Genomic DNA, 144,179 nt, shown 5'->3' with positions numbered 1-144,179 from the left:
CTATGAAGAGCATGCGAGCCCGCACCAGTCTTGGAGACTAGATGAAGAACTGTGAAAAATAAAAGATCGATGGGATTTTATTTACATATAAAAGAGATTTTGAAGAACACAAGAATACACCACACAACCCAAAATTTGGAGAGAAACGCAACAGTTTGAGGGGGAATGAAGATTCTCTCTGGCATCTTAATTAAAAAAGAAAGCAGATCAGTCGAGAAGAAGAAAGAAGATCACTACAAGAAAAACGCTAAAAGACAACAGATTTTATCCGTTGTCGTAGGGGGTCTAAAACCGTTGTAATTGATGGTGTTGTCAAAACTGTGCACCTATGACAACAGATAAAATCCGTTGTCGTATCCCTCAAAGACAACGGATTTGTGTCTACGACAACGGATAAAATCCGTTGTCGTTGCCCTCAAAGACAACGGATTTTATCCGTTGTCTTTGAGAAGAACGACAACGGATAAATCCGTTGTCGTAGGGGGACAGTTTTGACAACATCATCAGTTACAACGGTTTTAGACCCCCTACGACAACGGATTTTATCCGTTGTTGTTTTCTATATAAAAAACAAAAAAAATAAAATTTTTTATATAAATTCTAATATTATAAATAATCCAAAATTTAAAATTTCATAAATAAAATTTAATATACAATTTTTTTAGTATTACAAATCACTCAAAATTAAAATTCTAATTCAATACACACTGCAAATCGAAGTATCCGACGTCTTGCCTCATTACAGCCTTCAAACCTCTTGTTCTCAATCTCGAAGCTTTGTCTCTCCGCTGTTCTTGTCCAACAATATCCCTCTGCAAAAAAGAAAAAATAAAAAAGGGAATTAATTAACCATCTAAGTTGTTTGAATCACACACCAACTCACATGTCTCGAGTCATGAAATCCAAATCACACCTACCGAGAAAACAAGCAACCCATTGCGTGCAAGCCATGCAGCAAAGAGCCAATGAATTCTGAAACAACACAAATCCAAGAAAAAGACAAAAAAATTTGTCAGCTTAGCCACATATGTATTGAAAACCTAGAAACAATGAAACTAATTAACTTCACTGTAAAGAAGAATTTTTCCAAAGCCAAAAACTGCTGAGTTATCTTAATGTATTCAATATTCATGAATGTATCATGCACCTTTTACTTTGACATCTTTCAGAGCTTTTCTCCATAATGCATTGATTATATTTGCGAGTCTCAAATTTTCACTGATAACCTTCTAGCTATAGATCAATCCCTGTTTATATATATATATATATATATATATATATATATATATATAAAGCATCTTACGTTTTGAGTAAATGTTAACGACATGTAATAGTTCCAAGAATATTCCTCACGGGAACTATCCTTTCTCCTTTTGATTTCCATGTTCTCCTCCTAGCATTTTCATGAATATATATATATATATATATATATATATATATATATATATATATATATATCATCACAGATCAAGAAACAAGCCAAATCACATTAATTAATATAGTAAAATAATTTGTGGCTACGTCCAATTAACTACCTAGTTCTCTACTTACAATGCCATTTAATTTATCAAACAACGCTTTGACTGAAACATGTGGGCTACTCGCATTATTATCTACCACGTGAATCCAAGAATATGACATGAATTGAAGTTGACATTATTGGCCGGCCCTCTAAATATTTCACATCCATACAGTTAATTTACCTCCAAAGGACTCGTAAATCTCTCCAATTCTTGTCAATCTTTTCAAACAAATCAGAACTCTTATATCTTAAATAATAATCCAAAAAGTGACAACTACACTCCCGATTTAAATCAATGCAAGTAAGAATAACTATGGTAGCAGTAAAACCTTTGCAAAATTCGATGTCATGAAGAGGTAAATAAGTGTGTGTTCATACCACTAAGTGGGCTAAGGCAACAGGATTGTCAGTAAGGAATTTAACGGGTAGAGTCATGGCCGTGGGCACTGTCTCCTCTCCGGGAATCATCATCTCGATTATGTTCCCACCAATGAAGTCGAATGGTAGTCGATGCTGTTGTGTCTCTTCTGATTCTCCAAGCTCATGTATTAGAGCATCGATCACATCGACTGGAGGCTTCTCGTTTCCATCTGTTTTCTCCAGAGAAATTTTTCTCTTTTCTATAATTTTATTCACCATTTCTAGCAATCTCTTCTTGGCCTATTGCAAAAAGAAAGGATTTTTAACAACGCTGAAAAATATAGAGTTCTTTGATCATTAATTCCAGACCTAATCAAAGGATGGAGGCCGTTTTATGAAATTTTTTCCAACTTGTAGATGTATTCAAACCATAAATAGCCAACCTAAAAGTCAGATGATGTAAAAAATCAAATAACAATCAAGTGACAAATAAAGACAAAATAAAGAAAAAATCAATTGCTTACGATCAAGGCGGCTTTAACGATGAATGCTTTGATTGTGAATCTTCGTTTTCTCTCAGTCTCGTCCAATTTCTCCATCCAGTTTCAACCTGAAAGAGAGATAATTTGAAACTTAAAGGTCAAGAGAACAAAACTCAAGTAACTAATAATTATATATATACAAACTCGAAAATCGATGAAAAGGTGTGATAAGGGAAAAAGTAAAGTAAAAATATAAAAATTGATACACAATAGAAGATATAGAAGAAGTGCCGCAACCCCTATACGTTTGATAACTTCGATTTTCTAAAATTAACTTCCAACACCAGTCACATTCATGATTCCATTAATTACTTGCTACTCCGTATATCATATCCTTCTCCGTGGAAATTCGATTAAGATTACTGAAATAATGCGAAACTAGAAAAAGCATACCTCCTTTCTGATTTTGATGCGCAGAAGAGCAAAGAGACAGCGTAAAACCGAAACCCTTGCTGGGAGCAGAAGCGGAGCATGCGTCTCGAAGAATGAACCAAGCACAACTCTAACACCTCAAAATACAACCATCAAATACATTAACAACCAATATTACAAACCCAGACACCTCAAAATCAAGAATAACATTTAAGAAAGAAAGTTGACCAAAACATTGTTCTTCTACGCTCTGCTCTCTTCTTTCTTTTGCTTCTAGCTAGCTTCAAAGCACATAATTGAAACTCCATGAATTGCAAATTGAAGATAGATTCAGTTATTTTGTGTTCCTCGAGCTAGGAAAGAGATTAAATTCACCGTGTTAATTAAATATACATGATGATTTATTTGCAAAATTCAACGGATTAATATATTTAACAACGAGATCATGGTCAAATGATATATCAAGAAATAATTAAAACATTGAAACTAAATCTTTACCCTTTTCTATAAATAAACCCCCACCTCCCCAAAACTGAAAAAACACAACCAAATTAATTAATTAATTAAATTAAATATGGCACTACTACTTCATCAAAGGGTACTCTCGATAACCTTCACTATATTGATTCTTGTAGCCATGTTTTCCTCCGGCGATCTCACGGACTGTACAGACGTGACCAAGGATGCATATGACGTTTGTGATTTCTGCCTGGGTTCAATCGTAGCAGGAGAGTGTTGCATAGCGTTCAATGCAGCTTTTCAAGGCAAACCCTCCTAAAAAACAATTGAAGAAATAGCAAGGGACATGCAATAAAAATTGAAGCTAACCATTAAACAAAGTCGAACCGCTGAAAGGTTGAACCATGTTTTTCCGCTTAGCTCAGGTGACTGTAAAATGACAGCAAGAATTATCAAAGCTCCAACGGAGATCCAGGACATCAAGTAGGAATGTTATCTGCCTAGAACAGCTCTTGAATCTCCCAAGTTTGCCACATACAATTCACCACCTAAAATTGCACCAACAAGGCAACATGAACCCACCGAAGAAATCTGTGGATTCAGCGGCAATGATCGCTTAACTAATTTAGTAAAATCTTCTTTGGTCGCATTAAAATCCTTCTTTATTACCTCCGCTGATAATCCCCCTTGCTCTGCGGCAAATTCTACAGGACGGAGAGTAAAAATAAACAAACTTTGTTTCTAACTTATCATCTTGCACTGCAAAATTCTATCATAATAACTCGTTTTTTCGCACAACACGAACAAAAAAGAAGATAATTTCCCATAAAAACAATAAGAACCAAAAAATAATAATGAATAGAGACTCACAAAAAAGAACTCCAAAACCCAACTAACAAAATTAAATCATAGCCCCCAGAATCCCCTATTCAACAAAAACAAAATTGAGAGAAAAATAGTATACTGTGGAGATAAGGGAAGAGGTGGCGATTGACGAAGCGGGAAGCCTCAAGTCCACCGTGGCCGTCTTAAACTCCAACATAGGTGGCAGGCGGCGACGTAAAGACCTGGCTTTGATCCTCGAGGCTGGAATTGGCCTAAACCACAACTATGGAGAAGTCGCAGGAGGCGTAAGGCTTGAGGTCCATGTGCCACATCAAACTATCGGAGTTATAGGGGTTAATTTTCAAAATAATAATAATAATAATAATAATAATAATAATAATAATAATAATCAATTAAGAATGGGTGGCTCCGCTTTCTTTATTTGTTACCCAAAGCAGAGCTTGAATAGAATCTGCGAGCTTGTTAATGGCGTCCAACAAATTACTCATGCCTTGTCTTTTGATATCCACCTTCAATTCCTCGATTTGCAGTCTCCCAATGCGGCAGCGCCGGTGCTTCCTTCTCTGCCTCTCCCTCCTTCACATTTCTTCCTTCTTTTCGCCGCGGGCGAGTCTGTGTACTCACTCGTGTCCTCCGAATCTGGGTCATTTAATTATTATATATAAATGACAGAGGAGCCGCCGTCTGGAAATTTCTCGGGAGTGAGAGTGACCGAAAGCCCTGTATCAACCCCTAATCTGAAGTCGGACAGAGTGCTATGGAAGCTAGGGTTTGGTAATTAATGGTGAGAGTGATGAGGAAAGAAACGAGAGATCAAAAGCGAAGAAAGAAAGTGTGTTTCTCTTTAAGTTATAATACTTATTATAACATATTTTAAAAAAATTAAAAAAAAACGCTAATAGACAACGAATTTTAAAATCCGTTGTCGTAGGCCATAATCTGTTGTCGTATGACCATAAAAAAACGCTCATCGAAAACGAATTTTAAAATCTGTTGTCGTAGGCCATAAAAAAAAGCGCTAATAGACAACGCATTTTAAAATCCGTTGTCGTAGGTCATAATCTGTTGTCGTTCTTTAATAAAATAAGGCAAACGACAACGGATTTTAATAAATCCGTTGTGAAAGCTCATGAGACAACTATTTTTTCACAAAACTGTTGTCGTTTAGATGTTGTTGTACATCAAATTTGTTGTAGTGAGAACTGAAGAACTGAGCAAAGCAGATCAATAGACGCAAAAGGAGCCAGATCAACTTGAGGGTAACATATCAACTCAAAGATACAGAGCAAGAGATAAGAACCCAGATAAGTTGGAGCAGATCAGATCAGACGAAACATACCAGACCAGATCAAAGATCAACAAGACCAGATCAAAGTTCAATCAGATCAAACAAGATCAATCGAATCAGAAAAGATCAAAGTTCGAACCAGACCAGATCAAAGATCAACCAGACAAGATCAAAATTTGACCAAGAACAGATCAGTTGAGCTCCAGAAACAGTTAAAAAGGACCAGTTCAATATCACCAGAAAAGATCAGTCAACCAGATCAATCAATTCATCCAAGTGAACACTTCATTTGGAATCACCTTTTAAGGGGGAACAGATTCAAAGAAAGTGAGAGCAGATCAAAGAACGACTAAAAAGAACGACTAAAAAGGGAAAGATCATCAGTTGATGCGATTGTCAAAAAGAGGAAAAATGACAGATAAATTGCTTACTTTTATCAAACACCAAAAAAGGGGAAATTGTTAGGAATTCAAGATCTAAGTTTCGGTGTTTGAAAAATTACTTAAGTCATCAATTGAAGAAGCAGATCAATTGAAGAAGGAGATCAATTGAAGAAGCAGATCAATTGAAGAAGCAGAAGAAACAAAGAGCAGATCAATTGAAGATTAGCTCAACAACCAAGGAGCTTTTGTGCTAAAAGACAGGCATTAAATGAAGATTTGAACGTTACTAACAAAGAACCAGAAAGTCAAGATCTGAGAGCAAATTAAGGAGACATGTCAGACACCTTAACGGATACTTTCTGAAGGCTATAAATACAAGAGACAAGCAAGAAAAGAATGAGAGAGCTACAGAAAATGAAGAGAATACACGATTAGAAAGTTAAGAGCTTCAAAGAGCAATCAGATCAGACTAATCAAGCACACACTTAGCATCATATCAGATCAAGTGAGGATCATTTGTGCTGAGTTTATTCAGTTGTAAGATTGTATCAGATCAGTTGAGCATTCTGTAAAACACTATCTTTGTAACAAGAAACAGTCAAGGACTGTGTTCTTGAGTGAGCTAAGAGTTCTGAGATTAGGCAGCAGTGTAAGTCCAATCTTGGATCGAATCTGTGCAAATTGCTTGTATAAGATCAAAGTCTTTTAGAAGAGAGTGAATCCTTCCGAGGTGGAAGAAGGGGTGACGTAGGAGATTGAGCTCCGAACATCCAGAAACAAGTCATTGTGTTATTTCTCTTCTGCCCAACACGTTCACTCACTTCACAAATTCTACCAAGCCATTTGATTTGTGTTCAATCTGTTAATCAATCTCTTCCGCACTGATTTAAGTTGGTTGATTAACATAGACACACGAAAAAGACAAGAGTTCATTTACTAACCCATCTGAACTCCATATAACTAAGAAAGATATTTTCGATCCTAACATAATATTATGTTTATTTTGATGAATTAAATTAGATATAAAATTATAAATATCGATTTTATTTTTTTATTAATTTTAATTAATAACTATTATAAAGAAACTACAATATTTTAATAAAGCTATTATATGGATAAATAATAGTAAGTAAATATTTGATTGGATTTGATTAATGTTGGATTACTAAACGAATATGACTCAATCTCGTCAAGTAAACAAAGTTTAAAAAATATTTAAATTTTTTTGAGTTTACTAGCTATAATACTTTTATTATTCTATTACTAAAATTTATATTGGATTAAATAAATTTGTTAAAATTTATAACCTTTTAAAATTCTTTTCAGATAGTTCAAATGTGATTTACTTTAATTTTTTTATACTTGTATCTTTTTAAAGTGTCTTTTATGTTTTTCCTTCTACTTCTCCTCAATTGTGTACTATACTAACTTGAGTGTTATTTTTTTATTACGTAATTTTCTAAGGGTTAATATTTTCATTACTTTTCTAATAGTTAATCCTAATAGTAATTGAAAATTAATTTTACAGATAAAAAAACGTTCAATTGGACATCTAATCTTAAATTATATATAAGTTTTATTATTTATTATTTTGTCGTGAGTCGTGATTATTTTAAAAATTATTATTTTATTACAATAAAAAATTAAATTAAAAAACCAAAAATATCGTACATTAGTTATTTAATTTTCATAGTTATATTTGATATTTTTCAAAATCATTAAATTATTAAATTATGAAACCAAAGTTAAAAATGAAAATATTAGTTGAACTTATTGATTTGTTAACAAGTATTTCTCCAATAATATTATATTAATCTCAATAATTTTATCATATAATTAAATAACAAAATCATTATTGAAATAAGTTATGCAATAATTTATTCGTTCTATCAAAATTATTAAAAATTAAACATGAAATTTTGTATTCGTATATATTATTTACAATAATAAGAATATTTTGTCTTTGAACGGCTAAATAATATGCAAGATGATCGTTGTAAAAAATTGTAACACCACGTGGCTCTGATAGTTTCTTATAACAGTACATGCGGTGAGTGTTAGAGAATCTGACTAGGGATGACAATGGGGCGGGTTTGGTCGAACCTGAGACCCGCCCCGCAAAGGAAAATCCGGACCCGGACCCACCCCACCCCGCCCCGCATCAAAACCCGGCGGGTCCAACCTGGGTTGGACCCGTGGACCCGTTTTATATTTAATTAAACACTTTAATATATTATTAATAATATTTATAATTAAATAAACATGTATATATATTAGATGAAATATATATATATATATATATATATATATATATATATATATACATAATATATTGTGTGTGTGTGTATATATATACCATGCATATCTATTACTATATAATAAAGCAAGAGGATAGTATAATAACTACTTTTGGTATATTTATGTGAACTTCCATATTTACTCTTATTAACTATGTTGAATCCGATATTTTGGTGATAACAAACAACAACTCATTGTATAGGAATGTGCTGCCAACCATTGTATTTCAGGAACCTACTACAACTTCTACCGAAAGCTTGTCAACCGCCTTTGCTCTCGACCGGCTGAAGTCACAAGCCTATCAACTGGCTATCAAGACCAGCAGAGGATAAATCTATCTACCGGAAGCTTGTCAACCGCCTTTGCTCTCGACCGGCTGAAGTCACAAGCCTATCAACTGGCTATCAAGACCAGCAGAGGATAAATCTATCTACCGGAAGCTTGTCAACCGCCTTTGCTCTCGACCGGCTGAAGTCACAAGCCTATCAACTGGCTATCAAGACCAGCAGAGGATAAATCTATCTACCGGAAGCTTGTCAACCGCCTTTATCTCTCGACCGGTTGAAGTCACAAGCTTATCGACTGGTTATTCAAACCAGCAGAGGACAAATATCTCTACCGGTAGAATGCCAACTGCCTATCTAGATATCTCGAGACAAGTACCTATGACAAGATGTTCTTTGCAGGATCTTTTATTAAAAGCAGAACCGGCGTTTCAGAAGATTTGTTGACTCCTGCAAATCAAGACAACAGGTTGTACCAAAATGGCAAAAACACAGAATGACTGCAGATAAAGCATTCGACCGTTTATTCCAGTTTTGGACCCTGGAAGTTGTCTGCAGTGTACGATCCTCATGCAGAATCATCAATGCATTTATGAGCATTAAATGTGCATTCAATGCAGCATCAGAACGTTCAAAATAAAGACGTTGATGATTGACCTATATAAAGGGAAGATTGCTCAAACAACAACAAGTGATACGAGACAACGAAGAGAGACAAGCAACTCAGAAAAATTTCAATCACTTGACTAATATCAGAAGTCCTCATCTGATATACTTGAGCACACTTACAAGATCAATCATCTACTGCTCAAATAAACCCTCGCCTACAGTTCACATATCTGATCGTCAAGGATCATCCTAGGGTTTTCAAGCCTCTCGACCGCTCTGCAGTCTGAGAAGCTCAACTCAACTATACTCAGTGTTGAAGAGACTTGAAGCTGCTCTGAAAGCTTCCACCAGTCTGATAAGAACTGAGAATCTTATCTGTGTAAATCTAGGAGTTTCGGATTAGGCATTGGATAAGTCCTAAGTCTGAAGTGGGTGTATTACAAGACGTTGTAATAACCAAAGTCTTCTAGTGAATTCCTTCCTAAGTGGAAGAAGGGGAGACGTAGAAGGATTAAGCCTTCGAACTTCCATAAAATCGTGCTTTAGCATTTACTGCCACTTATCTCACATCCTGCTCATACATTGCATTATAAACTTTGCATCACTAAAACCTCTGAACTATTTCCGCACTATTTAAGTTGTTCAAAACGTTTTAGAAGTTGAGAAAACTGATTAAGTGAACTAAACTTCACTTGATCATTTTAAAGAAGTAGAAGAAAAGTTTCAGAGTGTATTCACCCCCCCCCCTCTACCCTCTGAACCGATCCCAACAAGTGGTATCAAAGCGGGTTCCTTTCTCAACTGCTGATCTGAAGTTTTCAAATCATGACTTCTTTCAACAGAATTCCTATGTTTTCTAAAGAAGAGTATGATGATTGGAAAATTCGCATGCAGGCACATCTTGCAGCACAGGATGATGACATGCTATATGTCATAACAGACGGTCCTATCAAAATTATGAAGGTCAACCCAGCTCTAGCCGATGGTGCAGGACAAATGATTGAGAAACCAAGAGCTGAGTGGACCACTGAGGACAAAAAGAAGGCCAATCTTGACAATGTGGCCCGGGACATCCTATACAAAACACTGGACAAGAATATGTTCAGCAAAATCAAGTCATGTTCCACAGCAAAGGAGATTTGGGAGAAGCTCACTCAGCTGTGTGAAGGGAATGACCAGACAAAGGAAAACAAGCTCACTCTGGCCATTCAAAAATATGACAACGCCAAAATGAAGCCAGGGGAAACCATGGCTGAATTTGATGAACGGTTCAGTAGTATCATCTGTGATCTTACTGCTTTAGGTAAAACTTATACTAACCGAGAAATTGCTGTGAAGGTTATGAGAGCTCTGCCCAAAGAATGGGAGATCAAGACAGTGGCCATGAGAGAGTCAAAAGACTTGAGCAAGGTTGAACTGCATAATCTCTTTGCTGATCTCAAAGCCTACGAGTTCGAGCTCAACATGAGAACAGAAGATGAACCATCCACATCTCAACCAACCAAGGCCTTAACCTCAACCGTGATACGTCCACCGGTCGAGGAACCTCCAAAGAGATCAGCTGAACAAATCAGCAATGAAGCCATGACACTCTTTGTCAAGAAATTTGGTAAATTTATGCGTAAAAACAATTCTAAATTTAAAAATTATCATAAATCGGACCATACAAACGATGGTCCTACTTGTTTTAACTGTGGAAAGCCAGGCCATTTCATTGCAGACTGCACCAAGCCTAAGAACAATGATCAGAAGCAATTCTCCGAAAGAAGAAGGGGTAAGGAGGATAAAAGGACGTTTAGAAAAGGAAAAGACCAAAGGGTTCTAGTAGCAGATGAAAGCAAAAGCAAGTGGGCTGAGTCTGACTCTGACAACTCCAATACCGGAAGCTCTTCAGATGACAGCGATGATGAAAAAGTGGAATGCCTTATGGCCGACATCGAAGAAGAAGCTGAGGAGGTATTTGACTTTGGCTCACCTGAATTTACTCACAGTGATTTAGTTACTGCTTTACACGAAATGGCTAATGAATACAAAGCATTATCCAAGGAGTTCGAGGAAGTAAAGGCAGAAAGAGCTAATCTAAAAGATAAGTCAAGCAAATCAAGCTGCATGCAGCAAAAAGAGCTTGATGGTCTTAAGGTCAAGCTAAGTCTGCTGGCTACTGAGAACGACACCTTGAAAAGAGTATTCCAAGCTACCTTGATTGAAAATAAAAAACTACTTGAAACCATTAAGGCTTGGAATAAATCTTCGGTAACCATTGACAAGATTCAAGAAATCCAAAGACCGGTACATGATAAAACCGGTCTAGGGTTTGGAACAAATGAACAGTCTATGGAATCCTGTATTCAGTCAAGCCTGGACAAAGGCAATCTTAACAAAATAAGATTTGTCAGGTCCAGCACGATATATGAACACGATGAGTGCAGCTTTGACAAAAATCAGAAAGTATCGAACGAACGAAGCTCTAAGCATAAAGGGCTGGGATATGTGGATCCCCAGACCTCTAATCAAAGAGGAACTTGGATCAAACCAAAACCTAATGAAAGAAGAAAGGAAAACCAATCTAATTTCAAAAGGCCATGGAATGAGTCTAACTACTCTAAGAAAATATGGTCAAAGGAGAAGCCTTACCAGTACTTTAATTGCAGGCCAGTTCAAAAGAGGTACATGCTAACTGATGAAAATAAAAAAGGCAAGCAGCACACAGCAATCTCACAAGCACACACATTTACTGCCTATCAACCGCACAGATTTCTGGACACACACACGGGCAAACCTGTAAGGGTGTTCCAGGTGTGGGTCCCGAAAGGGCTAATCCGACCTGGACCCTACTAGATATGGGTACCAAAAGTTCTTCACTCTTTGCAGGTACTAAAAGTCCAAACGGGCGAGAAAACCACTTCTATCAAGGACACTACCTGGTATTTAGATAGCGGTTGCTCACGACACATGACAGGGAATCTAGAACTTCTAACAGAAGTGGTGTTGTGCAAAGGACCAAAGATCAGCTTTGGAGACAACTCCAAAGGTAAAACCGTGGGTAAGGGTAAGATCATCCATGGTAACATCATTATTAAAGATGTGTTACTTGTTGACAAACTATGCTATAATTTGATAAGTATTAGTCAACTATGTGACAATGATCATTCGGTCGAGTTTCACAAACACACTTGCCTCATAAAAAATGACAAAGGTGAGACTCTTATGACCGGTGTACGAGACCTAAACACCTACAAGGTAAACTGGTCTTGCTCACATATTTCTTCACCCACTTGTCTTACTGCTCATCATGATAAACATTGGTTGTGGCATAAGCGGTTAAATCATCTAAATTTTAAGTCCATTTTTAACTTGAGGAAGCATGATTTGGTTTCTGGTCTGCCCGAAGGAGATTTTATAAAAGACAAAGTTTGTCCTGCTTGTCAACTAGGAAAGCAGGTGAGAGCAACTTTTAAAAATAAAGGGTGTATGTCTTCTTCCAAATGTTTAGACTTACTTCACATGGACCTATTTGGTCCTATACCAGTAAGAAGCATAGGGGGAATGAGATATGCTCTTGTTGTTATAGATGACTTTTCTCGATTTACTTGGGTCATCTTTCTCTCCTCAAAAGATCAAACCGCACCTCACCTGATTAAGCTTTTTAAACGCTTGCAAAATGAACAATCTACTGTGATAGATAGAATCAGGAGTGATAGAGGGACTGAATTTTTAAACACCACTCTTATGACTTATCTAGATGATCAGGGAATCAAGCATGAGTTGTCAGCTGCTAGATCCCCACAGCAAAATGGGGTGGCTGAAAGAAGGAACCGTACTTTAAAAGAAGCAGCCAGAACTATGATTGCTGATTCAAATGTTTCTCAAAGACTTTGGGCAGAAGCAGTTAACACAGCTTGCTATACTCAAAACAGATCTATGATTAATAAACGATTTAACAAAACTCCATATGAGATCTGGAATGGCACAAAACCTGACATTTCTTATTTCAAAATTTTTGGGTGCAAATGCTTTATCCACAACAATGGCAAAAACCATTTGACAGCCTTCGATGCCAAAGCAGACGAAGGAACTTTTATTGGTTACTCAGCCGTTAGCAGAGCTTATCGAGTGTTCAATCAAAGATCACTAACGGTCGAGGAAACCATTCATGTTGTTTTTGATGAATCTACTCTATGTACAGAACAAACTCAAGGGAGCATAAATGATCTGAGTCACAGACTGGAAAACACAAATCTACAGGAAGAGAATGACAGTGATCTATATCCTCCAAAGAAGGATGATCCAGTTCCCTCTACCGGGTGTGATCAAACAAGGCCAGAAGTGGATCCACCGGTTGATAACAATCCTCCAGCCAATGATGATCCAGTAAACGAGGACGTTCATCAACCAATTGATGACAACCCTTTAGGGAATTATTTTAGGTGGAACAAAGATCATCCACCTGGGTTGGTCATAGGTGACCCTTCTGCTCCTCGAAAAACACGTGGTCAAATGATTAATGAATTCTTGCATGCAGCTTTCATATCTCAGGTAGAGCCCAAGAAAATAGATGAAGCTCTATCAGATGCCAGCTGGATTGAAGCTATGCAAGAAGAGTTGAATCAATTCACCCGCAACAATGTTTGGCATCTAGTTCCTCGACCGAAAAATCAAAATGTGATTGGAACTAGATGGGTGTTTCGTAACAAGCTCGATGAACATGGCACTGTTGTGCGTAACAAAGCTCGACTTGTTGCTCAAGGATTCAGACAAGAAGAAGGCATAGACTTTGAGGAATCTTTCGCGCCAGTTGCAAGACTAGAAGCAATCCGCATCTTTCTTGCTTATGCAGCCTTCAAGAATTTTAAAGTTTATCAAATGGATGTGAAGTCTGCATTCCTCAATGGTCTACTTCAAGAAGAGGTGTACGTTGAACAACCACCAGGTTTTGTCAATCCTACTCATCCTCAATATATCTATAAACTTGACAAAGCTCTCTATGGATTAAAACAAGCACCGCGTGCTTGGTATGACACTTTGCTAAAATTTTTACTGGAACATGATTTCCAAATTGGAACGGTCGATAAGACCCTGTTTAAATTTGTAAAAGGTGATCATGTGTTACTAGTACAAATTTATGTTGATGACATTATATTTGGGTCAACTAACCCCAAGTTGTGCTCAAAGTTCTCTAAACTGATGAAGGAGAAGTTTGAAATGAGCATGATGGGCGAGCTAAACTTCTTTCTTGGACTTCAAGTAAAGCAACTTGAAACTGGAATATTCATCAATCAGTCCAAGTATGCCAAGGAATTGGTAAAGAAGTTTGGAATGGAACAATGCTCAACTGTATCTACCCCCATGAGTACATCAATTAAGCTTGATAAAGATGAAGGGGGAATTCCGGTTGAGGTAACCATGTATCGAGGCCTTATTGGTTCACTGCTCTATTTGACTGCCAATCGACCGGATATCATGTATTCAGTTTGTTTATGTGCTAGATTTCAAGCCGCACCTAAGCAATCTCATTTCATTGCTACCAAACGAATACTTAAATATATTAAAGGAACTACTAATGTGGGTCTTTGGTATCCCAAAGATTCAAATCTTAATCTTATTGGCTATTCAGATGCAGATTATGCAGGTTGTAGAATTGATCGCAAAAGTACAAGTGGCACATGTCAATTCCTTGGAGATAGACTAATCTCGTGGTCAAGTAAGAAGCAGACATCAATTGCTACCTCGACCGCCGAAGCAGAATACCTTGCTGCTGGCAGCTGTTGTGCTCAAATACTCTGGATTCAACAGCAGCTTAATGATTATGGGATTCGGTCGAGTGAAGCTCCAATCTACTGTGACAATACAAGTGCCATAGCCATCACTCACAATCCAGTGATGAACTCTCGGACAAAGCACATTGATGTCAGGCATCACTTTATCCGAGATCATGTCTTAAAGAAGGAAATTAGGCTGGAATACATCTCTACCGATCAGCAAGCAGCAGACATATTCACCAAGCCTCTACCGGACGCTAAGTTTTCATATTTTCGAAATATTCTTGGCTTAGTAGATTTAAGTTAGTATGCATGTGTTTAGGGGGAATGATTGTCAATATGACATTAATAGATTAGCTGTTACGTTGCCATTAATATTGGCATATCATCCGCCTTTAACTAGTCTATGACAGGCTTCGTACTAGCAGCTTGGTGCTTTGAACCAAATGACATTAATTGGGCGCCGTGATTATGCTCTTCAAAACTTTTTGAATTTCAAAAATACTTTTCATGACATCACCCTATGGCCCATAGGTTCCTATATATACTTCTTTACACTCGTATATCAATTTTTCACCTTTGCTAAAAACTTTCATATTGTATTAAACGCTCCATCGAATTACTCTCAAGCTTTTGCTTACTCTTTGCTCGAGTTCTTATCTATAGATATCATGTCGATCCAGAAGACTTGCCTCGCCATCAACTTTGATTCCGTTGTTAAGGCAAACAACGCAGGAATAACTGAGGTCTTCACCATGCTTGAAGCCTCTGGACTGAGGAAATTTCTGGAATGCAGCGCCATCTGCGATTTGCCTGTTTTGAAGGAGTTCTTCGCAACCGCTCAAATCGAGCATGGGACTATCAAATGCTTGATCAAGACAGAGGTCTACTCCTTCAATCAGAAGTTCTTCGCCAGCACATTTGATCTGCCCTCCAGGGGTTTGACAAAATGCACGGATCTTCCAGATGGTAACTGCTCTTATTGGTTGAAGGAGTTCTCAACTACTGATGCTCCGATCAAAATGCCGGCCCAGAAGACATCTCTCAAAGCTCCATTCAGGCTACTGACTAATATCGTGGCCAAGAATCTTCTGGCCAAGGCTGGATCTTACGACAAGGTGACGCTGGAGAAATTTCAATACATGGCTTGTATTGCCTCCAAGATCAACATAAACTGGTCAGACATTCTGTTCAATATTCTATGTGAAATGATCAGGGGCAAAGGGCAATCCGAGGGATTTGCTTTGCAAATCTGCCACATCTTGGGCGTCCTTGGAGTGGACTTTTCCAAGACTGAGCCTCTGCATCCCACCAAATGGCTCAACAAGTCTACGATTCTCAAATTCCTGAACAAGAAAGAGACTGCGGTCGACACCTTGCCCTCAACCGCAAAGGTTATTGCTATCCCTCAACCGCTTTCAACGGTTTCGGTCGTGGCCAAACCAGTCCATACCAAAAAGTCTGCCAAGCGTCAACTGATCATCGAATCTGACTCTGAGGATGAATCACGTGAGAATGTTCCACTGATTCAAGCTTTCAGCAGGTCATCCCCTTCGGTCTCCAAAGCAGCTGTGTCATCCACGCCTGCAGGCGAGAAGAAGAGGCAGCACAAGAAGCTAAAGTCTCTTTCTGGACTTGCTCCTACCCTGCCAACGGTCGAGACTACTACCGTTGTTGCTTCTACTGCTCCTCGTCCTACAAAAGGTGTGATAATCCGAGAAGGTGCCTCATCAGCTCCTGAGGTCACTCTAGCTGATCCCAAAGACAAAGGGAAAGGTGTGATGATCTACACACCCAAGGCTCAACCAGCAGCTACGGTAGAACTCAATTTGATCATCTCTCACGTGCTCCGTACTGTCAAGCGTCATCTACAACGTTTTGACAGATGGCATCACTCCCGCACTCACTTGACACTCGCTCAAATATTTCCTAAATGGAAATCTCTAAACGTCATTGAGCAGAAGATGCTTCTATTTGCTGATACTGAAGACATCGTGGAGGCTCTGGGAAGAAGACATCTCATAGACTTGAAGCTTCGAGGAAGCCTGCTATCACTGCTAATTAATGAGCGTGTCAAGAATTTCAAATCCAAGAGTCCTACCGCTGCCGATGACTTTGTGATTTTGACTGGACTACAGGATAGTCTACGTCAAATCACTCAACTACTTCAGCACTTCCAAGCTCTCAACAATGTCAAAACACCAGCTTCAGCAGCCTGTTTGCAAGCTTATGTGCTGGAAGCACAAGTGATGATGAAAACCTTTCTCACTCAAGATCAGGGTGAAGAAGACGTCTATGCTCTTCCTTCTTCAGATGGGATTCTGACCGATCTCATCACTGCTGACCTCTTTCAATCATATGCTCTAAGATCGAGTGTAGCAGCATCTTCATCGGTCGACCCCTCCTCAACCGCAGTCCAAGTAGTTACTCCACCGGAAGCAGTTGTGATTGCTCGCTCCTCTCCCGTGACGACCGCTCACACTTCTCCCGGTCATTCACAAGATGTTTTAGAAGTGGCTGCACAAGAGATACCTGTCACCTCTGTGACAGAGGCTCCTTGCAGTAGTGAAGCAACAGTGCCCCCAACGGAGATATCAAGCACTATTGTATCACCTGCATCTCCAGAACAGCAAGTGACTGATGCTGATCCAGCACTTCAACCGTCTCCATCTACTGAAAAGTTTATGGAAGATCTCATTATGGATGAACCAAGTGCTGATCCTGGTACTCCACCAACCATATTGGCTGCAGTCGAAACTATTACATCTCCAACTGTACCATTATTGGAAGGTCCATCGGGTAGCTCTCCAGCAAGTTCACCCGAACCACATCATCGTGAGTCTAGCCCTGTTTCACCAAGAAATGACTCAGAAGGGCAAATGATTCAGACTGATGATTCTTTAATTGAAGCCATGGCCGCAGCTCTAGATCATACCTTGATAAATCGGCTTCATGAGCTCATGCAAACGGTTAGGTCCTTCTCTCAAGACATAACAAACTCATCCTTATCGGTCGATAATTCACGCCAGACGATGATTCGGCATTTCGAGACCGTGTCTCGAGACCTCGCTCGTCTGTCCACAGAGATCACTAATCATCATCGCACTCAAATCAACACGCTCTCTACCGTCTCCGAACAAGTTATCCGATCCGAAAATCGCCTTCATAAGCAGTTGAATGATCGGATGGACACTATGCAAGCCACTCTACTTGCTCAAATCGATGCAAAAATAGACACTATGCAAGCCTGCCTTGGCACTCAACTCACTGAGGTCATCCTTCGGCTTAACCAAGGTGATGCCAAAAAGGGGGAAGAAGAGCAACGTAGAGCAGCAGAGGCAAGAAGACGTGAAGAAGAGTCCAGAAGAAAAGAAGAAGCCGACAGAAGAAGAAGAGAAGGCGATAGGTCAGGAGGAGCCAGTTGGTTCAAAAGATGAACAACTTATCTCTTCTTTACTTATCGCAGCCGCATCTTTTTTTCTGTAGGTGTAATAAAAATGCTTATTGTACTTAATGAAATTCATTCTCTCAATGAAGTTCATTTTAATGCTTTCATATTGTTCTTGGAGCACTTAAGTTTTGTCATCACCAAAAAGGGGGAAATTGTTGAATCCGATATTTTGGTGATAACAAACAACAACTCATTGTATAGGAATGTGCTGCCAACCATTGTATTTCAGGAACCTACTACAACTTCTACCGAAAGCTTGTCAACCGCCTTTGCTCTCGACCGGCTGAAGTCACAAGCCTATCAACTGGCTATCAAGACCAGCAGAGGATAAATCTATCTACCGGAAGCTTGTCAACCGCCTTTGCTCTCGACCGGCTGAAGTCACAAGCCTATCAACTGGCTATCAAGACCAGCAGAGGATAAATCTATCTACCGGAAGCTTGTCAACCGCCTTTGCTCTCGACCGGCTGAAGTCACAAGCCTATCAACTGGCTATCAAGACCAGCAGAGGATAAATCTATCTACCGGAAGCTTGTCAACCGCCTTTATCTCTCGACCGGTTGAAGTCACAAGCTTATCGACTGGTTATTCAAACCAGCAGAGGACAAATATCTCTACCGGTAGAATGCCAACTGCCTATCTAGATATCTCGAGACAAGTACCTATGACAAGATGTTCTTTGCAGGATCTTTTATTAAAAGCAGAACCGGCGTTTCAGAAGATTTGTTGACTCCTGCAAATCAAGACAACAGGTTGTACCAAAATGGCAAAAACACAGAATGACTGCAGATAAAGCATTCGACCGTTTATTCCAGTTTTGGACCCTGGAAGTTGTCTGCAGTGTACGATCCTCATGCAGAATCATCAATGCATTTATGAGCATTAAATGTGCATTCAATGCAGCATCAGAACGTTCAAAATAAAGACGTTGATGATTGACCTATATAAAGGGAAGATTGCTCAAACAACAACAAGTGATACGAGACAACGAAGAGAGACAAGCAACTCAGAAAAATTTCAATCACTTGACTAATATCAGAAGTCCTCATCTGATATACTTGAGCACACTTACAAGATCAATCATCTACTGCTCAAATAAACCCTCGCCTACAGTTCACATATCTGATCGTCAAGGATCATCCTAGGGTTTTCAAGCCTCTCGACCGCTCTGCAGTCTGAGAAGCTCAACTCAACTATACTCAGTGTTGAAGAGACTTGAAGCTGCTCTGAAAGCTTCCACCAGTCTGATAAGAACTGAGAATCTTATCTGTGTAAATCTAGGAGTTTCGGATTAGGCATTGGATAAGTCCTAAGTCTGAAGTGGGTGTATTACAAGACGTTGTAATAACCAAAGTCTTCTAGTGAATTCCTTCCTAAGTGGAAGAAGGGGAGACGTAGAAGGATTAAGCCTTCGAACTTCCATAAAATCGTGCTTTAGCATTTACTGCCACTTATCTCACATCCTGCTCATACATTGCATTATAAACTTTGCATCACTAAAACCTCTGAACTATTTCCGCACTATTTAAGTTGTTCAAAACGTTTTAGAAGTTGAGAAAACTGATTAAGTGAACTAAACTTCACTTGATCATTTTAAAGAAGTAGAAGAAAAGTTTCAGAGTGTATTCACCCCCCCCTCTACCCTCTGAACCGATCCCAACAAACTACCACTAATCCAAAAAAACTACACTTATAAAATAGCATTAATTTTATATATTATCAATTAATTTTCTCATAACTTGGTCAATTTATTTTATATTTTAAAATTATAATAAAAATCAAATTTTTTCTAATCAATTTTCATCTCACAAAATATAATATTTTAAAATACAAATAATATATGCACACGTATTACGTGTGCAAAGACGCTAGTATTTAATAATATACATGTACATATAATATTTTAAAATACTTACTGCAGTATATGTAGACACCTATTATTTATGTACATATAGTAGGTGTATCATATTATATTTATATATATAGTGCACATATAAATATATAATATGTACAATATATATTATATAAATTTATCATATAATAGGTGTATATATATTATATTTATATATATAGTCACATATAAATATATAATATGTACAATATATATTATATAAATTTATCATATATATATATATATTGTCCAGTGTACATATTGTGTATATATATATATATATATATATATATATATATATATATATATATATATATATATATATATATATATATATCAGTAATGATCACCTGCACCCCAGGGTGCAGAATTTTTTGTGTGCGACCACTAAAAAACCCGGCACAAAAAATCCTGCACTCTGGGTTGCAACTGATCAAAATTAATACATAGATATAGTATACATTTATAATATATTATATACATATATATGCGGGACAGGTCCATCCAAACTCGTGACCCGCACTGGACTCGTTGACTCGGACCCGTCCTGCCTTAAAATCCGTTTGACCGGGTGTGAACCTGCCTCGAGCGAGGCGGGTTTGATACAGGGCCGGACATTGCCATCCCTAAATATGACATGTAACATGTAATATTACATGTTCATTTGTTTAATTCTTAAAATATTATCTAATATCTTAAGTTTAGCTGGATGTAGATATGTGATTGTTAAAAAATAATAGAAAATTTAACTTTGAGTTTTCTTAACTTATGAATTCATTGAGACATTTTTTTAATTTATCATAACATTTTTTAGTCATTAGTATATTATAATAATTTTTAATATATGAAATTGAAAATTCATTATAATAATTTTTAATATATATAATTTATAATGGTAAATTATGAAATAATTGTGTTTTTTATTTTTAATATATAATCAATTGTTTATTACATTATTTATAATAAATTAATAAATAATATATTTGTTAGTTCTATAATTTGTGGGAATAAGCATGTATAAAAAAGAGTGAATAATAAATAATATATAAGAAAACAAAAAATAAGAAAGAAGAGAAAACAAGAAAACAAAATGAAATAAATAAATAAGAAGTAGAATAAGAGTTTTTTTCCTCTAAAAACCCGAAAATGATGGGTAAAAAAAATTTAAGTCCCAATGAATTGAAAAAAGAAAACAAGAACAATAAATAATAAAAATGACACATGTCATTTGATGGGAAAAGATTAAGCTCTCAATAAATAAGGTCTAATTAGTCATTTTCTACATATAAATATCATTAATTATCTTCAATTAATTTTTCTGGGTGGCCAGATTTTAGCCATCTAGATTTATCCTAAATAGATTTACCTAATAAAACTATGGAAAAAGCTATATATGCGATAAAAGTTACGAAGTGCATTTCATGAAATTACAAAACAAAAACAAAAAATCCTTGGGCTTTATTTGGAAAAAAAAAAAAATCTTTCAATTAAATGTGTATTTAACATAATTTTGTAATTTTAAATGCATTTTATAACCCAATGTATAATCCCTCATTAATTGTACATGTAACATAATCTTAAAAATATTGCATAACACTACCTCTTAAATTGGCGACGAATTGATAGGTTATAATTAGCAACTTCTTGATTATGATGATTTGTGTTGCAGTTAATTTTAGAACCCTCTTGTTATATCAGATAACCTCAGGAGTTCCCCCAAACACTTCAGTGGGCACAACCATTTTCAAGAAATGACACCCAATGAAGCGATAGAGGGAACTCTAGATGTAAGCTGATGACTCGTTTAAGTTCTTTGTATATGTGAGACACCATTCATTGTTTGCACCAGTATTTATAATATTGAGGTGTGTATATATGGGATATTCTTGAGGTTATAAGGTCATGCTCATTCCCGTCATTTTCCAAATTTTTACGTCTAATTTTCGGGCGAACATTGCGATTCTATGATCTAACGCAAGCAATTATAACGATCTTAACTTTCAGTGGCCAGATACTTTTGAGTATGTATCTAGTTTCCATGATGATAATCTTATGGATAGCAGCATATATAAAGATTAAAGAAAGCAAGATTGAAAAGGTGATGGAAACTTTTAATGTCACTTGTTGGCGGAAATATATTCCCTAGCTCATCGTCATTTAACCTGCATCCCAACCCGGTTCAATATCTCCATGTATCCAGACCAGTAGAGGTGTCAAAATGAGTTAGATCTATTGGATTGGCCCGCTCCGTTATATAAAATAGGTGGGTTGGGATGACAATTTTTAAAATCTCTCTTGAAACCATGGTTCACAATAAGGGATATTTTATATAATTTCTTAAAACAGCTTATTCGAAAATCATTATTATTACTTAAATACACCATTCTTGTGTTTTTTGAAACAAAATCGTCAATTATATAATTCTATGAGATCTAATTCAACATATCCTTTTCCTTATAAAGGATTGTCAACTCATTTAAATTGTTTTGACTCATTGTGTTTCACAAATAAAGATTTCAACATAATAATTTTTTAAAGCATGTAAATCAATTATCAATGTAGCAGTAAATGACAAAACTGATATGTTCTTGAATTCATTCACGAAATCTCTCTCCTTAAACAAAACCAGCCATAAATATAATTAATTTTATTCAAAACATTTAATTTTATTAACTAAAACCCTCCACCAAAAACAAATCTTCAATCATAAAAAAGTCAATTGAATTAAAATTGAAATAAATATCATAAGAATATAACTGATGTAGCAAAAAATTGATATTGCCCGATTGGAGAGAATCTGGGTAATTTGTGGGGATCTGGATAGTCGAATTAATACTCGAACTGTTCCAAAATCCAAACTTCGTGGGTTGTTAACTGCATCACAAATCAAAGTGAGTGGCGTCGGGGGTTGCCCGACGAAGACACTCCGACTCTCAAGTCAGTATTCTCCCAATAAAAGTTTTAGAGAACTAGAGCATGTGACTATAGAGTGCGTACCTTAAGAATGAGAGAACTTGAGCTATTTATAGATAGTCGGAGAATTTCATGGGCTTGAGCCTTTTATGGGCTTTTAGGAATTTATAGGTCTTGATAAAGTGTCCAAATAAATATATCGGAGTAATATAAGCCATTGTGTTCGGGTCCGGGAGAAAGTCAAATTGGGTAATAACCCATCATAAGCCCCCTATACTACCCTTATTTTGATATTTTGTATTAAAGTATCCCAAAGACTCACAAAATGATATCAGAGCCTAGGTAATTTTATTCAGACTTTATATTATTCATTAAATCATATTTTTTTTTGTTGAGGAAGAGATTTTCAACAAACAATGGATTCAAACGAGAGTTTGAACCAGAAGGGTTTCATTTATATGAAATCCCATAAACAAGTGAATCTATTTAAAATGGGAAAAGTACACTTTTGGTCCTGTAATTTGCACATTTTTCATTTTTGGTCCTGTTAAAAATAAATTTTCAACTTTAGTCCTGTAACTTGCATTATTTTTTCATTTTTGGTCCTATTAACATTGAATTCGTATTTTTAGTCCTCTAACTTTCATGATTTTTCCACTTTAAGTCCTGTTAACATTGAATTTACAATTTTAATCCGATAACTTGCATTCTTTTTCATTTTTAGTCTCTTTTACATTGAATTTTCATTTTTTTAATATTGTAACTTTCATATATTTTTATTTTTAGTTATATTATTGATAAATTTATATTTTTAATTCAATAAATTTCATACTTTTTTTATATTTTTAATCATAATATATTATTATTTGAATATTTTAAAACTTTTAAAATTTAAATGAATTAAATAAAAAATTCAACTAAAATTATTCAAAAAAACTTTACACTTATAAATATTATCTTATAAAATACATAATATAAATAAAACTATTAATCTAATGTTAATCATGTTTTTTTGGGTTTAGTTTTGATATATAATATGAAATCGAAAACTAAAGAAAAAATAATGATTCATTTAGATTAATATTTTTATTTATATTATGCATTTTATAAGATGATATTTAGTGTAAAAAATTTTCGAATAAGTTTTAGTTGAATTTTTTTGATTCATTTAAATTCTAAAAGTTTTAAAATATGTGAATAATAATATATTATGAATAAAAATATAAAAAAGTATAAAATTTTTTGGGTTTAGTTTTGATATATAATATGAAATCAAAAACTAAACCGAAAAAAATGATTCATTTAGATTAATAGTTTTATTTATATTATGTATTTTAAAAGATGATATTTAGTGTAAAAAAATTTCGAATAATTTTTAGTTAAATTTTTGTTGATTCATTTAAATTCTAAAAGTTTTAAAATATGTGAATAATAATATATTATGAATAAAAATATAAAAAAGTATGAAATTTATTAAATTAAAAATATAAATTCATTGATAATATGAATAAAAATAAAAATATAAGGAAGTTACAAGATTAAAAAAATGAAAATTCAATGTAAAAGGGACTAAAAATGAAAAGAAATGCAAGTTACCGGACTAAAATTGTAAATTCAATGTTAACAGGACTTAAAGTGAAAAAATCATGAAAGTTACAGGACTAAAAATGCGAATTCAATGTTAATAGGACCTAAAATGAAAAAAAGTGCAAGTTACAGGACTAAAATTGCAAATTTACTTTTAACAGGATCAAAAATGGAAAATGTGCAAATTATAGGATCAAAAGTGTACTTTTCCCATTTAAAATAGATTCTTTACAAAACTTAAAGAGACTTAGGTCTTTTATACTCTCTGAAAAGATTAAGAAATATGATTTCTAATTCTCAATTTCTAGAAATAACACCAGATTCCTCTAAACTCTCCGGAGATCTTAGAGAAATTCAAAAGACGGTACAATATTACAGTAATCAGCTGTATGAAATACCTCGACAAATTAGAAAAATCCTTAAGAAACAAGAAAAAATTCTTGTAACTCTAAAGGATCTTCAAACCAAAATCATAAATCTAGAACACACTTCTAGTTCTAGAAAAAGAAATACAGGAGGAAGGTTACCACTCTCGTTTGGAATCGAACCTCTGTTACATCAGAAAGGTAAAACCAAAATGGTTCAAAAACCTTTAACTGATGATGAAATGCTGATGAATCTTATAAAGGAAGTATCAGAGAAAAACACTATCTGATGACTACGATTAAATCTCGAGGATCTACAAGATCTTGCGAATTCTTTTGCAAATCTCAAAGTAGTAGATCTAAAAATGAATTCCCCTGAGGGTGAACAACCCATAGGGAATCCCCCTAGATATGTGGTTAAAACAGAAGAACCACATAGTGAGTTCCATGTTGGAGAAAATTCACATCCAGCAGGAACCAGATCAAGAAGGAGTAATATACCGATACATCAAACTCCTTATGAAAAAACTGTTTTAGATCCGATACATCCTTATGGGGTTATGTTAAACCTGGATGTTCCTGTAGTGACCCTGCATGGATCACCTACTAACTGGCAACTAATAGCATGCATTAAACTTAATACAACAAAATAACTTAACAGAGTAAAATATGCGGAATCAAAACCATAATTTACATATCAGTTTAGTAACATAATCCAGGCTTAAATCTGTAGTGATACAACCATATCGAAAACTTAAACAGTAAAAATTATACAGTTATAACGAATCCTGCTGTATAATAAAATCCTCAAGGCTTCTGCTCCCTAGTCCTGCCTTGAACTACCAGCTCCGTCCATCCTGCGACCTGCCCCATGGAATAGGGTGTCCAAGATAACAACTAGGACGTGAGCGCTAATGCCTAGTACATAGACATGAGTACACGTAAATATATGATGCATGCAACATGATGACTAGTAACGGGTCATCCGAAAATCATGCTCAGTACCGGTGCCACATGAGTGCTGCCACCGCACGGATCAACCTCTGGGTGCAACCACACTCGTCTAGTACACCAGAGTAGACAGACATAAATTCCCCCGCCGTCGCGGTACTCTCAGTGACAGACTATCGAGTATAGAGCTGAGCGGCTCTATAGTCAAGTATAACAAGGTATAGACTCAACGTGTATATGCACATGACATATGAATATAGAAAGCGATAAATCATATCTCATGTCATATAATAATGCCAAATAAATGCAACATATAAACATGTATACTCGCTAGCAATCTCAGTCAATGTGTACGTACCTCTAGGCTAGTTCAAGTATAGTAGGATCCTAGGTTCCAAGCCTATATTCAAAAGTTCACCGTATCACTACATAAATTCTATAAGCTTTAACTAAGCTAATAAGTACTCCCAAAACTTAAATAGATTCCCGGAACCTTCGTCCGTAGTTAGCCCTTTGGAGTCGCTAGTCCCAGATGACTATAACCACACCTTGGTTATTCCAGAATCTCTATTATAACCGATAGGGCCCTCAAGTGTATATCTCACACTATATAACTGAAGAAAGAAACTCGGGAATTCGTATTTAGAAATGAAATCGAACAAGCCCTATTTATAGGCAAAATTCCCGGCCAGGATCGGAACTTCCGATTTCGGGATCGGAGCTTCCGATCCAGTTCATTGCGTGCATGCAGGACACGCCAGGATCGGAACTTCCGATCGCCCGATCGGAGCTTCCGATCTGCTCTACGTCCAACACTTGTCAAAACGCGCGGCTGATTCATCGAGCATTGCTGGCAGCTGGAGATCGGAACTTCCGTTCCAGGATCGGAGCTTCCGATCTCGGTGCTTCCGCTGAGCTTCTGAAGTGGCTGGGATTGGAGCTTCCGATCTTGGTTCGGAGCTTCCGATCCGGCCCAAAGTAAAAAGCCCAAATTCTCTTCCGAAGTCCAATAACACTCCGAAATTATTAACCCTTAATCATGTTTAACATATTATTATCTTAAAATGAAACCTGGGTTACTACATTCTCCCCACCTTTAGATATTTCGTCCGCGAAATAACATCTAAAGACAAAATCAAGATAACAATATGAAACATCAGACCATGTTTTATTACAACAACTGTAATTACATCTTACATGGTAAATCAAAAGTACAAAGCAAACAACTCAGGATATTCCGCTTGCATACGACTCTCAGTTTCCCAAGTTGCTTCTTCAACGCCTCGGCGCTGCCACTGTATCATCACGAGTGGTATAGTCTTGTTCCGAAGAACTTTCTCCTTCCTGTCTAGGATACGGATTGGTCGTTCAACAAAAAACAGATCTGGCTCTAGCTGAATATCAGTAGACTGAATCACATGAAATTCATCAGCTATGTACTGTCGAAGCAACAACACATGAAAAACATTATGTATACTGGAAAGATTTGGAGGTAAAGCCAAACGATAAGCAACATCTCCAATCTTTTCCAATATCTGAAAAGGTCCAATGAAACGAGGTGACAACTTGCCTTTCATGCCGAATCTTATCACCTTTCTGAAAGGTGATACTCGAAGGAACACATATTCATCAGGCTCAAACTGAAGTGGCCTGCGGCGAATATTAGCATAACTGGCTTATCTATCTTGAGCAACTTTGATCCTATGCTTGATCAAATCTACCTTGTCTACAATCTGCTGCACCAATTCAGGACCCTCGACTTGCCGTTCCCCGACTTCATCCCAGAATAACGAAGTACGACACCGTCGACCGTACAATGTCTCGAAAGGTGCCATATCGATACTACGATGATAACTGTTATTGTAGGCAAATTCGATCAAAGGTAACTGATCTTGCCAATATAAGCCAAAATCCATGACAGAAGAACGTAGCATATCCTCCAGCGTACGAATAGTGCGCTCTGACTGCCCATCAGTCTCCGGATGATATGCAGTGCTCAAACTCAGAGTGGTACCCAACGCCTCATGAAAACTACCCCAAAAACGTGAGGTAAATCGCGGGTCTCTATCACTGACTATGCTCACTGGAATCCCATGTAATCGCACTATCTCCTGGATATATAAGCGTGCCATGCGATCATACGAATACTCCCGGTTATAAGGAATAAAGTGTGCTGATTTCGTCAAACGGTCAATAACGACCCAGATAGCATCATACTGACGTGACGTCATAGGTAAGTGGGTGACAAAATCCATAGTTACGTGCTCCCACTTCCATTCGGGAATCTCAAGATTCTGCAGTAATCCACCTGGTCGTCGATGTTCATCCTTGACCTGTTGACAAACCAAACATCTTGAAACAAATTGATACACACTTCGCTTCATTCCTTTCCACCAGAATCTAATTCGCAAGTCCTTATACATTTTCATGCTACCAGGATGAACAGATAATCGACTCCTGTGAGCTTGAGAAAGAATATCATTCTTGAGCTCCGCAACATTAGGTACAACCACTCGATTAGATAAGCACAATAAACCATCTTCCTGAAAATGAAATCCAGATGTATTAACTCCATTGGCCAGACGTGCCAAACGCTGAGTCTTAACATCAGATATCTGAGCATCTCTGATCCGAGAATACAATGCTGGCTCAGATAGAATAGTATACAAACAAATTCCATTTCTCCCTTTCTTGTGCTTGAGCGTAAAACTCAATGAACAGCACTCTTGAATCATATGAGATATTTCATTAGTCTGAAGTGCAGAAAGTCTCACCTGCCGACTCAAGGCATCAGCAGTAAGATTAACAGAACCTGGATGATATTTGATTTTACAATCATAATCCTTCAGAAGATCCATCCAGCGTCTCTGTCGCATATTCAACTCCGCCTGAGTGAATAAATACTTCAAACTCTTGTGATTCGTGAATATCTCAAATTTCTCGCCATAAAGATAATGCCTCCAAATCTTGAGTGCAAATACAATGGCGGCTAATTCGAGATCATGTACTGGATAATTACTCTCATGCGTCTTCAACTGTCGAGAAGCATAGGCAATAACATGTCCATGCTGTGTCAGAACACATCCTAACCCCTGACCAGAGACATCAGTATAGACAACATAACCTTCTGATCCAGAAGGTAGAGCTAGCACAGGTGCAGTAGTAAGACGTCCACGCAGCTCGTGAAATGACTCCTCACAATCCGAGGACCATATGAAGGCAAAATCTTTCCGCGTAAGCTGAGTCAAAGGCCTTGCCTGTAAAAAATTCTCGATGAACCGACGGTAATATCCAGCTAGACCCAAGAAACTACGAATCTCAGCAACCGTCGTCGGACGAGACCAGTTCAGCACTGCCTCTATCTTACTAGGATCAACAGATATCCCTTCATTAGAAATCACATGACCAAGAAACACTACCCGATCAAGCCAAAATTCACACTTGCTCAATTTCGCATACAGCTGCTTATCTCGTAACGTCTGTAAAACAATCCTTAGATGCTGTGCATGCTCATCCTTGTCATGAGAATAGACAAGAATATCATCAATGAAGACGATGACAAATCTATCCAGATATTTTCGAAATATCTGATTCATCATATTCATAAAGACTGCCGGTGCATTCGTCAAACCGAATGGCATCACCAGAAATTCATAATGCCCGTATCTGGTCCTGAAAGCAGTCGTAGATATATCTGAGTCTCGTACCCACATCTGATGGTATCCAGATCTCAGATCTATCTTGGAGTAAACAGAAGTACCCTGTAATTGATCGAATAGATCATCAATTCGCGGCAAAGGATACTTATTCTTGATGGTGACACGATTCAACTGCCTGTAATCAATACACAATCGCATCGATCCATCCTTCTTCTTGACAAACAAAACAGGTGCTCCCCACGGAGAAACACTCGGACGAATATATCCCTTATCAAGCAGATCCTGTAACTGCTGTTTCAATTCCCTCATCTCTGACGGTGCCAGACGATAAGGTGCTCGGGATATAGGCGTAGTTCCTGGTACTAAATCAATACCAAATTCAACCTCTCGCACCGGAGGAAAACCAGGAATCTCATCAGGGAATACATCAGGAAACTCGCTGACAACCGGTAACTGATCAATACCCGTACTACTCGTGGACATATCAACTGCATAGATGAGGTAGCCCTCCCCACCTGACTCCAAGACATGACATGCCTTCAGAGCCGAAACAAGTGGCATCGGAGGTCGCGCACCCTCACCATAAAAATACCAGCTATCACCCTCAACCGGATGAAACTGTACCAGACGCTGATAACAATCCACAGTAGCGCGATACAAAGTCAGCATATCTATTCCCAAGATACAGTCAAAATCTGTCATCGCTAATATCATCAAATTAGCTGCTAACACATTACCCTCAAACTCGAGAAGGCAACCCATCACTAGACGCTTAGTTACTATCTCTTGTTCCAATGGAGTAAATACAACTAAATCCATATCTAATGATACATAAGGTAATCTATGTCTCTTAACAAAGCGACTAGAAATAAAGGAATGCGATGCTCCAGTATCAATTAATACAAGTGCAGGAATACCACATAACAGAAAGGTATCTGCCAACATGCGATCGCTGCCCTCCGTAGCCTGCTCCTGAGACAGAGCAAACACCTGCCCTTGAGTCTGGGGACGATAACCAGAAGAACTCTGTGGTGCTGGCTGCTGACGTGGAACATTAGAAGCCTAAGATCCAACCTGTGATCCCAATCCACTAACAGAACCCATGCGCTAAAGACAATCTCTCCGCAGATGTCCCTGCTGACCGAAAATATAACAAGCACCAGTAGCTCTCCGACATGAAGCTGCAGGATGCTTCCCTCCACAATGACTACAAAATTTCTCCTTCTTCTTCTTCTTCCCAAAACGGAACATACCTCGTGAACCACGAGATCCAGATGAAGTAGTAGGAGTAGAAGAAGACATAGGTCCAGATTGCACAACAGATTGAGCTCGAGGCTCAAAAGATCCACTAGGCTGTGCTGGCATCATCAGCTGTGCCCGCCTGTTGCTAGTCTCCACAAGACGGCAACGGTTCACCAAAGTCTCAAAAGATACCGGGTCATCATAGACAACAACCTGTGAGTAGATATCTTGGTTCAAACCTTGTAGAAAGATATCATATTTCGACGCATCACTCTCATTGATATGAGGACTGAAAGGTAGCAGATCAAGAAATCGTTGCTGATATTGATCAATAGTCATTGATCCTTGCCTCAGAGTAAGCAACTCCATAGATCGTGCTTGGCGAACAGCCGGAGGAAAATACAATTTTTGGAACTCCCGACAGAAATCCCCCCAAGTCACATGTCCTCTCTCAGTACGTGCCTGAGCAGCTTTGGAATCCCACCAAAAACGTGCTCGATCCTCTAGAACGAATTCTAGAACTTCCAATTTCTGATCCTCAGTACAATCGAAAGCACGAAAAGTACTCTCGAGTTTAGACATCCAACTCCTCGCCTGTTCAGGATTTTCACCTCCCACCAAAGGTTTCGGTCCTACTTGCATGAACTTATTGATAGAGTAGCGACGTATACCCTCATGATGACGATGTTGATCATCATGATGATGATGGTGACGATGATGATGACCACCTCCCTGGCCAACACTACCGTGACTCTCTTCAGCCATATCCTGAAAAGAATTGCACATTAAAATCCCAAAAGCGCAAGAATTACTCAAAACTAATTCTAAATCCCAAGTACTAATCCCAAAATCTAAGCATGCTCTGATACCAAAAATTTAGTGACCCTGCATGGAATCACCTACTAACTGGCAACTAATAGCATGCATTAAACTTAATACAGCAAAATAACTTAACAGAGTAAAATATGCGGAATCAAAACCATAATTTACATATCAGCTTAGTAACATAATCCAGGCTTAAATCTATAGTGATACAACCATATCGAAAACTTAAACAGTAAACATTATACAGTTATAACAAATCCTGCTGTATAATAAAATCCTCAAGGCTTCTGCTCCCTAGTCCTGCCTTGAACTACCAGCTCCGTCCATCCTGCGACCTGCCCCATGAAATAGGGTGTCCAAGATAACAATTAGGACATGAGCGCTAATGCCCAGTACATAGACATGAGTACACGTAAATATATGATGCATGCAACACGATGACTAGTAAAGGGTCATCCGAAAATCATGCTCAGTACCGACGCCACATGAGTGCTGCCACCGCACGGATCAACCTCTGGGTGCAACCACACTCGTCTAGTACACCAGAGTAGACAGACATAAATACCCCCGCCGTCGTGGTACTCTCAGTGACAGACTATCGAGTATAGAGCTGAGCAGCTCTATAGTCAGGTATAACAAGGTATAGGCTCAACGTGTATATGCACATGACATATGAATATAGAAAGCGGTAAATCATATCTCATGCCATATAATAATGCCAAATAAATGCAACATATAAACATGTATACTCGCTAGCAATCTCAGTCAATGTGTGCGTACCTCTAGGCTAGTTCAAGTATAGTAGGATCCTAGGTTCCAAGCCTATATTCAAAAGTTCATCGTATCACTACATAAATTCTATAAGCCTTAACTAAGCTAATAAGTACTCCCAAAACTTAAATAGATTCCCGGACCATATCTTCGTCCGTAGTTAGCCCTTTGGAGTCGCTAGTCCCAGATGACTATAACCATACCTTGGTTATTCCAGAACCTCTATTATAACCGATAGGGCCCTCAAGTGTATATCTCACACTATATAACTGAAGAAAGAAACTCGGAAATTCGTATTTAGAAATGAAATCGAACAAGCCCTATTTATAGGCAAAATTCCCGGCCAGGATCAAAACTTCCGATTTCGGGATCGGAGCTTCCGATCCAGCTCATTGCGTGCATGCAGGACACGCCAGGATCGGAACTTCCGATCGCCCGATCGGAGCTTTCGATCTGCTCTACGTACAACACTTGTCAAAACGCGCGGCTGAGTCGTCGAGCATTGCTGGAAGCTGGAGATCGGAACTTCCGTTCCAGGATAGGAGCTTCCGATCTCGGTGCTTTCGCTGAGTTTCCGAAGTGGCTGGGATCGGAGCTTCCGATCTTGGTTCGGAACTTCCGATCCGGCCCAAAGTCAAAAGCCCAAATTCTCTTCCGAAGTCCAATAACACTCCGAAATTATTAACCTTTAATCATGTTTAACATATTATTATCTTAAAATGGAACCTGGGTTACTACAGTTCCGGACTTCAAAAACAGAGAAGATCTCATAGATGATTGGACATCAGCTATGAGAATAGCAGATGGAACCTTAGATCTCAATAAATAAGGATTTATCAAACTTCTGGAAATGAGTCTAATGGGATCTGTCAAGATAGGTTGAGAAATGACTATGCCAGAAACTAAGGAATCAATCTTAGCAGGAGAATCACTTAGCGATATTGGAGGAAGAATGACCACCTTTTTTAAAGCACAATTCATAGGGGTAGACTATTTCAATAATCAAGATACAGAGAAAAAAAGAAGATATACTCAAGCTCTGTATAGCCTCGAGTTACATGATATCTGTTTAGTTGATGAATATATTATATTATTCACCAAATACAGATGGAATTCGGGAGTTGAAGAAAATGTAGCCATTCAGCTATTTTTCGCAAAAATGCCAAGCCCCTGGAGAGAAATGCTGATAAAAGAATACGTTTCAGGTAATCTTGATACATTGGCAAGACGCGCCTCCTTTTTGAAAGGTAAATTGGCGGAATGGTGCCATATGGCAGCATTACAAATGAACTACAAGAAAATAAGGGGTATCAATAAGCATACTCCTCTATGTTGTAGAGAAAATGATCTCCCTACGGTTATAGGGAATAGATCATAGAGATTTAAGAGGAAGAAATTCAGAAATAATCCCAACAATAAAAGAATGAAAAGTTCTTGGAAACCAAGAACATTTTGGTCCAAACAAAAGGCCAGATCATATAGATCAGACAGAAGAAGTGGACCTACAAAAGCATCCCCAGCAACAAAGTCATCACAAAGCAGGGGAAGAACACCATCTAGAAGAACTTTCAGAAGAACGCATACGAGAGCAAGTGAAAGTTTCAAGGATTGCAATTGCTGGACATGTGGAGCTAAAGGCCATATATCTACAAACTGTCCAGAGAATGAGAAAAAAAGAGTTAAGATCTTTGAAGCAACACCGGATATGAATGATGTGGTTTTCTTTCAAGATCTAGTCCAAGTATATCAATTTGAGGATATCCCCTCAGATGAAAGTATATACGAAGAAGAGATATTGTTTAGCCAAGAAGGATCTGAGGATGAATCAGAATCAGAATCAGAATAAAGAAGAAGTGTTTCGACACGAAAAACATGAAAGTTTGGCTGGATTTTTTAGTCAAACCACGATATCTCATAATATGGTCCAAAGGATTATGAGAGAAAATCCAACATTACAGAAATACCAAGGATTTTTGGCAGGACAAGTAGAAAGAGTCCTAGGCAACCTAGGGCTTAGACAAAGAAGACATCATTTGATTTACAAAGTATCCAGAAGGGAAACGGCAATCCCTATGGAGTTAACAAGTAATCAAATAGAGATGCAGTTAATTCCTTTTAAAGAAGTAAGAGAGGAATTACAAAAGCTGAAAAATGAAGTAGCAAGAACGATGTCTTGGATCCATATTTGAGCGATCCAAATAATGATCAAGACAACTTTTAAAGAAGGAATAGATTCACCCATAGATATCATAGTATGTGATAAAAGAATGAGGAATATCCAAGATGCTGTTCTGGGTACGATCTCAGGAAATCTATGTGCAGGAAAAATTGTAGGAGTTATTTATCCAAGAATATCCTACAATTTAGCTGACAGAGACTTTAGTCGAGCCTTGATGTTACATCAAAACTTCAAGAAAAAAATATTAATGAAGGAAGGTAATAGAACATATTCTATTACTTATCAAATTTCATATGCTCTTTCTAATACTCACCATTCTGAATTATTTATTAGAAATGAGTTTATTGAAATTCCAAAAATCTTTGGGAAAGTTGCTAAAGCAATATACCCGGAAAGAATCGAGTTTCCTTTAATTCAGGAAACAGACATTCAAATACAAGATAAACCAGTTCTATACAGAGATCTTAAAATAGAACCACGAAGGTTATCTTTCCAAGGCAACCGAATGACAAGTCGAAGATGGGAAAAATCTCCTATTTAGGAAATTCCACCAGAAGAAAAGGAGTTTTCAATAATAGGAAAACTTAGATCTCCAGAAGGATGGAAAGAAGTCAAAATAGTATTCAAAATTACAAGTCACAGGAATCAATTTCCTTGTAACTCGATTTACTATTTAGAGCAGCAGGAAAAAGGAACTTACCAAGGATTAATAAATATTGGTGAATTGGAAGTTCAAGTTTCGGGGATCCCGGGAAAAGAAATAGATCAACTAATTCTTGGCTTAGAATTCCTGGAAGATCATAAACCATGGAAACGTCTTGAAAAAGGAATAGAGTTCATGGCAAAAGAAAAGACTTGGAGGATTCAATAAGAATTCTTTTCGAGATGAAAAAACAAGAGAATTGGATAAGGGACAATCCCTTAAACAGATTCGAAAACTCCGTTCACAAACAGAGGAAGAAGCAATTCTTGAAATTAGTAAATCATGAGCATGATTTACTAGAACGCATTGAAGAAGTAGAAAGGAGTAACCATACTCTACCTTCTGAGGCCTTAGGAAAGCTAAGGGTGAATAGTCTTAATCGGATTACTGAATTACAACACAGTCTGTTAAAAATGGCGGGGCCATTTAGTAATCCCTTTAAAAAATGACAACAAGTCCTTTCTCCATATACATTCCCATAGGAATTTTGTATGAACAATATAAGGCTGAATACTTTGCAGCCTATATTGATTCAGGAGCAGGAATTTGTACAGCAAAAAGAGGAGTCTTCCCTGAAGAATGTGAAGAAGAATTGCCAAAAATTGTTGGACGAGATTTCTCTCGAAAAATTTTAATTCTTTGCAAAGGAATCAAACAAGCAGAAATCCTTGTGGGGGTAGCAGGTCAAACACCTTGGTACAAGGTAAAGACACCACCAATCTATTTCCATTATACAGGAGCTGATATCCTGTTAGGAAAAAAATTCTTACAAATGTTTAAGAAGTAGACACAAGACAATGAGTCAAGACGACTTATGTTCACTACAATTTGTGATCATAAAATTATCATTCAAAGACTCAAGGTTGCTTTTTATCGACAATTGCCGATAATATTTCGTAGCCAGCGTGGTGATAAATGACAACTCTTTCACCCAAAAATGAAAGATCCAAGAAGGTTTGGAGAAACCATGTTGAAAATAACAACAGAACAAGAACTCCAAACAGAGGATATAGAGCTTCTCAAAGTAACTTCTAAATCACAGAGATATAGAGTTAGAAAATAAGGTATCCTTTGAAGATGTCAAAAAGAGGCTCAAAGAAATTTACAACGAGCATCCTTCGGCATGGTGGGATAAAAATCAACTCAAAGCCACTCTTACTCTAAAGGAAGGCAAAGAGTATGAATTCGTCAGATTTAAGCCTATCCCAATGAACATAACAAATCAAAGGGATATGAGAATGATTATCAAGGAACATTTGGACCTTGGTCTAATCAAACAAGGAGTTTCACCATATAGCAGCCCATGTTTTTTGGTCAGAAATCATGGTGAAATAAAAAGAGAAAAACCCATGTTAGTTATTAACTATCAAGGTATTAATAAAATCCTGGAGTTTGATGGGTACTTCATACCCAGTAGAGAACATATAATTATCTGTGTACGAAATGCTAGAGTGTTCTCAAAATTTGATTGTAAGTCTGGATTTTACCAGATTCGAATGGAAGAAGGTAGTAAGAAATTCACAGCCTTCTCTACACCACAAGGACATTATATCTGGGAAGTTATGCCTATGGGATTGGCTAATGCACCCCAAATATTTCAAAGAAAGATGGATAATCTTTTTAAAGATTATTTCAACTTCATGTTTGTTTATATTGATGATATTCTTATAGTATCAAAAAACATAGATGAACATGTTAAACATTTAGAGATTTTCTCTAAAATTTGTAAACAAGAAGGACTAGTTTTATCTGAAAAGAAAGCAGTCATAGCAACAAGAAAAATTGAATTCCTTGGGATTGAGATTGATGAAACTGAAATAATTCTACAACCAAATATTGTGAAAAAGGTAAAGAATTTTTCAGATAAACTCAAAGATGTAAAACAACTCCAAAGTTTTTTAGGAGTAGTTAATTTTGCAGGGATGTTCATAAACAATCTGGCAATGTACAGAAAGGTGTTTAGTCTTTTGTTAAAAAATGATGCAAGGTTTATATGGACCGATGAACATACTAAATGGGTAAACCAATTAAAGGAGATATGTAAGAATCTCCCAAAAATGGCTATACCCGTGGATGAATTTGATCTGGTGTTATTTACGGATGCCAGTGACGAATGGTGGGCAGCAGTTCTTACTAAGATCACTCCGGATGGAGAAATACCATGCAGATACTGTAGCGGTCTTTTTTCAGAATTTGAGGTTATCAGAAGGAATATCAACGAGAAGGAATTTTATGCAGTTAAAAGGGCTTTCGAAAAATGGCCATTATTTTTACTTGCTAAAAAATTCACTTTGAAGGTTGATAACACTCAGGTAAAAGCTTTCCTAAGGAATAAGATTGAATCTAAACCTGAGAAAGCTAGGTTATTAAGATGGCAAGCTTTATGTCAAAATTATATTTTTGATATTATTATTATTAAATCTCATGAAAACATTCTTGCAGATTTCTTAACAAGAGATGGAAAGCAGTGACGTAGATTCCATCATGAAAATGCAGAGGCATCTCAGGGAACACCTTGGGTTGCTTCAAACCGAGTTCAACCAGCTTGTCATAAGTGCCGATATGGCGGGCAGGTTACAACAAGCTGATCGGATCAAAGTATCCAATCGAATTACAGGATGTATGCAATCTCAAACTCAACTATGGGCTGCTATTTAAGGGACAATTATGCGTGCCATAGAAAAACCACTGGTTTCTCAAAAACAAAAAATGTCAAAACCATTGGTTTTATAAGAACAAGAAATACAACCACCGGTTGTAAAACAAATTATTGAGGATTCTAATATTCAAGAAACAAGCGCTAATCTATCATCAGCTTTTGATGATCTAGATAAAGCAACAATTGATGAGGATAACTCATCAAGTCAACCCTCCGCCTCTGGGGTAAAAGAGGAAGAAATCAATCTTAGGCCCCACACTGACAAGGGAAAATCTAAGATTGATACTAACCCAGCTGTCATTTCTCCATTTCAGGTTTATCAACAAAGATGGGAGAAATTAAGTACAAAAAGTAAAATTAACCCGATCACTTGCAGGGTTGATATTGCAGGAATATATCCAAGGGTTTGGCTAAAAAACAATGTCAATCCTAAGGATGTAAAGCTATGGTATGAATTTGGGGCTCTAGCCTCAGTTTATACAACTTCACCAGGCTTCCAAATATCACAACTACCAAAATGGATTCAGGAAGCAGTCCAAGAAACATGGGCAAATAATGATCATTTGTCCAGAGGAGATGTGCTCGAGTTATACTTCTTTAGTGCAGCTCCAGAACCAACAAGGAAAGGATCACACGAGCCCTTTCATTTCATCAAGCTAAGGAGACCTGACATGAATAATCAAAGATTTATCAAGGATCCTATATCTGAAGAAATACCATTGGTGTCCACTTTTGGAGAAAATGAAATTTCAGCCAGAAGGGCATGGGGTATTTGGGTTTGTCTCACCGAGATGGATAAGGTCAAGTTTCCGTTCAAATTTTATCAAAATTTTGTGAACGGATCATTCCTGTTAAACACAATGACAGGAAAAACTACGGCTTTTGCGGAAGAACTCTTCGAAAAGAAGAGGAACTTTTTGTGGAACAACAAGCTGTCAGAAAGTAAAGAAACTCGTCGAAAATTTTGTAACATGGCTCATATCGGAAGATGGTCAGAGAATATCTGCCCAGAATGTCCAAACCAGAAGGAGCCAGAATTCGAAAAAACCTTCAAACCCCGAACGGATCGAAAAGATTTTTCCGAGACAAGCAAAGGTGGACAGGGATCACCAAAACCGCGTTTTCCCAGGGGACCACTGCAAAAGCAAAAGATGTCCCGACAACAATAAAGAAGGCATGTGAGGAGAATAAATCCAAAAGAAAAAGTCAAGCATGTGACTCCTCCACTAGTAAAAGATGTCATCGGGCATGTGACTCTCCCACTAGCAAAAGATACCATCAATAATGACATAAAAAATTCAAGACAGCTGTAAGATTCCCTGAAGTTTCTCGGTGAAACAAGTGGAACTTCGGCTATAAATACAGGATTTTGAGGAAGCTGAAGACATCGATCATTCCCTTCAGTTTTCTTACAAATAAAATCATTGTAATATTTCTCTTTCTACGTTTGTATTAATTTTCTGTAATTTCATGTATTTCAAGAACAAGGCTACTATGAGTAGCTAAACTAGTTATCTCCTCCTCTTCAAAGGAGGTTGATTTATGTATTAATATGTTGTCTGAATAAATTTCCGAAGTTCTTCCCTATCATGTTATTTTCATTTAAAAATTAAGCTTTTACCATACGCCTTAAGGTAGGAAACAAAATAAGGCTGTGCTAGCTGCTGCTGAAGGAGTCTGTGTCAGGAACCATCGGTTGCGACGCGTGGTTCGGTTGTGAGGAACAACCTGTAAAACCCGGTGGACATAACCCGACAACAGTGTGGTCAAAGAGGTAATTTGCTTTAATTTACTTACGGAAGCATGATGGGCTAAAACTTATTATTTATAAATTTGGGAAATAAAGGGCATAATAGGTATTATTTAGTTTCAAGGACATGTTCGAGACACTTTTTAATTAATAAGGGATATTTTCAGGTTTTTTAAAACAAAAGGGATATAATTGGCTCGTTAACGAAACTATAGGGATATTTTTAGGAATTATCCCGACATATATGCATGTAATATAATATATAATATACAATATATATTAGAATATACAATTGCGGCACAACCTCTGTACATCTTTGCGTTCTCCTTGGCAACGTGATTGTCTTTTAATTTTCTTGTCCAATTTGATTTTTTTCGTTTTCTTCTTCCAACGTGAGTTTGGTGTTTATGTATCTATGTGTATATATGTGTTATCTTCCATCTCTCCACCATCACCAAGGATCATCGACGGACGGCTAAATCGGCGGCGGCGACGTTGACCGACGATTGCCGTGATAAGAGAAAGGAGATATGGCAGCTCTCGAAGATCTACATTCAGTCATGGAGCATCCATTGTCGGTGGATGCGTCCAGATTTGGCTCGATCGATGTTGCTTGAGGAGGGTGGTTGGCGGCGCGATGAAATGGTGGCGATGGGCTCCTGTCGATTTTCAGCCATGGAGTAGCTTTCAAGCTTTCTTGGTCTGGATCGACGAAGGCGGCATGGCGTTTTTATGCGAGGAGCATGGCCGCGCGAGGAGATGGAGAAAAAACAGTGTCCGAAGTCGACTTCCAGCATGGAACGTCCACCGTCGATGGATGCTCCATTTCTTGGCTCGATCTGGGTGCTATGGTTGCGGTGCGACGGTGGCCATGGTACGACAGCGGTGATAGTGCGACAGCAATGGCGCGGCGACGAAGCGGCGATAAATTTCTTGGGCCGTGAGAGGGATGGATAAATGCATGTATATACACGCATATGCATATACACATATGTTATTGCTTGTTGATAATAATTATTTTATTTGTGTTTACATGCATGGTCTTCTTCATCATAAAATCGTGAAAATTTTGTTTGTCTCACTTTTACAACTTTTGTCTAATATTTTAAAAATATTATGACTTGGTTATTTGCATTGAGTGGTAGTGGTAAGGATGTAGTAGATATATATTTTTTAAAATATATATTTGGTGGGGTGTCCGCTCCGGGATAAAGTATTATCTTTGTTGAGGGCGAACCAAAATACTAACTTTTTTTTTTTGTTGATCGAGCGGAACCTATCGATAATAGTGAATGAATTTTCATTATTTTCGAAAATTGTACCGTGGGGTATAACAGCAGTTATTGATTTTTCCCACATATGGGCATTGAACCGCAACTGCTATTCCGGTGGATGCGTTGGGACCGCCACTTATAATATTTTCAACGGAGAGTTTTCCGAATGCCTGGGATATTTTTGTCTTCTAAGCAATCTCTTGAGGGAATGTGTTTTCTGCAAACCCTTGTAGTAGTATTTTTGATGAAATCCCTTGAGTTAGTGTATTTCACGTTACCTCTTAGGTTGGTGCATTGGATATAACCCCTTGGGGCTATGATTTTGTATAGTCTTTAGGACTTGGTGAATTTTTTTATGGTTATCATGATGTGATGAATTTTTTGACAGTCATTATGACTTGATAAATTTTTTATATTCGATATGACTTCTTCTGAAAAAATTTTATAGTCGCTACGACTTCTTCTGAAAAATTATTTTTTTATAGTCGCTATGACTTCATGAATTTTTATAGTCATCATGACTTGATAAATTATTTATAGTCGCTATGACTTCTTCTGAAAAATTTTTATAGTCGATATGACTTCATGAATTATTTATAGTCGCTATGACTTTTAGGATTTTTATTTATAGTCGCTATACTTCTTCTGAAAAAATTTTATAGTCGCTATGACTTTTTGTTGCGCTCTAGAAGAAATAATGTAGTGCTTAACATGTAGTACTTAGGAGTGTGAAAGGATTTGACGTCTCAATTACAGAAATACCAGACATAAATTTCAGAGTAAGTGTTATTTGCAGTGTTGTCAACACTTCAAGAACACTTATGCAGCGGAATAATTAAACATTAAAATAAATAACACAAATATTTATGCACAAGTAATAAATACTTGTGCGGTGCCTCAGAGCAAAAAATATCACTAGTAAAATTAATCAGTTTACACAAAAACAACTAGTGATTGCATTAAAAAAATACTTTTCTCAACAAATTGAGAAAACAATAAAACATCCTAAACACTAGTCGAAACTAGAACAAAACCAATAGAATGTTTCCAAAAATCGGCCGAAGGCAAAGAAACCAAAACAACCACTTTCAGAATACCCTTCACTCGTGTGCTCTTCAGTGTCTTCAACACTCCTCGGCAACACTTGATCTCGACATAAAGAACTTCAGAATTTCTCTAATGGTCTGCCTTTATTCTCTGCACTTTTCGTTCTCAGTCTTCTTTTTCATTTATGTAGAATTGTTCTTTTAAATAGATCTTTTTAGAAATCCTACCAAAAAATTCAAACACAAAAGTTGTTAGGATAGAATATTTGATCAACAGACTTGATAAGATATAACTCATATCTTTAAACAAGAGATAAGTTATTCAACTAAAATATACATGATAAGATAAGATCAATTTAAACTCATGAGATCAATTTAAACACATGTCAAGAAAAGGCAAAATCTAAAAGATAAAGAAACGTGATATACATGTTCTTTCAAACTCTCCCTTTTTGCCTTTTTGGACAAAACGCACAAGTGCAAATAACTTCCCCTGAGTTAGATAACTACTGCTCCCAATACTTTAACAGATGAGAGCAGCAAAGTGCAGAAAAATATATCACACAAAATACTTGGCAATATAAACAACATAACATATAAAACTTCAGAGCAAGACAATGAGCTAAAAAAATTTATCATCAAAGCAAAACAAGAAAGCCACTAAGAGTAAGAATTGTAAGAACCGGCTCCAGCTCCTGATTATTCCGATTCATCATCTTCATTTGCTCCAGAAGGTCCAGCATCATTATCTACTCCCCTTTTTTGTCCAGAGAGGGTTGATAAACAAAGCTTGTATCGGTACTCAGCCAATAAGGCTTCATAGTACTCAATATCAGCTTTAGCTTGAATGATCTTCTGCTCTGCATGTTGCATTTGGGATCGGATGACAGTATAATTCAAGACAAGTAGAGCAGTATTGTGGATGGTGGTTGGAGGAACAGGATCAGTGTTGGCAACACTTGGTGCAACACCAGTCCATGGTAGATCAATCTTACGATTTCATCGCAACAAAGTAGGAGCAATCTTCAACAAATCATCTTCTCTTATCAACTATTCATCAGCTTCCTTCTGAAATCCCTGAGACTCCAACATACTATAGATCAACGAAGGAAAAGGTAGCTTAGTTTCCTTCCATCCACCATCTCTAAACGATGTAATGATGCGAAACACTTGCTTTTCAAAATCAAACGGTGCTAGAGTTCCAACAGCAAACAGAACTAAAGCTAGTGGCCTTGTAACCACTGTGGTGTTCGCAAATGGAGTCCAGTTTCGAACAGCCATCTTGTGTAGCACTGAAAATAATGAGGTCAACTTAGCAGCAGAAAGTCTGTCCGAATGGAGAGAGAATTTCTGAACAAGTCCTCTGGTGATAAGCTTGGTGATCTGATCAATGTCCTCAGTAACTTTATCATTCTCGATAGGTAAAATAAGTTTTTTGGTACATTAACTTGTCCATGTTTTGGTTTTGGTCCATTAACTTTTCCGATGTGAGTTTTGGTACCTAACTTTGCATTTTCAGTGTTTTTTGGTTCAACTGCATACGTGTCAAATTTTTATTGGTCCAAAATGATGACGTGGACCAATCAGAAGCTGGCACGTATGCAATTGGACCAAAAAACACTTAAAATTCAAAGTTGGTGTACCAAAACCCACATACAAAAAGTTAATGGACCAAAACTCAAAGGAGGTAAAGTTACTGAACCAAAAAACTTATTTTTCCAACAATGTTATAATTTCTCCGATGAAGCTTTGTCTTCTTTGTTTTGATTTGTTTTGTTTTTGTTTCTGTTTTTGGGTTTTCATTCAGTATCTCACTAGACAAGTAGAACTCGGGATTGGAACACTCTTGGATTGGTTAATGTCAATGAGCGACTGGATTGAGGTGATGGGAATTTTGAGATTGATAATCGTTAATTAGAACACAATTATGATGTGAGGATTATGTTTATATATGCCACCTACACGAAGGAACGATAATAATATTTTATTCAGTATCCAGTTTGTGCTAGTAATGTCGGTAGAATTCATATACCTTTGATATTTGGTGGAGCAGGCATGAGGCATGGTTCTTGGATCAGTTTGGAGTCCAGCACGACGGGAAACATCCATGCCCTGGGGCCGTCAAGACATGTATGTTCTCATCTATTAGCTTTGGAATTTTGGTAAGCCTCTTTAATAGTTTCTTTTGGCAACCTTATTATCTAAATTCACTTAACATTTTGTATTATTTTGTGTATGTTTGTTTTGTGGAACAGTAGAAAAGTTAGCAGCCTCTGGTGCAAAGATGGTGATTATTAGTAATTCATCAAGGCGTGCATCAACCACTATAGAAAAGTTAAGCAGCCTTGGATTTGATCCCTCTCTCTTTGTGGGTGCCATCACAAGTTGAGAGTTGACGCACCAGCATCTGCTGAAGTTTATTAAGCTTCTCCACATTAATTAATTTAGAATGCAATCCTTGTTATAAAATTCTTACGATCTTCTCTAAAGTTCTCTTTACCTGATTAGAAGCAGTTGGATAATGGTCTTCCTTGTGTAGAATGAACTCTGATTCTTGTTTCTCAAGTTGAATTTTTTGTTTGAGCTAAGTTGAGGTTATACTTTTGGGTCAGTATGACTGTATGATCTAATGTATGATCCTATTATATTTCCATTGTTTTTATTATTTTATTATTAATTCCCTTTGTATAATTTTTATGAGCTGATTCGATTTTGTAATCTTAACAATAGTGATAAATTTGATCAAAACTTTCATCATTTTTAATTCATGGGACCCAATTTTTTTGCTTCATGTAAACAAGAACTTGTAGTTGTACTTTTGAAAATACCTCTTGAGTAATGCTAAGTTATTTGGAAATTATCTTCACGATGGTATCATGTTACTTGATGAAAATCAGGAGAGATAATGAGTGGTTTGCTAGACTGGGAAGGTGTTGCATGCACATGACCTGGAATGATAGAGGTGCAATATCCCTTGAGGTATGCTAAGTCATCAGTGTTGGCACCAACTATATTATTTTGTGGAAATGTACAAGTTTCTTCGTCTCAATCAATCGGTTATTATCATACAGATGTTTATTTTATTTTCAAGTAAATATGATTATCTTCCTGCATGAAAATATGAAGTGTTGAATGCTAAGGGCTCTAAAGCTTACAGGTGAAAAAAAAAAACTAGAAAACCATTATGAAGCATTTATTTTTGTGAGTTTGCTTTACACTTTTTAAGTGTGTTTTTGTTGATTACAATCCTCAATAAGAATAGGAAATGAAAGAAATTTGAATATTATAAAATGTCATTTTATGAGAACGGAACATATGTTGTCCGGTTGTCCCTTGCCTACTGATTAAGTACTCAAAGCTAATCAGTTTCATATTAGGCATCCCCTTAACCTCCGCGAAATTTCTGTTTTTGTGATGGTGCAAGTGTATTGTTGCTTTAGGGCTTGGGGCTTCGAGTTGTGGATACTGTCGAAGAAGCTGAATTTATTTTGGCTCATGGAACTGAAGCTTTGGGACTTCCCTCTAGTGCTGCTCTTCCCAGGATACTTGAGGAACTTGAGAATATTTTAGAGAAATGTGCTGCTAAGAAGATTCCTATGGTGGTGGCTAATCCTGATTTTTTACTGTTGAGAATAGAGCTCTGCGGGTGATGCCTGGTAAATGTTTAGTATATTGCCGATGTCTCCTCTAAATTCAGTGACGAAAACACTGTTCTTCAATTGGCATTCTTTCATGTATCTACTTGGTTCTGAACTAATTGTATGTCAATTATTCCATTAGAAACTCTGGGAGCCAAATACGAGAAGCTTGGTGGGGAAGTGATGTGGATGAGCAAGCCTGGCGAGGTGACTTCTTTTGAGAACAGAAAAAATCTTATTATGAATGTTACTGCATGATGCATATGTTTGGCTGAGTGCATATTTGTCGTGTGGCCCCACTAGGGCTCATGATCTGGAGTGTTTGTCTCCTCGAATGTGACTTGCGGGAAATGTTTCCATCCATCCATGAATTTTCAAAACCAGAAATTTATGCCCCAAAAAAAAACAGAATAATGATTAGATTAAGCAAATGGCTAGCCGCTAGGGAAGTATGCACAAATGCATGACGTTGGAGTTCTCTGTCTGTTTTCTCTAACAACAAAGTCCTTGGTATTGGTAGACTTCATTGATCAATTTTCTTATATCGCTCTATGGTCTATTTTTTTGGAATAAATATCACTCTGTTCATTTGTTTTACTTAGTTGACCAATGTTTATCTAGTAGTGGTTCTGTTCGGCTTTTTGGGGCTTTATGTAAAAGCTTGTGACTTGTGATAAAAGTTGGATTGTGGATGTTACATTTGCCTATCACTAAGATTTGTTTTAAGACACTCTACATAATTCACTATTTTGATTTGATTTGGAATTCACAACTTTAAATACAACTTCAATCGACAATACAGATCATATATAACTCAGCCATGTCATTGGTTGGCGTGGAAGCTGCTGATTGTATTGCTGTTGGGGACTCTCTCCACCATGACATAAAAAGGTGCAAATTCAGAATTACCCGCATCACATATTTTTTAAACAGAATTATACACCTTCCAGTTGTATCTCCATATCAAAATGCAATTATCTTTGAGCGGATTGTTATGTGGTTTGGACATCTTTCACAAATGGTGCATGTAATTTCTTTAACCTCCAGGCGATGCTGGTTCTCATAATGAGTTTAGCCATCTCCAAATTGTCTTGTTGCACTTCTTTGCTTGAGAGCACCAAGGGCTGCACCATCGAACGTTCAGTAAAAAATTTTACCACATACATCACGTCGCGTGATCATTTACTGGGTGGCCAAAGTCAAAATCATGTTTTGAGAAAACTTCTTTGTTTTTTTTCATATTTGAGTAAGCAAATAGTATCTGCAAAAAAACTTCAATTACCTTTAACGTTGTGTTTTTGGGTATTGGTTCTTCTAGAGAAATAACCGTGGACGTTTTTGTCAAGTAATTTTATTCAGGTGCAAGGGCAAAATAAAAAATAAAAAAAAATTGTCCCTCAGCAATTACAGATAAAGAAGCTAGACCACTGAAAAGGGAACCGTAACACATAACATAGCAGATAACGCACAATGATGCACCAAGATATCAACATTCTTATTATTGATCGACAACAGTAAAGATACAAAATAGAATCAAAAAAATAAAACCACCACCAACACGTTTTCAACTTATTTCATGGCCTCGTGCGCCTGGATAATTACTTATATCGCGATGAGAATATTTAACGTCCCATAAAAAAAGGCGGCAAAACGAGTACAACAAATTCTCATTTAATCACAGTATAAATTACTTGTATGGACAATACTCAAGCCGGCAAAAATCTTGCATATTTGGCTCCTAGGAAAAGCCTTTGGATGCAGAGCAGGGCATTTTTGGTGACCTCTGCGTTCTCATGGTTCATCAACTTCATCACCCGGTCCTTAGCTTCAGGGGCGGATCTACGTAAGGACCCGGGGGGGCCACGGCACCCCCGAAAGGTTTAAAATTTTTTAATATTATATATGAATATTTTTATAAAGTACTTATAAATATTTTAATAACTAATCAATTCTACAATTATTTCTCTAGCCTAGATGGCTTGCACAGTTTTATTTTGGAAATGGGCCACGGTTCGAAACCTCCTTCCCCCAAATTTCACTTTTTTTTAATTTTAATTTTTTAATTTATTTATCTTAAACTCATAGATTAATGTTTTTTTAATTTATTTATCTTGGACTAATTGATTAATTGACACATCTTCAATATTTTTTAATTGGGACAATTTTAATATCTATTATTAAGCCTTTATTAAATTAAATTACTATTTTCCATGTATAGTTTTTTAATTTATTAATTTGTCTTGGACTCATGGATTAATGATTTTTATTTATTTTTCTTGAACTGATGCATTAATTGACACTTCTTCAATCTTTTTTAATTGAGATAATTTTAATGTCTATTATTAAATCTTCATTAAATTGACTTATTTTTTTTCATATATAGAAAGTATGAGAATTTCTTATAAAACTAAAAAATTACTTCTTAATTTATTTTACCTCAATTTTTTCTCGTATTAAAAAAGATTTAAAAAATTAGTTTAAAAAAATACTTCTGAACTTTAAATTTAAATTTTAAAAATTAAATATAAAATTACAAAAAATTAGGAGTTTTATTAAGTTAATTTGATTTCGTTAATAATGTCGACAGATATATGTGGCTCTCGAACATAAAGTTTCTCAATTTTTTCTTTTATATATCACACTCAAAGAGAAAGTTTTAGAAAATAGTGTATAAACCTAAATTCAAAAGAGCGAAATCAATAATCATTGTTGAAAATTGGTAACCGCTGTTTGGCACAGTATTTGAGGTCCTTTACAGATGACAATCCTACTAATTGGGTCAAGTTCTTATGTTAGGCGGAATATCACTACAATACCAGTCACCATTCCTCCATTGGCATGACTCCATTTTAGGCCCTTTATGGTCGGCTACCACCAACCATACCAGCATATGTCCGAGGGAGCACAACCATTGCTACGGTTGAGAATGATTTGTGGACCCGTGATGAGATCTTAAGAAAGCTAAAGACTCACTTGAGTCAAGCACAGAATCGAATGAAACAACAAGCTGACAAGCATCGAAAAGAGAAGATTTTTCAAGTGGGCGACTTATTGTTGGTGAAATTGGCACCTTATAGACAAATTAAAGTGGCCAAAAGATTGCATTCCAAGTTTTGCAAACGATTCTTTGGACCTTTTTCCATAACTGCTCGAGTGGGACTGGTGGCTTATACTTTACAGCTTCCACCTTCAAGTCGGATACATCCTACTTTCCATGTTTCATTACTAAAGTTGTTTAAGGGGGACTCATCGGATCAAAGGGTGGACTTACCAGAATTCAGTGTCAACAATCATCCTCTTCAGGTTCCAGTGGGGATTTTGGATACACGAAAAAGTTTTATAGATAATAAGCATATCACGCAAGTCCTAGTGCAGTGGTCGAGCAGTTATCCTGAGGATGCTACATGGGAGGATTTCCAGGAGCTATGTGCAGCTTATTTCCAGCTACACCTTGAGGACAAGGTGGTTTTTGCAGGGGTGGGAAGTGATAAGCCCATTCTAATTGATGTAAGCCCAGATATGATGGATCAACAAATAGAAGAATGGATTAACAAGGTTATCATTAGCAGCGATCAAATCCAAGGAAAACAACAAACCAAACCCAATAAGGAGTCACACGTGCAAGCACAAGAAAGCAAGGAAATGCCACACAATCCACACAGAGAACGCCGTGCACCACCTTGGACACGAGATTACGTCATGTGAACACGCAGAACATGTTTGCCATTTGGGAGTTAGTCACATTCTGTTTTTTTGGAAATAATTTCTTTTTCTTTCTTGTTAGCCACGTTAAAAAAAAAAAAAGAAAAAAGAGATTATATATTGTAGGGCAATGCCCAAAGTTAAGGGAGAGGAAAATAAATGCATTGAGCTTTCATTAAGGAGTTTACGCATACTCGAAATTGTGCTTGTGAATTATCAATTGGTGCTCTCGTTCTTGACCATGAGGAATGAAGATATTGCCGACGCCATGCGCCAGTTAGAGGCAAATTTCAAGCTACATTCGGAAACCCAATTGGCCAGCTACATGAAGATGTTAGAACAATATATGTTAACAATGGATCTTCACTTTGGCCAAATGAATCAGAAACTTCACGAGGTTTCTGGTAACAACGAGGATTCTTGGGATTCTGCCGCTGCTGGGGGTGAGACTACTCACCCTCATGTTGATCATAACAAGGATGATCGTACTAAGGAACCTTCTACCTATATCAAGGGAATTCGATTTGATATTCCTAAATTCCATGGAGCGGATGTTCACAATTGGATCTATCTAATCAAGAAGTATTTTACTCTTCATTCTATTCCTCCGAAGGTTCATTTGAATGTTGTGGCTTTTCAATTGGAGGGGGAGGCTGCTTCATGGTATCACTGGATGGATCGCAATGGGGCATTACAAGATTGGGATCAGTTTTTATCCGCTGTTCTGGAACGCTTTGGTTCCTCCGTCTATGATGATCCATTGGGAAAAATAGTCAAACTCATACAAACGGGTAGTGTTTCTCACTTCCGCACCGAGTTTGAGTTACTCATGAATCGCATTGACGGCATCACTGAGCCACTGTTCTTAAATTTTTTTATTTGGGGCTTGAAGCAGGACATTCGACGGGAGTTATTGATCAATCCACCTAAATCTCTCACTGAAGCCATGACTAAAGCTCAGTTATTCGAAGAACGAAATGAGAGCTTCCGGGGTGTCTTATCCAAAGAGTTGCCTCGTACACACATGGTTCCTTTTGTGCCACCACGTACTATTTTCCCACAACATCATATCGGATCATCCTCGGCCGCACCACCTCTTCAGGCTGCGCCAAGTCCACCTCAGGCTAAAGTTCCCATTTGACGTTTATCACCATCCGAAATTCAAGAGAAACGCGATAAGGGCTTGTGTTTCAGTTGTGATGAAAAGTATAACATCAACCATCGTTGCAAGAATCGTGTCATGGTTTTTATGGGTACCGATGATGATGCATTGGGTGATGCTGGATCGGTTATTCCACTCACCGAGACAACCATAATGGGGGAGGAGGAGATGGAAGTTAGCCTCCACACTCTCACTAATGCGACAAATCCTTGAATCTTTCGTATCACGGCCACGTATTTGACTCTTTCAGTCGAAGTTCTCATAGACACTGGGAGTCATAACAACTTCGTTCAAGAAGGATTGGTTGAGAAGTTGGGAGTTCCTTGTATCAATTCTAAACGCTTTCGGGTTTATATGGGCAATGGCCAATATCTTTGGTGTGATAAACTCTGTCCGCAAGTGCCTCTCTTGTTACAGGGGCATGAATTCCTCATTGATCTCTACATATTGCCTATTTGGGGGCTTGATATTGTCTTGGGTATGCAATGGCTCCGTACGTTGGGTCCCTGTCTTCACGATCATGAAGCCTTAACAATGGAGTTCCATTGGCAAGGGCAACACATCTGTTTGCGTGGGAATAAATTAGCTGCTCCAGGTTCCATCTCTTACAACAAATTATGTTCCCTGCTTAGTAGTGATTATATCACTATTTGTAACACTCTTACTGGGCCTGTACTACCGGAAGTACTCCAAGACACACGGGCGATTCCAACCCAGGCTCAGCATTTGTTGGCTCAATATCAAAGGGTGTTTGCTGAACCTAAGACAGTACCTCCTTATCGCCTGGCAGACCATCGCATCCATATCATCCCGGGTACTCCTCCGATCAATGTACGGCCTTATCGTTATCCGTATTTTCAGAAAGATGCCATGGAAAAAATCATGACGGAGTTGCTGGAGTTTGGATTCATCCGCCCTAGTACTAGCCCATACTCGTCTCCAGTTTTACTGGTCAAGAAAAAAGATGGGTCATGGCGGTTTTGTGTCGATTACAGGGAACTCAACGCTATCACGGTACGTGATAGATTTCCTATTCCAACCATTGAAGAATTATTCGACGAACTCAGGACTGCCAGTGTTTTTTCTAAACTGGACTTACGAGCGGGCTACCACCAGATTCGCATGCACGAGCGAGACATACATAAAACCGTTTTTCGCACACATGAGGGTCATTATGAATTTGTTGTCATGCCTTTCGGTTTATCTAATGCACCTTCCACGTTTCAGGCTGCGATGAATCACATTTTCAAGCCTTTTTTACGAAAATTTGTTATTGTCTTCTTTGACGATATTTTGGTCTATAGCACTACGGAGAAAGAGCATATTGACCATTTGCAGCAAGTCCTAGAGTGTTTACTAACTCGACAATTCTATGCCAAGGAGAGCAAATGTCTTTTTTTCCAGTCCACTATTGAATACTTGGGCCATGTAGTCTTTGGTGGATGTGTAATGGCAGATCCAACCAAGATTGAAGCTATGAAGCAATGGCCACAACCCAAAAACATAAAGCAACTACGTGAATTTTTAGGGCTTATGGGTTATTACAGACGATTTGTGGCCCATTATGCCACCATCGCAGCTCCACTAACCGACTTGCTCAAGAAGGATGCGTTCCATTGGACTAAAGAAGCTGATGTTGCGTTTATGCAACTTAAGGATGCCATGATCTCCATGTTGGAAAACTGTGATCAGATCAATCAGAATTGATACCCAGTGCAGCGGAAGTTTTAAAATTTTATATGGAACGATTCCATATCATGGGTATCAAAACTTTACGATTAAATTGTGCGTGTAAAAATTAAATAACAATTAAATTTTTACCTTGAATCTCGAAACGAGATTATGGACACCAACAGATTACTCTGCTCTTGTTGTATATCCCAGGAACTGATGGACGAACAATTCTTCAATCAGGTCCACGAACAGAAGTTTAATCCCTCTGATAGATTGCACTAGAAAATCTATCAGAAGTTTCTACGAAGAGAATTAACGAATTTGATCTGTTAAACCAGACTGCAAATTCAAAATTCACAAGCTGGAATTTTTAGAACAGAGAGGGAGGGGGCGGCGGCCACTATAGGAAAAACTAGGGTTTTCGATAAAATTTTGTGACCTCTGTTGTGTAATTTCTGTACTGCAATAACTTATTTATAATGTGGGCTGCTAACAGCTTAGGGCCCATTAGTCATAAGTTCAAGCCTGAAAAGCAAAGCCCGCATGTTCAAAAATTAATATAAAATTCATCGTGACTCAGATTGATAAACCAATTTCATCAATGTGCACAGAAACCATTTCTGCATCTTTTAAAGTCAAGATAAATTTTCTGAATCCGAATTCAGTGGTTTCCAAAAATGTCCATCACTATGTCATTTTAGGAAATCTTACTCCCTCTACTCTTAAATAAGAAGTCCCACTTCTTTATTCATTAAATTTAACTCTTTAAATTTAATTATCTCAACGGGGATTAAAAATTCATTACTTGTGTGACCCTCAATGGTTCAGGGATACAGCTAGCCATGGGCTCACAACTCCTTGTGACTCGGAACAACAATTTCCGACTTACCCATCGAATCATGGTAAGAGCGCCTAGCAACATCGCCCCATGATTCCCTAGGTATCACTGATAGTGCCTGCAAGAACCAATAGATTTTGGTTAGCGTACAGTACGGTCCCTTCATCCATATATCCCGATCGAATCAACAACCATTGGTAAATCGAGAGTCGTTCGAGATTCGATAACTATGCAATGCATCTTGAAGATCAAATAGTAACATCGCATGTGCTACTAAGAAACCATTTCTTAAAACACATCATGTACTCTGGCCAGAGATTCGTCATACTAATATCTCCTCAGATTGCATAGGATATCCATACTAGCAAGTATGTGGTGAATCCTTGACAACAAAGCATCGACTCCTATATGTGTCGTAACTGTACCCAATCCCGACACCTGATGACCCCAATAGAGTCGGTAAACGAGTCAAAGTACAGTACTAGCATATAGAGTCTCAATGATGTTTCAAGTAGTAAGGACTAATGGTGTACAACCAAAACCGCGGACTTTATCCACTCGATAAGTGATAACCACTTGGAAAGTCCGGATAGGGTAGTTCGATCATTCATCGTATGAATATCCATTTGCATGCTTTGAACATCTCTATGTTCCATACCAATGAAACGTGGTACTCGGCATCGCAAATGCTAGTCTCAATCTCGAGCGATCCTTATCCTTATTAACGGACGGCTCAATCGACTAGGAACTGTTTAGAATATACAGTGACTATAAGATGTGTTTCATGATAGCCATCCCCATGTGGCACCACATCTTACATACACTATAGTATATTCAAGGTCTTCATCTAAACATCTTATAGTATGTCACAACATAATAATATGATAAAAGATAAAGTAAATGACATTATAAAAGTGTAAATTATATTAAACAAAAGATTGTTTATACATAGAGTCATAAAAGCCCTTAGCCACAAGTTGGCTCACCGGGCACCCACTCTTTCACTCCACTCCAGTGTTAAGACTCCCTGATTTTTCTCAACAATTTGTCTTGGAAACAGATGCATCGAAGATTGGCATTGGGGGTATTTTGATGCAAGAAGGCCAACCTTTGGCATATTTTAGCAAAAAGTTGTGTCCTAAATTTCAAGATGCTTTTACTTATGTTCGGGAATTATATGCTGTCACAGAGGCTATCGGCAAATGGAGACAATATTTGTTGGGACAACAATTCATTATTCGTACTGATCATCGAAGTTTGAAGGAATTGTTGACACAAACCATTCAAACTCCTGAACAACATCAATTCCTCCGTAAGTTTCTCTGGTTTCAGTTTGTTATTGAGTATAAGCCGGGCAAGGAAAACTCTGCTGTGGACTCTTTATCGAGAATGTAAGAGGAAGATAGCCGCACAACCAGTTCCACTATTTTTACAACCATTTCTAAACCAGAATTTGTCTTCTTAGACACTTTACTCCATGAGAATCGACACCTGCCAGAGTTATTAGCCATTCACCAACAACTTACGGCTCATCAGGCTGATGATTCACTATTATCCCTTAAGAATGGGATCGTGCTGCACAAAGAAAGGTAGTTTCTGGGTCTCAACTCGTCCTTAAAAACTTTAATGCTACAAGAATTTCATAGCTCACCTACACGGGGTCATGCGGGAGTTAAGCGTACTTTTATGCGATTGGCTGCCAATTTTTATTGGGAGGGAATGCAAAAATATGCACAGGAATTCGTGTCTCGTTGTTTGGTTCGTCAGACAACCAAATACTCCACAGAGAAACCTTATGGGCTATTGCAGCCAGTGGAGATTCCCAATCAAGTTTGGGAGGACATAGCACTTGATTTTATTGTTGGTTTGCCACGATCAAAAGGATACACAACTATCCTTGTGGTTGTTGATCGACTAAGCAAATATGCACATTTTAGCCCATTACCAACCGCCCATACAGCAATTCAGGTAGCTGAATTGTTTTGTTCGATGGTGATTCGCTTACATGGTGTGCCTAGTTCTATAATTTCTGACAGAGACCCGGTGTTTACCAGCCATTTTTGGAGGAAAATCTTTGAGCTCATGGGAACTCGCCTACGTATGAGTTCGGCATACCACCCCCAAACCGATGGACAAACCGAGGTGCTTAACCACTGTTTGGCACAGTATTTGAGGTCCTTTACAGATGACAATCCTACTAATTGGGTCAAGTTCATATGTTGGGCGGAATATCACTACAATACCAGTCACCATTCCTCCATTGGCATTACTCCATTTCAAGCCCTTTATGGTCGGCTACCACCAACCATACCAGCATATGTCCGAGGGAGCACAACCATTGCTGCGGTTGAGAATGATTTGTCGACCCATGATGAGATCTTAAGAAAGATAAAGACTCACTTGAGTCAAGCACATAATCGAATGAAACAACAAGCTGACAAGCATCGAAAAGAGAAGATTTTTCAGGTGGGCGACTTAGTGTTGGTGAAATTGGCACCTTATAGACAAATTACAGTGGCCAAAAGATTGCATTCCAAACTTTGCAAACGATTCTTTGGACCTTTTTCCATAACTGCTCGAGTGGGACTGGTGGCTTATACTTTACAGCTTCCACCTTCAAGTCGGATACATCCTACTTTCCATGTTTCATTACTAAAGTTGTTTAAGGGGGACTCATCGGATCAAAGGGTGGACTTACCAGAATTCAGTGTCAACAATCATCCTCTTCAGGTTCCAGTGGGGATTTTGGATACACGAAAAAGTTTTATAGATAATAAGCATATCACGCAAGTCCTAGTGCAGTGGTCGAGCAGTTATCCTGAGGATGCTACATGGGAGGATTTCCAGGAGCTATGTGCAGCTTATTCCCAGCTACACCTTGAGGACAAGGTGGTTTTTGCAGGGGTGGGAAGTGATAAGCCCATTCTAATTGATGTAAGCCCAGATATGATGGATCAACAAATAGAAGAATGGATTAACAAGGTTATCATTAGCAGCGATCAAATCCAAGGAAAACAACAAACCAAACCCAATAAGGAGTCACACGTGCAAGCACAAGAAAGCAAGGAAATGCCACACAATCCACACAGAGAACGCCGTGCACCACCTTGGACACGAGATTACGTCATGTGAACACGCAGAACATGTTTGCCATTTGGGAGTTAGTCACATTCTGTTTTTTTGGAAATAATTTCTTTTTCTTTCTTGTTAGCCACGTTAAAAAAAAAAAAGAAAAAAAAGATTATATATTGTAGGGCAATGCCCAAAGTTAAGGGAGAGGAAAATAAATGCATTGAGCTTTCATTAAGGAGTTTACGCATACTCGAAATTGTGCTTGTGAATTATCAATTGGTGCTCTCGTTCTTGACCATGAGGAACGAAGATATTGCCGACGCCATGCGCCAGTTAGAGGCAAATTTCAAGCTACATTCGGAAACCCAATTGGCCAGCTACATGAAGATGTTAGAACAATATATGTTAACAATGGATCTTCACTTTGGCCAAATGAATCAGAAACTTCACGAGGTTTCTGGTAACAACGAGGATTCTTGGGATTCTGCCGCTGCTGGGGGTGAGACTACTCACCCTCATGTTGATCATAACAAGGATGATCGTACTAAGGAACCTTCTACCTATATCAAGGGAATTCGATTTGATATTCCTAAATTCCATGGAGCGGATGTTCACAATTGGATCTATCTAATCAAGAAGTATTTTACTCTTCATTCTATTCCTCCGAAGGTTCATTTGAATGTTGTGGCTTTTCAATTGGAGGGGGAGGCTGCTTCATGGTATCACTGGATGGATCGCAATGGGGCATTACAAGATTGGGATCAGTTTTTATCCGCTGTTCTGGAACGCTTTGGTTCCTCCGTCTATGATGATCCATTGGGAAAAATAGTCAAACTCATACAAACGGGTAGTGTTTCTCACTTCCGCACCGAGTTTGAGTTACTCATGAATCGCATTGACGGCATCACTGAGCCACTGTTCTTAAATTTTTTTATTTGGGGCTTGAAGCAGGACATTCGACGGGAGTTATTGATCAATCCACCTAAATCTCTCACTGAAGCCATGACTAAAGCTCAGTTATTCGAAGAACGAAATGAGAGCTTCCGGGGTGTCTTATCCAAAGAGTTGCCTCGTACACACATGGTTCCTTTTGTGCCACCACGTACTATTTTCCCACAACATCATATCGGATCATCCTCGGCCGCACCACCTCTTCAGGCTGCGCCAAGTCCACCTCAGGCTAAAGTTCCCATTTGACGTTTATCACCATCCGAAATTCAAGAGAAACGCGATAAGGGCTTGTGTTTCAGTTGTGATGAAAAGTATAACATCAACCATCGTTGCAAGAATCGTGTCATGGTTTTTATGGGTACCGATGATGATGCATTGGGTGATGCTGGATCGGTTATTCCACTCACCGAGACAACCATAATGGGGGAGGAGGAGATGGAAGTTAGCCTCCACACTCTCACTAATGCGACAAATCCTTGAATCTTTCGTATCACGGCCACGTATTTGACTCTTTCAGTCGAAGTTCTCATAGACACTGGGAGTCATAACAACTTCGTTCAAGAAGGATTGGTTGAGAAGTTGGGAGTTCCTTGTATCAATTCTAAACGCTTTCGGGTTTATATGGGCAATGGCCAATATCTTTGGTGTGATAAACTCTGTCCGCAGGTGCCTCTCTTGTTACAGGGGCATGAATTCCTCATTGATCTCTACATATTGCCTATTTGGGGGCTTGATATTGTCTTGGGTATGCAATGGCTCCGTACGTTGGGTCCCTGTCTTCACGATCATGAAGCCTTAACAATGGAGTTCCATTGGCAAGGGCAACACATCTGTTTGCGTGGGAATAAATTAGCTGCTCCAGGTTCCATCTCTTACAACAAATTATGTTCCCTGCTTAGTAGTGATTATATCACTATTTGTAACACTCTTACTGGGCCTGTACTACCGGAAGTACTCCAAGACACACGGGCGATTCCAACCCAGGCTCAGCATTTGTTGGCTCAATATCAAAGGGTGTTTGCTGAACCTAAGACAGTACCTCCTTATCGCCTGGCAGACCATCGCATCCATATCATCCCGGTACTCCTCCGATCAATGTACGGCCTTATCGTTATCCGTATTTTCAGAAAGATGCCATGGAAAAAATCATGACGGAGTTGCTGGAGTTTGGATTCATCCGCCCTAGTACTAGCCCATACTCGTCTCCAGTTTTACTGGTCAAGAAAAAAGATGGGTCATGGCGGTTTTGTGTCGATTACAGGGAACTCAACGCTATCACGGTACGTGATAGATTTCCTATTCCAACCATTGAAGAATTATTCGACGAACTCAGGACTGCCAGTGTTTTTTCTAAACTGGACTTACGAGCGGGCTACCACCAGATTCGCATGCACGAGCGAGACATACATAAAACCTTTTTTCGCACACATGAGGGTCATTATGAATTTGTTGTCATGCCTTTCGGTTTATCTAATGCACCTTCCACGTTTCAGGCTGCGATGAATCACATTTTCAAGCCTTTTTTACGAAAATTTGTTATTGTCTTCTTTGACGATATTTTGGTCTATAGCACTACGGAGAAAGAGCATATTGACCATTTGCAGCAAGTCCTAGAGTGTTTACTAACTCGACAATTCTATGCCAAGGAGAGAAAATGTCTTTTTTTCCAGTCCACTATTGAATACTTGGGCCATGTAGTCTTTGGTGGATGTGTAATGGCAGATCCAACCAAGATTGAAGCTATGAAGCAATGGCCACAACCCAAAAACATAAAGCAACTACGTGAATTTTTAGGGCTTATGGGTTATTACAGACGATTTGTGGCCCATTATGCCACCATCGCAGCTCCACTAACCGACTTGCTCAAGAAGGATGCGTTCCATTGGACTAAAGAAGCTGATGTTGCGTTTATGCAACTTAAGGATGCCATGATCTCCATGTTGGAAAACTGTGATCAGATCAATCAGAATTGATACCCAGTGCAGCGGAAGTTTTAAAATTTTATATGGAACGATTCCATATCATGGGTATCAAAACTTTACGATTAAATTGTGCGTGTAAAAATTAAATAACAATTAAATTTTTACCTTGAATCTCGAAACGAGATTATGGACACCAACAGATTACTCTGCTCTTGTTGTATATCCCAGGAACTGATGGACGAACAATTCTTCAATCAGGTCCACGAACAGAAGTTTAATCCCTCTGATAGATTGCACTAGAAAATCTATCAGAAGTTTCTACGAAGAGAATTAACGAATTTGATCTGTTAAACCAGACTGCAAATTCAAAATTCACAAGCTGGAATTTTTAGAACAGAGAGGGAGGGGGCGGCGGCCACTATAGGAAAAACTAGGGTTTTCGATAAAATTTTGTGACCTCTGTTGTGTAATTTCTGTACTGCAATAACTTATTTATAATGTGGGCTGCTAACAGCTTAGGGCCCATTAGTCATAAGTTCAAGCCTGACAAGCAAAGCCCGCATGTTCAAAAATTAATATAAAATTCATCGTGACTCAGATTGATAAACCAATTTCATCAATGTGCACAGAAACCATTTCTGCATCTTTTAAAGTCAAGATAAATTTTCTGAATCCGAATTCAGTGGTTTCCAAAAATGTCCATCACTATGTCATTTTAGGAAATCTTACTCCCTCTACTCTTAAATAAGAAGTCCCACTTCTTTATTCATTAAATTTAACTCTTTAAATTTAATTATCTCAACGGGGATTAAAAATTCATTACTTGTGTGACCCTCAATGGTTCAGGGATACAGCTAGCCATGGGCTCACAACTCCTTGTGACTCGGAACAACAATTTCCGACTTACCCATCGAATCATGGTAAGAGCGCCTAGCAACATCGCCCCATGATTCCCTAGGTATCACTGATAGTGCCTGCAAGAACCAATAGATTTTGGTTAGCGTACAGTACGGTCCCTTCATCCATATATCCCGATCGAATCAACAACCATTGGTAAATCGAGAGTCGTTCGAGATTCGATAACTATGCAATGCATCTTGAAGATCAAATAGTAACATCGCATGTGCTACTAAGAAACCATTTCTTAAAACACATCATGTACTCTGGCCAGAGATTCGTCACACTAATATCTCCTCAGATTGCATAGGATATCCATACTAGCAAGTATGTGGTGAATCCTTGACAACAAAGCATCGACTCCTATATGTGTCGTAACTGTACCCAATCCCGACACCTGATGACCCCAATAGAGTCGGTAAACGAGTCAAAGTACAGTACTAGCATATAGAGTCTCAATGATGTTTCAAGTAGTAAGGACTAATGGTGTACAACCAAAACCGCGGACTTTATCCACTCGATAAGTGATAACCACTTGGAAAGTCCGGATAGGGTAGTTCGATCATTCATCGTATGAATATCCATTTGCATGCTTTGAACATCTCTATGTTCCATACCAATGAAACGTGGTACTCGGCATCGCAAATGCTAGTCTCAATCTCGAGCGATCCTTATCCTTATTAACGGACGGCTCAATCGACTAGGAACTGTTTAGAATATACAGTGACTATAAGATGTGTTTCATGATAGCCATCCCCATGTGGCACCACATCTTACATACACTATAGTATATTCAAGGTCTTCATCTAAACATCTTATAGTATGTCACAACATAATAATATGATAAAAGATAAAGTAAATGACATTATAAAAGTGTAAATTATATTAAACAAAAGATTGTTTATACATAGAGTCATAAAAGCCCTTAGCCACAAGTTGGCTCACCGGGCACCCACTCTTTCACTCCACTCCAGTGTTAAGACTCCCTGATTTTTCTCAACAATTTGTCTTGGAAACAGATGCATCGAAGATTGGCATTGGGGGTATTTTGATGCAAGAAGGCCAACCTTTGGCATATTTTAGCAAAAAGTTGTGTCCTAAATTTCAAGATGCTTTTACTTATGTTCGGAAATTATATGCTGTCACAGAGGCTATCGGCAAATGGAGACAATATTTGTTGGGACAACAATTCATTATTCGTACTGATCATCGAAGTTTGAAGGAATTGTTGACACAAACCATTCAAACTCCTGAACAACATCAATTCCTCCGTAAGTTTCTCTGGTTTCAGTTTGTTATTGAGTATAAGCCGGGCAAGGAAAACTCTGCTGTGGACTCTTTATCGAGAATGTAAGAGGAAGATAGCCGCACAACCAGTTCCACTATTTTTACAACCATTTCTAAACCAGAATTTGTCTTCTTAGACACTTTACTCCATGAGAATCGACACCTGCCAGAGTTATTAGCCATTCACCAACAACTTACGGCTCATCAGGCTGATGATTCACTATTATCCCTTAAGAATGGGATCGTGCTGCACAAAGAAAGGTAGTTTCTGGGTCTCAACTCGTCCTTAAAAACTTTAATGCTACAAGAATTTCATAGCTCACCTACACGGGGTCATGCGGGAGTTAAGCGTACTTTTATGCGATTGGCTGCCAATTTTTATTGGGAGGGAATGCAAAAATATGCACAGGAATTCGTGTCTCGTTGTTTGGTTCGTCAGACAACCAAATACTCCACAGAGAAACCTTATGGGCTATTGCAGCCAGTGGAGATTCCCAATCAAGTTTGGGAGGACATAGCACTTGATTTTATTGTTGGTTTGCCACGATCAAAAGGATACACAACTATCCTTGTGGTTGTTGATCGACTAAGCAAATATGCACATTTTAGCCCATTACCAACCGCCCATACAGAAATTCAGGTAGCTGAATTGTTTTGTTCGATGGTGATTCGCTTACATGGTGTGCCTAGTTCTATAATTTCTGACAGAGACCCGGTGTTTACCAGCCATTTTTGGAGGAAAATCTTTGAGCTCATGGGAACTCGCCTACGTATGAGTTCGGCATACCACCCCCAAACCGATGGACAAACCGAGGTGCTTAACCGCTGTTTGGCACAGTATTTGAGGTCCTTTACAGATGACAATCCTACTAATTGGGTCAAGTTCTTATGTTGGGCGGAATATCACTACAATACCAGTCACCATTCCTCCATTGGCATTACTCCATTTCAAGCCCTTTATGGTCGGCTACCACCAACCATACCAGCATATGTCCGAGGGAGCACAACCATTGCTGCGGTTGAGAATGATTTGTCGACCCATGATGAGATCTTAAGAAAGATAAAGACTCACTTGAGTCAAGCACATAATCGAATGAAACAACAAGCTGACAAGCATCGAAAAGAGAAGATTTTTCAGGTGGGCGACTTAGTGTTGGTGAAATTGGCACCTTATAGACAAATTACAGTGGCCAAAAGATTGCATTCCAAACTTTGCAAACGATTCTTTGGACCTTTTTCCATAACTGCTCGAGTGGGACTGGTGGCTTATACTTTACAGCTTCCACCTTCAAGTCGGATACATCATACTTTCCATGTTTCATTACTAAAGTTGTTTAAGGGGGACTCATCGGATCCAAGGGTGGACATACCAGAATTCAGTGTCAACAATAATCCTCTTCAGGTTCCAGTGGGGATTTTGGATACACGAACAAGTTTTATAGATAATAAGCATATCACGCAAGTGTTAGTGCAGTGGTCGAGCAGTTATCTTGAGGATGATACATGGGAGGATTTCCAGGAGCTATGTGCAGCTTATTCCCAGCTACACCTTGAGGACAAGGTGGTTTTTGCAGGGGTGGGAAGTGATAAGCCCATTTTAATTGATGTAATCCCAGATATGATGGATCAACAAATAGAAGAATGGATTAACAAGGGTATCATTAGCAGTGATCAAATCCAAGGAAAACAACAAACCAAACCCAATAAGGAGTCACACGTGCAAGCACAAGAAAGCAAGGAAATGCCACACAATCCACACAGAGAACGCCGCGCACCACCTTGGACACGAGATTACGTCATGTGAACACGCAGAACATGTTTGCCATTTGGGAGTTAGTTGCATTCTGTTTTTTTGGAAATAATTTCTTTTTCTTTCTTGTTAGCCACGTTAAAAAAAAAAGAAAAAAGAGATTATATATTGTAGGGCAATGCCCAAAGTTAAGGGAGAGGAAAATAAATGCATTGAGCTTTCATCAAGGAGTTTGCGCATACTCGAAATTGTACTTGGGAATTATCACAATCCGACCAAAGAATTTGCAATATCAAACTTAAAAATCATGCTCTTCGAAGTTTGTAATGTTGTCCCGCCAAAATATAAGATCTTTATGCATAGGTGACCAATCAAGGTGTCCAAGGAGGACTTCCTGCTTGTACCTATCAAAAAAACTAAGCTTCTTGATGTTATCTTTCAGTCCTTCCTCCAGTTGATTCAACGTTTCCAGCCGATCCTGAAAAAAATAAGAACAAAATTGCCTTGGAAGTTTGGGTGATCGAACAGAGCTGAGGGAATGCAAGAAGAGAGGAGAAACATAAGAGAGCTAGCAGTGAAGTGTTGTTATGCTTCACTCAGCCTCAGCATAGAGCAGATACTGAAAGAAATTGAATAAGCATACAGCAGCAACAGTAGTTAAACATTTAACCAAGCCCGCATGAGCAAGAGTTTGCAGTTAGGCTTAAAATGGTCATCTTTTATGACTTTCCCCATGTCATAAAATGATCAATTAATTTCCTCAAGGGAAATATGCTGAATCAAAACCAGAAAAAAATATTTAAATCAAGTCAAATAAAATAATAATGGAAAAATAAAATTATTGAGCAGTCACTCTACATTGAGAATTAGGTTGATAATAACACATAAATATGGGAGTTGACATATTACGCACGTAAATGGATGCACTGTGAGTATGAATTTTGTTGCCATTGATAACATGAATAAAATTCAAGGCATGTCATCCGCTCTAAATTTTAACAACAGTGGTAGTATGAGTGTGCTGGTGGCATTGCTTCATGCATATTATTATGAGAAAAATATTCTTTTGAGATATCATCTTTACTTTCCTTGCACCTGATGCAAAGTTCCCAATAGCCAAAAAACTTCCTCACCTCATCACTCCATGCTTGGGCTTTCAAGCTCTGAACAAGCTGTGGCAAGCCCAGGTCTACCATTTGAGCTCCGAATGTTCCTTTGTGAAACAAATTCCTAAGGATCAAGACAACTAGACGAACAACCTAGCACAAGTTGATAGAAATATAAATTCAGATGAATGTTTAGTAGAAAACGTTTCCAACATAAGTCCAATAATAAGTAAAATATGATTCAAAGCTTGTATAGAGAATAGAGAGGGCAATCAGGGATGTACATATAAAAGGGTATCCATCCAGAAAGGTATATATTAATCTTGAGGCTTGATAATTATCACATAAAGGAACTCACTTTTTCCTTTGTGGATCCCATGGCAACTTCAATCAGCCGTGGCAAGCATTTAGTAATAGCCAAGTACTCAATCGCAGGTTCATAGTAAGACAGGAGCCAAACACAAAGGCAAGTTTCATAAAAGAGCTGTTTCAAGGATAAAATCAAGGACAAGAAATAACAAATTATATGGATAGATGATCAAACATTTAAAATTCCAAAGCCAATAATACTTATGCCACAATCCACAGTTATGTAAGGCCAGATTGAGAATCCAACTTGATGGGTAATTCGGTCCCGATTTTCAGTTTCTTCTTGGGATCATTTGGAACAATTTCTATGTTCTTTAGAGTTTTGGTTGCTGTTATTCTTTCTTTTCTCTCAGCTTCCTCATCCACCAAGTGTATCCCGTTTTCACGAAAAAAATTTCCTGGTCTCGGGGCTCTTTCCTCACTAGAAACTTGTCTTTTACGATTTCCCAATGAACCCCGTAGTGTCACCGCATGACACTCTCTGGCTAGACGATGGTCATCAATGGCTTCTCCTACTCCTCCTGGAGTCGGAAACTTCAGCTTTATATGATAGGTCGATCCGATGGCTTGGAATATATTGAGACTTAGTCGTCCCAATATCACGTTGTATGCAGATGAAGCCTTTACTACAAGGAATTTCACCATCTTAGTAGACCGTTTGGGGTAAGAACCCAAGGAAAGAGGAAGCGTTACTTCTCCCAAAGCTTCAACTATTTCTCCGGAAAATCCGACTAGTGGAGTGTTGACTGGAGTTAACTGTGCATTACTAATACCCAACTTGACAAATGCATCATGAAAAATTATGCCGACCGGACTTCCTGAATCCACTAGAATTTTATTTACCCAAAAATTGAAGATTGTGGCTGAGATGATTAAAGCATCATTATGGGTACCCCGAGGGTTCTCCAGATCTTTGTCACTGAATGATAATCCATCTTGGATGATTCCAATTTCATATATCGACAAGGATGTGGGGCTAGATAAATTGTTGGTTAATTTTGCTGCCCGCAGAAGAGCTTTTCTTGTATTGTTCGAGTCGCCACAAGCAGGGCCCCCAGTGATTACGGCGATTACCCCTCTTGAGGGAAAATTTTCATCAGCTCGTTCATGTTGTTTCCAAGTTTCATCATGGCGCTTTTGATAGTCACGTTTTGGTTGTTCGTCCCGACGCCTGTCATCTCGCTTTTCACCGCGGGACTTGTCCACAAAATTCCCCAAATGTCCGCGCTTTATGAGTTTTTTAATTTCTGCTCGCAAACTGAAGCAATCTTCTGTAGTATGACCTTTATCTTTATGAAAATGGCAGTACTTTTCCGAACGTTGGCGCTTTGGGTTATTCTGCATTGGGCGATGGGGATGCAACAATCCTTGTTTTTCAGCCACTACCAGTATATCGATCAAACGTGCATTGAGGGGTATATTCTGGAGGCGGGGGCTCTGTGATGTTCGCTTCTCGTCTCGCTTTCTAATATCTGGTTTATCTTCTTATCTCTTTCTTTTATTCAAGTAGTGTGGTTCTATAGATTCTTCAACCCATATGTATTTCTCAGCTTTTTCCAGTAATTCCTCTAGGTTTTTGGGCGGCCTTTCCGCTATTGATTCCTTGAACTTTCGATGGCGCAAGTTTTGTTGCATTATTCCAGCTAACAAATCATGGTTCACGTGTAAGACTTCGTGCACCGCATGAGTAAATCGCCGAACATAGTCCCTCAAACTTTCTCCTTCTTTTTGAATGATTGTGAACAAGTACGCTGTTGTTTTCGGGTATTTCTTGTTAATTGAGAATTGCTGGAGGAAGCATTCAGAAAGTTGCTCCAAATTGGTAATAGATCCAGAGGGTAACTTATTGAACCATCTGAGTGCTCTTCCTGATAATATTGTTTGGAAAATGTTACAGTATGCAGCATCTGTGATATCATAAAAATCCGCTTTCGCGTAGAATTTGTCAATATGGTCTTGGGGGTCACTCGTTCCATCGAACTCAGGTAAGCTGGGGATTTTGACTCCCTTTGGTAATGCTTCAGATAATATGTCATCAGTGAAGTGGCTTCAACGTGACGGCAAAATTGCGGATGAATTCTCTCCAGTTACACGTGTGCGAGATCCATCCTTCCGAGTTGGATTAGTGATTTTTTTTTCACCAGAGGTGTCATGAACTGTGTGAACACTTGCTTCACCGTCTTTCTGAGTAGTATTTTTTTTGGTCCCCCCTTGATCTTTATCATTCACTTTAGACTTATCTTTATTTGGGTCTTCGTTATTAGGGTAAAGAGATGACGAGCCTTCAGTCTGAGCCTTTTTCTTGGTGCTTTTTTTCTTACGGGTTTCTAGGTACTGAGCAACTGCATCTTTTGCTGCGAGTGCTGTTGTATTTTCCATTTGTGCAATCAAGGCTTCATGGATGAGAGTAATGCTCGGCGGTGCGTTTACATTGTTATTATTTCCTTGAGACATTTTTGAAGTAATATGTGCTCTCAATGATGTAGTGAACGGGTTCCCACGTACGGCGCCAAGCTGATGTAGCCAAAAATTGCTTGTATATGACACGTTGCTTTCGCAAAGTCCGGAGTATCAAAGGATCCTTGTATGTTCCCTATGGAGATCTTCAGTGGGTTGTTCCTACGTCACAAAACAAAGTCAGAGGAGCCGGGAGGGTTTTTGGCGAAGGCACTCCGATGCTCAAGTCAGTTATTACTCAAGGAATAATAATCGAATATAAAGCTTTATAGTGCTAAAGAAAGTGTGTACCTTAATAATGAGGTGACTTGAGCTATTTATAGATATTCGGAGAGTTTCACGGGTTTGAGCCTCTTATGGGCTTCTGTAGAATTCAGGGATTGCTTGAATTAAATATATATAATATTTAAATAAGCTTGGGACTTAAAAATATTTGGAGTGTACTTTCATGATTGGGCTCAGACCCAGTTTAATTTTTAGGTGTAACCCATCACAACTCATCCGCTAGGTGATAGATTTGATGTATTTGAGAGAAAACAAAAAATTTGATGTTGTTCTTCATTGAAATCTGTATAGGCATTACCTGGATGGATTGTTGAGTACGGATGCTGGAGAGATTAAAGGAATGAGCAACTTCACTCCATCAGCCTGGACAAATGAAGATCGCATTGTAGGCTCTTTCAGTAGAGTTGAAAGGCAGTTAATAGCTACTGGAATGCTGCGGCCAGCATGAGATTGGTTCTTCAGCTGTACAAGAAAATTGTAAAAGATAGGATTGCTCATTTGCTCACAAATATAGAATGTATCAGTTCTAAAATATTAATTTTTCCTCAGGATATGTAATAGCTTATATGCCCACTCATACAATCTTTCAATGGAATGTGCAGTTCATTCTCTCAAGAATCAGTTACGAGTTGAAATCGCATGGGAGAATATATCTATATTATATAGGAATAATATTAATTAATATATCTGCTCATGCTCGGAAATAATTTTTAGGCCAACTAGGCACTAAGAATCATAGTTGTACATCTCAGTCAGAAGGATGATGGGCAACAATAGTTGGTGATCCATTTGGTTCGACAGCACAAGTATGCATAGGGATGCCACCTGACCTTTTTTAATATGATCAATTCTTTGATTTTCAAGCAAAAACATGAAAGTTGCTCACATGAACGTCTTAAATATATCACAATATCTGTTTTTATTTCGTTTTCTAAATAGGTTTTGGGATAACCATTCATCATAACTGTAACAGATATTAACTTCCAAAATCTTACGTGAACAACAAAAACTAATGAGGACTGCCTCCAAAATTTAAGATGGCAAGTCTCATTCACATTCTGCAGAATTAACCTCATGAAAAAATAACTGAAAGATCACTTACCTGTGCACACAACCAATCAACCAGACCCTTCAAAACATCATTTATAGAAGTGACTTCATTCTTCGACTTGGCTGCTGAATCAGCAATGGCATTATCTTGACCTTTAGGCCTTCCACTGAAATCAATGAAGGAAGAAAGTGTAGGAAAAAACTAGTCACGTGAAACTTTTTTCTTAAACTAGAAACCACTGTTAACATATAACAGACAACCGAGGCCTGTAAAATTATAGTTTCCTTAAAACAGATTCGTCCCCTCCCGGATGTGCTCGGAGGATCACGACGGACGTCTGTTTCCTAGGATACAACGGTAGAACCCTGTAGTCACCTGGCACCAAGGTACTACTTTGGCGAACTGAATATATACCTTCACGGTATCACGTAGAAGCTCAAAATTCAGGGAAGAAGAACGAATTTGAAAACAATCCGCAGAGCGAGAGCGGTAAAGGAACTTAACTATTAAAGAACAGAATCTCTACACACGTCGGAGCACAAGCATGTAACAGAAGAATTAAAAGTATATGCTTTGAGCTGAAGCACTCAGCATCTGAAGCTTCTCAGGGCTTACAAGAGCAGAACACAAGAAGATAGGTAGCTAAGCTTCAAGAGCTGAAGAAAAAGAAAAAGAAACTCAGACAAAGCAGAAGCTCAGAAGCTGAGAGAGTGCGAAGCATGTGTTATCAGATGAAGGGAAACGAACTTCAAACATATAGGCAATTACATGCATGCACTGAAAACGAAAGCTCCAGTAGCATCCAGACAAGAAGCAATCATAGCAGTTGGCCATAATAAATGTCTAGGGCCAACCATTATTTTATTTCCCAACATCAAAACGTGGAGAATGAATGAGGAGGGTCCGAGCACATTAATGACTTCCATTCACATCTAAATTAGTCCAACAATCCCCCACATGAATGGAAATTGAAAGAGAAACGAAGATATACGTGATAAAGTTCAACAGTTGAATCCTGCATAGAATAGGTAGGTATTACCCCTTGAACCTTCCCTTGTGAAAGCATAGTAATTCACTGGTTGACAGTAGACGCGATGTCTTTGAACTGTACATCCGTTTTAGTAAATTAATATATACTTCACACAAGACTCTCCCTGATACAATTCAGTTCTCATGATCGTGTTCGTTTTGGCCATGAACACTTGCCTGGTTCTGTGAAAGGGTCTAGAATTGTGCCTTGCAATTCCTTCAAAGAGGCCCCACTTCTCTCTCACATAGGTGATTCTATGTTTAATTCCATCAGAATCATTAAAAGCTGTATTCTTATCCTCTACACTCACTGTTTACAATACATTGGGGATAACCCCCACAGTGATCTACCAAACCAGTGCGATTAGGTTGTCCCATTGAACCTAGTAATTGGTATCTCCAGTCATCGTAGGTTGGGTTTTCCTTCGCACCAATTTATTCTTTAGGCTTCAATCCCATTCCTTTTGACGATTTTTGAACTAACTCTCTGTTTAACCCTTTGGTTAACGGATCCGCTATATTATCCTTTGATTTTACATAATCAATAGAGATAACTCCAGTTGAGAGTATTTGTCTAATGGTGTTATGTCTACGAAGTATATGTCTATATTTACCATTATACATATTGCTTTGCGCCCTTCCTATTGCAGATTGATAGTCGCAATGAATGCAAATAGCCGGTACAGGTTTTACCCATCCTGGAACATCTTCTAAGAATAGACGCAACTATTCAGCCTCTTCAGCACACTTATCAATTGCTATAAACTCATATTCCATCGTGGATCTGGCTATTACAGTTTGTTTAGAAGATTTCCATGCAATTGCTGCACCTCCTAAAGTGAATACAAATCCACTTGTAGATTTTGAATCTTTCATATCAGATATCCAGTTTGCATCACTGTATCCTTCAATTACAGCAGGGTATCTTGTATAGTGCAGCCCATGATCACGAGTGTATCTTAAATATCTTAGCAATCTGATAATTGCTTTCAAGTGGTCAGCTCCTGGATTACTCGTGAATCTGCTCAATTTGCTTACAACATAGGCTATGTCTGGTCGTGTACAACTCATTAAGTACATCAGACTTCCAATAACTCGAGAGTATTCTAATTGGGAGATACTCTCACCCCGATTCTTCGATAGATGTTGGCTTGTATCTATCGGGGTTCTAGCCAATGCAGAGTCATCCTTATTAAATTTCTCAAGAATTTTATCCACATAATGTGATTGACTTAGAACCATCCCTTCGGATGTTCTATGGATTTTAATTCCAAGGATGACTTCGGCTAATCCCAAATCTTTCATGTCGAATTTTGAGTTCAACAATTTCTTAGTGGATTGAATCATCTTATCATTACTCCCGATGATAAGCATGTCATCTACGTAAAGACATAAAATGACATATCCATTTTCAGTGTCTTTACGTATACACATTTTTCACATTCATTGATTTTAAATCCACTTCCTAGCATGACTTTATCAAATTTTTCATGTCATTGTTTTTGTGCTTGCTTTAAGCCATACAAAGAATTCACCAATTTACAAACCTTATTTTCTTTCCCACGTGCAGAAAATCCCTCAGGTTGTTCCATGTAAATTTCTTCTTCTAAATCTCCATTTAGAAAAAGCAGTCTTTACATCCATTTGGTGTACTTCAAGATTTCGCAAAGCGGCAATTGCAAGTATCACACGGATTGAAGTTATTCTTGTTACTAAAGAATAAGTGTCTAAGTAATCAAGCCCTTCACGTTGACGGTAACCCTTGATTACCAATCTGGCTTTATACTTATCTATTGTTCCATCTGATTTCATCTTCCTTTTGAAAATCCATTTTGAACCTAGAGGTTTACTTCCTGGAGGAAGGTCCACTAGTTCACATGTATGATTTTGCAAAATAGATTCTATTTCAGAATTTATAGCCTCTTTCCATTGAGGTCCTTCAGATGAATTCACAGCTTCATTGAAGCTTTGAGGTTCACTTTATCATGAAAGTGATGAAATCCAGACCAAAGGATTTCTCAATTCTAGCTCTCTTGCTACGTCTAGGTTCAACCTCATGGTTAACCTCTTGTTCCATTGTCTCGTGAGATCTTTTGGATAAATCTGGTTCTTCCTTAGATTTGCAAGGGAACACGTTTTCATAAAATGAAGAATTTCTTGATTCCATTATTGTATTCTTATGAATGTCAGGTATTTGAGATTCATATACAATAAATCGATAAGCGCTGCTGTTGTGTGCATATCCAATGAAAATACAATCAACAGTTTTAGGTCCAATCTTGACCTTTTTTGGAGTAGGTACAACTACTTTAGCAAGACACCCCCACACTCGCAAATATTGATATGAAAGTGTTCTTCCTTTCCATAACTCATATGGACTTTTATCTTGCTTCTTTCGGGGTACCTTATTTAAAAGATAATTAGCTGTTAGTACAGCTTCTCCCCACATGTCTTGTGATAAACCAGAACTCAATAACAGTGCATTCATCATTTCTTTCAAAGTGCGATTTTTTCTCTCTGCAACACCATTTTGCTGAGGAGAATAAGGTGCAGTTCTTTCGTGTTTGATATCATGTTGAGCACAAAACTCAGCAAAAGGTGATTCATACTCACCTCCACGATCACTTCTTAGCACCTTAATTTTCTTATCAAGTTGGTTTTCAACTTCACTTTTATAGTGGACAAATTTTCCAATAGCTTTATCTTTAATTTTAAGAAGATACACATAACAATATTTTGTGCTATCATCAATAAAAGTAATAAAGTATTTATTTCCACCACGTGTTTGCACTCATTTTAAATCACATATATCGGTGTGAATTAAATCAAGGGGTCCATTATTTCTTTCAATGGATTTAAAAGATGATCTTGTTAGTTTTGCCTCAACACAAATTTTACATTTGTGGTTTTTATCAATATGAAATGTGGGTATGTTTTTCAAGTTAATTAATCTACGAATTGTATCATAATTAACATGTTCTAGTCTACCATGCCACAAATTGGAAGACTCGAGCAAATAAATAGAAGCATTAACTTTATTTATTTTTGGCTTAATCGCCATTACATTGAGCTTAAACAAGCCATTACAAACATAACCCTTTCCGACAAACATTCCATTTTTAGACAAAACAACTTTGTCTGACTCGAAGACAATGCGAAAACCATGCTTGCTTAAAAGCGAACCGGATACTAGATTTTTTCGAATCTCCAGCACATACAATACATTGTTGAGAGTCAGCTCTTTCCCAGACGTCATCTTTAAGATCACTTTTCCTTGTCCTTTGATATCAGAGGTAGCAGAATTGCCCATAAACAATTTTTCACCATTCTCTGATTCATCAAGAGTAGAAAATATGTCTTTGTCATAACAAACATGACGGGTGGCACCAGTGTCAATCCATCATTCTCTTGGATTTGATCCAACCATATTTACTTCAGAAATGACAGCACATAGGTCCATGTTTGAAACCTCTTTAGATATGTCCTACATGAGATTTGTCTCACGGTTTCTTTTTGGTTTCTTGCATTCAAAAGACTTGTGGCCCGGACCGCCACAATTATAGCACTTACCAAGAAACTTATTTTTGAACGTGTCTTTATTTGGACCCAACTTGGAGCCTCCAGCAGCAAATTTCTTTGCCTTTGAGCTTTTATTCTGCTCAACAATATTAGCCTTAGCGGCAATTGGAGAATACAATCGTTTTTCAGAACTCTTGTTGTCTTCCTCGATACGAAGTCGAACAATAAGTTCTTCAACATTCACCTCCTTTCGTTTGTGCTTCAGATAATTCTTGAAATCATTCCAAGCCGGAGCCAACTTCTCAATAATAGCTGCCACTTGGAAAGTTTCATTAAGAACCATTCCCTCCGCATGTATCTCATGCAAGAGCACTTGTAGTTCTTGAACTTGATTGATCACTGATTTAGAGTCAATCATCTTATAGTCCAAGAATCTACCAACAATAAAATTTTTAGCCCCGGCATCTTTGGTTTTATATTTCCGATCCAAAGACTCCCATAACTCTCGGGCCGTCTTTTTCTCACTATACACGTTGTACAGTGAATCAGCCAAACCATTCATTATATAATTTCTACACAAGAAATCTGAATGGTGTCATGCATCAACTGCACTAGTAGTCTGCACATCTCCCTCAACAGATTTGGGAGCATCCTCAGAAAGGAACTTTTCTAGATTCAAAGTCGTTAGGTAGAACAACATCTTTTGTTGCCACCTTTTGAAATTCAAGCCTTCGAATTTCTCCGGCCTGTCATCATGGCTTAGAGTCATCGTAGCAGCCGCACCAGGAAGAGTTACCTTTGGAACATTCGAGTGAGTCGAAAATGCGTCCATATATGAACTTGATTCACGTAACCGAATGACGAAGAAAGTTTGTTTTAAGTTTGTAGGACAAAACTAGTCACGTGAACCTTTTTTTTAAACCAGAAACCACTGTTAACATATAACAGACAACCGAGGCCTGTAAAATTACAGTTTCCTTAAAACAGATTCGTCCCCTCCCGGATGTGCTCGGAGGATCACGACGGACGTCTGTTTCCCAGGATATAACAGTAGAACCCTGTAGACACCTGGCACCAAGGTACTACTTTAGCGAACTGAATATATACCTTCACGGTATCACGTAGAAGCTCAAAATTCAGGGAAGAAGAACGAATTTGAAAACAATCCGCAGAGCGAGAGCGGTAAAGGAGCTTAACTATTAAAGAACATAATCTATACACACGTCGGAGCACAAGCATGTAACACAATAATTAACAGTATATGCTTTGAGCTGAAGCACTCAGCATCTGAAGCTTCTCAGGGCTTGCAAGATCAGAACACAAGAAGATAGATAGCTAAGCTTCAAGAGCTGAAGAAAAAGAAAAAGAAACTCAGACGAAGCAGAGGCTCAGAAGCTGAGAGAGTGCGAAGCATGTGTTATCAGATGAAGGGAAACGAACTTCAAACATATAGGCAATTAAATGCATGCACTGAAAACGAAAGCTCCAGTAGCAGCCAGACAAGAAGCAATCATAGCAGCTGGTCATAATAAATGTCTAGGGCCAACCATTATTTTATTTCCCAAAATCAAAACGTGGAGAATGAATGAGGAGGGTCCGAGCACATTAATGACTTCCATTCACATCTAAATTAGTCCAACAGAAAGGTCATAAAGGCAACATTTTTTTTATCGGAAACGACTATTTCTACTATAAAAGTATGAATGATGGGCAAAGTTTTTTCATTGTGAATTTATAAATTTGTCCTCAAATTGTATATGGATCAAAAAATATGTATGGGCAATAATGAAAAAATGAGGTAAAAAACAAGGGCAAAAAGGGATTACAATTTTAGTCAAACTTTAATGAGAAATTTATTGCATCATGAGTAATGGAGGTGTATTTATTTTCATTTATATTCAATTATCATTTCAAAATTAATTTTTTTATAGACAATGTGTAATATATAATAATATAAAATATCACAAATAATATTTGGCCACAATATTTTTATATTTTCAAACATTTTACTTTTAATATATTTGTTTGACACAAATTTTTTCTAAGTGTAAATATTGCAACAAAAAATATTAGTTATTTTTATTGTGATAGTGAGAAATAATGTTAATAATTTCAATAATAATAAAGAGGTTATATCATAATAGTTTATTAATTGATTTTACTTATATTACAATAGTATAGAGAGGACTTTAAAAATTCAATATGATGTTTTGAAAATAAATTATATTACAATAGTATAAAAGGTTAACTTTACAAATTTTCTTATTAAAAAAAAGAACTTTACAAATTCAATATGATACTCTCTTCTATCAATACTTATTATTGTCTTATTTATATCAATACATTTAATTATAACATTTTTATCAATATTTTAGACATTAAATGACATGTTATTTTAAGTGGATATCAATCTTGTCTCTTTTTTAATATAATTATTTTGGAAAAATGAGTTAAATATTTTTATATTGTCAAATATTTTTATTTTTCATATATTTGTTTGAAACAAATTTTTTCTAAGTGTAAATATTACAAAAAAAAATATCATTTATTTTTATTGTGATAGTGAGAAATATGGTTAATAATTTTAATAATAATAATAATAAAGTGACTATATCAAAATAGTTTATTAATTGATTATACTTATATTACAATAGTATAGAGAGAACTTTACCAAATTCAATATGATGTTTTGAAAATAAATTAAAATAAATTATATTATAATAGTATAGAGGGTTAACTTTACAAATTTTTTTATTAAAAAAACTTTAAAAATTTATATGATGCTCTCGTCGATCAATAGTTGTCATTGTCCTATTTATATTAATAAATTTACTTATAGCATTTCTCTCAATGTTTTTTATATCAAATTACATGTTATTTCAAGTTGATATCAATCTTGTGCCTTATTTTTTACTATAATTTAATTTGGAAAAATGAGGTAAAATATTTTTATATTGACAAATATTTTAATTTATCATATATTTGTTTGACGCAAATTTTTTATAAATGTAAATATTGAAAAAAAATAGTTATTTTTATTGTGATAGTGAGAAATAGGGTTAATAGTTTTAATAATAATAAAGTGACTATATCAAAATAGTTTTTTAATTGATTGTACTAATATTAAAATAGTATAGATAGAACTTTACAGATTCAATATGATGCTTTGAAAATAAATTAAAATAAATTATATTATAATAGTATAGAGGGTTAACTTTACAAATTTTTTTAAATTTTTTTTTTTACAAATTCAATATGATGCTCTCTTCGATCAATAGTTATAATTGTCTTATTTATATTAATACATTTAATTATAACATTTCTATCAATATTTTTGACATCAAATGACTTGTTATTTTAAGTGGATATCAATATTGTCTCTCTTTTGTTTTTACTATAATTTAATTTAAAACGTTAAGTACAAAATTAATAAAATAACATAAGTAAAAAATAAAAAAATATATAAATAATTTAAATAATATTCTATGTTATTTAATAAGTTTAATTATTAATTTTTATTCTAAATTTTACCATTTTAAATAGTTTGTAAGTTTTCTTTAATTTTTTACCGTAAAAAATAAATGTTTAAAGTACAATATTGATAACTTACAATCACTTTTAAGTTATACAGATTTCATTATTACTCATATATGATTATTAGTCTATAATATGATATTATTGATAGTTTAGAGTAAATGGAAAATTTTAATGTAAAAATGCTTTAAATTTTCTCATACTTCTTTGTCATGTTGTGTATATAATTAAATGGTTATTAATTATTAAAATTAATTATTATTAGGATTTAAGTAGAATAAAAATTTACTTATATTAATTATTTTTTATAATATCTTCTCGCCATATTACACATAAATTAACTTTTAGAGAGAGAGTTGGTCTTTTTATTTTATTAACTATTCACCCATATGTTATATTATATATAATAAAATCAATGGTGTATATTAAAGTGATATTAGAAAGTTAATAGAGTTAAATATATAATTGTTCTTCTCATAAATTTTTCACTTGGTTTCATTTATTATTTATTTTTTAAATTGTTAGTTTGTTTACAAATATACTACATTAGTTTAATAAAATTTGTTGAAAATAATTATTTAATTATAAATTATTAGTAAGTTTATTAAGATGCTAACTTTAATTGTGTTAATTAACTAATATTTTATTATATCCTCATTCTAAATTTTATCATTTTTAAAAGTGTTTTTTTTTTTTTTACCAATTAAAAAATTTATATATCAAATGTAATACTGATAACTAATAACCCCTTTAAAATTATAGAGATTCATTATAACTTATGTCTATGGTTAAAATTCCATAACTTGAAATTATCATTAGTATTTAAATTGGATTTAAAAAGTTAGTGTAAAAATATTTGAGAAATTTGCTTTTTTGGTCCTCTATTTCTCAGATTTCAGTTTTAGTCCGCTATTTTTATTTTTGTTGTTGTTGTAATTTTAGTATTTTTTCGATATGGCGCTGATGTAACAACAATGCAATGTTGTTGTAGAGCTAACATGTATAATGTCATACACGCATTTTCGAGGAAAAATGATTGAAATTGCCAAAAGTCGAAACATATAGGACTAAAACTAAAATATGAAAACATAAATGACCGAAATTGCAAATTAAAAATCATACATAACCAAAATTGCAGTTTTTGAAAAATAATTTTTCAAATATATTTTTACCATGTTATGTATATAATTAGTGAGTCAATTAATTAAAAAAATCATATATTATGATTTAAGTGAGATAAAAAATCATTTAAATGCATAAATGATTTTTCATATCTGCTCATCATATTACATATAAATTGATTGTAAGAGAACATTTATCTTTTGGTTTTATTATTTATTCACTCATATCTTGTATTATATATAATAAGACTATTGACGTAAATTAAAATATTATTGAAAATTTAATATATAATATTAAATATATAAGATTATTACTTCTAAATGTTTCACTTGTTTTAATTTATTATTTAATTTTTAGTATTTGTTTGTTTACAAATATACTGCAATAATTTAATAAAATTTGATTAAACGAGTTAATTATAAAGTATGTTTAGTTGTATAAAGTTTTTCTATAATAAAATATCATTTCATCGTATTATTTTGTAGAGAAGTCAATACTAATCAATATAACTTTTTATTAATTGTGAAATGCAAATATTCAATTATTAAATATGATATTTGATTGAATTGACTAAAAAAAATTTATATTACGTGCGTAACAAGTGTTGTTTTCCTAGTTATGTAAAAAAGAAGAATAACTACAAAAAAACAAGACAAGAGATCCACACAAGAAAAAGATAAAGCCAATGTATCCATCATGATTACGAGGTAACAACCAATCTATCATATGATTAGGAGACCAATACATGAAAACATTCGCACCTTAATATGAAAGACATGCATATGCCCGAGGACATTAACGCACCCCGCGAGGAGGAGATAGAAATGCATATGCTCGAGGGGATTTTTGCCAACGGGGTTATATACTGGATGAGATATGAAAGGTTTGAACAGTTTGAAATCACATAAATACAAGAAATAAATATTCGAGTGTGTGTTATCTTTTAGTGTTGTCAACACTTCACGATAACACTATGCAGCAGAATAATTAACTAACAGTAAAAATAAATAACAACAAAGATAATTATGCACAAGTATCAAATACTTATGCGATGCCTCATGGCGAAATAATCACTAGAAAATCAAATCAGTTTACAAAAAACTAACTAGCGATTGTTTTATGAAAAACTACTTTCCTCAACAAATTGAGAAAATAAAAGACTTCCTAAAAACTAGTAAGAACTAGAATAATAAACTAATAGGAAGTTCTAAACCGAAAAACGAAAAACCAAAGAAACACTTTCTGAACAACACTTCACTCGTGTGTTCTTCAGTGTTTCCAACACTACTCGGCAACACAACGTAGCAGTAGTATCTCTTCAGAAGTTATTCAATGATCGATCTTCAATACTCTAGAATTTCTGTAGCACTTTCTCTATGTATTTTGCTCTCTACGTTTCACTCTCTTGATCTCTCTATCTCGTTGTACAATCTGATCGATCCAAGCACTTCTATAAATAGATCTTCAATATGTTTCCATAAATAACAACCTACAAAGCATGGAAACAATATATCATCAGAAATCAAATATTTCGAATCAAGATAAAACAGATATTACCAATTTTAAAACTTGTTCTAAGAAAGGCAAAACTATAAATATAGAAATTGAATGCAATAAGGAAACAATTCAAAAGACATGTGCACGACATGTTCTTTCAAACTCCCCCTTTTTGCCTTTCTGGACAAAACACACACAAGTGCAAGTAACTCCTCCTATCTTATGCAACTAAATCTCCCCCTGAATTTAATCATCTCAGAACACTGTGTTGTGCGGTCGTGTTGGCAACACCGACTCTCAACACTTACTAGATCAGAGTAGAAAATAGTTTAATATCATATCAAAGAGTAATAAGGAGCACAACCTAATCAACTCAGAAATATATTTCGAACTCAGAGAAAAATAAAATAAGATAAGGATAAAAGAAAATTCCTAAAACCAATTATCTAAACATCTTCCTCTTCAGCTTGATCAGCACTTGATCCTGCTCCCCCTTTTTGTCCAGAGGTCCCTGGTAAACCAAGTTTAGTCCTGTACTCAGCCATTAAGGCTTCATAGTACTCAAGATCAGCTTTGGCTTGAGCAATTTTCAGTTCAGCATGAGCCATTTGAGCTCGAATTGCAGTAGAATTCAACATAATCATAGCAGTGTTATGAATGGTCATGGGTGGAACAGACTCAGTTTTGGCAACACTGGGTACAACACCAGTCCATGGTAGATCAATCTTCCTATTTCCCTTCAGCAAACCAGGTGCGATATTGATAAGCTCATCTCCTCCAATAAATTCTTCATCATCCTCTTTCGTGAAGCCTTAAGATTCCAGCATACCATATATCAATGAAGGAAACGGAAACTTAGTTGCTTTCCAACCACCTTCTCGAAAGGTTATAATATTTTTAAACACCAAATTTCCAAAGTTCAAAGGAGCTTGAGTTCCAATGGCAAACAACGCAAGGGCTTGTGGCTTAGTTACCACTGTTGTATTGGTAGATGGCGTCCAATTCCTGATCGCAATTTTGTGAAGCACAAAAAAGAAAGAAGTAAGATTTGTAGCTGACAACCTGTCTGGGTGCAGTGGAAATTTTTGAACCATTCCTCCAGTGATCACTTTAGTGACTTGGATCAATATCCTCAGTAACTGCATCGTCATCGATATCAGGATTATTGTAGTGCTCATTGATCAAAACAGGAGTAAAATCATACACCTTTCCCCGAATGTACACTCTTCCAAACTTAAATGATTCTTCATCTCCAGTCTTTATATTCAGATTGCAGTAAAACTCTAACACATCTCTTCTTGAAAATGGTCCAGCAGTGGTGACAGTAGAAAATAAATTCTGTTTTTTCAAGAAAGTCACCAAGTTCTGCTTTTCGAAGGACACTTCATCAATATTTCTTTCTTCCCAACAGTCTTTCCCAGACAGAGCTTCCCATTCATCAGCAGATTCCTTTGAATAAAACTGAAGATTGTATGTCTTAGCAGGATCAATCTCAGAGTCAGATTCAGTAGCAGGGTTGTCCTCGGTGTTGGCAACACTGTCATCAGCAGTTTGTTCCTCAGAAGTCTGTGAACCATCAGAAGCAGCATCCTCATAATCTTATTCCTCAGAACTCGAAGAAGATGAACTATCAGAATTCTGGGGCCGGTTATTCTCAAACTCTTGCATCATTTTAGCATCGGGTTCATCATCATCAGATGGAACCTGTGAAGATGCAACTGGTTTAGCCTTGGTCTTTCGAATATTCACCATGAATGTGGCCAGTGAAATTTCCTCATCAGTAGAAGTTGGAGCCTCTGTGGTTGTCTTCTTGGAATTATCATCAACAACAGCACTAGATGGCTCTTTCTCAGTAGAAGCCACATCAGTAGAATCTTCATCAGAAGAATCATCACCACTAGATGAATCTTCTTTCTTTGATTTGGCCTTTTCAGCAACAGAGTTTTTTTGTCCTAGCAACCACCTCAAAATTCTGATCCGCAGAATCATCTCCAGATGAGAAATCTGGATCATCCAAAATAGGATGAGAAGTCTCCCCCTTTCCACGAAATCTCTTATTGGTAGTAAAATCGGGGTTGAAGCCCGCTTGGCGCTTTGACCTCCTCGCTATTGGTTGTGTTGGAAACACACGATTCAACACTGAGAAATCAGGAGGATTCTCAAGGTCGATTTCGTTCCCGGGTTCTCCTGGTACAATTTCTGCCAACGGTGTAGGTTGAATGGCAGCAGGACAATCGTGAGAATAGGATTTCCAGAAGATACCTCCGAAGGCTTGTCTTCCTCTTGATGACCCATCTCCGATCGTATATCATGCGAATCGAAAGCTTTTCCTGCCATTATAAACAATTTAGAAAGCAAGGGTTTCAGAGAATTTTTGCAGAGAGAGTTAGAAAAGGTTGAAGACGATAAGATCAATTTCTACAGTGCTTAGAAATATATAGGGATAAGGGGTTCAAACGGTAAAAAAATCTCAATCTCTATCTATCATATCAAACTTGAAATCTCCCCCTAACGGTAATAATTCTCCAACGGGTAAAAATCTCTTAATTAAGGAAATTCAATTTGATTAATTAAGGATACCCTGAAAACTTTCACTTAAGAATATATCAATATTTCCCAAAATAAATAACTCCACATCGAGTTTTAACGCCACTGAAACATATTTAATCACAACCAATTCAATTTCAAGCAAGTTGGGCAATTTTTCCAATTTTTGCTCGTCTTTGAACTTTTAACCCTGAGCACGATATGATCACAATAAATGCAAAATGCATGACCTAATTTATATCTAAAACAGAATGTAATGAGATTAGATCAAAAATGCATGCAAAGTGTGTGCAGTACGTGTTAAGCACCAGTATTGGCAATACTTCCCAACAACACTGTAGTCTTCAAAATAATTTTGAATTTGTCACACTTCCAGAGCCATTTTTTTTTCTTTTTTTTATTTTGATTCAGAAGTGGTAGACTGCACACTAAAAGAACGGTCTTCATTGGACTCTCTTAGGTAGCTTTTTCCAATTTTCTTCCAATTTTAGTTTGATTTTCAAGACATTGGTCACTGAAATTTTATCAAACCATGTTTTTTAATTTTTAAAACCACTTTTCACATGAGACAAGATCATGGAATACACGAACATCCCTAAACTACTTTGTGGTTTAAAGCATATTTTCATGGCAAGTGTGATCTGAAAATAACTTTGGCAGAATAACTACAAAGTGTTAGTCAGTATTATCGAACAGTGCAAAACATAGAACATTATGAATATGCAGTATGCCTAAAGTCCTAAAAATGCACATGTATATTTGGTGTTGTCCGTCAGTGTTGGCAACACTCAAGGACAGCAACCATGAGTGCTTATAAAGAACACATGTTGAGAGATTTCCTAAGACTGGAGAATCTCTCGAAGTCTAATGCTTTTGTAAAAATATCGGCCAGTTGGTTATTGGTCCCAACAAACTCCATATGGATCATGTCCTTCTCAACTAAATCTCGAATGAACTGATGTCTTATGTCAATGTGTTTAGTTTGAGAGTGTTGTACTGGGTTTTTTGATATATCTATAGCACTTGAGATATCACAGTACACAATTGGTGTTTCACTTTTAAGACCATAGTCTTGTAACATTTGATATATCCAAATTAATTGAGAACAACAACTTCCCGCTGCCACATATTCGGATTCAGCAGTGGAAAGTGACACACAGTTCTTCTTTCTACTATACCATGAAACCAAGTTGTTACCCAAATAAAAACAACCATCCGTGGTGCTTTTCCTTTCATCAACATCTCCTGCCCAATCAGCATCACTATAGTCTACCAAATTAGTATTGTTTTCTTTAGTGTATCATAACCCCAAGTCTAAAGTGCCTGCAATATACTTCAAAATTCGTTTTACAGCTTTTATATGTGTGACTTTAGGATCAGATTGAAATCGGGCACACAAACACACACTGAACATAATATCAGGTCGACTTGCACTCAAATACAGTAGGCTTCCAATTATGCTTCTGTACAAATTGTTGTCAACACTATCAGCAACACTGTCTTTGCACAGTTTTTCATTAGTTCTCATTGGAGTTTTCATATGTCTAACATGATCAGTACAAAACCTCTTTATCAAATTCTTAACATATTTACTTTGACACAAAAATATTTCATCACTCATTTGTTTTACTTGTAATCCTAGAAAGTAATTCAACTCACCTACCATGCTCATTTCAAAGGTAGCAGTCATGCTTTCAACAAAATCATTCACAAGTTTTTGAGATGAAGCACAAAAAATTATGTCATCAACATAGATTTGGCAGATAAGAATGTTACCTTGTACTTTTTGAACAAAAAGTGTTTTATCTACCTCACCTATTTTGAATCCAATGTCAAGCAAATACTCCGTGAGCCTTCCATACCAAGCACGAGGTGCTTGTTTCAATCCATATAAGGCCTTCTTCAACTTATAAACATGATCAAAATGATGTGGATCTTAGAATCCCTTAGGCTGTCTTACATAAACTTCTTCACTCAAAATTCCATTCAAAAATGCACTTTTGACATCCATTTGAAAATTTTTCATTTTCATGTGACATGCAATAGCCAATAAAAATCTCACAGATTCTATTTGGGCTACAGGTGCGAAGGTTTAATCAAAGTCCACCCCCTCAACTTGTGTATACCCTTGATCTACCAACCTAGCCTTGTTCCTTACAATATTTCATGATTCATCAGTTTTATTCTTAAAATTCATTTTGTTCCAATGATATTACTATGATCAGGTGGAGGAACTAAGATTCATACATCATTTCTAACAAATTGTTCAAGTTCATCATGCATAGCTTTGACCTAAAACTCATCTTGTAAAGCCTCAACAACATTTTTTGGTTCAATACTAGACACAAAGCAAGAATATCTTACCTGAGAGTATGCGGAAGTCATGCACACTAACCCACTCATCTTTCGATAATCAACTTTTTCTTTTCTTCGGATCTGCATTCTTCCTTGTGCATCTCCTATTATTTGTGAAATAGATGGTTTTTTCTGAATTCTTCTTGGTACATCATATCCATCATTTTGTGATGTTTCTTCATAATCATCCTGATCTTCTGTACTTTGTTCATTCAGATTCAGTGTTGGACTTAGTGTTGTGCTGGGTGATTTTTCAGGTGGGACAACACTAGTGACAACACTGGAATCATTCTGGGGAACAATAGTATCCAACAGATCATCAATATTGTCTTCAATTGTTTTCCCCTTCAGATCTGCATAATCATCAAATACCACATTAATAGATTCAATGATAGTTCTAGTTCTCAATTTAAACACACGATAAGCTCGACTATTCAAAACATATCCAAGAAATAAACACTTATCGCTTTTTGAATCAAACTTAGCCAACTGCATCCTGTCATTCAAAACATAACATATGCATCCAAAAACATGAAAATATTTAAGGTTAGGCCTCTTTCCCATGAGAATTTCATAGGAAGTCATAGTAGAACATTTCCTTAAATACACCCACCCTATTGGATATGTGGCATGCAGTATTTAAAGCCTCAGCCCAAAATCTTTTTGCAATATTTTTTGAGCTTAACATAACCCTTGCCATCTCTTGGAGGGTTTTGTTTTTCCTTTCGACAATGTCATTCTGCTGAGGTGTCTTAGGTGCTGAATATTCATGTGATATGCCTTCATTTTCACAGAATTGATCAAACAATGAGTTTTCAAATTCCTTACCATGGTCGGTTCGAATCCTGATAACCTTCAAAGCATACAGATTAGTGATCTGATTTATCAACTTTTTGAAAGCTTCGAATGTTTCAGACTTTTCTCTTAGAAAACTTACCCATGAGTACCTTGAAAAGTCATCAACACACACAAATGAATATCTCTTACCTCCACAACTTTCAACCTCCATATGTCCCATTAAGTCCATGTGTAGGAGTTCAAGATATCGTGTTGTCCCACAGTGTTGTAACACTGGATGTGACACAATATGGAACTCCAGAAGTTAGGTTTGACATCCCACGTACAACTTCATACTTGCTCAGTTTCTTCAGAGCTTTGAAGTTAGCATGTCTTAACTTTTGATTCCATAAATTCAAATCATCAAACTTGGTGAATTTGCAAGCAATTTCCTCTCCGAGTTGATAACAATTGTCCGATGATCTAGCCCCTATCAAAACACAAGAATTACTTTTATCAAATACTTGACACAAATTTTTATCAAATTTAACATAAAGATCATCATCACAGAGTTGGCTAATGCTAATAAGATTAGCATTTAATCCTTCAACATGTAGAACATTATGAAGCTTAGACAGTCCTTCTACATTTAAAGTTCCTTTTTCCAACAATCTTTTCATTGGCTCCTCCTCCATATGTCACTTTTCATTTATCCTGTTCAACATAGTCAGAAAGATACTTCTTCAATCCTGTCATGTGGCATGAACTGCCACTGTCGAAGTACCAATGACCTGCAACATTAGTTTTTATGGAAGTATAAACGACATTACAACTAGATTTAACTTTTGGTACCCAAACCTTTTTCTCAGAATTTTTCTTCCAGGCAGTGTTCTGGTGCAGTGTTGGCAACACTGATGGCAACACTTTTCTGGTATTCCAGTACATATAGTCATACCTGAGTTTAAAACAGTAAGACTTGATGTGAACAGGAGCTTGTGCCTTCAATGGAATTGGCAAACAAACCTACGCTTCCTTTGTTTTTTTTTTCTCTGAACAGGAGCTTGTGCCTTCAATGGAATTGGCTTTTCCATTGGAATTGCAATTGAAACACTAGCAGAGTTACTGTTCTCTTTGACAAAAATAGTTTGTGATGACTCCCCTACTTCAAACTTGCTATTATGAAAGCCTAGACCAGCTCTATCATCTTTTCCCATCATCAGAATTGAATCCAACTTGGTCTTGCTTGAATTAAACTTTGCGAGAGTTGCATTGGCTCTTCCAAGCTCTTCTTTGACCTTGCATAGTTCTAAATCCTTCTTGCTCAGAATAACTTCTAGTCTTGCCACTGAAGCTTTCAGTTTACTGTTCTCCTTTGTTAAAGCAGAATTTGACATGTTCCTTAATATCCAGTCATTATACAATTCTTCATACATCTTCTGAGCATTATCCCAATAAAGTTCTACTTCACCAGCTTCCTGATTTGAGTCTTCAGAAACAGATGCATTCAGACAAATACCTTTTGGTCAGTGTTGTGACCAAGTGTTGTGACAGATGTGACAACACTGTGTTTCTGTTGTACCAGAAATGACAGTGCATTGTGAGTCTCTTCTTCTCCTTGTTATGTACCCTCCTCATCTTCATCATCACTCAAGGAAACATACATTCCTTTGCGAAGTCTGGTTGGACACTCATTAGCATAGTGACCGAATCCTGTGCACTCATGACACTTCACATACTCAAACTTCTTTGAGATAGTCAGTGTTTTTCCTTCTTTCTGAAAGTGATTTTGACTCTTTAAAGGGATGGTATTCTGTTCTGATCCGTATATCCTTAATGGTTTTCCAATAGTAGGAGTATTCAGAACTTTAGGTTTCTGACCAGGTTTCTTATAATCTCTCATTCTCTTCAAATAGTTACCAAATTGTTTGGTAAGTAAGGCAATGGAGTTGACTCCATGTGTCAGATCAACAAAATCATTGTATGAGTCATTAGAAACTTGAAGTGCAATGGACTTACCTTTGTCCTTTTTTCCAAAATTCATCTCCAACTCATAAGTTCGAAGAGAACTCATCAATTCATCCAAGCCCAGAATTGATGTGTCTTTCGACATCAATAGCACAAATCTTCATTTGAAATCTTTCAGGCAGTGATCTCAACACTTTGCTCACAAGACGTTCATTCGAAATAGCATCATCAAGATCAATTGTCTCATTCTCGATCTTCCTTAAGCGTCGTTAATAATCATCAATTGTCTCACTCTCTTCCATTCTCAAGTTTTCAAACTGAGTAGTGAGAATCCTTCTTTTTGGTTCGACACACACTTTCAGATCCTTCACAGTGCATTTGAAGTTTTTCCCAAGCCTGTTTAGCGCATACACAATTAGTTACAAGTGAAAACATATTAGAATCAAGAGAAGTAAATATAGCATTAAGAGCTTTGTTGTTCATATTCGAAGCAGCAGTTTCATCGGCATTCTAGTCAGTTTCTGGTTTGAGTGGAAAGTCTCCTTCTCCATCAGTTCTCCTTGGTGGATTCCATCCTTGTAGCACACGCTGCCATGCCTTTCATCAATCGATTTGATGTAGACACGCATCCTAACTTTCCAGATAGCATAGTTGGATCCATCCAAGACTGGAAGACGTTGAGCAGTTCCTGAATAAGGTATCTCCATTATGATATCCTGTCAAACACAAAAACAGAATCACACTTAGTATCGTCAAGTGAATGTCTCTGACGCCAATTGTAAGGTTTGAACAGTCTGAAATCATATAAATACCAGAAATAAATATTCGAGTGTATGTTATCTTTCAGTGTTGTCAACACTTCACGATAACACTATGCAGCAGAATAATTAACTAACAGTAAAAATAAATAACAACACAGATAATTATGCATAAGTATCAAATACTTGTGTGATGCCTCATGTCGAAATAATCAATAGAAAATCAAATCAGTTTACAAAAAACCAACTAGCGATTGTTTTATGAAAAACTACTTTCCTCAACAAATTGAAAAAGTAAAAGACTTCCTAAAAACTAGTAAGAATTAGAATAATAAACTAATAGGAAGTTCTAAACCGAAAAACGAAAAATCAAAGAAACACTTTCTGAACAACACTTCACTCGTGTGTTCTTCAGTGTTTTCAATACTACTCGGCAACACAACGTAGCAGTAGTATCTCTTCAGAAATAATACTCTAGAATTTCTGCAGCACTCTCTCTATGTATTTTTCTCTCTACGTTTCACTCTCTTGATCTCTCTATCTCGTTGTACAATCTGATCGGTCCAAGCACTCCTATAAATAGATCTTCAATATGTTTTCATAAAGAACAACCTACAAAGCATGAAAACAATACATCATCAGAAATCAAATATTTTGAATCAAGATAAAACATATATTACCAATTTTAAAACTTGTTCTAAGAAAGACAAAATTATAATTATAGAAATTAAATGCAATAAGTAAACAATTCAAAAGACATGTGCACGATATGTTCTTTCAAGATACATAGGATGTGTGTATCCATCAGCTCTCCTGTGCTTCGATTTGAAGGGAGATCTGCATCTGATGACCGTGGGCATGGAGGCCTTTTGTTACAATATTGTGGAAGCTTGATGCTACGAATCAGACATGGATTCAACAGTACATGCAACCTTTTCATCCCGACGGAGTCGCCGGGCGACTCGTATTTAAGACCACTTATGGTGAGTGAAGATGGAGAGATACTGTTTCACGTAGAACATTTTCTCGAGTGGTTTGACCGGCGAAAAATAAGGGACAAATTAAAGAATTCCACTACCATTCGATTTTGAGTGTGAAGGGGGTTGTCAACGTCCACGCTGATCATGCCCTCTTTCTCTCATGAATTTTGTTAGAAATATTTTCTTTGTTTTATTGTTGGTGATTTTTCTTTATTTTAATTTATTATTATTGGTATGATTAAAGAAAAAAAATGGGGTCATGACAACAAATTAAATACAGAACGTCTAATACAAGAAATAAATATTGATTAAAACTTTATTTGAATGAGTTGTAATTTAGAAAATTTACATATGAAAGAATGCGTACACTTAATTTGCGCTTGAGGATCTGCTTTTGCCTGCTCATTCCACAAAGTATTCCGCACAATTCTCACAAAAAGGACCCCTAGCCTGCTATACACGAATGATTTTTATTTATTGCATGAGCATGTGGTAGAACTGTAACGCTCAGAAATTCGTCACGTAAATCCGCATGCATAACTAGAAGATTTAATAATTTTAAAATAAAGTAAAAATGTGTTAAATTATTTTTATGTGTTATTATATGAATTATGAGATTTTTATGCATGTTTTAAATGTTATTGCGGCATTTAAACCGCTAGGTTGAAATTTATGAATTTATTTGAGAAAGTTTATTTTATGATCGCGTAGGCGGGACCGTGGACGGACGAGATATTAGTTTTTCACCCAAAATATTTTATGAGATTTTTAGGAGCCTTAAAATATTATTTTAAGGTATAATTTCAAGAAAATTATGGTATTTATATATATATATATTTATATATATATATATATATATTTATGTGCCCGTTTTTACCCAAAATAAGTTATATTAATGACTTTTAATAATTTTTAAAAAATCCATTTAATTATTATTACAGGATTTTCATTATGTTACCTAATCTATATTTTTATTTATGAGTTTTAAATATATTTTATGGTATAATTATCTACTTAGCTTAATTAGTGTAATTTAATTTATTCTAACCAAAAAACCTACCCTATCTCACGCCTCAACTCTCTTAGCCGCCTCCACCTTCTTCCTTCTCCTGCATGTGTATGTGAATTGAAATGAAAATACTCAAGTTCATGCATGCACTCACGTTTTTACACTTGTTGGATTGATTTGATTCATGTTTCTGGCCATGGAGAGTTCGAGCCTGCTGTCCTATGTTTCATAGGTCTAGAAGGGTCCCTTGGGGTCAGGTTTGGTGGGTGGAAAGGGGCTGGAGATGGCTAGGACCGAAGCCTTCTTCCTTGGTTGCAAAGTAGATTACGGCAGTTTCGGGATTCCCGAATCGTGGGTCGCTAGGGCGATGTAGGGATCGGTTCAAGGCGAGGCTTGGTTCGTTGGAACCGCCCAAACGTGGGCTACATCTGGGCGATGGAGCTCCGGCCATTCGGCAGCCGGAGCTGGCCGGCAGCTGGCCTCAAAGTATGCTGCTGCTCGGCCGTTACATGCACAATTTTGTGCAGGTCACATTTGTTGAAAGTGGGCCGTGGGTTCTTATGTGTTCATGGGCCGGGCTTGGGTCCTTGGATCCGGGTCCGGGTCGGATCAATATGTGATGAGTCAAATTAATTTTAGTTCAGGTCTAGATTTTTATTAATTGGGCCCGAGTATTTTATTTTAATTAAGAGTTTAAATTATTAATTATTGGGTTTGTGTTTGGTTAATTAATTAATTGGACTAATTTAATGGGCTTTAATAATTATTGAGGTGAGCCCACTAATTTTTCATCGGCCGTGTGATCCTTGAGAATTATTGGGCCAAGTTGTGTCGGGTTTAGTAATTTTATCGGTCAAATTTATAAGTTAATGGTTAGTTAATAATTTTATTAATTTAACTTTAAGTTAATAAGTTGATGGACCTAAATTATGTTTTTAGTGAGCCCATTAGTTTTCCATGGGCCTGGGGGCCCATGAACCTTAATGGGACAGGTCAAGTTGGGTTTTTGGGTTTTTGAGTCAGTCTAGGAATTTATGGTTTTAAGTTAAGTGGTCTCGAACAAGTCCTTGGAAAAATAAATGTCCGTAAATATATATTTAATTCATGCATGCATTTTTATTACATATATAAGTATGATTTTTAAGAAAATAAATTAAATATATATTTACGGACAAATTTTCATGAAATAAAGAAATAAAGAGAATTTTTATGTTCATGCATCATTAATAATTTTTATGATAAGTTTAAGTGCATGTTAAGAAAAATACATTTTTATGGAAGTTGAAGTGAATGTGGAAAGTGGTGTGGTTCGAGGCCGGGATACCTGGGCCCGGTGACCTTCCCGATAATGTTTATGTATGATGAGCTTATGGATCCAGCTGAGAGGGCTGATGAAGTGGCAGCACAGAGGTGGAAACCCCACCGCCGCGTACGTTGGTTTAAGATTGATCAATCGCTTAGTATGAGGCCACCGACATGGATACGACCTGTTGAGAACTAAGAAATCATGATAAGTCATTTTATGAGATTTATTAAGTTTGATGATATACGTTATAGCATGATGATTAAGCAGTATAATTTTATTTCATGTTATATGCATATTATTTTAAGATCATGCACGTATAATTATTATGCACGTATTTTATATGATGTGTGCTTGTATGTGGTTTCATTTCGTTATATAAAGATAGAACGTGCTGAGCCTCTAAGCTCACTAGATTTAAATGGTGCAGGTGAGCAAAATGTCAATGAGGATAATGTGTTCCCGACTGGCGGCAAGGGCGTTTGAGTTTTCAGACGGCTAGAACCCGTGACCATTGCTCTATGATAATTTTTATGTTGAGACTTAGAACACTCATTTTCGCACATGTTTTATTATTATAGATTTTTAGTATATGCATGGATTTTAGATTTAAAGTATTTATTTTCTAAGTTTGCATGGATTTTTGTGAAAGAATTATTATTTAGGAATTTGATTATGGAATATTTATAAATGATTATTTAGTAATTAATTTTAAGTATTTAATTGAATGTGTATACTCTTATTAGGCAAAAACTCCTATGAGACGGTCTCAAGGGTCATTTTTATGAGACATGTCTCTTGTATGAGTTATTCATTAAAAAGTATTACAATTTATGCCAAAAGTATTACTTATTATTATAAATATGGGTAGGGTTGACCCGTCTCACGGATGAGACCGTCTCACAGAAGTGTTACTCCTCTTATTGTATTTATTGTATATGTATTTTAAATTAAGTAAAGTTATTTTTTAAGTACGATATATTTATGTATGGGCATATATATATTTATATTCATTATTTTATAGTTAGAGAGTTTAAAAAAAAATTAGTAGGAGTTTTAGGATGTTTCAAGAACAATGTATAAAATTTATGGTCAAATTTGTGATATTAAATTTGTGGAAATCCTTATTTATTTAATTGGTGAATTTTTTTAAAATTTTTATAATAATAAAAATTATCAGGAACCTTCTCAAATTTGACCTTTGCCCCACTTATTTTGAATTTTGATATCATCTTGCAAAAAAAGAATTTAATGAAGTTTTCGGAAAAAAATATATTTGACCAAAATCAGTGGTCGAACTATCCACGGAATAGTCTAATACAAAACAGACTAAAAAAATCCCCTTACATGGATCTTGATGTGGGAATTCCAGCCGCTAGCTTTCGATGTGCATTGTGTAAATTTCCGAACTAACGCAATAAACTACAAACTACGCTAGCCACGTAATCATAGTCCAAGAAGGTGTTGCCAGGAGAAATTGAACTACTGACCTCTTGTCAAGTACTCTACCAACTAATACAACATCTCTTGCATGGATCTGTTTTCGCCAGCTATAATATATGCATGCTATGATTATCTCAACAGAACGAATAAATTGAAAACTTAGAAACAAAAAAACAAAAACAAAAAAAAAACAAACAGCTGCTGTGTTCATAAATTCTTGTTAGAGTTAATCCATTGATTTTGAAAAATTCTCACCCTATGTATTATGATGTTTCAATTTTTTGTTGGAACTGTATTCATCAATTATGTCTTATTGTTTATATTGTTTTCCAAGTTTTAATTAATTGAAAATTTTTGGTTGAGTAATTGAATGAATGCTAATAGGCTATTGAGCAAAGATGATCCACGGATGCGTTTTGTGAATGAATGAACAAGATTATAGTAATTAAGATTGTACCAGTATCATCACGAGATATTGGGACGATTCAATAACTTAACACAAATTATTAAATGGTTATTCCGCAAGGACTTTTTAAATAGAGACGATATCGGGACAAATTATTAAATGGTTATTTAATATCTTAACACAAATTATCAATAAAGTAAATCGAATAATATATTATAATTAATACCATACTAGGGACAACTGTGCAAACAACAATGCAGTTTGATCAAATTAAAGCATGATTTCATTGCTTCAAGACTTGAAAATAACAGCAGATTTAGCCATAGTTGAGAAATGATAAGCGCGGCTTACTCCTATTCTGGTGTCGAAGATTTAGGGTTTGAAAAATGCCAAGGAACTTTTGTTAGCTCATCTCTTTGACAAGTTTTTCAAGTGCTTCACTTGTGAGAGGAATGTATAAGCAATCTTCACCATCTGAATTTCTTCTAGTTTTGACCAATTCATGGTCTTTGAATTCTGTCAAATGAGTATTCAGAGTAATCTGACTGCTAGCTAGAAAGCGTTCCCGAGATATCGTGTAAAGACTATTTAACGGCATCCCTGGAGAGAGGAAAACAAATAAAATTATTGGTTTGACAAGGAAAAAGTGACTAATTTCGAGAGAGCATGTGAACACTTGCCTTCTTCATCAGGATGGGAGAGCTGATGATTGGCCAGAACTTTAAAAACACTCTGAGCATTTGGTGTTAAACTCTGTAAGACTATTGAAGCGGTCTTCACATTTTGCGCGCTGCCACTGTGTGCGAGTATCAAAGGGAAGAACATTCCTTCTGCCTTGTAAGGTGCATAGGTAGGAACATGGAACCAATACCAATTGAACTGCGTATGAACCATTTTCTTGTCCCACACTTGAAAAAGAATTATAACACACTTAGAACAGGGTTCTCATAATATGAAAAAGAATTATAACACACTTAGAACAGGGTTCTCATAATATGTACATATGATAGAATGTTGACAAACAAAAGATCCTAACAAACCACAATTGGCTTCTTTGTTTTCCTCTTCACCTCCTTACAACCCAATATGGCCCAGACTCCAAATTTAATGCTTAAACCCCTATGAAGCCAACTGCTCCGTCAATGGACTGATTTTATGGTTTCTTTGTCTTTCTATTGGTTTTGGTATAAGGAGAAAGACACCAGAATTAAAATTCAGGGATCAACATAGTTTCTCAGTGAACATAGAGTCTTTCACATATCATTTGAAAGAGAAACCGTCTTTAAACCTGACTATGAAGTATGAAACTCTAACAAAACAGCTTGAACCCATCGTAAAACAATGCAGAAACTCAAGTAAACCATTAAGTCTGAAGCTCTCAAAAAGGTAACAAAAAGCCACGGGTCCACAGCCTTGGCAAAACTATCTGGTACAATATAATTAGTAATGATCAGATGAACTTACAGAGAGGTGCATTCACGTGATCGATGGAAGCAACCATATGGATATGAGAACAGCCTGCAATTCTAGCAAGATATTGTTGTGTCTCAGAATCACGCAGACCAGGTCCATCTATATTGTTAACTATGATACACACAAAACATTCATCACTCTCTAAATGTGGTCCATCGAGAAATGAAATAAGGTCATCCATGGAGCGAGTATTAAATGGTTGCTGGTTTTTAGGTTGCTTTCCAGAAGTACTTTTTTGCAGCGTTTTCAATTGATCCCACAGGAGTTCTGCTAAAGTTGCCACAGCCTACATATTGCACATCAATGAACTGGTGAGCATGAAAAGGAAAACTGATTTTTTGTTACACTTTTGCGTGACTTTTTTCTTGATTAAAGGCATTTGTAGTTTTACAGATGTATCTAATGATAACCATGAGTCATGACAAATAAGTTATGAGAGAACTTAATGATGTGGAATATGGGTGGGGATGGTTGGAAAATGTGTTTTTCACTGAGTACTGATATTTATGTGCACCACTACAGATGGGTAATCGCGATTCACACGGCAATGGTTACTAGCATGTTACCGGTTAACTATTTGATAGAACTTGCAATCTTTTCACTAACTCCTCGTTCACTGATACAACAATCACAAGCTTTACAGTCTCATCATAAACTCTGAACATGTCTGAGCACATTAATGAAAAGAAAATACGGATACAAATATTTTGAGATTAAAATCCATACCTGTTTGAGATTGACTGATTGAAGATATCCATTGATCACAAGAACAGAATAATCCCTCAAAGCCGTTGAGGCGAAATCCTCAATCAATGTTTTCTTTGACCCAAACCCATACATCAAAACCCCAAATCCACATCTTTTATAGAGAAGTAGAGAGGTTTGGGTTACTAACGCAATTATTCAAAAAGGAAAAACCTTACAGAAAGAATGACGCAACTTGAAAAACAGGAGCTAACAAATTCTAGTGAGAGTACCTCAATACAAAAACCCACTCTTTGTACGAATCCTTATAACCGTTTATTGCATTGTTAATTTCCTTCTCATGCTTCTGATCAATGTTGGTATATGCTTCTCTTAGCTCCTGCAAACACAATGGATATTATAATTCTTTTATGTGATTTATTCAAATCTCAGGATAAATGACATACTGGGTCAGCATATTTGTGTCAACCAGCCCAACATGAGATTAAACAAAACACCTGTTCGTCAACGAGATTGATTTCTGAAACTTTTCGTGCGGATTTTTTAGCCGAGCTGCTTAGTTCTTTTGCTAAAAAGTAGTTTCTCGAGAACCCAAAATCATCCTCTTCCACGTCGTTTGATTCCATGAGTGAATCCAAATGCGTGCCCAGATTATTTTCCACACGCTTCAACTTTGAAGTTTATCTCAACACCCAGGCCAGCGGAACAAATTTGTTACAGATCAGATTCCAGTTCAAGAAAGTGAGAGCACTTGAAGGAAAGCTCAACCTGAAAAAAAGAAGAGAGTACACTTTTGTTGCTGCTCAGTTCTATATCATAATCATAACAAGAATTTGTATGCATCTTGGACTGGCCACTCGTGCATAAATAAAATAATAGTATGTATAGAGATACAGATAGGGAAAAATTATAGAGACAAATTTTTCAGCTGAGAAATATACAGACCAAGAAAAAAATCATGAAGAGGGGAACAAAAATCTTCAGACACAGCGAAAATGTGAGAATTGATGAGATTGTAGATTTGGGAAAGAAGAAACCTCCGGGATAATGAAGGCCAGTGACACAGTGTGGCCGCCGCAACTCACTAAGGAATACGAGGAGAACACCTTTGGGCGGTGATTGTGAATGGCGAACCCTAGCCACTGCAAATCGCCGAGGAAGAGGCGAAGAGTAGATGCAATCCTTGTTATAAAATTCTTACGATCTTCTCTAAAGTTCTCTTTACCTGATTAGAAGCAGTTGGATAATGGTTTTCCTTGTGTAGAATGAACTCTGATTCTTGTTTCTCAAGTTGAATTTTTTGTTTGAGCTAAGTTGAGGTTATACTTTTGGGTCAGTATGACTGTATGATCCAATTATATTTCCATTGGTTTTTATTATTTTTTTTTATTAATTTCCTTTGTATAATTTTTATCAGCTAATTCGATTTTGTAATCATAATAATAGTGATAAATTTGATCAAATTTTCATCATTTTTTATCCATGGGACCCATTTTTTTTTTTTTTGCTTCATGTAAACAGTAACTTCTTGTTGTAATTTTGAAAATACCTTTTGAGATATGCGAAGTTATTTGGAAATTATCTTCACGATGATATCATTTACTCAATGAAAATCAGGAAAGATAGTGAGTGGTTTGCTAGACTGGGAAGGTGCTGCATGCACTCGGCTCGGCTCGTTTGGTATATGTGGAGGCTCGGGCTCGGCTCGGGCTCAACTCATTTATCTTATTAAACGAGCATGGCTCGTTAAACGAGCTCGTTTTCAGGCTCGTATTCTGGCTCATTACGTGGGATCGAACTCGAGCTCGTGAAGCCTAAATACAAAATATACAACTCTATAAATAAATTATAAACTAAAATTAAATACTTCTTAAATAAATTAAAATGACAAACATAATTAAAAAAAACATGTCTCCAAAATATTATATCAAACTTCCAAATACCATATAGAATAACATCAACATAAAATCTATTATCCAAAATCTCACTAGTAAAATAAAACCGTCAAATTAATCATCAAATATATGTCATATGCCAACAGTCTAATACAACGATACGCATTAAATCTTGAAATTAATATCGAACAGTTCTAACACATCTAAACATCTACATAAAGAGTTAAACAAGTCAATAAAGAGTTAAACAAGTCTAAAATTCGAAAATCCCAATTCAAATAATCTGGAAAAATTCAAAATCTTAGTCCAACAAATTCAGAAAAATATTTAATACCTTCAATCAGCTCCAATATAATACCTACAATCAATAATAAATCAAATATCAATAGTTGGAAGTTAATTGAATCGAAATCCCCAAAAATTCAAAACCCTAGCTTCGAATTATACCTCAAGACTTCCAAACAAGTGCCCAACAAATAAACAAGATCATCCCTAGGATGAAAGGCGGTCGAAGATGGCGAGGGGCGGCGGAAACAAGCGGCTGCCGAAAAACGGGTTCATTGGGATGTGCTTAAAAATCATAAAAATGGGTATCACTAGCTAGATCTCGTCGAGAGGATTTCGAAACTTTGCTTATTTTCGAAAATCGATCACCGACGGCGGAGATACGACAATTTGAAGCGACGAGAAAAAGTCGGAGAAGAAAGAAAAAGAATCGGGACGCGGTCACGCAGGGTTTAGTACATGCCGCCCACTAAGCAGAGAGGGACTAGGATCCTCTACTGGCCACAGTAGAGGGGTGCTGTGGTGAAACGGTTGCGTTTCACACCACTGCAAATATATCTTTTTTTTTTAATATTTTTTTTTTGTTTTTTATAAATTTTAAATTCATTTTTGTTATCTCCTTTCCCATTTGTTTCATTTTACCTTTTTTTATACAGTCTAAATTTTTTTTATATTGTCAAATTTTTTCTTTTTAACTTTTTGTTTTCTTTTTTATTTATATCATACTTTTTATTTTTTTAAAATATAAATTAGTTTTTTTAATCTTTTCAAATTTTCTTGTGTAATTTTATTATTATAATTTATAATGACAATTTCTAGCATAACTACACAATTTTTTTGTAAAAATTTTTATGGTATTTTTTACATATATTTATTTTAATTTAATTTTTTCAGTTTTTTGGGCTTTGGTTTCCTTCTATCTTTAATTTCCTTTCAAAATTTTCATTTTTAAAAAATTTTAGATTTTTTTTTTAGAGTTATTTACACCAAACACCCTTGTGAAATATTGAAAATGCACACTTCTCCCCTGTGAAATTTTAATAGGCATCTTCAACTCTGACCTTTTAAAAAATTAGCACACTCGCCCCTTTAGATGAGTGATTGTTGCACACGTGCCCCTCATGCGACTGGGCAAAGATTTTGATTTTTTTTGCACCAAATACCCCTGTGAAATATTAAAAATGCATATTTGACCCCTGTGAAAATAATTTTTAAATCTATTCAACCTATAATATACAATTTTTTATTAAAATCTAATTATAAAATATTTAGCAAACACTTTTTATTTTATTAATTTTATTTTTAATTTTAAATTTATTATGATTACATAATTATTTTCTAAAAAATATAATTATTTTATCTTGTTATCATTATTTTATTAAATTTTATTCTTGTTTCCAACTTCTCGATTAAAAATGCATTCATAAACGAGATTTAAATACCTAAAAGTACAAAAATATTAAATCAAAATGATAATTTTATGGATATTATTTTTTAATTTAGGATTATAGATTTTTGAACCAAAATCTAAATTTTTTAAAATGCAATGCAGAATTTGCATTAAATTATAATAAACAATATTTATTAAGATCTAATTATAAAATATTTTTCAAACATTTTTAATTTTATTTATTATTATTTTTTAATTTATAATTTATAATTTATAATTAATTTATTTCTAAAAAAATTATTACTTTATCTCATTATCATTATTTTATCAAATCACTTCGTGTTTTGAACTTTTCCATTAAACACGATCCATAAATAAGGATTTAAATATCTAAAAATACCAAAATATTGAACCAAATGATAAGTTCATGAATGTTACTTTTTTTATTTAGAATTATATAAGCATGTTATTTTTTTATTATTTATTACAAATTGTGGAATGCATATTCTCGAAAAATTTAAATTTTGGTTCAATAATATATAGTCCTAAATCGAAAAGCAATATTTTTGAACTTATCGGTTTAGTTCAATATTTTGGTACTTGAAATTATTTAAATAATTGTTTATGAATGCATGTTTAATTGAAAAGTTGGAAACAAGAAGAAAGTTTAATAAAATAATGATAACAAGATAAAATAATAATATTTTTTTAAAAATAATTATATAATCATAATAAATTAAATTTTAAAATAAAATTAATAAAACAAAAAGTGTTTGCTAAATATTTTATAATTAAATTTTAATAAAAATTGTGTATTATGGGTTGAATAGATTTAAAAATTATTTTTACAGGGGTCAAATATGCATTTTTAATATTTCACAGGGGTATTTGGTGCAAAAAAAAATATCAAAATTTTTGCCCAGTCGCATGAGGGGCGCGTGCGCAACAATCACTCATATGAAGGGGCGAGTGTGCTAATTTTTTAAAAAGGTTAGGGTTGAAGATGCCTATTAATGTTTGGTGCAAATAACTCATTTTTTATATATATTTTATATTCTTCCATTTTTTGAACTTTTTTTTCCCTTTTTGGGATTTTGTTTCCCTCTTTCGTTTCCAAATTTTCTTTTTTTTTTCTTCCATTCATTTTTTAAAAAATTATAACAATGGATTATAAGATTTTTATTTTAAAAATATGATTGTCTTGATCATTTAAATTTCATTTTTTTCTCATTGTTTGGATCCGAACATATTTATTTTTGGAGTAAAATATATAATTATTTATTTTTGTTTTCATATCGACATATTTAATAAGTTAATGCATTATCTATTTTATTTTATAATAGATAATGATTTCATAGATACTGCTTTGATATGTAAAGAACACACGAAAATATTCTTCCACAATTACCCTCTTCATATTGATTTTTTTTTTAATTTCTCTTTTTAAGTCTAAATATTTAAAATACAAAAATCAAATTTTACTCCATGATAATTAATTTTTCAGAACATACACAAAGTGTGTGCTTCGATTACTAGTTATATATATTATAGGACAAATTATAACAAAAAAAATTGACAATACAAAAAAAATTTAGAGTGTATAAAAAAAGCTAAAAGAAAACAAAATACAAAGGAGATAAAAAAAATGAATTAAAAATTTATAATAAACAAAAAAAATTAAAAAAAAAAAGAAATATGTGATGTGGTGTGAAACGAAGCCGTGTTTGAGTTATTTCACCTCCTGTGTACTCTATAAATCAAATATGCATTTTAATATATTCTATAAACCGATATTTATTAATATATATTTTTAACACACAAATAAACTATTTGGCTTAATTATTAATTTTGCACTTTAAAATAATTAACACTAGATCTTGCCAAATTAATTAACAAATTAATATCGAGTCCTTATATTTCCAGTGGAGGGCGGCGAATTGTGGCATTGAGAGGCTGCTAGGGTTTGGGGAGAAAGGAGATCGCGTGAATGGGCTTTGGAAAGGAGAGATAAGGAGACTAATTACATGTGTATGTATCTATGTATATATATTGATATGTACATATGTCCATAAATCAACTTTTTTGTATTATTTTAGCTCTAATATCTATTTTATAACGTTCAAATCTTGATATGCTAAAATATGTTTTTTTTAAATTACTTTTGTAATTTATTTGACACGGCTAAATATTTTAATCTAACAATGTATAAAATCTTCATTTTATATAAATTTGAAATTTGATCAAATGTTATAAATAATTTTTTATTTCTGTTAATTTTTGTGTCTGCGTATCGTGAACATTTCTATAAATGCTATATATGATAATATAAAAATTTTCAGTTCTATATTTGATTAGATGTTATCACTTATCAGTACTTTTCTATGTATTATAATATATACTAATTTTTGTTTTAAAATTGAAAATTTAATATGATGTTATCACAACTTCGTCATCGAGCTGTCCCACTGAGATCAGATTTCTGGTCAACTTTGGTACATGTCTTACTTTGCTGAGTTTCCAGATAGATTCGTTTGACATTTTCAAACTGATATCACTCATACCAGCTATTTCCAAAGGTTTTCCATCTGCCAGAAAAACTTTTTCGTAATTACCAGCACTCCAGCAGTGTAATTACTGAATAGCTCACGATCACTAGTGGTATGAAACGAAGCTTCCGAATCCATAACTCAAGCATCAATCGGGCTTTCCATTGATAGTACTAAGACATCATGTACATCCTCAGTAACAACATTTGCATTATTCTTGGGTGATTTGCAGTTCTTTTTCATGTGACCAGTTTCACCACATCTCCAGCACTTCAATTTCTTTTCAAAGGATTTTTTGTCTTTTTCATTCCTTGATTTGGATCTTTCACGCCATCGGTTAGAACCTTTTTCAGCACTCCTGCCTCTGCCTCTATTCTCTAGATTTAGGGCAGATCTTGATGATGTCCATTCACCCGAATCCATCCTGTGAACTTCTTCACCAAGGATTCGATCTCTGACATCATTGAATTGTAACTTTTCTTTGCCAGCAGAATTACTAACCGCTGCCCGCATCGGCTCCCAAGCATTTGGTAAAGACGCCAAAAGAATAAGTGCATGAATCACATCATCAAGTTTGATTTCAACCGATGTTAGCTGATAAGCAATCGTGTTGAATTCATTGATGTGTGCCGCCACCGAAGCATCTTCCCCCATCTTCAAGTTGAATAAATTTTTCATGAGAAACACTTTATTATTTGCTGATGGCTTCTCGTACATGTCCGACAAAATGGACATCATCTCCTCCGTGATTTTTGCCTCGGCCACATTGTGCGCCACATTCTTTGTTAGGATCAATCGTATCACACCTAACACTTGTCGGTCAAGGAGCTCCCACTCATCATCCTCCATATTTTCTGGCTTTATTCCGGATAGAGGTTGATTCAGCTTCTTGCTATACAGATAATCTTTAATATGTAACCTTCAGAACGTGAAATCCGTACCGTCGAACTTATTGATTCCTGGTCCCGATCCGTTATTTTCGGCCATAGCTTCACCTGCCTTAATAAAATTTCAAAAAATATTTTCTGATGTGGAAGATCAGACAAAGTTGCAACCACAGAGCATACTCAGAATTTTAAGACATTTTTCACCAAGGCTCCCGAACACTGTAACAGCTCTGATAGCAGTTGTTATGGATCAGGCCGAAGTGATCATGACGATAATAATAATTGCGGAATAAAACAATCAACAAGAACACCAAGATTTACGTGGTTCACCCAATATAGGCTACGTCCACAGAGCTGCTGCAATATTTATAACCGGAAAAATATTACAAATGTATACAAAACACTATATCTCACCACACCCAAACCTCGAGTATTACCGAGAAATAATTCTCTAACTCACAAGAGATCTCCGAAAAAACACTCTCTCTTTTTTTTTCTCTCTTTATTTTCTTCTCTATTTGTTAATACAAAACAATAGAAGAATGAGATACAATAACTGAAGAAAGATGACTCTATTTATAATGTTTCCTTCATTCTTCTTTATTCAAGCTTTCGATGTGGAATGAGAGATTTTTGATTTCTTTAATCAACGCGAGGGTCTCACCTCTTTATTTGAATATTGCAACTTGCTTAACAAGACCAATCCATCCGTCACTAAAAAAGGAGGGTTGGGTCGTGCTTTTGGTGACCTGTCTGGAGGTGGGCCGAAACGAGCTGGCCCGTTTGGGCCGCCGAACAACGCCCGCCTGGCCAATTTTTTTTCATTTTAAAAATTTATATTATAACTATTATTTTTAATAATCTATGTATGGTTGATAAGTTTTGAATATTTATATTATTTGAATTGATTTATATATGATTAATAAGCTTTAAAATATTTATATGATTTATTATAATTTATGTTTAATTGATTAATTTTGAATATCATATTATCTCATGTATGGACCCGTATGGTCAATCAATTTTTAAATATGTATATTATTTATAATTGTTTAATGTGTTGTGAAAAAGTAAAAATTTACGGTAAAAAGTAAATACTTCAAAACTCAAATTATATCAAACTCTACACTTTATAATATTTTTCTCTCAACTCAATTGTATTTTTCATCACAAATGAAGACCTATTTATAGATCCACATTTGAGATTAGTCCAAAAATAAATACATCATCATCTACATCATCACACACTAATTTTTCACATTTTACAACTCAATATTCAACATTCAACATTCAATATTCAACATAATATTAATAATAATAATATTTTTCAACACTCCCCCTTGTGATGATGATCGTGATATGATGACTGTCTTCATTACGTATTTTATACTGCCTCGTTAAAAACCTTACTAGGAAAAACCCAGTGGGATAAAAACCATAGTAAGGGAAAAAGAGTGCAGCCACGTAAACTCCCCCTCATGTTAACATGAGTGATTCTTCACATATTCCGCAGATTGCGCATCCCAATGTTGTATATATGCTTTCTGAATATCGTCGTGGGAAGTGCCTTTGTAAAGAGATCTGATGAGTTCTCACTTGATTGAATATAACAGATATCAATATCTTTATTCTTCTCAAGCTCTTGAGTGTAGGCAAAGAACTTTGGGGGTATATGTTTTGTTCTGTCACTTTTGATGTATTCTTCTTTCATTTGAGCAATACATGCAGCATTGTCTTCATACAACGTCACAGGCTTCTTGTCTACTGATAATCCACAAGAAGTTTGGATATGTTGTGTCATTGATTTTAGCCAAACACATTCACGGCTTGCTTCATGTAGCGCAATAATCTCAGCGTGATTTGATGAAGTTGTTACGAGTGTTTGTTTCTGTGAACGCCAAGAAATTGCGGTGCCTCCACGAGTAAATACATATCCGGTTTGAGAACGTGCCTTATGTGGATCAGATAAATATCCAGCATCAGCATAAACCAATGATACTTTGATTGGTGTCTTTTGAGTACAAAAGTCCCAAATCTGTTGTTCCTCGTAGATAACGAAATATATGTTTAATTCCGTTCCAGTGCCTCTTTGTTGGATATGAACTGAATCTTGCCAATAAATTTACAGCAAAAGATATATCAAGTCTAGTTCAATTCGCAAGATACATAAGGGCACCAATGGCACTTAGATATGGTACTTCTGGACCAAGAATAACTTCATCATCTCCACATGGACGGAATGGATCCTTTTCTATGTTTAATGATCTTACAACCATTGGAGTACTTAATGGATTTGATTTATCCATATTAAAACGTTTAAGGATCTTTTCTGTATAATTTGCCTGGTGAACAAAAATTCCACATTCTTTTTGTTCGATTTGCAAACCCAGACAATACTTGGTTTTTCCAAGATCCTTCATTTCGAATTCTTCCTTCAAGTACATCATAACTTCTTGAATTTCTTTATTCGTTCCAATGATGTTTAAATCATCAACATATACAGCAATAATTACACATCCGGATGTTGTTTTCTTGATGAAAACACAAGGGCATATTGGATCATTTACATATCCCTTTTTCATCAAGTGCTCACTTAGCCGATTATACCACATTCGGCCAGATTGCTTTAACCCATATAATGATCTTTGCAATTTTACAGAATAAAATTCTCTGGATTTTGAACTTTGTGCTTCAGGCATCTTAAATCCTTCAGGGATTTTCATGTATATATCACTATCAAGTGATCCGTATAAGTAAGCTGTAACAACATCCATAAGACACATTTCCAAATTTTCAGACATTGCCAAACTAATCAAATATCGAAACGTAATTGCATCCATAACAGGAGAATACGTTTCTTCATAATCAATTCCAGGCCTTTGAGAAAAACCTTGTGCAACAAGTCTAGCTTTATATCTGACTATTTCATTTTTCTCATTTCGCTTTCGAATAAAAACCCATTTGTATCCAACAGGTTTTACACCTTCAGGTGTGAGGACTATAGGTCCAAAAACATTGCGTTTATTCAGCGAATCCAATTCAACCTGGATGGCATCTTTCCATTTGACCCAATCATGACGAGTTTTACATTCACCAAAAGATTTTGGTTCATGATCCTCATTTTCATTTACGATGTCACAAGCCACATTATAAGAAAATATCTCATCAATATCTTCTATGTCTTTTTGGTTCCATATTTTTCCAGTATTAATATAATTGATAGAGATTTCACGATTTTCGTCAGTTTGTGGTTCTGACAGAATATTTTCATCATCAGGTGGTTCTTCTGGAACACCATTTTCTATTTTATGATCGTCGTGTTTCTCTATGCCTTTTCTTTTCCGAGAATTTTTATCCTTGGAACCGACTGGTCTTCCATGCTTCAAGCGTTTTATGACATCATGAGTGTCTTCAATTTGTTTCTTTGGAATTTCAATTCGAGCAGGGGCATTTACAGCATGTATATATGATTTTGTTACCCCTTTTGTGTCTGCAAATGCATCTGGCATTTGATTTGCAATTCTTTGCATGTGCACAATTTGCTGTACATCTTTCTCACATTGTTTGGTTCTTGGATCCAAATGTAACAATGATGGTACATACCATGTGATTTATTTTTCGATGTGTTTCTTTTCTCCCCCTAACACTGGGAAGATTTCTTCATTAAAATGACAATCAGCAAAGCGTGCTGTAAACACATCGCCTGTCTGAGGCTAAAGATATCGAATGATTGATGGACTATCATAACCGATATAAATACTGATTTTTCTTTGTGGACCCATTTTTTATCGTTGAGGTGGTGCAATAGGCACATACACCATACATCCAAAAATTCTCAGATGAGAGATATTTGGTTCTTTACCAAATGCAAGTTGCAATGGGAAGAATTTATGATATGCACTTGGTCTGATGCAAATTAATGCCGCAGCATGTAAAATTGCATGTCCCCATATAGAAATAGAGAGTTTTGTTTTCATAATCATTTGTCTAGCAATCAGTTGTAGACGTTTAATCAATGATTCAGCTAATCCATTTTGCGTATGAACATGAGCTACAGGATGTTCAACAGTGATTCCCATTGACATACAATAATCATTGAAAGTCTGGGATGTAAATTCTCCAGCATTATCAAGTCTTATTTTCTTGATTGTATAATCGGGAAATTGATTTCGCAATTTTATTATTTGAGCCATCAATCTTGCAAATGTCACATTCCAAGTTGACAATAAGCATACATGTGACCATCTGCTAGAGGCATCGATCAATACCATAAAATATCAAAATGGTCCACATGGTGGATGAATTGGCCCACAAATATCACCCTGAATACGTTCAAGAAATATGAGTGATTCAGTTTGGATTTTAGCTGGCGATGGCCTTATAATAAGTTTTCCAAGAGAACATGCTTTACATTGAAACTTATTATTCTGAAAGATCTTCTGGTCTTTCAATGGATGACCATGCGTATTTTCAATAATTCTTCGCATCATTATTGAACCAGGATGTCCCAATCGATAATGCCAATTTGTTAATATTGAAGAACTATTAACCACCATATTTGATTCGATTGACCTTATATGTGTATAATGCAATCCAGTAGGGAGCATTGATAATTTTTCAACCACATATTTCTTTCCTGATTTATATGTGGTAAGACACATATATTTCTGATTTTCATCAGTTATCGTCTCAGTATCATACCCATGAGAGTATATGTCATTAAAACTCAACAAATTTCTTTTTGATTGTGGTGAATATAAAGCATCATTTATCAAAAATTTTGTACCATTAGGTAACAAAAAATGTGCTTTTCCACAACCTTCAATCAAGTCTACAGGACCTGATATGGTATTCACCATTGTTTTTGTTGGTTTTATTTCCAAGAAATATCTTTCATCTCGCAGAATAGTGTGTGTTGTACCACTATCTGGTATGCAAATTTCCATGATATTATTTCCATGTTTGCTCATAGCATTTTCCATATCAAACTTCACAAAAAAATGCAATAAAGAAAAATTAAGTACAATACAAATGCAAAATATAACATGCTTTATAATACAAGAATGCATGAAAAATACAAATTTGTTACAATGTAGTCCCACCAATATTTTAATCAATGTCTTCGAAATCATTCAAAAAATCTGCAACATTGAAACTAGTTGAACCAATTAAACGGTCACTATCTTCAACAAAATTTGTCTCTTTTCCTTTCCCCTTTGTCGATTCTTTATAGAGCTTACATAGGTGCTCAGGGGTTCGACAAATATGTGACCAATGTCCTGGAGTGCCACATCTATAACAAACACTCTCAGATCTTTTTGAGTGATTTTCATTTTCACTAGTATTTTCATGCTGCCTTTTTGGTGGGTGATTCGTGACGTTCTTTTGAGATGAGTTATTGAAATAACTACCTCGATTATTTTCATATCCACGTCCACGCCCATTTTCTCGACCTCGTCCACGACCAAAATCTGGTCTATGCCTTTGATTTTGGTTTTCATTTTTCATTACGACATTTGCTTCAGGAAATGCCGTTGATCCAGTGGGTCGGGATTGATGATTTCTTACTAACAATTCGTTGTTCTTTCCGCCACAAGAAGACATGCGATTAGTTCGGAATATCTCGAAAATCCACGCACTCTATACTGTTGTTGTAGAGTTATATTCGATGCGTGAAAAGTGGAAAATGTTTTCTCAAGCATTTCCATCTCTGTAACTTCAAGTCCACAGAATTTTAATTGCGAGACTATTCGATACATCGTAGAATTATAATCACTGACTTTTTTAAAGTCTTGGAATCTCAACGTATTCCATTCATCACGGGCGGTCGGAAGTATCACTTCCCTTATATGCTCAAATCTTTCTTTCAGCCCTTTCCATAAATTCATTGGGTCTTTTTCTGTGAGATACTCACATTTCAACCTTTCATCAAGATGTCGGCGCAAGAAAATCATAGTTTTTGCTTTATCTTGTGAGGTTGATATATTATTTTCTTTGATGCTTTCACTTAGACCCAATGACTCAAGATGCATCTCAACATCAAGAGTCCATGGCATATAATTTTTTCCAGTGATATCGAGTGCAACGAATTCAAGCTTTGCCAAATTTGACATGGTGGTACTAGAAAAATAACAATGCATTTTATTAGTTAATTTCTATTAGTATGATAATACAAAATAATGGAAGGACGAAAATTACAAGTGCGTATATAAATAGATAAAAAATCTGTGGTGAAAAATCGCCGGTGAGTACAAAACTCGTGAGCATGATGATCATAATCGTTATGAAAAATATCCTTAGAAAAGCCAAAAACTCCATCTTCTTCTTTTTCGAAAAAAACCGAGGAAAAAATGTTTTGAGATGAAGAATGAATTTTGGTGTGATTGAAAATGAGTTTGAGTGAAAATATTTATAGGCCAAAAACTAGCCGTTTGTGACCGTTGGGGGTAAAGAAAAATCGAGTATGTGTTGAATAAAAATTTGTGATAATGATACAATGCATATAATGATAATCATAATTAAATAATTATGTATATCATATCACATTATTATAAGATCGGTGTCGTAGACAGCCTTTTATATAATATTGTGAAATTATACCAATATAGTTAGTATAAAGTCAGGTATAGTATATCATATCACATTATTATAAGATCGGTGTCGTAGACAACCTTTTATATAATAACATGAAATTATATATTAATATAGTTAATATATATACGTAATAAATATATATCACGTTATTGTTTAAAAACCTTAGAGACTTTTATACTTGTCGTATCCCTTACCGGGAGTGTGGGATGTCGTCTTAACATCCTCCCAGGATTTATAACAAGTTTTGAAAAAAAACTTATTTTTTCATAACATGATATTATATATTAATATATACACAATAAAAATATATAAACAGTAAAATTCTTACTTGTTGAATATTTTTGACTTCTTCTTGTATTTTGGAGCGTCGAAAAATATAGAGAACCTTCGAGCGATCGTGCTGATAACGTGTTGTGAAAAAGTAAAAATTTACGGTAAAAAGTAAATACTTCAAAACTCAAAATATATCAAACTCTACACTTTATAATATTTTTCTCTCAACTCAATTGTATTTTTCATCACAAATGAAGACCTATTTATAGATCCACATTTGAGATTAGTCCAAAAATAAATACATCATCATCTACATCATCACACACTAATTTTCCATATTTTACAACTCAATATTCAACATTCAACATTCAATATTCAACATAATATTAATAATAATAATATTTTTCAACATAATATATGATTTTTAATTTTTTTTTTTTGATTTTTTATTTTTAGAAGAGTTTATCTCCCAAGACAGCACAACCCTCAACCAAGGTATTCGCAATGCTCGATCTTTTAATTCTTCGTTTTTTTGTTGATCTATTATTGAATTAATATAATAATTAACTAATATTATTTTTTAAAATAAATAAATAAAAAGATTTGGAAAAGCAGAATCGGGCAATCGGCCATGACCTTTGCTTGGAGATTAAAAATCTCTCGATATTTGCCACATTTTGGAAAGTTAAAGGTCCAAATGTTGTATACATATCTTTACTATATTATAATGCATAAATCCCATAGAAAAATCATATTTTATCTTTTAATGTATTTCCAAATTTACCCTTTATCATTCTTCTAATATGTTTAATAATAGAGGTTCAAAAAAATAAATTTCTTATTCAAAAACTTCCCATATTTTGTTCTACTATCCACATTATCCTAACCACTATCATATTATCCTAAAATTTAAACAAAAATTATAATTAAATTTAAGTTTATAAAATAATATTTAATTTAAAATAATATATATTTTATGCACATGCAACGCATGTTCTCCGTGTACTACTAGTTGTTGATTGTTGAATATATTAGATGAACTAGTACGAGAGTTTGAAGACAATACAAAAGAGAAAAAAGCCATCTCTACTTTTTTAGAAAACAAAGTAGAGACAAATTTTGATTTTTTATTTTGTGTTTGCAGTGTCCACACCGTTCCCCATCATAAGAAGGGTTGTACTGAAAAAGACCGTGCTTTCTGCGCTGTTCGAAGTTACATTTTTTACTGCCGAAGTTCTGGGGCTCTATAATATCCACCATGTATCATGATGGAATGGTTGCAAGTGACTTGCAATTTTGGTCTGTTTTTTCATGATTTTAGTCCTCTATGTAGTCAAGTTTAAGTTTTAGTTATATGTCTATCAATTTTTGACAACTTTGGGTAAATCAATGTTACGACAACACCACAATGGAAAAATTGTTCAAATTGCAACATAGAAAAAGATTACAATATTAGTTTCTTGGTGAAGGGTCTTCACAAGAAATTACTCTTAACATTCTGGTATCAGAGCCAGGTTTTGGCTCATAAAAACAAAGCAGCAGCTTTTGTGCTTTGCAGCAGCAAGAGAAATGGCAACCGAAGGGAACTTTGTGCAACCAGCAATTCCTCGTTTTGATGGTCATTATGATCATTGGAGCATGCTAATGGAGAACTTCTTAAGATCCAAGGAGTATTGGAGTCTTGTAGAAACTGGTTATACCCTGCCAGAAAGTGGAGCAGCTTTGCCTGAGGTGCAACAAAAGAAGCTTGATGAAATGAAGTTGAAAGATTTGAAGGTCAAAAACTATTTGTTTCAAGCTATTGATTGACCCATTCTAGAAACCATCCTCCACAAGAGCACATCCAAACAGATATGAGATTCTATGAAGAAAAAGTACGAGGGCAATGACAGAGTGAAACGATCTATTCTTCAAGCTCTTCTCAAAGAGTTTGAAACTCTTGAGATGAAATCTGGTGAGAATGTTTCTGATTATTTCTCAAGAGTGATGTCTGTTGTCAACAAGATGAGGGTTCATAGAGAACAAATGACTGATGTAAATGTAGTTGAAAAGATACTTCGTTCATTGAGTGACAAATTCAACTATATTGTCTGTTCTATTGAAGAATCAAAGGATATTGATAGCCTATCTATTGATGAACTACAAAGTTCGTTAATTGTTCATGAGCAGAAGTTTAATAGGCACAAAGGGGAAGAGCAGGCGCTGAAGGTAACTTGTGAAGAAAGAACAGGAGGACGAGGTCGTGGTCAAGGATCTGGTCAAGGATTTTATCGAGGAAGAGGGCAAGGCAGAGGTCGTCAATCCTACAATAAAGCTGTCGTGGAGTGCTACAAGTGTCACAAGCTTGGGCACTATCAATATGAGTGCCCAAGTTTGGAAAAAGAGGCCAATTACGCTGAACTTGAAGAAGAAGAATTGATGTTGTTAATGTCTCATATTGAAGATAATGACGCCAAAAACAAGGATGTTTGGTTCTTAGATTCGGGTTGTAGCAATCATATGTGCGGAGATGAAGCCCTTTTCTCCAATTTCGATAGCAATTTCAGGCAGACGGTGAAGTTGGGAAACAACTCAAAGATGATTGTAATGGGAAAAGGTAATATACGACTGAACGTGAATGAATTCAATCATGTTGTCACTGATGTGTATTTTGTGCCAGACTTGAAAACATTTTAATAAGCATTGGGCAGTTGCAAAAGAAAGGTCTTGCAATCCTCATTCAATTCGACAGGTGCAGAATTTATCATCCAAAGAAGGGCTTGATTATTCAAGAAGAAATGACTGCCAATAGAATGTTTATACTGTCCGCCACAACACAACCAAAGAAACCAGTATGTTTTTACTCAAAGGTACAAGATTTATCACATCTTTGGCACTGCAGATATGGGCATTTAAGTCACAAAGGCTTTATCACTCTTCAACGCAAGGAAATGGTGCACGGACTACCAAAGTTCGAAGCCTCATCAATTGTGTGCCCTGATTGCATGATTGGGAAACAACACAGGGACACAATTCCAAAACGAAGCACTTGAAGAGCCTCCCAAAAACTTCAACTCATCCATGCTGACATATGTGGCCCAATCACACCTATCTCAAACAACAAGAAGAGGTATCTAATTACTTTCATTGATGATTTTAGTCGTAAGACATGGATTTACTTCTTGGTTGGAAAATCTGAAGCTTTAGCTACATTCAAACTTTTCAAAAGTTGCGTGGAGAAAGAAACATGTTCTCATATTAAATGCTTACGTACTGACCGTGGGGGTGAGTTTACTTCACAAGATTTCAATGAATTTTGTCAAGAATACGATATCAAAAGACAACTGACAGCAGCTTACACTCCGCAACAAAACGGAGTTGCAGAGAGGAAAAATCGAACCATCATGAACATGGTTCAAAGTATGATTTCGGAGAAAAAGATTCCAAAAACCTTTTGGCCAGAAGCTGCAAATTGGACAGTGCATATTTTAAACCGAAGTCCTACTCTTGCAGTGAATAATATGACTCCAGCGGAAGCATGGAGTGGAATAAAGCCTTCAATTGATCATTTTCGGGTATTTGGATGCATCTCACATGTCCATGTACCTGATGTCAAGAGAACCAAGTTAGACGACAAGAGTTTTACTTGTGTGTTGTTAGGAGTTAGCAAAGAATCTAAAGCTTACAGGCTCTATGATCCAATTGCCAAAAAAATTGTCATTAGCAGAGATGTCATTTTTGAAGAAAACAAGCATTGGAATTGGGATAAGGGCTATGAAGAACAAGTGGTAGCTGTATTGGACTGGGGAGATAATGAGGAACATGTTAATGAAGATGAAGTTGAGAATGAAGATGGCAGTAGTACAGAAGAGGTTGAGAACAACACTTCTTCCAGCTCCTCCAGTGAAGCAAGGTCAACTCATCCTGTAGAAGGCAGAGTTAGAAGGCCACCATCTTGGATGAGAGATTATGAAACAGGTCAAGGTTTGTCCGAAGATGAAATTGAGGCTAATCTAGCCTTGTTTGCTGTGTCTGCAGATCCTTTTTACTTTGACGAAGCTGTAAAAAATTCAAACTGGAGAGCTGCCATGGACTCTGAAATAAATTCCATAGAAAAGAATGATACTTGGGTGCTAACTGATTTACCTGCAGGTGCAAAGAAGATTGGTGTCAAGTGGGTTTACAAAACAAAGCTTAATGAACATGGGGAGATAGAAAAGTACAAGGCACGACTTGTGGCTAAAGGCTATGCGCAAGAACATGGAGTTGATTACACAGAGGTTTTTGCACCAGTGGCAAGAATGGACACTGTTAGAATGATCATTTCCCTTGCAGCTCAAAATGGTTGGCATGTTTATCAATTAGATGTGAAATCAGCCTTTCTCCATGAAGAACTAAATGAAGAGGTGTTTGTTGAGCAACCAAAAGGTTACGAGCAGAAGGACAATTTACATAAAGTATACAAACTGAGAAAAGCTTTATACGGACTTAAACAAGCTCCACGAGCATGGTTTAGTAGTATCGAAGCACATTTTCAGAATGAAGGCTTTGAGAAATGTCACAATGAGCACACTTTGTTCTTCAAAGAAAGAAATGGAGGTAAAATTTTAATTGTTAGCTTGTATGTTGATGATCTCATTTATACTGGAAATGATGTTTCTATTGTCATATGAGTTCAAGAATTATATGATACGTGAATTCGATATGACTGATTTGGGAAAGATGAGGTATTTTCTTGGAGTTGAAGTGTTGCAAAGTGCTGACGGAATCTATATCAGTCAAAAGAAATATGCTTCAGATGTGTTGAAAAGATTTAGAATGGAGGAGAGCAACTCTGTTCACAATCCAATTGCTCCAGGTTACAAAATCTTCAAAGACAAAAATGGTGTCAAGGTGGATGCAACATTCTTCAAGCAACTGGTAGGAAGTCTCCTGTATTTAACCGCAACTCGACCTGACTTGATGTTTGTGGTTAACTTAATTAGTAGATACATGGGACAGCCAACTGAGCTTCACTTACAGGCTGCAAAAAAGGTGCTGAGATATTTGAGGGGCACAACAAATCTTGGAATATTCTACAAGAAGGGAGGGAGTGAAGAATTAATTGCTTTTACTGATAGTGATTATGCAGGTGATTTTGAGGATAGGAAAAGTACATCATGATATGTATTTATGCTCAGTTCTGGAGCTGTATCTTGGTCCTCAAAAAAGCAACCTATCATCTCACTCTCCACAACTGAAGCCGAGTTCATAGCTGCAGCATCTTGTGCGTGTAAGCCGTCTGGATGACGAGGATCTTGGAAAAGCTAAGTCACAAACAAAGTAATTGTACTACTGTGTTTTGTGACAATATCTCAACAATTAAACTATCAAAGAATCCAGTAATGCATGGACGCAGCAAACACATAGATGTACGCTTTCATTTTCTGCGTGACCTTACAAGAGAAGGAGTTGTGGAGCTGGTTCATTGTGGCACACAAGATCAAATTGCAGATGTGATGACTAAGCCTATCAAGCTGGAATTATTTCTGAAGCTGAGAGAAATGTTGGGTGTCCGTGAAGTTCCTGATGTAAACTAATTGATATTAGCAATTAGTTTAAGGGAGGGTGTTAAAGTGTTAAAGATGTTCTGTTATTATTTAAGTATTGATCTTCTGTTTGAATAATTCCTATTAAGTAGGATAGTTTGTTTCCATTGACTCATTCAATGTAAACGTTACTTAGTGGATTATTTTTCTGATTATCAGTTATTCTTTGTAAGGCTATTTATAAGCCAAAGTTGTTTATCAATAATAGTAAGTTCCTCCAGTTTGCTTTGTGTTTAATCTTCACAAGAAATTACTCTTAACAAAGGGATATAGAAAAATAAATCTTCTAGATAAAATAAAAAATCAAAGCATGAGGAATGTGTTTGAGCAGTGTGTCTTTCATAGGATTCATTTGCAATCTCTTTGAAAATCTTGATTTTATAGAGGACCAAGTATAATAGATCAGTTTCCCTTGTATAAAAACTGTTGAAAATTTTCAAAAGATGTAATTATTTCCACAATTACAATGAACTACAAATTTTAGTCGGAAAAATTGTTGGGGTCTAATCTAACAAGTTCAAAACCACTGGGCGATCAAAGCTTATTCATGTACACCCTCGAAATTTCTCAGAAAGATACAATATCATTGCAATGGGGAAATGTTATTGATCCATTGGCTGGTTTAGCAAGGACATAAACAGCAAAATTTGGACCTAAAATAGAAATTTACAGTAGATGGCGGACTACGCTGCCTCATCTCGCCCGGAGAGACCTTGGATTTACTGGCAATGGAGAAGCCAAAGTGGTCGTTTTCACTGACAAATGATGTTTCAACGGTGAGGCAGCAACAGACTCAAAAGAAGCTCGATGATCTGAATCTGGATATCTTGTTGTGTTTCTTGGAGTTTGAAGCTGTTCCAGAGTGGCTAAAACCTCTGCCATCCGTGGCCTCGCTTTTGGGTCGGGGCTTAGACACTGCAGAGCAATGGTAGCTGCACTGTACGCTGCTTTCTGAGGGTATTGGCCCTCCAGTTTAGTGTCCATGATCCGGAACAGCTTTCTCTTGTCACCCATATAAGGTCTCGCCCATTCAACCAAGTTTTGCTCGACGCCCACTTTTGTTTTGTCGACAGCACGACGTCCTGAGAGCAATTCAAGCAAGACGACCCCGAAGCTGTACACATCACTCTTTGATGACAGTCGGCCTATTCCAGAAAATTGGAGAAAAATTAAACATATTTTTAAGATCCTTCTAACTAGTGGCAAGATTAATTATATATTATATCATTATTCAAGTACCCAGTAAAATTGTGAAATAAAAAATCACATGAAGAAATTAAAAACAATAAACTTTTAAAGTTCAATACCATTAATAGAGCAAGTTATATTTAAGAAAATTATAGACACATTCCAAAAGACCAAAAGTTGACAAACAAAAGATGCAACATACTAAGGTAGTATAGGGACGGCCTGGACAGGCATTTTCAGGAAACGAAGATGGCTACACCAAACATATGACAATAAGGGGGCCTTCGCTTAATTATCTAGAATAAATAGAAGGACGAAGGGCAGAACAAAAACTAATAATGAGTGAGTCGATTTTGAAAAGAACCTGTAGCAACGTATTCCGGTGCAGCATAGCCATGTGTTCCCATAACTTGAGTGGATACATGAGTCTTATCACCAGTCGGGCCAGCTTTGGCCAAACCAAAGTCCGATAATTTTGCAATAAATTCCTGCAAATGGAGTGAATTGCTTGGTGTAACATTGATATATGACATGAGACTGGAAAATGAATTGACTGGATTAAAGTTGGCAGAAAACAAGAAAAAGGTTTCAATTATACCCCATCGAGAAGAATGTTAGAAGCCTTAAAATCTCTATAGATCACTTGTTCTCTAGCTTCATGCAAGAAAGAAAGTCCTCTAGCGGCACCCATAGCAACCTTCATTCGAGTAGCCCACGAAATGGGTTGAGGCCCTCCTGCACCATGTAATTGGATTCAAATGCAACATATTGTTTCTACACCACCCCAAATTTTGGTTAAAAAATACACAGAATATGTTCACACGACCAATGACAAATTGGGAAGAACAAAATAACATAAATGGAAAGTTAGCATCCTCCTAGGTTAGTAATGGCAGAAAAAAAATAAAGAGTTGATGGATCTGATATACACGGCATTGCTTAACAACTTCAACATTTCAAGAAGGCTGGCTATAAGCACAGGTAAAGATATCAAACTGAAAGAAACCAAAAGATTTACACAAGATCTTCGTTGTCATTTGAAACAAACTGTGCATATGGGGGAAGAAACCAGAAGGCTCAGACTGCAGTCCAAATATAATCAGAGAGTATAACTGCAGATAATTTTAAGAAGATATTAAGAAGTGACAAGTAAATTCAAGAAATAGCAATTTTAATATGTTCGTCATTTTTTAAAAGAACCTGAAGAATTGATATGTAATAGAATGTTAACACTAATAAATAAATGTAGCCATTAAATTATCTTCATTATTTTAGAAAGGATTTTATGAATTGATATCTAATAAAATGAGGTAAAAAGGCGATGATAAAAGTTAATTTCGGTGCCAAGCGTACTTCTGAACAAATGATTCTCCAGACTTCCTTTCGACATGAACTCATAAACCAATAGCCGGTTATCACCCTCAGTGCAGTATCCAATAAGTTTAACTAGGTTCTGATGTCGAAGTTGACCCAGATAATTAACTTCCGTCTGCAAAACATAAGCAGGCTGGTCAAAATAATCGATGCATAAAAATTTTCCAATACAAATAAATCCATTGAGTGACAAGGAAACACATACCAACCACTCCTTGTGGCCTTGGAAACCTTCAGGCTTCAACTTCTTGACAGCAATAACAAGTCCTGACCCAGGCTTTGTGGCGGTAAGAGTATTCTCATCAATCCATCCCTTGAAAACATAACCAAATCCTCCTTCACCAAGAAGACTGTCAGGTCGAAAGTTTCTTGTTGCATTCCTTAACTCGTTAAATGAGAAGGGCTTGACGTGAGGTGATGAGAGTATTTCAGCCTCCGATCTTGGAGTGGGAAGGCTTTCGACGCTGCTTTTGCGACTGTAAATGGGAATGCTTATGTTGAAACGAGATGACGAACTGCTCGTTTTGCTTGGAAATCTAGATGCTTGCACATCCAGAACAATGACGCAGGTTAGACGATCAGCTAATTACAACCCCATGAAGCAAACAGCTTTCAAAAATTTATATTAATAGAAGATAATTCCTGAACATAGTGATAGATTGCTTACTAATTCACAGCAAAAAACTTCGTTGTGGAACGCTTGAATTATAATAATCTTAGAATAGCGTAAACAAATATGAAGTCGTCGAATAAGATAATCATTCCATAGAATCTTGTCATTTGATTACAACATTATAACAGCACTTGCACAAGAAGGAATATCCTAATTTTAATAGACTTGCCATTTGTCCTTCCCAGATTCAGGGTACCTCAAGGCGGCATCATATCTTTATCAAAAATCAATAAAGCTTTGCCGCTTTTTTTGGATGTCTATGGTTACTTTTAATGAATGGAAATAAAATTCCAATATACAAAGAATCAAATTTAACATAAGCTACACGCAAAGGCCAAACCTTTAAGCATGGAAGAAACGTGAAGCTTATTAGTGCAACAGCCATAATTCTATGTCGTGGACAAAATCAATTAACATAAAAATCACATTTTACCCCATTTGCAGCTACAAGGTAAGTTAAATATACAACTAAAAGGAAATTATAGACTCGAGCCCATACAAAGAAACCACAGCACCTCTACAGAAGTAGCACTTTCTCCTCCTTCAGCACGCATAAAACAAAGAATCAACAAAAATCAAGATTTTGTATCCATTCTCCTCCTTTCGCACCCATAAAACAAAGATTCAACACAAAGAAAGATTTTGCATTCATCTTAGCCATTCCTAAGGCCAAAAACTTCAGAATCAGAGCCCAAATTTGAGAACTTAAAAGAGTCCACCTTTGCCGGGTAAAAAGGTTTAAAGTTGGACCATTGATAATCATAACTCGAACCAAGAACAAAAACAACACAGAAACTAATCAGAGGCTTCATTCAATTCCCTCCATTCTAAACTCGAACAACCAAGCATAAAAACAGAGACATAAGCAAACAAGAGAGTAAAATACCAGAAGGGGTGCTAAGAGAGGCATCAACCCTCGCGGAGGAACCAAAGCAATTTCCCATAACTATCAGGGCAACCAAAAGACGGGTCCTCAACAGAAATCAAGAAAAAACAACAAAACAATCAGGCACAAAAAAGTAACTTTAAGAAAGGGCTTTCAAGAACGGTGCTTGAATCGAAGCTCCACACTCTTGATCCACAAAGAACATGCATTGTTTTCGCGCAGAGATGAAAAGGGCTTCAAGAAAATAGAATGGGAAAGGGGCGAAAGGGTATACTAAAGAAATGGGAGTCTTGCCGTTGATATATTCTGTACTTGTTTCATATCATCAATCCATTTGGGTGGCTAGCTACTGTCCCCACTCCCACCTAAGTTAACTCCTTCTTATTTAATGCTAACGCGTTCGCAGCGAGGTTCATTTCTACAAGCAAATCGAGCTTCATTTGAGTATTTTGTGTGTGGATTGGATTCGATTATATGATTACTGACCCCAAAATCCGTAGTTACATGTACACAATAGGTGAGACAAGCACTTACGTCCGAACTTATGTGTATGAATGGATAGAAAAAATCGAACTTCTACTCATTGGTCTTAAACAATTTTTTAAAGTATATTATATTATTGATTTGTTTGTGTATATGTTGTATATTAAAATTAAAAAATATCGATAAACATAACAAAAATAAATGCTTTTAAAAATGAAATGAAACTATAAAAAATTGAATTTGATTAAAATTTTCATTTGAGTTAAATTAATGCAAAGTAATATATTTTCCAATTTTAAGTTGAAAATAGAGTCTTGATCACCCAAAAAAAAATAAAAATAAATAATAAAGATTGAGTCCTGAAATTAAAAATATATATATATATAAATAATAGTGTGCTGGAGATCTTGACTTCTTGACTCTTCATACATCAAGTCAACATATAAGCACGAGATCTTGATATTGCAAATGCCGTACGCAACATTTATATTTAAATATGTACATTTCCTCTCTAATCATTTATAGGATATATAACATAATAACACAAAATAAGGTAAATTGTTGCGTATGGAGATGTTTCAGTGATTATGAGCATTTTATAAAAAAAATTGTCAAACTTATAACTTGTAAAAATAAACTGTTTGAAGTATGATTACCCCTAATTTTTCAGAAAGTATTTTATTTTAATATTTTACTTTTTCATATTATTATTATATATTTTTTAAATACCCACTATGCCCTTCACCCATTTTTTAAAACATAATTTATTAATTTTTACTAAATTAAAATATAAAATAGTTTAATTTTTTAATATATGTTTAACATTTATGATAAAATTATAAAATTATTTGTGTGTGTGTATATATATATATATTCTATTAATTGAGGGAGAAGGTGAATAGTAATTAAATTTTGGTGAGGTTTTTTTAATATTTCAATAATGTCTTTAGTTAGTTTTTTTTTCAAATTTTAATTTAATTTTTTTTACAATTTTTCTTATTTATAATTTAATTACAAAATTTATGAAACAACTCTGAGACGCTAGTATATAAATATTCGTATTACGTTCATAGTTGTATATTTTTTTTGATAATTTTGATCATAAAACAAAACTTATAATATCAAATACATCAACATAATTGTTTAAAGTAAGTTATCCAAATATTTTAACAATTTATTTTTAAAATAAGCTCTAACAACTTATAAACTCTTAAAACTTATAAGTTATTTTTAAAAAAACTAGTAAAACATCTAAATAAGCATCATGAAGTGATGCTCAACTCATCTATCTTATATATGATATATTTATCTATTCTAGTAAGCTAGACGGTGTTGGACCACCTACCAGATTGGTGTGTCATCAATTTGATACCACATGTGGTCTTTCAAGTTATTTTTTAGATTGTCTTCCCAAATTTACATAGCACTCTCATTAATTTTTATAACTATGATTATATCCATATTTTAATAAATTTAAAAAATTATCCTAGTATCGATATCCCCAAATCATACCAAAATAAAAATTGCTATTATATATATACTATATTTATTTGAAACTAAAAACTTCTATTATATTTATACACTCGTCGAAATAAAATTTATCAACTACCATATCATTCATATTTTATAATATAAATGAAACTATTTAAAAAAATTATTAAAAATAAAAAAAATTTAATAACATATTTTACAAACACGCATAGCATGTAACAAAACACTAAATATGTATTACCTTCTATCTACTCGAATTAGTTTCCAAATAGCTGACCCCAAATTGATCATCATATTTCATATATTTGACCATCAAAATTAGTTTTATAACTATTTACACGTTCTTATCGGGATAAAATATTTTTGGTCTTGTTATTTGCTCTTTTTTCATCTTCGTTCATATTAAAGGTGAATTTATATTTTTATTTCTGTAACTTGGATGTTTTTTTATTAATTTTTTGTCATGTTACCGTGAATTTTTATTTTTAGTTCTGTAACTCCTATATTGTTTCAATTTTTGGTCCTTTAACTTGTAATTATTTTTATTTTTGATCTTTTTAATTTTATCGGTCGTAAAACTACCGAAATGAAAGAAAATACAAGTTAAAGTATTGAAAATAAAATAGTACACAAGTTACAAGATTAAAAATAAAAAATCATTGTAACAAGATCAAAAATGAAAAAAAAATACAAATTACAGACTAAAGATATAAATTTACTATTAATAAGACCAAAAATTAAAAAAAATGCAAATAACATTACTAAACTGTTGTTAACCCTTCTTTTATCTGTTTGAATATCGAAATTAATACAATAACAATATAAAAAATTATTTGACTTTTAGCCCTTTAGGCTTTTATTATACATTTAGCAGTGTGGTAGATATAATAGTGCTTTAATTTAAGCCAAATAAAAAATCTTTCTGTATTTCTTTATTTTTTATTGAGATAACGATCAATATCCACACACACATATTTATTTATTTATTTATTGTTATAGAGTTTTGATATGCTGCTCACTCATCGTACCAACTTTCGTGTCAATCATTGAGGTGACACTTAACTATTGAACCTACAATTCATCACATTAAATAAATGAATGTCACGTCATTGATAGACACAAATTTTCTATAACATTTAGCGGTGTGGAAATCTATATTGCCATATCATTTAGCAGCATGGTAGATATAATACTGCTTTAATTAAGGATTTATTATTTAGAGTGAGTTTCTGAAAATGCAAATTAATATTTATAATATTACTTTTTAAATATATGATTAATTATTAAATTAATGACAACGTGCATGAAGAACCATGTAGGATATACTATTATCGTGACTACAAAAAACTCATATGACACAGTCTCATTTGTCAATCTGGTGAGATAAATCTCTTAATGATTTTTATGTCAAAACTATTATTTTTCATTGTAGATACAAATTGGGTCGATTCGTCTCACGAATATAGATTCTTCAAATCGTCTTACAAAAAACGTCTTCAGAGTCGTTTAAAAGTTGAGAACAAGACGTTTTGTTTTTGAAGTTCACTTCGAATCAAGAAAATATAAAACTCGTCTCATTTTTGGAGAACTTGTATGTTAGGATGAAATTTACCCGTTCAATTTGTGTGACCAGTTACCAAGCTTTGTTCAATTTGTGTGACCAGTTACCAAGCAAAGCAAAATATATATATATATATATATATATATATATATGGAAAGCCAAACCTAGACAGATACTTTAATAAAAATTTTCCGTAAATTCGAACTAAAAAATTGAAATAAAATCTTTAATGTCAAATGTAGCACTTTTGTTATTGGAGCATTGGGCTTCATTATGTCAGTGATCATGAAAAGGCCCAATGATATGCTTTTTTCTTATTTCATTTTTTTGAATAACTAAAGTTAAACGAATAATTTTTGATATAATTGGGCTCAACACAATGTGGGCTACATCTCATATTTTAGGATGGCCCCTTCATTTAGCTTTCTAAACTTATACTGGCCCAACATTTATGATTCCATGAGAAATTCAATTTGCAAGAACGATAGCATATACAGGGGTGACATCCAATTAAAGACTATGGCATCATTTTATGATGAAATCAATAATATTGTAAAAAAAATGTGTATGGGAATGAGCCACCGCCCTTCGAATAAATGAATAAATTTTGGGAAGAATAGCAGCAAGTTTGATACTATGAAGAATTACAGACTGCGACTTACGAAGAACTCAGATATACATTTTTATTGTATATATTAGTACTTTACATATTTGCTCATTTTGTTAGGATAATTTGCTACGCATTGCTCCTTTATTTTTTCTTTTTTTATTATATATATTTGCTACACATTGCTTATATATGTACACTTTGAACAAATTTCGACCATTATATAAAAATTCTTTGTACTCTACATCTATGTCTCAATCAACCCTAAAAAAAATAATCTCTATATTTTAATTTGATTTTTTAAAAATTAAATTGGGTCTCGAGTTCCCTTTTTTCTTTTCTATTTATATATGACATTTTTTAGTCTAGCTAGTACATGCGACAAACCTAGTCCTCAATATATACTAAGGCCCGCTCTTGTCTATATCCGTTAATTAGAATGCCACCAAAACTCTATCAAGGAAATGAATTTTTTGAGCATTTTTTTTAAAAAAAGGATACTCACTCTAAAAATAGTATTGAATTATATGAAATTTTTATGTTGCATGGCAAGTAAAATAATTTTCGGATTTAATACGAAACAAAGAATAATTAATTAATTAATATTTTTTCTTAAAAATGAGATTTTTTTTTTGTCAACATTCGTTTTTTTTTTTTCGCTTTTTCTCTCCCTCCAATAATTCAAATTTGATAGCCTTATTATTTATTTAAGGTGATAGATTCCAAAATGCACGTGGCCAGCTGAGGATTTTATTGTTTACTTAATTAAAGAAATCTTCAATTTTCAAATAAAACCTGTCAAGGCACCTCAAAACTTCCATCAAAAGCCAAAATTTTTATAATAATGGATCTTCCTTTTGCGAAATTACATTTGCCAGCCATTTTCTATACCTTTTGCGCATGATCCCAGATTGATCTTCCTTTTATTATCTCCACTTAATTAATATTTTAATGATGCCCACTAATATTTAATTATATCATGCAAATATCTTCAAGATTTCTTGCACCACTTTATCTAATTATTATTAAATAATATAATGGATAATCCTAATTTACAAAATGGAATAACATGAATATGGAGTAGTTATGCAACAAGGATAAATGAATTAAAAGATACAAGTCATTGCTGTTACATGAGTATATATATATATATATATATATATATATATATATATATATAATATTCGTGTAAAAATATTTTACGAATGTATTATGATATCGAGATGTTTATCTCAAATTGTTGCGAACTTGCGATGTCATGTCCGATATATTTTTTGAAGATACAAACAACAGTTTTTTTTCTTTATTGATGTCAACGGGTTTAAGTTTTGGACTAGTAATTTACACGTGGTTAAATGTTAATACATCTAGTAATGATTTTGGTCGTTTAATTTTGTGTGTCAAAAAGTAGACTTTCTTTTTTATAAAAATAACAATATATTATATATATATATATGACTTAAAAGGGAAATTGAGAACGTAGCCATTAATCTGAATTTTTTTTATTGGAGCCCCCAATACGGGAGGAGTGATGGCTCCTTTTTTAAACACAAATAATTGTAGAGAAAATGCCCATACTCATTCTGACAATTTAATGCTTGAAATCAGAATATGCAGTTAAAAGTTGTCAATAATTGATTATGATGATGCTTCAGTATTCATGAGATGCATGGAATTCAGAGTTTCAGGATTATTTTAATTTTAAGAATTTCGATCTTTTTTTAAAAAAAAAAATCCCATTTCATTCAAAGCTTCCTTTTCAATTTAATTTAACAAATAAAATATATAGATCATAGTTCAAAGAATTGACATCTTAACAAGAAATCGAGGAAAAGTATTTCTTTTTCCTTCTAACAGCCAAGATCCCAAGCATCCAAATAAAAGAAAATGACATTTTTCGATGGGATATCCGAGTTAATGGAATAAATGAGTCTTAGATTAATAATCACAAGTACTATTTCCTCGTCCAATCCCTAATTGACAAGCTTTTCACACCGTAGTAAGGTTTATCAGGTAAAATTTACCCTGATAACGTCATTTGCATGTTGTTGTGTTAACACTAGGATTTATTGATCAATACACAAGGAAAAACAATGTTTATAGTCATTCAGAAAAATATAAAATAAAAAGGAAGAGATGGAGTGCAAGAAAATTCAAAGCTCTATATCCATAAAGTTAGTAACCACATACAAATGATTTCATTTGATTCCATATATGTCTCCTATCATTGTCAACTTGTCACCACAAGAAAGGAAAACGATTAAATTAAGTTCCAGCAAATGCCCATTTCAAGAGAGTGACAGTTTCCCTACTCTCCTTGTTTTCTAGCTTCTCCCCTTTCATGGATTCTCTTTGTCCTAGCCTCTTCCCTAGCTATTTCCTTGGAATTTGTGCTTCATTCTCACCCTATTTCTTCTTTTAAACACATTCCCACAATTTTTCCTTGAGAATTTTGTCCATTTTTTGGTAACCATTCTACCATCTGCTCATGATGTGGCTAAATTTTGAAATAACCGATTTTTGTAACTTTTATTGCTTGATATATATAGATATTGTTGTAAAAAAAACTATTGCTAGGATATAATTTAAAGAGATATGTATCAAATGGATAAGAGAAGAGGAATAGTACTTTAGAGACATGTAACATTCGAGATCAACAAAATTTAACAATTGAATTTGAATATGATAAGACATGATTTTTAGGTGATCTTACATGAAAAAAAAAAAAAAAACATATTATACTAATTAATATGATCATGTAAGCAAGAAATTGAACTATATATATCCACATGAATCTTTATTTTCTCCGAGAGAGACTCGTCGATCGATCTTTAATTTCTTCCCCCCTCCGATCCTCAAGTGGCGATCGATCTACTACAATTTGTACACCAGCTCTAAAGTATGGGAAACAATTACAAAATATTTATTAATCATTATCAAAACTTATAATATATGATATGATATGATGGAATTTGATAACATATCCTTAGTTGAAATGTTGTTGCTCTAGCCATGGCCAAAACCCTGTCTGATCATCCATCCCACAGAACATATTGCAAAGCTGGGTGGTTTCCTCTTTGACATGATGATCCATTATCTTGGGGCAGTGGTTTTCGGGCCTCGAATTCTGAAAGAGGTGTGAGATTCCATTACCATTACCTGCATTAGGCCTGAGTGATGAATTAGATGGGAAGAATTGCCTGCTTGTGGTAGGCGGATTAATATTATTTGTGGGATTGATTAATGGGTGGCTATCAATGGCAGCTGGATTTCTTGTTGATATGTCGAGCTTGATTTCCGAGCTGTTTTCGCTTCTGTTGCTGCAGGAGCCTTCTGTTTCTTTGTTGAGGTTGATGGATTCTGTTGGCTCCTTAGTTAATTTCATCGACACAATCTGCATGCACCATTTATTAATTCATATAATATAATATATTTGTTAATTTCATGTAATCTTATTAACAGACCTCAGCATGGAGTTTCTGATTCTGCAGCTGAAGAGCATCGTTTTCAGACTTAACAGCATCAAATTGTCTCTTGAGAATTTCGTAATCTTTCTCAAGTTGCTTGGTCTTCCATCTGGCTCTCCTGTTCTGAAACCAAATGGCTATCTGTCTGGGCTGAAGCCCGAGGGCCCGGGCCAGCTGCAGCTTCCTTTCGGGCTCCAGCTTGTTTCCCAACTCGAAGTTCTTCTCAAGCGTCTTCACTTGCTCCATGTTCAGCCTCTTCTTCTTCTCCCCGAGCTGAAGGGATCCGTCGTCTGATAGCTCATCCTGATCCCCGTGATTGTTTATCTCCTCGCACATCTCCATTCCCGTGGCGAATGACATGGAAGATCTCTTCCCTAGTAGCGATGCCACGCCTCCTACAATATCAAGATTAATTAATATATAATTAATTAATTAGGGTTTTCAAGATTAATATTCAAAAGTATATATATATATATACTTACCATGAAATTCTAGGGGACTGCAATTAGAAGGAAGAATGGGGGCAGCAAGAGAAGTGGAGGGCTCATGATCTTCATGGTGATGATGAGGAGGAGTTTGCAGCATGAAATTGGAGTGGAAAAACGCCATTTTCATCACCCTATAAAACTACTGTTCCACTTGCAGCTGGACTCATGATCATGATCATGATGATGATAATGATGTATTTTTCTTGAAAAAGAGGGAGAGATTGAAAAAGTGAGCAGAAATATAATATATATATATATAATAATAATATATGTGTTAGAAACGAGCTAGGGACTGTTTTCACATCAAATTAAAGAGAAGATGTATTCATTGAATTCTGATGGAGATAGCTTATATACCTTATCAGCTTCAAAAGAAGAAGCAAAAGAAAAAAAAAAAAGAAGAAGAAGAAATGTTTCTTTTTAATTCTTCTGTGAATTGTGTGGGTTTTTTGTGTGTTTTTTTCATTTGTGAGAAGTGGGATTTTTATATTATTCATTTTACTTTTATTGCAATGAGATGGATAGAATAGATTGAAATTAATGGTACGTAGTAAAATAAATTTAATTAGAATGTTTTAACAAATAGATGGGAAATTTTATTTGATTATTTTCTTGTAAAGTGGGGTGCCTATATTTTTCAACATGGACAGTTGTCATTGAAATTTTTGAATAAAAGGGCAAGCAGACAAAAATGTGAATAGTCTGATTCCCTGGCTAAAGAAGAAGAAATGGGCTCGTGCTACATGGCTTTTAATAGGAGAAATGAGTGATTTAAGGGGGAAAAGTATATATGTTAATTAGTTTTCACTCATAACTTTGTACTCAGTAGGCAATATTTGTTCACATATCAGTGGAATGTAGCGATCAAATTATGATATTTCATTTTGTTTTTAGCGCGCTCTAAAACATTTTAATTGTTATTCAGTGCTATAATAAATTGTTTTTTTTTTTTTTGTTTACAATCTCTATCTAACATCAAATCAATATTTTGACGAAAACATAACTAGAAAAGATATAATATTGATCAATTGATCATCAGCATAAACTTAGTCTGCATACAAAACTACATTAATATGGCATCTGATGTCATATCAGTATTTCGAAATATAATCTTTGATTAATTGATCGTAACGTCGCAAAATTACATTAATAAGGCATCCAATGTATGAATAAATGGAGAAAATACTCGAATATATGTCAGTTGCAAATGGATTTAAGATTGAAAAGGGGTGCAAGAATTTAAAGGATGGGTCCAAAGAAAGGGGGTAGGGTTTGCCAGCCAACCTACCAACATACATCATGCATGCACCAACATCAACCCCACTCCTCTTTCCCATCCCATTATCCTCTTAGCTAGCTAAGCATTTTGCAAAGAGAGGAGAAAAATACACATACACACACACCAAAGATATATATATTTTTGACATTTTTTTAATATATATATCAAGAAAATAAAATAAAATAAAAGTAAAGGGCACAAAAAACCAATGTCTTTTTCTTGGCCATCCCATGCTGTCCCTTCCTCTTTTGTCCAATTGTACATCCTCAGGGTCAATTAGGCCATATCGATTATTTTCATTGACCGAATAAATTAATATATAGTTATATGTTTTAAAAGATTTAAAATTTTCATGTGGAAATTAATTTCATTTTATATCCGAATTCATTAATTGCTGATATATATATCCATTGGCCATGTCACCCTTTCAACATGGTCCTTTTAAATTTCCTTGTTTCTCTATTCATATTCGTAAGTAGTCTAAATGCATGTAAAATCCATGACATAATAAAGAATTAGAAAGTGATCTACACTGAAATCAAAATACATATATATATATATATATATATATATATTTATTGTGAGATCTCGGTTCTAAACAACTAATATCGAATTAAACAATAATTAAGCATACAAGATCCAAGACTAAAAGCAATAAGGAATTTTTTTTAAAAAATAAGGTCTCGCTCGATCGGTAAGATTCAACCGATCGAGCGAGCCAGAAGTTGCAAACTTTTTGCCTCGAAATAGAAACCAGCACCGCTCGATCGGTAAGATTCAACCGATCGAGCGGCCACCCTTTATCAAAAACAGAGAACAGCCACAAAGTCCATCGCTCTCGATCGGTCAAATCTTACCGATCGAGCGATGACAGCACATGGCACAGAAAAACGACAGAAACCATGACAAAGCTCAAGTCCATTACATTCAATGCATAACAAGGTACATATTACATGCAACGACGACATTCAATCCATAATATTTGAATAATAGAAGCTACAAACAACAACAAGTTCGAGTTCTAACATGCTTCAAATCATAAACTAGATTGACATGCTGATTCGACTTTTAAACCGAGTCCCACTTCTATCTCTCACTCTTGATGCTAACCAGGTCTTCGCTGACTCAATCCTGCCCCACCTGTTGCCAAGTACACATACAAAACAAAGCAACAGCCGGATAACTCCGGTGAGAATGATATTCCCAGTAAAAGCAACATAACAAGTAATACAAGTAATATATCAACAACATTCTTTCAAGAAAACATAATCAAATCAAATGGATGATATGCATGTCTTAAAAATAGGGATATCAATTCTGATAAAAAAGGGATTGCTGCTATGCTTTTGGGATCCCGAGGATGAGATCACTTAACAACTCACCGAGTCTCCCAATCGAGGTGGTGCCACGTATCTCATACCCCTATACTTTGGTGCGACTATAAGGAGTATGCTGACACTAGGTGAACTTCTACAACCCAGGCCACTCGCAGTATAGCCCCCAAAACGTCTAAATAAAAAGGGTCGTACTGCCCGCTGAAATCAAAGATTTAGGCTCAATATGAATGCATATAGAAAACCAAATGCATTAACCATAAATCAAGTAATAATAAGATTTCAAACAACAAAATACAAGTTTCCCATGCTAGAACAAGTATTCATGCAAGTATGTGCTTTCAGGGAAACTCAAAAACCATCTGTCTCGAGTGTGCTATCCCGCTTAGACAATGATTGCTTTTATCTTTCAATGCAAGTAGCTTCAACTATGGATATGCTACAAAAGAGGTTATATAAAAAACTATACAACCTAAACAACAACAAGGCTCAAGGTAAACTCTTTACCGCTCTTCGTCTAACTCTTCGACGATCGAATGCTACTAACACAGGGCTCGACAATCCAAACGAATCTATACGGAGGCAAATAAGATCAACAATGATGATCAAAATTCAATAACCAAGTTCGGCAACTCAAACGGTTCAAAATCTCTAAAACTCAAACCGGCGGCATAACGGCTATAAACTGATCAAACCGGAAACACAGACAGCAGTACAATATCGATATCAACTCCTATCAATGCTAAGACAACAACAAATGCTCAAACCCAACAAATCTCAAAACTCAATTTTTGAAATAAGCTTCCAAAAATCATAACAAATCCGAACGTCGCTCTAATTCAAAACCGACTGAGAATAAACGATCAGAACTCTGTCAAAAACAACATAACCGAAACTCAATCGATTCTAAAAAAAACATCCGAAAATAGAAGTCTAGCTGATCGAAGAAAAACTTACGATATAATGAAGCTCTCGCTACTGTGATCGCTAATCTGCCTTCAGAAATAAATTCCAACGGACGGATCGAGCTCGGACTGAATTTTGAAAACTTGAAAGGGTGATGGGGCGTCTTCAATGGTGGAGAACGTTTTGGAGGGAATGAAGTGGTGAAGGAGAAGACTTAGTCAAGTCTAATAATATAACAAGTCCTATTTTTGCATTTTAGTCCCTGAAAAATTCGAAAATTGCAAAATAGACCCTGATCAAAATCAAGTCGATTCTCGACTTATGCAAACTCTGATTATCTCAAATAAACTCAATTAAGATAAAATCGGGACGTTACAATTCTCCCCTCTAAGAAGAGATTTCGTCCTCGAAATCAATAAGAATCACAACTCATAAGATAGAATAAAGAACTAAAGACAGTTAGAAGAACTCACGTCATCCGAATAACTCAGGAAAACGCTGTCTCATGCCAGATTATGTCTCCCAATTCGCTTCCTCGATCCCGTGACGGCTCCACTACACTTTCACCAAAGGAATCAACTTGGTTCTGAGCTGTTTCTCCTTTCGATCAAGGATCTGAATCGGTCGCTCAAAGTAGCTAAGAGTCTCGTCAAGCTCGGCTTCGTCTGGCTGAAGAATATGAGAAGGATCTGGATGATACTTCCGCAGCATAGAGACGTGAAAGACGTCGTGAATATCAGATAAAGACGGAGGAAGTGCAAGTCTGTAGGCAAGATCGCCCAACTTCTCCAGAATCTCGTACGGTCCGATGAATCTCGAAGATAACTTCCCTCTCTTTCCAAATCTGACAGTGCCTCTGAAAGGAGAAATATTAAGGAAAACTCGGTCTCCATGCTCGAAACTCAGAGGTCTACGTCAGATATTCGCATACTTCGCTTGTCTATCCTGAACTGACTTCATTCTCGACTGAATGATCTTTACTTGCTCTACCATATCTCAAAGCATATTTGGTCCCAACACAGGTGACTCGGACAAATCATCCCAAAACAACGGAGATCGGCACTTCTTACCGTACAAAGCCTCAAAAGGCGTCATATCGATACTCGCTTGGAAGCTGTTGTTGTAAGAAAACTCGACAAGAGGCAAAGAATCCTGCCAACTAGTGCCAAAATCTAGTACTACTGCTCGAAGCATATCCTCTATCGTCTGGATAGTCCGCTCTGACTGTCCATCGGTCTAAGGATGATAAGATGTACTCAGATGCAATCGAGTACCAAATGCCTCCTAAAGACTGTGCCAAAAGTGCGAAGTAAATTTAGGGTCTCGATCTGAAACGATCGACTTCGGCACACCATGCAATCTCACAACGTTGATAACATACAACTCAGATATCTGATCATGACGATACGTCATCCTGTACGGAATAAAGCAAGCAGACTTCGTCAATCTGTCAATCACTACCCAAATAACATCGCATCCTCGAACAGATCGCAGTATCTTTGTGACGAAATCCATTGAAATATGATCTCACTTCCATTCAGGAATAGATAGACTGTGAAACAGACCACCCGGTAGCTTCCTTTTTGCTTTCACTTGCTGGCAGTTCAAACATCGAGATACAAGCCTCGCAACATCGCTCTTCATCTTTTTCCACCAAAACTGATTCTTCAGATCGTTGTACATCTTACGACCTCCAGGATGAATACTGAAACGACTGCAATGAGCCTCTCGAAGAATACGTTGCCTCAACTCCGAAATATCAGGCACAACAATACGGTTATTCACAAACAAAACATCATCTCTAACCTGAAATTCAAACTGATGCCCAGATCTGACTTTCTCTACTGAAATCTGAATGCTCGGATCAGACTTTTGTGCTTCTTTGATCGAAATAAACAACTCTGGCTCGGCTTGAATAGCAAATACTCTGATAATCTTCCTATCTGTTTCAAACTCCAAAACATAAGTGCAACAATCATCGATCAACTGAGAAACACCGATAGTGAAAAGAGATAAATAACATAGTTTTTGGCTCAAGGCATCTGCAACTGCATTCGACTTTCCCGGATAATACTTGATTTCACAGTCGAAATCCTTCAACAGATCTAACCATCTTCTCTGTCTCATATTCAGCTCTGCATGTGAAAACAAGTACTTAAGACTCTTATGATCAGAAAATATCTCGAAAGACTCACCATACAGATAGTGACGCCAGATCTTCAAAGCAAATACAAGATCATGAACCGGATAACGAGTCTCGTGCGGCTTCAGCTGCCTCGATGCATACGCTATCACATGCTTATACTGCATAAGAACACATCCCAAGCCTCGGTTAGAAGCATCGCAATACACGGTAAAACCTCCAGTATCTTTTGGAATAGAAAGAATCGGAGCACTGGTCAGTCTCCTCTTCAGTTCAACGAAACTAGCCTTACAGTCTGTAGTCCAGATAAAAGGCGCATTCTTTTGAGTCAGCTGGGTAATCGGCTTGGGAATATATGAGAATCCCTCAATGAATCGCCGATAATAACCAGCTACACCCATAAAGCTTCGGATCTCAGGTACTGATGTCGGTCTAGGACAATTTATAACCGCTTCAATCTTACTGGGATCGATAGAAATCCCATCTCCTGAAATAATGTGACCGAGAAAGACAACTCGATTCAGCCAGAACTCAAACTTAGATAGCTTGGCAAACAACTTCTCAACTCGCAAAATCTGCAAGACGATCCTCAAATGCTCTGCATGGTCAGTACGGTTCTTCGAGTAGATAAGAATATCATCGATGAAGATAATAACAAACTCATCTAAATATCGCTGAAAGATACGGTTCATCAAACTCATAAAAACTGCTGGAGCGTTAGTCAAACCGAACGACATGACTATAAACTCAAAATGACCATACCTCATTCTGAATGCGGTCTTAGGAACATCTTCCTCACACACTCTCAGCTGATGATAACCTGACCTCAGATCAATCTTTGAATAGACAGAAGAACCCTGCAGCTAATTAAAAAGGTCATCTATTCGGGGTAAAGGATACCTGCTCTTTACTGTAGCCTGATTCAGTTGACGGTAGTCGATACAGAGCCGCATAGAACCATCCTTCTTCCGAACAAATAGAATAGGAGCACCTCAAGGAGACACACTAGGTCTGATGTATCCCTTGATAATCAAATCCTCAAGCTGCTCCTTCAATTCTCTCAATTCGACCAGTGTCATACGATATGGAGCTTTGGAAATAGGTTGAGTACCTGACACTAAATCGATGCTGAATTCGATCTCTCGAATAGGCGGCAATCCAGGAATTTCTTCCGGAAACACATCAGCAAATTCTCTAACCACTGGTATATCAACCAAATCAGGGCTAGATTTCAGTACATCAACTGCGTAAACCAAAAAACCTTCTGCACCTTTCTGTAACAAACGAGTCATAGATAACACTGAAATCAAAGAAATTCTAGATCGAGAACCCTTACCAAAGAATTTTCACTCGTCTGCCATTTCATGTCTGAATCTGACAACCTTCAGAAAACAATCGACGGTTGCCATGACTTGGTTAAAGCATCTATACCAACAATACAGTCAAAATCTGACATCCCAAGTACAATACAGTCGAGCTATAACAAATTTCCCTCAAAATAAAGTTCGCAGTTCCTGACTAATCTAACAGAAATAATTCCTCCACCCAAAGGTGAAGTTACAGCTACTACAGTAGGCAACAACTCTGTGAGACCTCGATTCTAAACCACTAATCTCGGATTAAACAACTATTAAGCGAACAAGGATCCAAGAGTAAAACAAGTCAAAGTTTTTTTTTTTTTTTTTTAAACGCCCGCGCGAGGAACCAAGCTCGCGCGCGGGCAAACGATCCCGAGGCCCAATGGAGGCCTCGCGCGCGCGCGAGGCACGCCTCGCCCGCGCGCAGAAGGCCTGGGCAGAAATGCTCAGGCTGCAGAAAAAGAAAAGGGATTCCGCGCTTGGTCCGACATGCCTTCAAATACAATTACAATAACAGGGTGTAGGGAAACATGCCATAACAAGTCATGCTTTCAGAAGGCCTAAAAACAACCAGAAGTCTAAATCGATACAACAACAACATACTTCGATTTCAGATTACAATCCGAATACAAACTAATTCGAATAACAAACATATCAAGTTCGAGTTCAAACATGCTTCAATCTTAAACTAGATAAACATGCTAATTCGACTTCTAAACCGAGTCTCACTTCTACTACTTGCCCTCGAAGCTAACCATGCCTCTTCTGACTTGTTCCTGCCCCACCTGTTGCCAAGTACACATACAAAACAAAGCAACAGCCGGATAACCGGTGAGAATGATAATCCCAGTAAAAGCAACATATCAAATAATGAATATACAACATGCTATCAAACCACATATTCAAGTCGAAGTTAATGATATGCATGTCTTTGAAACCAGGATATCGATTCTGATAAACACGGGAGTATTGCTCTGCTTTTGGGATCCCGAGGATGAGATCACGTAACGACTCACCGACTCTCCCAATCGAGGTGGTGCCACGTATCCCATTCCTCTAGACTTTGAGCAACCATAATGAGTATGCTAGCACTAGGCGAAATACTACAACCTAGGCCACTCAATCATAGTTCCCAAACGTCTAACAAAAGGGCGGTTCTGCCCGCTGAAATCAAAGTAGGCTCAAGATGAATGCATAACAGAAACATAAACATAAGCCACATAACAAAAACTCAATCAATCAACAATTACAAGTTCCACGTGCTAGAACAAGTATCGATGCAATATGTGATTTAAAAAGGGAAACTCGAGAACCAACAGTCCCGAGTATGCTATCCCGCTACGATGACTGCTTTTACCTTTCAATGCAGTAGTTCCAACTCCAGGAAAGCTACAACAAAAGATTGTATCAACAACTATACAATCTAAACAACAACTACGGATCAAGGTAAATCTCATTACCGATCTTCGTCCAACTCTGAAACGATCAATCAGCTGCTAACTCAGGGCTTGGCAACTCCAAACGAATCTGTTCAGATACAAGAGATTGATCAACAACAAAGACCAACTTACAAGCCAAGTTCAACAACTCAAAAACAGTTCGAAACCCTCAAAACTCAAACCGACGGCATAACGGCTATAACTGAACAAACCGACAATGCAGACAGCAGTTCAATACTGATATCAACTCAATTCAATGCTAAAACCACAACAACAAGACAAACCCAACAAATCTCAAAACCAAGATTTTCGAATAATACTTCCAAAAATCATAACAATTCCGAACGTCGCTCTAATTCAAAACCGACAGATAATAAACGATCAGAACTCTGTAGAGAACAACATACTCGAATCTAGAACGATTCTAACAACATCAAAAAACTAGAATGTATCCGATCGTACAAGAACTTACAATATAACAGAGCTCTCACTGCAGTGATCGATAATCTGCCTTCAGAATTAATTTCTAACGGACGGATCGAGCTCGGACTGGATTTTGAAAGCTCAAAAGCTCCAAGAGGCGTCTTCAATGGAGGCTCACGGTTGGGAGGAGGAAGGAGGTGACTTGTGAAATAAATATCAAGTGTAGATAATATATAAAATCAACTATTTGCGTTTTAGTCCCTGAAATTTCCAAAATTTGCAAAAAGGACCCTGATCAAAATCAAACCGGCTCGAAAACTCTGTAATCTCTGATAAACTCAAATAAACTCATTTAAGATAAAAACGGGGCGTTACAATTCTCCCCCACTAAGAAGAGATTTCGTCCTCGAAATCAACGAGAACCACAACTCAAAGATAGAATAAAGAATCAAAAGACAGTAAGAAGAACTCACGTCATCCGAATAGCTCTGGAAAACGCTGTCTCATGTCAGACTCTGTCTCCCAAGTCGCTTCCTCAATGCCGTGACGGCTCCACTGCACTTTCACCAATGGAATCAACTTGGTTCTGAGTTGCTTTTCTTTCCGATCAAGGATCTGAATCGGTCGCTCAAAATAGCTCAGGGTCTCGTCTAACTCGGCTTCGTCAGGCTGAAGGATATGAGAAATATCTGGTTGGTACTTTCGCAGCATAGAGACGTGAAAAACGTCGTGAATACCAGATAAAGACGGAGGAAGTGCAAGTCTGTAGGCAAGATCGCCTATCTTCTCGAGAATCTCGTACGGACCGATGAATCTCGGAGATAACTTTCCTCTCTTACCGAATCTGACGGTGCCTCTGAACGGAGAAATCTTAAGGAATACACGGTCTCCCTGCTCAAAACTCAGAGGTCGACGTCTGACATTCGCATACTTCGCCTGTCTATCTTGAGCTGACTTCATTCTAGTCTGAATGATCTTAACCTGCTCTGCCATATCTCTAAGCATCTCCGGTCCCAAATCTGGTGACTCGGACAATTCATCCCAAAACAACGGAGATCGGCACTTTCTACCATACAAAGCCTCAAAAGGCGTCATACCGATACTCGCTTGGAAGCTGTTGTTGTAAGAAAACTCGACAAGAGGCAAAGAATCCTGCCAACTAGTGCCAAAGTCTAGCACTACCGCTCGCAGCATATCCTCCAACGTCTGGATAGTCCGCTCTGACTGTCCATCTGTCTGAGGATGATAAGCTGTACTCAGATGCAATCGAGTACCAAGTGCCCCCTGAAGACTGTGCCAGAAGTGAGAAGTGAATCTAGGATCTCTATCTGAAACGATCGACTTCGGCACACCATGCAATCTCACAACATTGCTAACATACAACTCAGCCATCTGATCATGACGATACGTCATCCTGTACGGAATAAAACACGCAGACTTCGTCAATCGGTCGATCACTACCCAAATAGCATCGCATCCTCGAACGGATCGTGGTAGTTTCGTGACAAAATCCATAGAAATGTGATCCCATTTCCATTCAGGAACAGATAGGCTGTGCAAAAGACCACCTGGTCGCTTCCGCTCTGCTTTCACTTGCTGACAATTCAAACACCGAGATACAAATCTCGCAACATCGTCCTTCATTCTCTTCCACCAGAACTGACTCTTCAGATCGTTGTACATTTTACGACCTCCAGGATGAACGCTAAACCGACTGCAATGAGCCTCTCGGAGAATACGCTGTCTCAACTCAGAAATATCAGGCACAACAATACGGTTATTCACAAACAAAACGTCATCTCTAACCTGGAATTCTGACTGATGCCCAGTTCTGACTTTCTCTACCGAAACCTGAATGCTCGGCTCAGACTTCTGTGCTTCTCTGATTGCAACAAACAACTCCGGCTTGGCTTGAATAGCAAACACTCTGATAGTCTCCCTATCTGTTTCAAACTCTAAACCAGAAGTGCAAACCGATAGTTGAAAGAGATAAAGAACAAAGCTTTCGGCTCAAGGCATCTGCAACTGCATTCGACTTCCCTGGATAATACTTGATCTCACAGTCAAAATCCTTCAACAGATCTAACCATCTTCTCTGCCTCATATTCAGCTCTGCCTGTGAAAACAAGTACTTAAGACTCTTATGATCAGAAAAGATCTCGAAAGACTCACCATAAAGATAGTGACGCCAGATCTTCAAAGCAAATACAATCGCTGCAAGTTCAAGATCATGAACAGGATAACGAGTCTCGTGCGGTTTTAGCTGCCTCGATGCATACGCTATCACATGCTTATGCTGCATAAGAACACAACCCAAACCTCGGTTAGAAGCATCACAATACACTGTGAAACCTCCAGTACCCTTCGGAATAGAAAGAATTGGAGCACTGGTCAGTCTCCTCTTCAGATCAACAAAGCTAGCCTCACAATCTGAAGTCCAGACAAAAGGCGCATTCTTCTGGGTCAGCTGGGTAATAGGCTTGGCAATAGACGAGAAACCCTCGATGAAACGACGGTAATAACCAGCTAAACCCATGAAGCTTCGGATCTCAGGTACTGATGTCGGTCGAGGCCAATTCATAACCGCTTCGATTTTGCTGGGATCGACAGAAATCCCATCTTCAAAAATAATATGACCGAGAAAGACAACTCGATCTAACCAGAATTCGCATTTCGATAGCTTGGCAAACAACTGCTCAACTCGTAAAATCTGCAAGACGATTCTCAAGTGCTCTGCATGGTCAGTACGGTTCTTCGAGTAGATAAGAATATCATCGATGAAGATAATGACGAACTCATCTAAATAACGCTGAAAGATACGGTTCATCAAACCCATAAAAACAGCTGGAGCGTTAGTCAAACCGAATGGCATGACTATAAACTCAAAGTGACCATACCTCGTTCTGAATGCGGTCTTAGGAACATCTTCCTCTCGCACTCTCAGCTGATGGTAGCCTGACCTCAGATCAATCTTAGAGTAGACAGAAGAACCCTGCAGTTGATCGAACAAGTCATCTATTCGGGGTAAAGGATATCTGTTCTTAACTGTAGCCTGATTCAATTGGCGGTAGTCGATACAGAGCCGCATAGAACCATCCTTCTTCCGAACGAATAGAACAGGAGCACCCCAAGGCGATACACTAGGTCTGATGTATCCCTTGGCAATCAAATCCTCAAGCTGCTCCTTCAACTCTCTCAATTCAACAAGTGCCATACGATAAGGAGCTTTTGAAATAGGTTGAGTACCTGGCACTAAGTCAATGCTGAATTCAACCTCTCGAATGGGTGGCAATCCAGGAACATCTTCCGGAAACACATCAGCAAAATCTCTAACCACTGGTAAGTCAACCAAAGCTGGGCTAGATTTCAGTACATCAACCGCATAAACCAAAAATCCTTCTGCACCTCTCTGTAACAAACGAGTCATAGATAACACTGAAATCAAAGGAACTCTAGATCGAGAACCCTTACCAAAGAATTTCCACTCGTCTGCCATTTCAGGTCTGAACCTGACAACCTTCAGAAAACAATCAACTGTCGTCCTGTACTTGGTTAAAGCATCTATCCCGACAATACAATCAAAATCTGACAGCCCAAGTACAATACAGTCGAATCCTAACAAATTTCCCTCAAAACAAAGTTCACAGTTCCTGACTAGTCGGACAGAAACAATTCCTCCACCCAAAGGTGAAGTAACAGCTACTACTGTAGGCAACAATTCAGTTGGCAAAGCATGCAATAACACATATTTCTCAGAGATAAAGGAATGGGAAGCACCTGTATCTATCAAGACATGAGCAGAATGACCGAAAATCAAACAGTTACCTGCTATGACATCGTCAGGTGCTGCCTGAGCCTGATCCTCTGTCAATGCAAAGACTCGTGCTTGCTGTCTCGGAGGCTGATTTGCACTAGAGCTACCTCCCTGTCTGTTCTGCTGTTGCTGGGGTTGGAAAGAGTGCACTGCAGACGACTGCCTCTCCGGCTGAGTTGCAGGTCTAGACGAACTCCCACTCTGAGCTCTATCTCTATTACGTTGAGGGCACACTTTAGAGAAGTGTCCCGGTTGCTGACATGTGTTACAATTGCCGAAGACTCCCACACACTGATCCGATGAGTGTCTTCCTCCACACTTGCTGCAGTACAAGGATGATGACCCAGAACTCGGTCCTGAACCGAATTGCTTCGAACCACTGGAACTGGACGAACTGTTCCCCTGTCTCTTGAACTGTTTACCTCTTGCCTTGTACTGGTCCTTTCTGTTTCCCCCACTGTTTCCACCTTCATACCTCTGCTGCTGGTTTTGATGTTGAGGTGGCTGATTCTGGTACTGAGATGGTTGGTTCTGATACTGCCTCTGCTGCTGAGGTGCCCCCTGATTACCTCTTTGCCTCCACAAGCCTGCTTCTGCTCCCTTTGCGTAATTCATGGCATCCGCAAAGTTGCTAGGCCTGTTGGTGTTAACCAACGTGAAGGCATCGGGGTTCAACCCGTTGATGAACTGATCTGCCTTAGCTTCTTCATCTCCGGCAATTAGCGGTGCAAAACGCAACAGACTATCGAACTTAGCCACGTACTCTTCAATGTTCAGATTCCCTTGCCTCAGATTTGCAAACTCTGCTCCCTTATCCTTACGATACGAGATAGGGAAAAACCGCTTATAAAACTCAGATTTAAAAAGAGTCCAAGTAACCTCTGTACCTCTACTCTCAAATGCTTTCTTTGTCATGATCCACCAGCTCTTAGCACCACCACGCAGCTGATGAATTACTAACCTGATTCGACGGTCATCTGTGTAGTCAATGGAATCAAACAACTGATCCATATCATCCAACCAACTCCCACAGTCAACTGGATTTTCTGAACCCATCAACAATGGAGGATTGAACGACTGAAATCTCTTCAGCAAGGTTTCCATAGGAGTTGCTGAAGCATCCAACTGATCAACCTCAGTGCTAGCTTGTTCAGTCGCAGGGATAACTGGTGGTGTGTTTCTGTTTATCACTCGACGAGGACCCATCTGATAATCAAAAGTTAGGACACGAGATATCTCAATCGCTACCATCAGTGCCCTTACAACCACTTGGAATACCGAATACCAGTCGAGAACAGAAACAGTTATATCTCAAGTAGATCATGCTTTATTAATTTAAATCACACAACCATGTAATTCAAATAATGCTCAACAATAACGCATGCTCGCATGGAATTAAGTACACAATTAAATAATTCAAACACATGCGAGGAGTCATTGCACACAGACTCGATCTACCCCGCTCACTATAGTTCGACCAAGAATCTTAACGCTCTGATACCACTTAATGTGAGACCTCGATTCTAAACCACTAATCTCGGATTAAACAACTATTAAGCGAACAAGGATCCAAGAGTAAAACAAGTCAAAGTTTTTTTTTTTTTTTTTTAAACGCCCGCGCGAGGAACCAAGCTCACGCGTGCGCGGGCAAACGATCCCGAGGCCCAACGGAGGCCTCGCGCGCGCGCGAGGCACGCCTCGCCCGCGCGCAGAAGGCCTGGGCAGAAATGCTCAGGCTGCAGAAAAAGAAAAGGGATTCCGCGCTTGGTCCGACATGCCTTCAAATACAATTACAATAACAGGGTGTAGGGAAACATGCCATAACAAGTCATGCTTTCGGAAGGCCTAAAAACAACCAGAAGTCTAAATCGATACAACAACAACATACTTCGATTTCAGATTACAATCCGAATACAAACTAATTCGAATAACAAACATATCAAGTTCGAGTTCAAACATGCTTCAATATTAAACTAGATAAACATGCTAATTCGACTTCTAAACCGAGTCTCACTTCTACTACTTGCCCTCGAAGCTAACCATGCCTCTTCTGACTTGTTCCTGCTCCACCTGTTGCCAAGTACACATACAAAACAAAGCAACAGCCGGATAACCGGTGAGAATGATAATCCCAGTAAAAGCAACATATCAAATAATGAATATACAACATGCTATCAAACCACATATTCAAGTCGAAGTTAATGATATGCATGTCTTTGAAACCAGGATATCGATTCTGATAAACACGGGAGTATTGCTCTGCTTTTGGGATCCCGAGGATGAGATCACGTAACGACTCACCGACTCTCCTAATCGAGGTGGTGCCACGTATCCCATTCCTCTAGACTTTGAGCAACCATAATGAGTATGCTAGCACTAGGCGAAATACTACAACCTAGGCCACTCAATCATAGTTCCCAAACGTCTAACAAAAAGGGCGGTTCTGCCCGCTGAAATCAAAGTAGGCTCAAGATGAATGCATAACAGAAACATAAACATAAACCACATAACAAAAACTCAATCAATCAACAATTACAAGTTCCACGTGCTAGAACAAGTATCGATGCAATATGTGATTTAAAAAGGGAAACTCGAGAACCAACAGTCCCGAGTATGCTATCCCGCTACGATGACTGCTTTTACCTTTCAATGCAGTAGTTCCAACTCCAGGAAAGCTACAACAAAAGATTGTATCAACAACTATACAATCTAAACAACAACTACGGATCAAGGTAAATCTCATTATCGATCTTCGTCCAACTCTGAAACGATCAATCAGCTGCTAACTCAGGGCTTGGCAACTCCAAACGAATCTGTTCAGATACAAGAGATTGATCAACAACAAAGACCAACTTACAAGCCAAGTTCAACAACTCAAAAATGGTTCGAAACCCTCAAAACTCAAACCGACGGCATAACGGCTATAACTGAACAAACCGGCAATGCAGACAGCAGTTCAATACTGATATCAACTCAATTCAATGCTAAAACCACAACAACAAGACAAACCCAACAAATCTCAAAACCAAGATTTTCGAATAATACTTCCAAAAATCATAACAATTCCGAACGTCGCTCTAATTCAAAACCGACAGATAATAAACGATCAGAACTCTGTATAGAACAACATACTCGAATCTAGAACGATTCTAACAACATCCAAAAACTAGAATGTATCCGATCGTAGAAGAACTTACAATATAACAGAGCTCTCACTGCAGTGATCGATAATCTGCCTTCAGAATTAATTTCTAACGGACGGATCGAGCTCGGACTGGATTTTGAAAGCTCAAAAGCTCCAAGAGGCGTCTTCAATGGAGGCTCACGGTTGGGAGGAGGAAGGAGGTGACTTGTGAAATAAATATCAAGTGTAGATAATATATAAAATCAACTATTTGCGTTTTAGTCCCTGAAATTTCCAAAATTTACAAAAAGAACCCTGATCAAAATCAAACCGGCTCGAGAACTCTGTAATCTCTGATAAACTCAAATAAACTCATTTAAGATAAAAACGGGGCGTTACAAACTCAGTTTGCAAAGCATGCATCAACACAAATTTTTCAGAGATAAAGGAATGAGAAGCACCTGTATCTATCAATACATGAGCAGAATAACTGAAAATCAAACAGTTACCTGCTATAACATCGTCTGGTGCTGCCTAATCCTGATCATCTGTCAAAGCAAAGACTCGAGCCTGCTGTCTTGGAGACTGGTTCGCATTGGGGTTACCTCCCTGTTTGTTCTGCTGCTGAGGTTGGAAGGAGTGAACTGCAGAAGACTGTCTCTCTGGCTGAGCTATAGGTCTAGATGAACTTCCACTCTGTGCTCGATCTCTACTACGCTGAGGGCACACCTTAGAAAAGTGTCCCGGTTGCTGACAGGTATTGCAGTTTCCAAAGACTCCTACACACTGATTTGGGGAGTGTCTACTACCTCCACATTTTTTGCAGAAAAAATATGAAGATCCAAAACTCTGTCATGAACCAAACTGCTTGGAACCACTGGAACTAGAAGAACTGTTCCCTTGCTTCTTGAACTGTTTTCCTCTTGCTTTGTAATGATCCTTCCTATTACCACCATTGTTTCCTCCTTCGTACCTCTGTGATTGGTTCTGATACTGAGATGACTGATTCTGATACTGAGACGGTTGGTTCTGAGACTCTTTCGGCTGCTGATGTGCCATCTGATTTCCTCTCTATCTCCACAAACCTGCTTCAGCTCCCTTTGCATGATTAATGGCATCCGCAAATTTATCAGGCCTAGCAGTGTTTACCAATGTGAAGATGTCGGGGTTCAGACCATTAATGAACTGGTCGGCTTTGGCTTCTTCATTGTCGGCGATATGCGGTGCAAAACTCAACATCCTATCAAATTTGGCAACATACTCTTCAATGTTCAAGTTTCCTTGCCTCAGATTAGCAAACTCGGCTCCCTTATCCTTTCGGTACGAAATAGGAAAAAACCGTTTATAAAACTCAGCTTTAAAAAGAGACCAAGTAACAACTATACCTCGATTCTTCATGGATCTCTTCGTCGTGATCCACCAATTCTTAGCAACACCACGAAGCTGATGAATGACTAACTTAGTTCGGCGGTCGTCAGAGTAATCAAGGGAATCGAACAACTGATCAATGTCGTCCAACCAGCTCTCACAGTCAACCGAATTCTCTGAACCTAGCAACAACGACAGATTAAACGACTGAAACCTCTTCAACAAGGTCTCCATAGGCGTCGCTGTAGCATCCATTTGAATAGTTTCAGTACTAGCTTGCTTATTCGGAGGAGTAACTGGCGGTGGGTTTCTGTTAATAACTCGACGAGGACCCATCTGATAATCAAAGTTTAGGACACAAGATATCTCAATCGCTACAACTCGGTGCCCTTTCAACCTCTCAGAAAATCGGATACCCGTCGATAACAAAAATAGTTATATCTCAAGTAGTCCATGCTTTATAAATTAAATCACATAATCATGTAATTCAAATAATTCTCAATTAATAAAGCATGCTTGCATGAAATTAAATAAACAATTAAATAACTCAAACACATGCGAGGAGTCAATACATGCGGACTCGAACTACCCCGCTCACTCTAGTTCAACCAAGAATCTTATGTCTCTGATACCACTTAATGTGAGACCTCGGTTCTAAACAAATAATCTTGGATTAAATAATAATTAAGCATACAAGATCCAAGACTAAAAGCAATAAGGATTTTTTTTTAAAAAATAGGGCCTCTCTCGATCGGTAAGATTCAA

The 144,179-nt window shown here is 36.4% G+C and overlaps 5 protein-coding genes across 17 annotated transcripts; all 5 read right to left on the bottom strand.

The window, feature by feature from the left end:
• Nucleotides 1-613: 613 nt before the first annotated feature.
• LOC140881024 (3-epi-6-deoxocathasterone 23-monooxygenase CYP90C1-like) lies at nucleotides 614-4,927 on the bottom strand. Of its 13 annotated transcripts, XM_073286023.1 has the most exons (11): nucleotides 4,220-4,927; nucleotides 3,625-3,959; nucleotides 3,409-3,505; nucleotides 3,295-3,328; nucleotides 3,025-3,149; nucleotides 2,818-2,926; nucleotides 2,407-2,492; nucleotides 1,901-2,182; nucleotides 1,304-1,393; nucleotides 1,148-1,226; nucleotides 614-812 (listed from the first exon to the last, which is right to left on the bottom strand). In XM_073286023.1, the coding sequence occupies exons 7-11, from the start codon at nucleotides 2,479-2,481 to the stop codon at nucleotides 685-687; spliced, it is 654 nt and encodes a 217-aa protein (XP_073142124.1). In that variant the 5' UTR covers nucleotides 2,482-2,492; nucleotides 2,818-2,926; nucleotides 3,025-3,149; nucleotides 3,295-3,328; nucleotides 3,409-3,505; nucleotides 3,625-3,959; nucleotides 4,220-4,927; the 3' UTR covers nucleotides 614-684. The 13 variants fall into 13 exon arrangements, with proteins under 13 accessions (XP_073142124.1, XP_073142173.1, XP_073142157.1 ...); XM_073286072.1 differs by lacking the exon at nucleotides 3,295-3,328 and adding an exon at nucleotides 2,252-2,325 and having other exon boundaries at nucleotides 3,409-3,959; XM_073286056.1 differs by lacking the exon at nucleotides 3,295-3,328 and adding an exon at nucleotides 918-972 and having other exon boundaries at nucleotides 3,409-3,959.
• Nucleotides 4,928-64,013: 59,086 nt separating this feature from the next.
• Nucleotides 64,014-78,211, bottom strand: LOC140875939 (V-type proton ATPase subunit H-like). Its single transcript, XM_073279774.1, has 5 exons — nucleotides 78,115-78,211; nucleotides 68,201-68,315; nucleotides 67,397-67,560; nucleotides 64,346-64,471; nucleotides 64,014-64,140 (listed from the first exon to the last, which is right to left on the bottom strand). Exons 1-4 carry the CDS (start codon nucleotides 78,147-78,149, stop codon nucleotides 64,378-64,380), a joined length of 408 nt encoding a protein of 135 aa, XP_073135875.1. The 5' UTR covers nucleotides 78,150-78,211; the 3' UTR covers nucleotides 64,014-64,140; nucleotides 64,346-64,377.
• Nucleotides 78,212-92,604: 14,393 nt separating this feature from the next.
• Nucleotides 92,605-95,879, bottom strand: LOC140889496 (origin of replication complex subunit 2-like). Its single transcript, XM_073297214.1, has 7 exons — nucleotides 95,609-95,879; nucleotides 95,069-95,339; nucleotides 94,844-94,950; nucleotides 94,593-94,725; nucleotides 93,858-94,152; nucleotides 93,074-93,301; nucleotides 92,605-92,993 (listed from the first exon to the last, which is right to left on the bottom strand). Exons 2-7 carry the CDS (start codon nucleotides 95,195-95,197, stop codon nucleotides 92,797-92,799), a joined length of 1,089 nt encoding a protein of 362 aa, XP_073153315.1. The 5' UTR covers nucleotides 95,198-95,339; nucleotides 95,609-95,879; the 3' UTR covers nucleotides 92,605-92,796.
• Nucleotides 95,880-114,486: 18,607 nt separating this feature from the next.
• Nucleotides 114,487-118,589, bottom strand: LOC140887738 (probable serine/threonine-protein kinase PBL3). Its single transcript, XM_073295180.1, has 6 exons — nucleotides 118,130-118,589; nucleotides 116,776-117,113; nucleotides 116,550-116,685; nucleotides 115,795-115,931; nucleotides 115,561-115,684; nucleotides 114,487-115,153 (listed from the first exon to the last, which is right to left on the bottom strand). The coding sequence occupies exons 1-6, from the start codon at nucleotides 118,185-118,187 to the stop codon at nucleotides 114,702-114,704; spliced, it is 1,245 nt and encodes a 414-aa protein (XP_073151281.1). The 5' UTR covers nucleotides 118,188-118,589; the 3' UTR covers nucleotides 114,487-114,701.
• Nucleotides 118,590-125,193: 6,604 nt separating this feature from the next.
• On the bottom strand, nucleotides 125,194-126,688 carry LOC140874775 (homeobox-leucine zipper protein ATHB-13-like). Its single transcript, XM_073278166.1, has 4 exons — nucleotides 126,584-126,688; nucleotides 126,221-126,428; nucleotides 125,736-126,133; nucleotides 125,194-125,665 (listed from the first exon to the last, which is right to left on the bottom strand). The coding sequence occupies exons 2-4, from the start codon at nucleotides 126,351-126,353 to the stop codon at nucleotides 125,258-125,260; spliced, it is 939 nt and encodes a 312-aa protein (XP_073134267.1). The 5' UTR covers nucleotides 126,354-126,428; nucleotides 126,584-126,688; the 3' UTR covers nucleotides 125,194-125,257.
• Nucleotides 126,689-144,179: the final 17,491 nt, after the last annotated feature.

The sequence above is a fragment of the Henckelia pumila genome, chromosome 1, assembly GCF_033568475.1.
Source record: "Henckelia pumila isolate YLH828 chromosome 1, ASM3356847v2, whole genome shotgun sequence".
Classification (NCBI taxonomy): Eukaryota; Viridiplantae; Streptophyta; class Magnoliopsida; order Lamiales; family Gesneriaceae; genus Henckelia; species Henckelia pumila.
This window is presented reverse-complemented; position numbering and strand designations above follow the sequence as displayed.

Bases quoted from the DNA above. Each gene is read 5' to 3' on its own strand.
- LOC140881024 (XM_073285978.1), bottom strand. From the start codon at position 2,481: ATGGAGAAATTGGACGAGACTGAGAGAAAACGAAGATTCACAATCAAA. The intron at 1,394-1,900 runs GTATGAACACAC...TGAAAATGCTAG, and splicing joins TTGCCTTAGCCCACTTAGTG to GAGGAGAACATGGAAATCAA. The intron at 813-1,147 runs GTGCATGATACA...TCTTTTTTGCAG, and splicing joins GAAAGATGTCAAAGTAAAAG to AGGGATATTGTTGGACAAGA.
- LOC140875939 (XM_073279774.1), bottom strand. From the start codon at position 78,149: ATGTCCTCGGGCATATGCATGTCTTTCATATTAAG. The intron at 68,316-78,114 runs GTGCGAATGTTT...CATTGATTTCAG, and splicing joins TGCATGTCTTTCATATTAAG to TGGAAGGCCTAAAGGTCAAG. The intron at 64,472-67,396 runs GTAATGCCTATA...TCCTTGAAACAG, and splicing joins GTACTCAACAATCCATCCAG to CTCTTTTATGAAACTTGCCT.
- LOC140889496 (XM_073297214.1), bottom strand. From the start codon at position 95,197: ATGGAATCAAACGACGTGGAAGAGGATGATTTTGGGTTCTCGAGAAAC. The intron at 94,951-95,068 runs GTGTTTTGTTTA...TTGTGTTTGCAG, and splicing joins TCAATCTCGTTGACGAACAG to GAGCTAAGAGAAGCATATAC. The intron at 92,994-93,073 runs GCAAGTGTTCAC...TCCTCTCTCCAG, and splicing joins CTCCCATCCTGATGAAGAAG to GGATGCCGTTAAATAGTCTT.
- LOC140887738 (XM_073295180.1), bottom strand. From the start codon at position 118,187: ATGGGAAATTGCTTTGGTTCCTCCGCGAGGGTTGATGCCTCTCTTAGC. The intron at 115,932-116,549 runs GTACGCTTGGCA...TACATGGTGCAG, and splicing joins GGAGAATCATTTGTTCAGAA to GAGGGCCTCAACCCATTTCG. The intron at 115,685-115,794 runs GTATAATTGAAA...CTCCATTTGCAG, and splicing joins CTAACATTCTTCTCGATGGG to GAATTTATTGCAAAATTATC.
- LOC140874775 (XM_073278166.1), bottom strand. From the start codon at position 126,353: ATGAAAATGGCGTTTTTCCACTCCAATTTCATGCTGCAAACTCCTCCT. The intron at 126,134-126,220 runs GTAAGTATATAT...TTGATATTGTAG, and splicing joins CAGTCCCCTAGAATTTCATG to GAGGCGTGGCATCGCTACTA. The intron at 125,666-125,735 runs GTCTGTTAATAA...TGGTGCATGCAG, and splicing joins ATCAGAAACTCCATGCTGAG to ATTGTGTCGATGAAATTAAC.